Here is a 144,179-nt window from a genome sequence, read left to right as displayed (position 1 = left end):
AAGACACATATGGTCTATTTGTTTATAGTCAGTATTCCACAGAGCCAGCAGCATCAGACCTTTTTTGGCTGCGACTGATGGAGGATGGCTGTCCTCAATAGCTACAGAGATAAAAGATGACAGAGCAGCCACAGTTAGGTCTGTGCTGCTGGGCCTGTGCTGATGCACACTTTATAAAGAGTCAGAAGTGGTCCCATGATCTCATGAAATGATGTAACATAAGAACAAATTTTAAGTGATACATTTGCATCTATGCATATATGTTTTTTTGCAACATGTTCTCATCCCAAGTCGTCACATATTGCTGCTCTGCATCTACATGTTACTTTTTATGTAATCCTCTGCGTCTGCTGTTGACATTGCAGGATGCTGCTACTGTGATGTCAACACAAGCACATGGTGGGATGATGCTGCATGAGTTATGTTTGGGCAACAATGGCACATGGCAACCAACGCGGGGACGTCAACAAATGCAAATGCTGGCATAGATGGATAGGATTGGGCAAAATGGGCCACAGAGGATTAGGATTAGGGGAAGGAGACACATGGTAAAATGTAGAAAAAGATCACATTCACATGGGAAGCAAACACTGGATTCCAGCATGAAAGTCCAGGGTTTGTTTGACCCATCAACCTACCCTACAGTCTGCCCTAGCACCCTCACACTCATTAAATATGGTTGTTAGTGGCAGAGTTTCAATCTGATGCTGTTCAGCCATGTTTCATGCGGATGTGACAGATTCTGTCCAGTCGTGTTCTCAAGTGACAGCACGTTGAATCATGCGGACATTGCAGGTGCTGTTTGGCCATCTGCTGGCGTATAATAACAACGTGACTGGTTCTGTCCTACCATGCTCTAACCTGACACCATCTATGCAAATGGTGGCTTTTAGCATTGCGATGTTACACCAAAACCACTGTCAAAGTGGCAGTATTTTTGAGTGACGAGAGACACATAAAATTTAACATTGCTCATTATTTGCAAAGAAATGGGGGATACAGTTTACCGAGCATTAGCTGCTCCTATGTAACGTGCTCTCTATAAACAGATTTCTGCATATGTAAGCAGAAACGGCTGAAAATGATTTCATTCTGGTTTCCGTTTGTTGTCCAAGTACTACTTTGTTGTCCAAGTTGTGTAATTAGCGTAAAGTTATTGTGATAAGGATTAGGAAATTTAGTGACAACGTACCTTTAAATTACTCAGACTTCACATGCTTCTGAACACCTGTCTCCAGGGGGAAGAGTGTGGTTTTGTGACCCATCCACCACTTCTACCAGCCTCCTTAAAAGACCAGTTCTTTCTCTACTCCTGTCAGCACATTAGTCGTGCAACACGTTTTCATCCAAACTCGTCACATGGTGCTGCTCTGTTAGTGACCTTCTGCATCTATTTACGACATTTTAGGTATCCTCATGCATCAGCTGTTCTTGCTCCGGGATGCCGTTACCATGATGTCAACAAATGCACATGGTGGGATGTTGCTGCATGGTCCGTGTGTTTACACAACAGCACATGGCGACCAGCGCATACTGTCATAATAGTTAGGATCAGGCAACAAAATCACAGATAGTAAGGTTTATGCAAAAGAGGCACATGGTAAGGTGTAGAAAATAAAAACACAGGAAGCGAACTCTGGACTCTCGCATGAAAGTCAATTTAAGTGAGACCCCTCCACCTCCCCTAACACTCACACTCCAAGCACACTCATGCTCCCTATATTACATTGTTAAAGTGGCATCATTATCTTATGCTGTCCTTCAGCCTTTCATGCACACACGACCAGTTCCATCTGGCAGCATTCTCAAGTGATGCCGCCTGTGCGCATTTTATGTGAAAGTGCCATTCGCTGGCTTATAATAACAACATCACCAATACTGACCAAGTACCTTGTCATCTGACACCATCCAGCCACGTTCCAGGTGGATGTGGAAGATGGCTTTGGCGTCACTCTCGTAACACTGAAAGCACTGACACTGACAGAGCAAACATATTTGACAAGTACAGAGTGAGAATAGGCTGGATCGTGAGATTGCAGCCTTCCAAAAAAACATGGAACATGTGTTATGAATGAGGTACTAATTTATGATGACATGGAAAATGGACGAATTTTGTTGCATTACTTTTTGTAGGAATATACAAACAGTGCATGAGAACATCTCAACCTCAGCTGACCCACTGGCTCAAGAAATGAAAGCCCATGATGGCCCAGCTAACTAGCCATCAAGCACTCAGTGTTATCACTCAATTTATTGGGTGTTATCAGTGGTCGGCAGCATAATAGATATGGAATAGAAGGGGCCTGCTACACAGACTAATATGTTTAGAATGCTGTTATCAGCACAATAAATGCCTGTTAGCATTGGGAGAAAAGAATGTATCACTTTTCTTAGGTGAGGTGCAAAGCCTACATGGTTAGGTTTAGTTACAAACCATCATGGTTTGGCATTAAATAAGTACAATACACAGATGAGGTGAGTTTACAGACAAGTGAGTTGATTTTCTCATCTTGATCAGTGACACAAGGCCACATGCCACCATTGTCCAAAGCCACCCACAAAGCAAGAGACTTCCAAAATAGACAAAACAGCCTAAATTTAACGCAAAATATAGCAGCGCTGATGGAGAAGCAACTGGAAACATCTGTGCCTACGTCACTTTTGCCATTATGGAACGGTTGAATTGCAACATCCTAGAAGTCCTTCCTGACAAGTCACAGAGCTGACACACACTATTTTTACTGCCCGTCAACGCTCTCTGCACCTGCTTTATAATTCATCTAGTGCTTTCTAATGCGTTCAGTGTGTCCAGGAGATGGATCCACAGCCCCAGAATATTAAACAAGGTACAAAAATAATGAATATTTATGTCTTGAGGGGCTTTTTACGTCCTGACGCTGTAACAGCTGAGTATAGGGAGATGTGCATTTATCTGGACACCCACTCAGCAGGGTGAAAAGAGATGATCCAGGAGAGCATCAGTATATATATATATTATTTTTTTTGGCTTCAAAAGTCACAGTTGTCATTGCTTTTCTCTCACCAGTAAAGGTTTGCTTACGCAAACTTATTTTCAATTTACTTTCTAATATGTGTTAAGAAAAAAACTTTTTGCTCAAAATAAAATGTGTAATGTTTCTGCAGAGCTCTGAGCAGCCATTAGTAAAAGAAATGCAAACCACTGCCACAATTAACCCCGGGACAGATGGCTTATTGGGAAGCAGATGATACAGATATATGTTAAGTACATTTCCTAACCACCTGTACTTAAGTCAAATCTAAACAAAAGCATCCACTGAAGCTTGTTTAAACCAGTAAGAAGAAGGCAATGACCGACTAAACAAGAATTGGCCCCCAAAATTTGCAGTAAATTAGAAAGAAGTTACAAGAAAAATACATAAAATAAGCAACAAAAAAAGAAAGAAAAAAGAAGAAGAAAATAACCTTAACATATAATGAATAATCCTGTAACATAATTCTGAAACATAATTTTAAATATAGAATTAGAAGAACTATAAATCTAGATTTATGGACATTTTGCTTGTTTTGGGATAATATCTAATAATCTTCCCACTGCTAACTTTCAAGTCGTTTTCTTGACAGATTTTACATTTTTTCTTTTGCATTATTTTGACATTTCTAGCTAAGTTGCTGTAGGTGTGGCTGGCTGGCTAGCTGTGCTGGAGCACATTTTTGCAATTTTTTTACAGCTGCCAGTATTCAGAGTGTACACAGTTCATTGCTTACCTCAAAAGTTCTCAGAAGTGAATTTAGCAATAACATATATATTGTAAAAAAAACAAACAAAAAAAAAAACAAAAACAAACATGAATTGGTTATCTTGCTAAGTTTAGGTGATACCTGCGCAACACAGTACATAGATGTGTTTGGCATAACATCAAAATGGATACTTCTTCACATTCTGTTTATTTTTTTATTGATTTAAATTAAAATTCAAGTATCACCTATGCAGACTTATTTAAACAATTGAATTTAAATTTCTGTACACTATTTCAGAGGTCCATCTTTTTCAGTAGGAAGTGTTGATTTTAACTTAAAGCATTTTGATCTTGATTGATTTTGAGAATATGAATATGTTTAAATATTCATTTTACTTCATCTTAGGCCTTAAAGAGCTCTGATGCTTCCTAACTTAATACATTGCAGACCTCATTTTAGTATAGTATGCATACCTGTCACTAAAGGATATGAGGCATGCAGGGATCATTTGTCCTGTGTATCCACTGTGCTGCCAGATTTACAGTTTGAATGATTGTAACTGCATGTCAACAAGAAAATTGCTTGTCCATAAGCCGTGAAATATATTTTCCCATTACAGCATTATATGCCTAAACGGTTTTAGTGGTTTGCTGGGATGAGGTTTAATTGTGTTTTGTGTTTTAAACAATTGATTTTGATGACTGGCCCTTTCGCTGTACAACAAACCCATAATCAGCCGTATGAGGCTATAACCAGGGCCTGCTGCTGTTACACACTAAATGAATAGGACCAACACACTACAGCCTCTTTCACTCTTGTGGAGAGAGTGTTAGTGGCTCTCATAAACAAAGCTCAGAAATGTTAAAAAACTTGATGACTCAATCAGTAATTCTCTCCTAAACTGTCAAACTGAAGTGTTTCCTCCTTCAGATGTGAGACTTCAAAGCGGGGAAGTCGCGGGTTTCACCCAATTGCCTGGATTTTAGTGTTAATTCTTAATTACTCATAGTTGTAATTAAGATTGAACATGAGGCTTTTCAAAGGGAGGGGAGCTGCAGTCGTGACTTCAGTCAGTGCAATGGCAATTATGGGAAAGAAACAGATAGTTCAGTGACGTACAAGGATTTGGGTGATTGAGAACGGAGTAGGTAGGAAGTGTGTTGTGGGATTCAACCTGAGTGTGAGGGGTAAGCTGTATTGTTCATTGTTTTATAAAAACAGTTGTTTTTCCCAGGCATTAGGGAATTAAATGCATTCTGGATGTGTTATAGTGAGGAGTGAATTGGCTAGGTGTGCCCATACTAATTGAGGATTTGTAGTCATTTAAGTACAGTAAAGGCACCGTGTGTTAATTCTCATGATGGATTTTTCCTCAGATATCAGTATATGACTTAAAACCTTTTTCTTTTCGGAGATATGTAGTCAGTATTGGCAACTATGAATCTCAAATAACCATTATGATGTATGGAGTCCCACTAGGATCTGTTCTTGGGCCCCTCCTGTTCAATAGTTCACGCTTTCTTTTGGTCAAATTCTAGACTACAAGGTCACTTACCTTAGCTATGCAGATGCAACCAGATCTATCTAGCACTCACACCAAATGCCTTTGGTTTTATAGGCTTGCATTTTCTGTGCCTTGAAAAGGTAAATATTTGCATGCAACAGAATAAGATTAGACTTAAATAGATTAGACTGAAATAAAACCAATACTCATGTCAAGAACCTTGATGTAATCACTGATGAAGACGTTGGTCATTGTAAGTGCTATAATGTAGACAATTGGACTTTCTTGCATTTCTTGAAGACATTTCACCTCTCATCCAGTGGCCACATGAAAACTGAAACAAAATCATTTGCTCTGGCTTTCTGGCATCTTAAACATAGCAAAATATTGAAACTTTGTATCTAAGCATGATTTATAAAAGATAACTGATTCTTGTAGGGTGGACTACTGTAAAGCACTACTTGCTGGCCTCCCCAGTACATCCATTAGGCAGTTAAAACTCATTCAAAATGATTCTGCTAGCATTCTGACAAACTCCAAAGAGAGAAAACATATCTCTTCAATTCTCAGATCCTAGCACTGGCTTCCAATTAAATATGGAATTGACTTCAAGGCCCTCCATATTTTCTGTAAATCACACAGTGGTCTGAGCCTAAAATATATTGCAGATAGGGTTGATTAGTACAAGTTGGTTTGGTCCCTTGAATCTGCAGGGACCGGTCAGTTAGTGGTGCCCAGAGTTTATTCAAATTGTGGTTCTCATTCCGAAATTGTCACATATCTTTTTGTCAGTAATTTCAATGTAATATACCAACGCAAAAAACTACCTTTTGTGGTGGTATGATACACAGTGGGAGACTGTCATTGTGTAACACAGCTGGACGGAACCTGTCATGGCTGTATGATACTGGAGGGCATCAGGTTGAAATGCTGCCAGTAATGATGTAATATCAGGAGTGCAGGAGTCCTTAAGGGGCAGGCAAGGGGGGCAGTGGATGGGCCCAACAAACCCCAGACTTTCACCTGGGAGCGCAGTATTCACCTCCCACATGAATGTAGAGCCAAATCATGCTGGTTTTTTCCTAAACCTAACCACCCATGCCTTTGTAGCCTTTACCTAACCACCCACTTTTGTGTACATACCAACGTTGGTTGCCATGTGCTTTTGTTACCAAAAAATAACAGCATGCTTTTGTCACCTCATCCTAATTATGTGCTTGTTGACATCCCCACATTGGCTGTGTTATCCCAAAACATCAACAACCGACGCAGGAGGATTCCTAGCGCTCATTATATAGACATGGACATCCACTGACAATGGTGTCAATATGTGACGACTTGGGATAAAAGCGTGTTGGAAACCCACTGCTGAAATCAGCTCTCTTTGGAACTGACATATGCCCCAACTTTAGCCATTTTTAAAACCAAGCTAGACTGTTCTCTTTTCCACAGCTTTTAATTTATCATTTTTATTGTACTTTTAACTATTCTATTGATTGGCTTTTAAATTTGTCTGTACTTTTATTCATCTCATTTTTTTGTCTTCATTTTTTTAAAACACTTTTTATTTTTGTTATATTTTGCTGCTAAATTATGTTGAAAAACCTTTGTATATAATAAGGTGCTAAAGAATAATAATTAAAATTGCCTCGCCTTGCCTTTCAGGATCACCACGACAGCTGCCTGCATGATGGACCTGCGCAGATACCCACTAGATGAGCAGAACTGCACCTTGGAGATAGAAAGTTGTAAGTGTTATGTAACGCAGTTTTACCTCATCTCCCAAAAATTCGTTGTCTTTTCTTTACACCTGTAGTTTGTTTTAGGTGGTAGAAAACAAATATTGTACTGCTGCATTTTATTTCTACTCCATTTTTGTGTTGTGTCTGAGAAAGAGTAAACATGTAGTCACATGGACTGACAGGTGACAAATTCAATGGTCAGTTTTGGTAAATAGGAAATGCAGCACTCAAAGTCTCACTTTTTCACTACATGCCACATTCACCCATTCATACGCACATTTATTCATACACTGGGGGCTGAGGTTACAAAAGGATTATTTGGGGTTGAGAATCTTGCCTGAGGATACTTCAACACAGAGACTGGAGGAGTGAACCGCTGATCTTCCAATTATTGGATGACTCACTCTACCTCCTGAGCCTCAGCCGCCCCCTTTAGTGATGTCATCATTGACCCAAATGGGAAAACCAAATTCTGGTGATTGACAGCAGGTCATGCTGCACTTTATTGAACCTGATGTGTTTATTCATCTGCTGTGGTTTTCAAAGAACTCTGCAAAAAAAAAAAAAAAAAAAAAGTGACTATGAGCATTAACAGTCCAGACTGTAACTGGACCACATCTGTCAGGAATAATGGACAGGTAGAAAAAGGATGAGGAAAAGGGGTCTTATAGTCTAGTATTAGGAGAGGATTATTACTCTCTGTGTCTCCCATGTTTCCCGGTACTCACTGTGTGATTTTGGGCTTTCCCAAACAAAACGTGATCATTGTGAGGCGCTCAGGGAAACTGTAGTGGAGTAAAAGTACACATTTTATTTAGGAAATGTAGTGGAGTAAAAGTGAAAATTGACAAAAATAAATAAACTCAAGTAAAGTACAAACCTGGGGCAAAAGGTAATGAGCAACTTGGTAAGAAATGTCCCACAAACTGCAAGAAATTAGTAAAATAAGAAAATTATTTTTTAAAAGTGAGAAGGAAACTCCTTGGTCAAAATGTTTAGGGAAAAAAGAAACATATTAGGGAAACATTCTCATAATTATCATGATTTCATATTAGAATTATGTTACAGAATTATTAGAATTTTGAAGTACTTTTCCCAAATCTTATTTGCCTTGTTTTTTTACTCTCTTTTCTTTTTTTGAACATTTTATTAATTCCTTGCTAATTTTTGGGCCATTTCCTTGTTTGTTGTTCATTGCCTTCTTCCCATGTTTTTGAAAGAAAACAAGCTAATTTGCTCAGGTTTCTACCTCATACTTACGAACTCACTACGAGCCCATTCATGTATGAGAGTTTGCAGTATGATTTTTTTGTGACATATGGCATGAAGTAGTGTATTTATGTACGTTGAAGAAAAATTGAAAAAACTTAAGATATAGATCAGTAGCAAAGAAGTGGATTATGCTGCCAGGGTGGCTTATGAAGTTGCTATCATCAATGTTTTGCCTTTACTCTGACTTTTCCACAGAGGAGCAAAGTTCATTTATTTCTGACATATTATTCCTGGAATATTTTAGGAGTATTCCTTTAAGACATTACCATGCTAAGCCTGGGGTCTATCCAGTATTTTAGCATGTTTATGTTCGCACTTAATGTTGCCGCCTCCAACAAGCTGCTGTCAGTCAAACTCTTGCACACACTGACGTCACGATGAAGGTTTCACCCACAGTGACACCATATGCTTCACACTAATTTGTCCCTTTTATTTTACTATGATTACTAATTAACACGCAGCTTAAGTACACAGACTTATCAGCCACACTGGGGTTGTTCAATTTCATCTGGCTTTTAATAGCTTTAAATGCTTCTCTTCCACGCAGCACACCGGGTCAGATTTCACTGCCTGCAGAGGACTCTTTGGGCTCTGAGGTCATGATGCACTTAACGCCAACTAATGCAAACTGGCATTTCTTGTTCACCAGACCTGGCTGGAGTGCTTCAGTTAAATAATGGATACATACCAACATGCATAGTTAAAGTCACACACACATATATAATATGCATATGGCTAGAGAGACTTGGGGCTCAGTTTAAGGTGAGTGTGTGCCGGTCAACAAGTCACTGCGTGACACCTGGGTTTCTAGAGTGTGAGAAAACAAAACACTATATTCACTGAAACGATGAAAGTTATGATTGAAGGCCACTTTTTGGCAGCTTTGCCAAAGCGGCTAACCTTACTGATGTACTTGTCAATATCCTCATGGGTCATGTGACCTTCATCTTGCACTCTCTCAAAAGTCTGCTGAGTCTGCTGTATTGGTAAGGGTTGCTTTGAAAGGCTCGTCTGTAGTTTTTGACAGGCAGCTTGAGATGGCAAGAGTCTGAGACCTTTTAACCTGTTAAAAGATTTATTCATCCGCAGTCAAATTGTGTTTTTGCTTGTTGTCACTTCGCTGTGATGTTTGAGCTTTAGTGTGCAGAGTTTGTTTTCATGTTCATCCGCTAAAGGGTGAAAGTTAATTTTTGCTCACCTTAAATCTACTTACACAAAGTGTTATGTAGAAACCTCAGTGCAAATACAGTAAGAACGGGCTACAATGAAGAAGAGACACATTTTGTCCAACATTTAAAGGGAAAATGATGAGTTAAGTTGAGTCAAGTTCTTGTTTTGTTAGTCCAATGCTGTGTATGAGCTTCAATTGGTTTGATTTTATGCAAAAATGGTGGTAAAATTCAGAATACCAGTCCTAACCTGTGTTGGCTAAAATATTTTCAACTGATTTGAACATTTTTGCACCAGCAGGACCCCAATAAGTAGACACAGTTTAAAGAAGTTTAAGGGCAAGTGATCTCTTTAGCAGAAAAATCACCTCAGACAGAAATTACTCTTCCAATCAGAGTATTTTTATGTCATAAAACATGTCTGGTGGGGGTTGTTCAGAATGTGCCCCAATTGTAAGGTTGATGCTGATTTGAGCATTGCTGTTATCAAATCTCTGCATTGTGTTGCTATGTATTTGGCAAGCGTTTATACCTACTTTAACAAGTACTTCTTATCTAATCCTGATAATATATCCAGATCACACAAAAATAGTGGAAATAAATAAAAGTTTATTCAGGTGCTAAATATCAGTCAGAGGCATTTCTACTGTGTAATTTGTGAATTTGGCGAAGAGGGCTGTAACAGCAAATACTGTTGGTATGAGCATATCAGCCGAAAACCAAGAGGTGCATGAATACTTTCACTTAAGAAACATGTACATTGTAGGACTTTTGATTATAATGGAGTAATTTGAAATCTTGGTACACAATAAGAAAAAAAGGACCTTAACAAATTGTTGTTTAATCATCCAGGAAAATCTGTGTTTTGGTGGTGAGAAAAGGAAGATGTAGCCTAAATATTCAAACACAAAATTTACAATAATAATAGTCAATATAGTGGACATTCAACTGAACACAGTATTTAAAAAGTGTCAGTTTGTAGGGTTTTTTTAAACAATGCATTGACTCAAAGTATACGGTTATATTTAAAATCATCTCTAATGTCAAATTTGGAGGTCTTCTCACATACATTGTGTGGATGAGAAAAAAAAAGAGAGAAGGCAAAATCATAATGAAGCCCTTTCAGTAATGAGGGCTAATTCCCTAAAACCCTGCCGCTGCCTTTAGATAAGATGGAGAATCTGAGGAGAGAAAGACTAGCTGGCCCAATTAAATCGGTCTAATTACTGAAAGGGCAGCGGGGGCCTGATTCACTCTGGTTCAGGCTGTAGACATAGCCCCGAGACTTTATTGTTGTTGCAGTTCAGCCTGTGGGAAAGTAGATGTTCAGCAGTTGAACAGAAAAGGAGACTTTGTGCTTTATCAGCCTCACACTAATGACTGGATGAATGGATTCCTCTTAAAATCTGAAGGACATATGTGTGACATTTCCTGTGTTAAATTGGATGATATATAATACATGATACATCTCACATTGGACCAAGAGCATTTCACTGTTGGAGTTATGTTTTGATGGTCAGATTAAAAGACTGTCATGTATTTCAAGATAGAATTCAACAAAAAGTTTTAGATCAAAATTTGCCTTTATTGGACAGGGTGAAAGGGGGAGAAAGAGGGGACAACATGCAGCAAAGGGCCATAAGCCAGAACCCACGGCCGCTGCAGCAAGCACACTGCCTTCATGCATGGGGCGCCTGCTCTATCCACTGAGCCACCAGACGCCCCACAGTTGAATCATTACAATAGAAAATCACATCATGAAATATTTTAATGGATGCGAAAGTTGCATGTGCAGCTGGAAGCTGCCAGAAGCATTATATTTCAGGTTGTCCAACCATCCCATTCTCATGAATGGGATATCTCAGGGTACCTTGTCCTACTTTCTGATACTGTGGGTCAGTCGAGTGAGAATCCTGGTAACTCATCAGGTATCATCAGAAACATCCCAGAGGGTGAATGCAACTCCAACATTAATTCTCTTTTCACTCTGTTTTTGGTCTCCACCAGCTCCCTGAAAGAAACATCTATCTCTTTAGCTGCTAAATGTTAGAGTACAGTGACCTGTTTACAGTTTTTTTTTTTTACTGAAAACAGCTGCCTGCCACAGCTTATTATATGACCTGCATGCCCACGGGCATGCAGATGAGTGTGAGTACATTTGCTATTTACACAACGTGAGTGCTGGCCGTGAAAATGACAGCTGTGTTGGTCTGAAACTGGCAATAAGGCAGGTTTCCATTACAGATTTGAACAAATCTTAAACAATATTTTGAAATTGTTGATAAAACACAATTGCAAGATGACTGTGTTTTCACTAAATGATGTTCTGCGACTTCTCCTCTGGTGAAAACATTCCAAGAAGCATGGTGATAGATGTTCAAAACATTAGCAGCTTTATTTCTATTGCAGCCACAGCACAACATTTATGCCATTTAGGCGTATTATGGAGCCATAATGGAAACGTGAGCACCTTACACGTGGGAGCGGCCACATATGAGGGATTTCTAGGAGGTGATAGTTCACGATTTCAAAGAGGAATCGTAGATTCAAAACTTCCAGATGATCCACTCAATTTTTTAAGAGTTATTTAATGCAATAACACCTCTTATAGCGCCTAAAACAACGTTTGGAATAAATAGAAGTTTTTTCAAAAGTAATGTGTTTCCATCAGGCATATTTTATATTCACATTTTGTATTTGTGCAATTTTAGGATTAATGGAAACCCGCCTACTGACAGTTGCACTGCAAAGTCTGCAGCTCTGCACTGTGTGCAGGTTATTTACCACTCACTCACTGCCATCAGCAAAGTATCTTTTACCCAAATGTCTCACATTATGTGCATCACATCACAGTTTGTGAGAAAGCCAAACAAAATGCATTTCATTTTGCTCCGAGACAAACTCAAGTCATATAGAGCATATATTTTCTACAGACTTTAGTGTGACTGCAGTATTTTCACCTGTCCAGGTGAACTGCACCAAGTGAGAAAACACTACTGAGTTCCAAATTAAACGCAGCAGGTGTGAAAGCGTCCTCAGTTGTCAACTCATGACGCCGCTCTGTTCACAGATGATGTATTCTGCCTGGATCAAAATGTGCTTGTCCTTGTGTTTGAGTTAAGTTTAAACTTATTGTGTTCCCCTGTCGTTCTCAGATGGATACACCACTGATGACATCGAATTCTACTGGCAAGGAGGAAGCAACACGGGTTCAGTCACTGGCGTGGAGAACATAGAACTGCCCCAGTTCTCCATCATAGACTACCAAACCCTCTCCAAGAAAGCTGTATTTGCCACAGGTAAGATAATCATAGTAATAGATAATCAAGTGTAAGTTCAACCTTTTAAACTCTGGAGTTTGGGATGAAAAAGTATAGAATTCACTATACTATAAACAGTGGTATATAACATGGCCAGTTTAGCATAACGCATATTTCCACAGGATTGATTCTATGAGAACAATGACAGTCATGTTATTCTCACCATCTGCTGTGCTCACTTTCTTCTTTTTTTTACATAAATACTTTTTTCATTGACTAATTAATTTCAATCCAGTCCAATTAAAGAATCTTTAATACTTTTTATCCAGAGTGAATACCTTCTGTAGGGTGAAGTCAGGTAATGTGGGACATCAGGTAAAATGGGACAAATAAGGCTCTTTAAATATTAACAGCCAGTCACATAATGGGTTCTCAAGTTATTGCTACAAATGTGATTTACAAAAACAATCATTTTTATTGGCTTGAGATCACTACGGCAGAGCAAAGACTCAAAAAGTACTGGTCCCAGTTCTTGCAAGAAAAGCCATGTGGCATGTTGATTTTCTCATGTTGGTGATGAAAGTATTGTAGCTAAAACAGTAAGAGTATAACAACAAAAATGGTTGGAGGGTGCTGCTCTTTGTCAACTGTTTGACCTATAATTAAATATTTAACAATACACTTATGGGAAAGGGTTCTGAGCTTATTGTATTCGTGTAAACTGGGGCATTTTTTTAAGTAGAACCAGCATGTTTTTCGATTTATGACTTGTGCTTGCAAGTGGCACAGTTCAGACATTTTTTCGCCTTTTTGACACTTAAGAAATATTAAATATGATGCTGTGAGTCTATATGCGTCACAATAGTCCAGAATTCCATTAGTGTTAGAAACACTCCATTGTACACAATATGACAACCAAGAAACACACAACAAAAGAAAGAACAAAAGAACAGGGAAATCATGGCAAAAAAGGTGGAAAATATTTTGTAATGAATAGCCATACGTTACATTATGACTTAATGAATTATAAGGTACAAGGTAGATTTGTCATTTTTTTAAAACGCAGTTTAAAAAATGCTACATTCTTTTATTTCATACAATTAATGACTGAACTGATAAATGGGTTTAACCATTTAAAAAACAAACGAACATGATCACATCTTACCTTACGAGCTGTCCCATTTTACCTGATCATATCTTTAGAGTGAATATAGAATATAGCAGAGAACCACAACATATTATAAAATTAACATGTAAGATAGTCTGCAGAGTTTTATCTACTAAAAAGTGCAAAGTACCTGACAGGTTTCCTCTGTTGACTGCCAGCCCATAAAACCTCAGTTCAGTTCCCCTGATCTTATGTGTATTAATGTATTAAACTCATAATAAAGTTGTTTTTATTTTCTTATATTTTGCTTTTTCTGTTGTCAGACAATATAAAAAATTAGTACGTTCATTGCTCATAAAAATGGCATGTTACCAGCAGTCATCCCCATGCTGCTGCACTGACCCAAAAATCTGCTACCAAATCAACTTAAATACAGGTCACACCAGCTGTGTGAGTGGCTATTCCACCATTTTAAATGACTGATCACTTGTCTTCTTCACTGTAAATCATATTTTATATTTCTGTAATTCATTGAACTACATTAACAACGTTCTTTTCAGTCTGAATAAATATCTGTACCTGTGTGTGCCAGGCTCTTATCCACGTCTGTCCCTGAGCTTTAAGCTGAAGAGGAACATTGGCTATTTCATCCTGCAAACCTATATGCCCTCCACCCTGATCACCATCCTTTCCTGGGTCTCCTTCTGGATCAACTATGATGCCTCTGCTGCCAGAGTAGCATTGGGTCAGTGGCTTTTCAGTTCTTTACAGATTAGTAATTATGTTTTCTGATGTGATTTTAAGTCATGCAAGGTATGGCTCTATATGGTCTTTCTGCTGGTTTCCCACTCTGGTCTTTGCTGGAATATCTCATCAACTAGATTGCTGTGAAATTAGTGAAAGAGCCACAGACATAGTTGGGAACCCAGCTAGCAGTATTTGTTTCTGAAAATGTTCTGAGAACGGTACAATGCAACCAATGCAATTACTTTTCATGTTTTCAGCAGCAAGTTTTTCTTTAGTTCTCAGAATGTTCTTCTCATTAATTTAAATTTATTTTTTAAATTTAACTAAATTTTCTTAATTTTAACAAATAAATCTGTGCTATCTTGTACTTTGTATCTTAGGGTTCGGGTAACATTCTCTAGAAAAAATTTTTTGTTTTTATGTATTGTTAACATTGTTAACATCACAATACATTAGATTTTCATTTAAAAATGCTCTGTAATCTCAGGCCTCAATAACATGTTCTGAATGTTACTTTGAAACTGCCCCCCCTTTGTTTTTATGTGACATTGTGAGAATGTTTTATAAAAGACATTCTTTGGTCTGTCACCTCTCAACATCACAAAACATCCTCAGAATGTTGCAGTTAAAACCTTACGTCTTAGTCAGCATTTAACTTCACAGGGGCAACACTTGAAATGATTAACATCCCTAAAGCATTCTTTAAAAATTAGATTAAATGTTTCTTTAAAACAGCAAATGTCGTGTGAATGTCCCGTGCTAGCTGGGAAGTCAGAAGGTATTGAAACAGTCTAACATATCTTTGCTTTTGGTCTTTTCATTGTACTTTTTTTTTTACAACAAATAAGAAAAATACAGAGTAATGGCAGCCTTATCCTTTAAAATCCAGTTCTTGACAAACAAGATGGATAAACAAATCAAATAAACATTTGTAAGCTTATGATTAATTTTAGTGAAAGCAGAAAGCTACACTTTTTGCAACATAACCATCAAAAGAATTATGACTATGTCCTCATTAATAACCTTTTCATCATATAATTACAATGATGTCAGATCGCCTGATAAACCTTGCAAGTACTGAACCTATACCAAAAATATATTGGTACCTTTTTTAGGATCATGCACTTGCTTCCAAATGCACATGAGCATACATTCCTCTAGGGAGAGTATTGGCTTGTAAACACAGCCTGCCTTGTCTGAATGCTCATTTGCAAACACCCTGAGGGCAGAGTGTACTGAGCAAAAGCCCTGCAGGCAGACTCACTTCCCCCTGACAGTGTGATGGAGCTCTTAAGACTGTGGGTACAGTGAAAAATCTACATTTTCACTTCACACATGAGCCACATTTGCAAGTAACAGCAAAGTCAAATGCATTATTCAGCACTGGTACAGTATATAGTACTTAATTTTCAGATTGTGTATACCTATATCTAATATCTCTGTATATGTGCGTGCACGCGTGCAAATGTATCCATATATGTTAAGGTACAAAAAAATACACTAATCACAATAAATTTAAAGGTGAAATCACTCAAATGAAATGATGCCATTATTCCATCTATGTGTGTGTGCAGCCTGTTTTCACTCCGAGCTCGTCAAATAGCGCCGCTCTGTCAGTGCTTTCAGCATACGAGCATGACGCCGAAAGCACTGAGAGAGCCGACCGGAATGCAGTTGGACGGCGTCAGATGAGAACATGTGAACAACTGACTTTCTTGCAGGAGTCTGGAGTTTAATTCCCATGTGTCTGTGGGTGTGTTTTGTTTTGTTTTTCTTAACCTTACCATGTAGCTCTTTTCCCTAAACCAAACCATCCGTGACTTTTTTGCCTAATCCTAATCATCGTGACAGTCTGCACTGTTGTGTAAACATGAGGCTCATGCTGCTTAATCCCACCATATGCGCATTTGTCAACATTACGGTAACAGGCCGCTTGATCCCACCATGACGTCATCCCACCATGTGCATTTGTCGACATTACGGTAACAGGCCGCTTGATCCTACCATGACATCATCCCACCATGTGCATTTGCTGACATTGCAGTAACAGCATCCTGGAGCGTAGACAGCTGACGCAGAAATATACCTAAAACGTCATGAGTAGACGAGGAAGGTCACTGATAGAGCAGCACCATGTGACGAGCTGGGATGAGAACCTGCGTGAGTGTGTGTGTGTGTGTGTGTGTGTGTGAGGTCAACATTTCCAATGCTTTGGTTTGCGTCCAAATACCTGCAAAACTTATGACAATCCAATCAGCCTTTGTGTTTAGTACTAATTAATGTTAGTACAATAACATGCTAAATTAAGATGGTGACAATGGATTGCATAACAACTGGTTGGAAGTTATGCTGAAAAAAAGAACTAGGGCTAGATTTCTAACAGAAATACTCCTCGTGCCGCTTTAAATAAACTACAGTAATCATCCATGTCATAACTCTGGATTTATATGAACTTCCTTTTGGACATTTTGTGAAAGATTACAGAGTACCAAATATTGCTTGTCATCACTTTGGGCTACTCTAACCACACACCCATCCTGCAGTCACATCATGATCATTAGTCTCCATTCTACAGCTTCTGTGTCAGCTGGCCTGCTAGAAGGGTCTGAGTTACTGAGGCGACAAAAGCATATCGAGTCAAATGGCCATCCATCCCAGTGTTTATAACCATTATTAGTCTTCCATTACTTGGGTTGTGTCTGTATGTGAACCAGAGGTGAGTCAGAGCGCACTACTGCCAGTTTAGTAGATTTTACAGGAATCTATTCCACTACATGAAGCAGGAGCCATCTGTGATAGTCCTATAAATCAGGCTTAGTGGAGGCAAAGGGAGAGGAACTCAGCCATGTCTCAACCCAACTTTCAAATCACAAATAGATACTTTTTTTTGTCTTATAACATATAGCATATGTTGACTTTAAATGCACCAGATGTTCTGCTGCTCCATCTGTGCCCAGAATACACTCTGTGCTCCAAGAGTGTGTTATAATGAATATTTAAATATTTGAATATTTGAATACACTATATTTATATTTCAGTAGATACACCATATACACTATATTCATATTTCAATAGTGCTCCTAATATACAGTCCAGCTTCAGTAATGGAAAATATATTTGTCGCACAAAATGTTTTAATGATGTTGCACATTGAAAATCAATTAGAGAGAACACAGAAATACAGCTCAACCCTGTGTTGGATACCTTACTACCATTTTCTCTTCAGTATTTAAAACACTTCTGCATACAAGTAGCAAACATGGGCAAGCACTTAGGTTTGAATTCTGCTAATACATTCCATTGAATTGCCAAGACTTCTAAGACTGTTCATGCAGACATGTTTAGCAGTTTACCCCGCTTTCAGTCTCAGCAAACTGGGCTAAACACATGACTTCCCATCCTTGTCTGACTTGGCAAAATAAATATGCTTACTTAAATGCATGTTTTTTTCTTGCATGCTTGCCTCTTTATTATGTGTCAATTGTTACACTATGAAGAGCAACAAGACTGCAGACAGAAACAAAATACAGCTTAGACTGATGGAAATACCATTAGTTTTGCAGTTACTTTGGCAATAAAACTAAGTATATTTTTGACCTGATGATGGCACAAGATAAAAAAGTTAATTGACTGTCAAAGTATTACTGTTCATCCTGATGTTGAAATGAGTGTCTCAATTAGATTTTGTGAAAATCAGTCCTATAGTTTCCCAGTTGTAGTAGTTCAAAATGACCACCAATCCTTTTAAAACTGTCACAGCCTATCTAAAAAAGCTGTTTTGTAATAAGGGAAAGCCTTACATCTTTCCTCAGCATTCCATCTTACCCAAAAGGTGTCCTTCTAACTGTCCCCTCCCTCTGTTTTTTAACAGGTATAACCACGGTGCTGACCATGACCACCATCAATACCCACCTTAGGGAGACTCTACCCAAGATCCCCTACGTCAAAGCCATTGACATTTACCTCATGGGTTGCTTTGTCTTTGTCTTCCTGGCCTTGCTGGAGTATGCTTTTGTCAACTACATCTTCTTCGGTCGAGGTCCTCACCTGCAGAAGAAGGTTGCAGAAAAGGCTGCCAAGTCTAACAATGAGAATAAGAGCAGACTAGAGAGCAACAAAGTACAGGTAGGAAAAGGGTTCTATGCAGATTTCATTGTGCTTAGTTAATGACATCATGGTGCCACTTAAGAGCATATCTGGTCATAGAAGTGGTTCAGTAACATCTAATTAGACTTATTCTTGGCTAGTATTCCAAGCGTATGGTTGAACCAGATCCACAGTGATGTGACAATGGTAGCTGAGTTTTAACAATTACTACCAAGTTCTTGCACACCAGAAATCCAAAAACCAAAGCAACCTGCACACAGTTATTCACTTGAGCATTCACTTCAATGAAACACTCATTCAATATTCTTTTAAGTTACTGAGTTGAAAGACCCGTTGTTTGGCTATGTCAATGGGCAAACGTGTTGATAGCAGTTTCCAATCAATGGTGGTATCAAAAGGCTACCTCCCAATCAAAAAGTACAGCAGAAATTTCCAGGACATCTTCATCTACTTCCAAGGTGCAGGAAAAGGTAAATACGCTAAACAGGTAAAGATGGCCCTGATGATGGCAACAAAGCAAAACTTGTTAGTTTTCCAATAAAGTTGTGGTGCAGACTAGTAGGGCTCGACCTACATATTCAACTACTCCGATATACCTTTATTGGGTAGGTATTCAGTTTTTAATTTGGGGATTTGGATAGTAAATGTCTGGCTGAGCCCCCACCCCAGTCCTTATCCCCATGATTCTGAATATTTGTTGTTAACTGATTACTACCGAAATTCCTGTTTGAGAGAGCACTAAAAACTACAAGTGTTGCCGAAGTTATACTTTTCCTAATTGAAAAGTTACAGAAGTAATTGTGTGATGACTGAAAAAGAGTAAAATTCTGTTTCAAAAATTGTTTAATGCAGGTGTCAAAGGAGGGTGTGTTAGATATTGTAAGACAATCCCACAAATATTTCTTTTAAGCATACGAATACCTGGAGTTTTGTTCTAATTCAACCTCTTAGCTGTTTTGGGACTTCCAGCTCTTCAAACAAATCACCATATGCTTTCTTGAATAATTATCAAGAAAAAATAATTCTTGAAAAAGTCTTGCCTGTAAGTAGTCGATGACGCCATTCATACATTGTCCCTAAATAAGATGCTGCTTGTTATTAAGGAGCCATTCTTTGACTTTTCTGGTTTTTTTTTCTTCCTTAAGGTTGACGCTCATGGTAACATCCTCCTGACCAACCTAACCAGTGAGATGGGTGGAGCAGACATGATGGGCGCTCTCAACGATCCTCGGGCTACCATGTTCTCTTACGACAGTGCCAGCATACAGTACCGCAAGCCCATGACCAGCCGAGACCTGTACGGACGACCGGCCATTGACAGGCCAATGGGCCACAAGAAGGGTCGCTTGCGGAGGAGGGCCTCGCAGCTCAAAGTCAAGATCCCCGACCTCACGGACGTCAACGCCATAGACAAGTGGTCCCGTGTCGTCTTCCCAATCGCGTTCACCTTCTTCAACCTGGTCTACTGGCTTTACTATGTCCATTAGGGTGGCAGTAGCGAGCCTCTGTGGCAGCATCACTGCTAATGATTTGATAGAAAAGCTACCTAGGTCTTGTACAGCAATGAAATGAAGGAGTGTTCAGTCCATTTGTATACATCCTGTTTTGGAATGAGTAGTACTGGATGTCTTTACAATGTAAATACAATTTAATATATAAAATATATAAATATATATATATATAACAGAGGTATAATTTATTAAAAATCCTATCACTTTTGCTGTACTCATCCATACAAAATAGATAGATAAAAATAATGGAATTTAAGACACCGTAAAGGTATGATATTTCTAAGTTCAAACTTGCCAAAAAGACTTTGGTGATTCCAAAATTACAGGCAATGATCTTTCATTTGTTCTATATCTTTTTCTTACCTTCTGTTATCTCACTTTTTGCATGTGAATGGAACACAAATTTTATTTGCTTAAGGTCAAAAAAACAAGAGAAAAGGAAGCCCAGTGCAAAACAAGTAGGTAATTATAACAGTTTTAACATGATCTTGTGACTGAAGCTCATCCAGCTAATCAACAGAAGATGTTTGGTTGAATTCCATCATAGTAAGGTAGTCCTGATTTGATTTAAGCTCAGCGCACTGACTGAGGTCATTTCTGTGGAGTTGGATATGCATTATGTTGAAATCCTTCTCTGACAGCCATCTGTAAGCTAACAAACATGTCAGATTGCTTTTCGTGACATGGTATTTTTTGACAAATTTCTTTTCCTTTCTGTAAAAAAAAAAGAGCTTTGCATGGCTCTACTGAGCCACCTGTATTATAATCATTATACTGTATGCTTTCGAACAATCATTGCATATAAGGTAAGTACAGGACAGATGTTAATTGGAACTCCACTAATTTCTCAAAATCAAAATGTAGTCAAATTTGTATCTACGATATTCTCACAGCGTCTGTGAGCATGTACAATGTAATTTTCTTTAAAAGAAATCAGGTAAAGAATGACCAATGATGTCACCATGCTTTCAAAATTACATTCAAAATTTCAAGCCCTGATAAAACTTGCTGATAGCATTGAAAAACCTAGTGTTACAGACTATTAGTGAAGATTTTGGTCAGATGAAGTTAAACTGTATCTAACTGTTAGAATTGAACAGAGGTTCATCCACCTTAATGTGTTAAATAATTAAACGGAAAGTATGAGGTCAGTGTTACTCTAATTTATTTTTCAGGGGGTTCCCTTTCAGCTCATTATCAAGGCTTATGTCAGGGTTAGGGATCAGTTGTAAAACCTAAGTTCAAGCTTGCTCCAGCTCCAGTCCTACAGTCAGGCTCAAAATATGTTTTTGAAGACAAACTTGTGGTGGGACAGACAGAGTAGGTACGACCAATGCCAACAGTTATCATCATGCAAAGTGTAATAGATGGCCCAATATCCCTCAGAAATATGTTCATAGACAGTTCCTCACCTTACAAATAATGTTCAGTGCCAACGAAGGAGGTAGTGTCCTTTACAGTTTATAGTAAGGCGACAGTGAGGGTGGAAAGGCAAGGGACATGGATGAGCATGTCGCAAGTCACAAAAGACTAGAGTTTTACACAAAAGACTAGAGTTGGTATTCTGTTACAGACCTGAAATTAACAATTGTCCTTTTTATCAATTCCTGCCACCTTTCATTAGCCTTTATTTGCCTATACCAAGTGTTTTAGTTTCCTAACCATAACCACTCTGTGGTTATGGCACATAAACTAATATTACAGTCTTGCCCAAATCATATCATAGATGCCATGCACAGAAAAACATTGCCATTGGATGTAATCTATAATTTAGCAGCATTCTCCAGCCTGTCCAATGACGTGTTACATAAAGAAAAGGATTAAGCTTTACTACAGGTACAGGAAACTAAAGTATAGCAAAAGAAGATACACAGCTTTTCTTTTTTTTCCCCCCTCTGCTATACGTCTTGCAAAAGAGATCTGATAAAGACTACCTGCTAAAATAAAGGTTATATAACAGCTATTGACAAGAAAGGTAGAAGCATTCTGTAAAGATCCTTATCCCCATGTTGGACAGAAGGGGCTCCTTCTTCCACATAATCTGTGGTAGTCCAAGTTCATGTGTTATGTTTTTATGTGAGGACATTTCTTTCACCTGGGCAACTCCAACATCTACACAAACAGAAAAAAACCTACACATTGCATGTTAGTGATGTGGTCTTCCTCCAAAATCCTCCAGAACAGCTTCTGCAGTTTGTCATGTAGATTCTCTAAGTCTGTAAAGCTCTATTGGAAGGACAAACAGTGCTCTTATGAAACGTATTCCCCCAGTCCCCTTCCAAAAGCTACATTAGGTACTATAGGTTATCATAACATTCAGAAAGTCCTCATGATCTGACTGGAATCATTACATTCTTTGTCCATTCTTTTGTTCTAGTTTGTCCTTGAATATGTTTTTACATTTATTGGCCACAACCACTTACATAAACCGAAGCAGGGCTAAGGCACAGATTGTCTAAAAGGGACGTGCACATATACAATCAATGACCAGAAAGTTTGAAACCACTCACTGTAAGTACAATGTTGGCACTAACAGCCGCCACAACTCCTAGCGTCACGTATCCATGACCCTGTAGTGTGCTGTTCTTTAACGCCAGAGCTCTGCATTACCAAGGTTGATGGTCTGACCTAATGGATGCTGCATTTGTATTCATTTCAAAGTTGTTTGTAGAATGTATTGTATGTCTTAACGAATTGTGGCCAGGTCATTCCATCTAAATGTTTCTTGAGCATTTCCTGTATATTCTTATGATGTTTTCAGATTGGAGGAACTTTTTCATGATTCCATGAACATAACTGTAGGAAACCTTTATTTATTGTGTCCACACTGCCAACTAGGAATGATTACAACTCTTAGAACTGCATTTTGAGGTACTTTATGTAGCTAATATTTCAGAGAAGGTACTCTACCACCCCAAGAGGACCCTTATTAATGTAATTGTCTGCTGATTAGTCCAGACGTAAGTGTATGTTGATTGGTCAAGCACAATGCAGCACTGGCAAGCACCATTTTAAAAAATCTGTTTGCTGTGCAAACAGCAGACACAAATCATAAACAGCTCTTAATAGAAAAAAGAAGAAAACATGGACAAATGGACCAACAAGGAAGTCCAGACTTTATTAAGCATATATGCACAGACGGAAATACATGATTTCAACTTATCAAAGCGATATGTAAGGATCTTTGATAGCATGACGTTGCTACACTAACTGCCAGCCAATAAATGTTACGTCAGTTTTCCTATTGGTGGAACGAATGCAAACACAAAAAAAACCCTTGACAGTACAGAGCTCCCGAATGGGCAATTCTTGTCAGGGGATCCCCGAACTGTTTGGACCGAAAACATCTTTTGACATATGGAAAGCATTCTTTTCTTAAAAGTGTTCATCTTGAAGAATCCATTTTGCATCCATGTAAAGGGCTCATTATATTTTGGATTCTGATATCAAAATGTCAATCCATGGATAGTTAATACCTGCCAAACTAGGACCTGGCCATATGGCCTTAAAATAAAATCTCCGATTTTTTCACACCACACCCGATTTACAATTTTAATTTAAAAAAATTTCCTTTCTTAAAACAAATTACAAAAGACAAAGAAATTACTCAAAACAAGTTTTGCTTTTGATTTTAACAGTAAAAAGGCAAACTGAAATTCCCTTCTGTTAATATAGTAAACTGAATTTCCCTTTTGGGGTTAAAGTGCAAGCTGCAAACTTGTCTTTATCACTGAAGGCTGCCGTAATTTCACAAAACATATTTACCTGAATTCATTTGTATCGTATCTTTAGCAATATGCAGCATGACTGTGTCAGTAACAGCTTTCAGTGTCTACATCACCTGCACAAGTCTATATTAGTTACATTGAGGGTTTAGAGTACAGCAGAACTTCTTCTACAGCTGCCAACAGCCCATCATCACTGTTACAGAATGGGTGAAATCAAAGCAAGGCAGGTGTGCTGAGGCATCAGGCCCCAAAATCACTAAATCTGCCCCTGATAACAGGGAGAGCAGCAGAGAGCAGCTGGATGAGAGGTCTGTCAGTGCGTTGCTCTCTGTCTGCTCTGATGGATCTATCGATCAGCTGTGTGATCAGCCAGGTGTAATGTTTGTTTTTATAAGGCACACTTTTTGGCAGTCTTTTAAAATAGTCAAATTAATCACTTGGACTCAGTTACTTTGGCTCAGATAGGAATGTGTGGCACGAGCTGCGCTCTAGCATCCAAATGTGCACACACACCTGGCACACAGTCTGTATTCAGGCACATTTCATAAAAACAAAACAATAACTATTTTTGTGCATTTTCAGTATTTATTCTCTAACCAGGTGCTGTTGGATGCAGGGGCGTTTTTAGACACTAGTTTTTAGACATTAGGCCCTGTACCCTTTCATCCTCCTCTTGTTTTTTTTTTTTCTTTTCGCATTCCCTGAAGGATAGATGTGCTTCATTTTTCAACATGTGTTTGACACCAGCAGCAGCAAGCCGCTGGGAGGGGGCTCCATAAGGGAGATTCCCAATGTGTTGTTGCAGTGTCTCTAAGGGGGTTTCAAGTCGTGTGAGTTTTGTTGATATGGACCAAATGTCAGCTGTCTCTGGGGGCCCCCTTCCAGTTCAAGGGCCTAGGCAATTGCCTACCTTGCCTACCCCGTTGTGGCGCCTCTGGTTGGATGTTCTGTCAAATTTCCCTTTTTCGTATGTTGGGGCGGACTTGAGCCCCGCTCCTCCATGGGATTATGTGATCAGGGGCTCTAAATCGGGAGAAATTCTGGAGAGATGGGATGCCGGGAGAGGGCAGGGAAAAACGGGGGTGTCCCAAGAAAATCGGGAGGGTTGGCAAGTTTGCATCTACCTCCTAAGGGGGGGATACAGTGTACTTTGCCGTCCTACGCAAACCTCGCTAACGTTTAGGCCTGGCGTTGGGTCTCTAGTCTCGTTAACATTGGAAGGAAACACAGCAGATTTGTAGCGGGTCGCTGTCCCGTCATAAAGGACCCAGCGGGAAAATGCTTCCACTAATGTTGGCTGCTTTTTACCGGCTGTTTGTGGGCTGACGCAGCCTCATGCATCCCAGAGTTAGACACATTGTCCCCCTTGGCTGCTGCCACTGTTTGAGATGTTGAAACAAAGTGGTAACGCTGCTGCCTTTAGTTGCAACAGCCTTTAAATACACTTTGCAGCGGACTGTGGTTTGTCCGAGATCTGACGCCGCAAAACCGAAACCGGTTCCAAATGAATGACCAGACTGTCTTTTTTGGGAGCGTATGGCAGAGGCAAAAATCGTTTTTAAAAATCACCCTGAACCACAAATTCGAATTAATTGATAAAATCGAATTATCGTTCAGCCCTATATCAAACCATTATCACCTCATCCACAAGCATTGTTTTTAGTTATAACCTTGTTTGGCACATGACATCATGGTATTTAAGCCACAAACAGACCCAGTTGGAACCAGGATCCATTAAACTGGGTAACACTTCCCCAGTTATCCACAGTACATCTGGATGGTTCTCAGCCTAACCAGATAAGAAGTCTGTTATGTTTAAAGACGTTTCTACATTCAATGCCATTTTCTAAAAGTTCTTCCTTTCTACAATATTTGCATGTGACAGGTTGTGATTAAGGCTAGGGAAAGATCATGGTTAGAGTTGACAAAAAGGTAATTGTTAATTGCATCAAAGTCACCCTAAACTCTATACCCTAGACCATACTTCCTGCATTGGAACTGCATGCTCAAATTAAGCTTAAATTATGAGGTACAATTTCGTCCAATTTGAACATGATATCTTGGGAGCTGTTCTTAGCCACTTAACACTTTCAGCACATTACCATTGACAGGAGAGGGAGCCCACAGAGATAGACTGAGACACATTGTATGTTTGTTTAATTCCTTGTTCTGGCGAGAGTCAGCTGATACCTCTAGCATTTTTGATGGACCTAAAGGTCCGGACACACCAAACCAACATCAAAGAACTAGGGGTGATAGAAGCTCACTGTTGCGTCACCTTGCCTGTGTCTATTCCAAGAAGTTACACATGAATACACTGCAACAACCACAACAGATGGCCAACCAACATGTACATTCTGCTTTTGCATGAGAGGAAATAACTTTCCATACCAGCAAATGGTGGTCATCTGTAATCTTCATTCAAAAAGGAAAACCAGAAGACTGTCATGGCACTAGTTAGCCAGTTAGCACATTAATAACACAATCCATTTTTGGAGAAACAAAGCATATTTACCAGTGAATTCAGAACAGAAAAACACCAGACGTTTCTGTTCAAGATCTTGATGGCTAATCTTACTTTAAATAATAAGCTCATTTTGATTGCAGTCTATCTTGACTTTAGCCCATAGATGGTTGAATATTATAAATTGGCTGAAAATAGCCAACAAGGGCCGACAAGGGTGTATGGTTTGAGATACATTGCGAAGACAAGGGCGACAGATGTTCACCAGTGGCCCAACATTGACCAATGGCCATCCATTGGCTTGGTGTGTCAGGGCTTGGAGTGTTTGCCTTAGCAAATATTATTATGAGGTTTCTTTGTGTTCTAGTTTTTTCATTGTTTAACTTTACTGAATCTTGTTTAAAGCCCATAAACTATACCGTCTTTGTGATATACAAATTTGGTTGGCTTTCTCTGTCATCTGCTCACTGCTAAGAAATGAGGATTTAGAGTTACTGACTTTGGTGGAGACATTTGCCAATGGTAAGCATAGTTCACCTCTTTTGGCATAGCAAGGCCTCTATTTTCCTGGTCACTGAGTGAGTTTATATGCTTAGCCGCCTTTCACGGCAGCATGATACACTGCTGGGCATCATCAGGTTGCAGTGTCTGCGAACCTTTTGCAGTGTTATGATCACCACCATTTGGCTGGACAGCACCTGGTGTGGCAGTATGTTATGCGTACAGGGAGCATTAGTTCATACGCAGGTGGGCAGCACAGGTCATGGTTGTATGATACGCCGCTGGATGCCGTTATATAAGGAGCTGGAAAGTCCCTGTCAGTCAGGATGGTAGTGGATGGGTCCAACAAACCCTAGACTTTCACATGGAAGCTCGCTGTTCACTTACCGTAAAAATGTAGTGCAAAACCATAATGTTTTTTTTCTAAACCTAACCACCTGCTTTTGTTGTCTAATCCTAAAACCATATGCTTTTGGTAACGAACTGCTTTGGTTGTGGCATCTTGGAATGTCAACAGCAGACACAGGAGGATATCCAGTGGGTAACATGTTGACAAGGAACTTGGATGGGAACTTGTTGGAAGTAACCAAATTCAGTCTTTAGGGAGAAAAAAAAACCTATTCTCAAAAAAAAATGTTAGCAATGGTCTCACTTTTCTTGATAGTATTACTGGTAGAAATGACAATGACCAAAACTACAAAAATAGAAAAGAAGAAGACATAATCAGATACAAAATTTATGTGGTTATGGTTAACCATTATTTCGTCCTCAAAGTTTCCCCAGTTTAGGACAAACTTTTGCAGTTTAGTCATGGCAACTTGAGTGTTAGGACAAAGGTGGATGGCTTGTCTTATCAGGGCTTTCAACAAAAAAAGCAGCAAAACCAGATAGGCTTCTACAGGACACAATAGTAGCAGTGTGCTCTCTCCTCATGGCTGAATATTGTGCCTTTACCAAGAATCTCAATATTTTCACAGGGTTTAACTTCTATCTAGTGAGTAGACTTTAAAACAAATCATCTTGTACTTTTTTTAGATTAAGAAGAACAAGGAGAACCAAAAACAGAAGTGGACTCTTTACGATCTTTTCTGAGGCTCTAAAGTACAGTACCATTATCTAAGCGTAGATTGTAGTAGTAAGACATTCCAGCATTACGATGACAATCTTTTGAATTCAATGCTGAAAAAAAAAAAAAAAAATCTCCTGCGAGGCTGGTCTCCGTGCTGCCAGTGTTGCTGTTTTTAGAGTGGACGGACAGGAGACGAAAAAAGAAAACAATAACAACAACAAAAAAAAAAGAAAACAGCTTGGCTTTCTTCACAACAAAGGACCCGGAGCAGATGGACACATGTTTTCTGTGAACGGATGAGCTAATGGAAGTCCTGAACAGCTAGTTTGCCCACAGGCTGTGGAGGGGGAGGACATGTGCTGGACTCTTATTGTGTAAAATTACTGTACAATTTTTCTCTCATGCTCTATATGTGCTCTCAAGTGGAATGGGGGTGTGGATGTGTTTGCTCGTGTGTCTTTCTGCTTGTTTACAGGCAAACATGAGACACTGTGCAGGGATGGTTGTGTGCATGTGTGTGTGTGTGTGTGCGTGTGTGTGTGTGTGTGTGCGTGTGTGCGCAAGCATATGGATGCGTATGAGAGGGAGAAAACATGACACACGACATACAAATTCTTTGTGTCAACTTATAGAGACTTCAAAGAATAGAGTTTAAATAAAATTGCTGACATCTCTACCAACTATAGTGTATTTATGGTGACGTATCAGAAATTAACATGTTTCACTTGTTTGTTTGTTTTGTTTTTGTTGTTTAATCCGTTAAAACCTGAGCAAATTTGGTTAATTTCTTTCAAAAACACGGAAAAAGGCAATGAGCAACGAGAGAAAAAATGAGCAAAAATTAGTAAAAATTCGTAAAAAGTACAAGAAAATTGCCTGAAAATGAGTTGTTTTTTTTTTAAATAGAGAAAGAAGTAAAGAAAGAAAGAAAAAGAAAGAAACGAGAATGACCTGGCAAAAAATTATACATACATAGCAATAAATGGCATCTTCGCAAAAATTTCCATTTAGAAATCCTAATGACAGAAGTCGGGTCTGTGATATAGCTAGAGGTTGAGTTGTGTGTTATAGTTTAACCCTTTGAAACATGTGCAAATTATCTTGATTTCGTTTAAAAACATGAGAAGAAGGCAATGAACAATGAAAGAGGAACCGAAAGGACCCAAAAATTAGCAAGAAATTAGTACGAGCACAAGAACAAATACCTGAAAATTATTTTTTTAAAGAAAAGAAAACAGACTGTTTTAAAAATAACAATGAAATGATGCATTAAAAAACAAATTTTTTGTAACATAATTTTACATACATAATTATAATAATTTTTTTAAAAAACCACAGTTTTCCCTAGCTTTTTTCTTTTTCCCGACACATTTCCCTAGCTTTTTGATTTTTTTTTTTTTTTTTTTTTTGAAACATGTATTACCAAGTTACCCATTGCCCTTTTCCCTTTTTTGTTTTTGAACAAAATTGCACCACTTTGCTCAGGGTTCAAAGGTTTTAATTCTTGTGAAAGGTGCCTGAAAGCAGCAGAAGTGAAGAGATGTTGCCCCAGGCGTTTAAAGGGTTACTAAACCTCAAAACTGATTCACACGGCGAGGATGGGGGGTCAAGGGGGATAAATGGGGCCCAGATAAAAGATTTTGCCCCGGGCCCACTAAAAGGTTAATCCAGCCATGATAATATGAACCTTGTGCAAATAACATTAAGGTCAGGTCATGTTCTGTCCAGAACAAACAGAGGTTAACCGAATCACACCCATAGTCAATGTGGACTCTTCTGAGATAGAATAAAAAACTAAAAAACTTAATTTTTACTTTGGTCAGTTGCTAATTTGTCCATAAGTATGTTTTTTTCTACTAGATTTTTTTTATGAGATTATAACCAAATGTGCGACAAGCATTGATAGTTGGCTTGTTTGCTGGGCAAGGAGAGCATTCTGAAATTTAGTTTTAATCTGAAAAATTCAAAAGTTAAAAAAACAGACTGAAAGTGGCATGTTTGTCCTTTATTTTGTTTATGTGATATGAAAAAAAAATGCAATATGCACCTGATTTACGTTGTACAGACAATTTTCCAAAGCATGCTGTAGTGTTGTAGATTTTACTGAAATACAACACTCTGCAAAACCTTTAATGAACATTTCTGTAAATTTATTGTGGACTTCCTGTGAATTTGGATATTTAACTTTAATTTTAAGTTTTTTTTGTTAGGCAGACACTGCTGCCATTCATTTGGATGTTGTTTTGTTTTTCTTCTGTTCAGCTGTTTTTCACTTTATTAAAGGGTCTTTGATTGTAAGAATTTAGGATAGTCTAAGAAATAACAGTGTTTCTCTACAAAACCTTTAATGAATTATTTTTATTTTATTTCATTTTATTAAATGTATTGTATTTGCACTTTAATTTAATGAGGATATTTTGCTTTAATTTTTATTTATATTTATTTTTACAGCATATAGTGAAATCAACGTATAGATACTTGAAATATCCTTGAGAAATGTGTCTGCAAAATGTAAGACAGTGATCCCTTTTATACTTTAAATGATGGTTACAAAAGAGGTTGTAAAAACAAAAGGCAAGTTATCATAGCTGAATGAAAAAAATCCAAGTGTCATGCAAAACATATCCACACTTTTTATTTTACTATGTGTGTAGCAGAGTATATTTAATCATAATGACACAATGGGCCTCATGCAGCAATTTTCTCCTAAAATTATCTTTTTTTTCTCTTAATTTTCTGGTAAGAGAGAATATAGGAGAAGTCAACTCCAGGTGCACCAAATGTACTCAGTTATCCAAATGTGCTCTAAGGAGGTGAGCTCAATAATCATCAGTCACCTGTGCTGACAGGTGACTGAGGACTAAACACTATTTAAGGGCAGGTTTAGTGCAAAGACTCTGACACATGAACAAGACTGAAGACATGACACCAAACAAAGGCTGAAAGAAAAAAACTTCTGCAGTAGTGAAACTGAAGTACTGTTGAATAAACTTAAAGTAAATGTGGTAAATTCATGGTAAGGACTGATGTTACAGGAAAATCTAAAAAAAAAAAAACAAAGCAACAAACACAGCAAGAACAAATTGTGGATACAAAGACAAATAAGAGGAAACTTGTTTGTCTATCATTTCATGCATGAGGCCCCAAATCTCATAAATTCAATAAAAGAACTGTGGAGCTATGTCATTTATTTTGTTTAGGCTATCTGATTTTTTTTTTTTTATGTAAAATGCAGCTTATTTCCCTAATGTCTAACTACAGACTGTTTTCTAAAGCACTCTGCAAAACCTTTCATAGTCATTTCTATAAATTTAGTGGTTTTGCACTTTATTTGAATTACGATTTTTAACTTAATTTTTTAGCATCTGCTGTAAATCAACATTGTTTTCTTGAAAAACCTTTAATCATATTTTTTGGGATACATTTTTTAAGCATTCTTTTGAATTAGAATATTTTACGTCAATTTTGCAGTATTTTTTGGACAGCCAGTGCTGCTAATCTTTTGACCATTTTTTTAACTATTGAAGATGCTTTATCATAATTATTTATGAAAAAAATGATAAAATAACAGTTCTTCTCAGCAAAACCTTAGTTGATATTTCTTTTTTTAAATTTATTTTATGTTTTTACTTTATTTAAATTTGGATGCTTATCTTTAATTTCATTTGTTTGTTTGACAGTTGTTTTTTTTTGTTTTTTTTTTACTTTAGCTAAGGTTTTTGATTGTAATAATTTAGGGAAAAAACATATAAACAATAATGTTTCTCTGCAAAAGCTTTAATTATTTTTTGGCACATTTGAAAAAATTTACTTTACTGAAAGATTTTTATCGTAATAGTTAAGGAAAACTTGATAATTGATTTCTCAGCAAAAATTTGAAAGACAATTTCTGTAATTTGTTTTTGTTTGTTTTTGACTTAATTTGAATCAGTGTGTTTAACTATAATTTTACAGTGTTTGTTTGGCAGCCATTTGACAGTTTTTCACCTTAATGTTTTGATCTTGATAATTTAGTTAAAATCTCTGCAAAATGTTAAATGATGTTTTGCACTTAGTTTGCATGATGATATTTTGATTTAATCTTGAATTTTTATTCATCTATGTATTTTACAATGAATGGTGAAATCAACTTACAGACTCTAATAGCATAGACATGATTGACAATAATCCCTTTTCCACATTTTCTGGCTTCCACTGACCATAAACAAGTCCTCGTAACTGTGTGATAAAAGGTCATGTGTCCTGAAAACTCCATATTCATACTTTTCATCATGTGTGCAGTGAAGTATAGTTTATCCTGATGACACAATGTGCCGTCACCAGCCATCTAAAATTCATGTACCTGTAGTTTTGACTGACTAGAGTTCATGTGGTTGAAGCATGACATGCTTGTTGGAGATGATCTGTCTGAGAGGAGAAAAGCTGAAGTCTAACAGCTTTGACTCATCGCAGCACTGACTCAGCCTCTGTTCTTTCCAGCTGCACATGTGAAGGGCCGCTGTCTTCACAGAGAGACTGAGGGTCTGGGGTGAAAGCGTGGTGGCTGGAGGAGAATGCTATTAGTCCAGTTAGCATGTCTGCGGCTAACAGCAGCCGCGCTCATTCTCAGGATTAACGTGAAGCTCTGGAGTGAAGACGAATGCCATTAGCACATTTAGCATGGCTGTGTCTGCCGGCATTTGAGCCCATTCTCATTATTAATCAGACAGCGGGCTGTCTAATCGAGTGGAAGGCCACAGCCTGGACACAAACGTCACCTCTGCTTACTCAGAGCACGCTGTGACCTCTCTGCCTGCTCTGACCTTTAATTATTTTACTTCTCATTCACTTCTCCTTTTATCCCGAGTAAACGTTGCTCCTGTACCACGCATACCAGTGAGAAGCTTTCCTTAAAGGATAGGTTTGCATTTTTTTTAAGTCTCTCTGAAAAAATGCTAACATGCAGATATGACTGCTGAAAAACATTTTTCAATAGAAACACTTTTTTGGCTTTTCTAAGTCACATGATTCTATGGCTATGTGCTTGTCGGCAGGAACTGGCTCCCTCATGACACTGTAGGAGCTACAAAAGCTGTTATTGCATCACATAACTCTTCAAAAGTTGAGCGATCATCCGAAAGTTTTGAATCCACAATTCCTCTCTGAAATTGTGGACTATCACCTCCCAGCTCCATAACACGCCTACATGGCCTTGGATTGGAAATAGTGTTGGCTCGTGTGGTGGCTGCAATAGAAATAAAGCTGCTAATGTTTTGAACATCCATCACTATGCTTCTTAAAGTCACAGAACATTACTCAGTGGAAACACAGTCATCTCGCAGTTGTGTTTTATTGACATTTCACTCAAGTTTTGCGCAAATCTGTGATGGAAATGGAGTCTCAAAAAGTTCACAAAAACAATCCATTGTTGCTCACAAGAATGTCTGTACACAGAGATAGCCTACAACAAACTGGTCAGTATCTTTCAGTAGTAGTTTATCTAAATGTTAACCTAGTAACGTTTATTCAACTTCCTGGTACGTACAAGTGCCACATGGAGATTTAGCACTAGTTAGCACACATTTGCAATGATTCATGAGTAGCAGCTATCCTACCATGCATGTTGTGTACTGTATATTATTTTTTATTGTTTTGTTTTTGTTTTGTTTTAATGAACAGGCCTATTTAACTTTGCAAATAGCATCTTGGATTCATTTGTTTTCATATTTTCATCTTGGGAGAAGGGGAAAAAAAACGTTGAAATATCGAACACTATTTTGGTGCCCAAAAAAATATTTGCAATTCAAACTAACAAACTGTCAGTTGCACATAAAATTGCCATGGTGAACCTGTATGTTAGAGGCCCCTGAGGGCCCAGCCTCGCTGCCAGTGCTTTCTGGTGGACAAACATTATATGTAAATTGAGACAGTGTTTCCAAATGACCTCAACACAACTTGAGCATGTTTATATTGATATGTCTTGTTACTTATCAGCCTAAATATATATATATACAACTGTTAAAAAATATCTGTGTTAAGATAATATCAGCTGATGATTAGAAAAAATGACCAAAAAATAAGCAAAAACAAAGAAAAATAAAAAATGACACACATAAAAAAAAGACATTTAAGTCCTAAATATATATATTTTTTTTCTGTAGCTATCTCAACTACCATTTTATTCTCATTGTTTTCTTTTTTTTAGTATTTAGTTATATTATCAATATAATTTTATGTTATTACATTCACATTTTCCTTTTTTTGCAATTCATGCAAGACATTTCTTGCTAAATTGCTCAGTATCTTTTCAACTTATTTTCTCAGGTTTCAGAGTTAAAGGTTTTAGAGTTTCAGGTTAAATCAAATGTTCTTAGTACTTTTCTTTCCTCTAAAATAAACACAGCATACGATGAAAAATTTAAAGATAAGTTTTAGTTTTTTAAATTCTGACTCAATGTTGCAGGACTTTCATAGTGAAAAAAAATTCATTATAATTTTATCATTATAAAACAGTTCTTGGACACGTCCTCTACTTTGCATTCTGGGTTTGATGGTAGTATTTTTTAATTTCTAACTGAGGTCTCAGGATGGTGATGTTGGTCAGTCTGTGTGGTGGTGTCCTCTGCCCAAGACTTCAGTCCATGGGAAGATGTCTCAACAGGAATGTCCTTCACAGGCTGCAGCTCCATCATCACACTGCTGTGTGTGTCATGTGTCCTCCTCAGCGGCTGTGTGTGTGTGTGTGTCATGTGCGCTGCCTCTCACTGTGAGAGCCACTGTGATAAAACTTTGCCAACTTTTTCAGGTTCATGTAGTTCTTATAAAAGTTACTGACCTCCTGTTCGAAACAGGTCAGACATTATTCTGTTGCATAACTCATCCAAACATTCATGTGTTACTGCTCTGCTGTATTGATGCTGAAACTGACTTCAGATCTGCTCTCTGTGAAAATCCACCAATCATAAAGCAGAAAACAAAGGCTGCATCACTACTATCCACACATGGAATCATCAGTGCTGCCGGACAACAACTACCTGCCCAATCTGGCAACACTGAACATTTTAAAGGCAAATTTAATAGAACTTTATTTAACGATTGACTACTTATTTACACATTTTAGTCCATTTCAGAGTTTTACTACTTCCTATATCATTTTATTTTTAATATTTGTTTATTTATTTACTTTGTGCTGTTATCCTGTTATCCTATCCATTTAACTCTTATTTACAGTTTGAGTATTTCACTTATTTAGGCTATTTGCATTTCTTATTTATTTCATTTTTTCTATCTGTCTTTTTAAGGCTGCGTAACTACTATCCACATAGTAAGACCTTCCTATTTAGTTTGGCTTTTTTTTTAAAAATTTTATTTATCTATTGACTATTTACTTATATATTTTTAGACTGTTTCACACTTTCACTACTTCATATCATTTTATTCTTTTTTACATATTTATTTTTCTACTTTGTGCTGTTATCCTTTCCTGTACCTCATACTTACAGTTTGATTATTTTTCTTACTTTTTTTTAATTAATATTATCATTTTATGTATTTATTTATTTATTTTTACCTTTTGTTTTATAGGTTTTATCTTGCCTCTGACGTTTCCTCAGTTCCTGGTTTTAACAAGAACTGTTTTTATTTTTTTAATTTATTTTTATTCACATGCTTGTGTGTATGAAAAGTGCAACACAAATGAAGTCAGATATATGGATGGGTAGATAGATATGTAACTGTGTTTCTCTGATTTGTAAAAATTACTGCTAAAAAAAAAACGAAATAAAATTTAACAGAATCAAAAGGCAAAGGAATGTTTACTTTGACATGTTAATGATACCACACAGTACATTGCAAAAACAAAGTGTTATGCTGCTCAAAAACAAACATTTTTAAGTCTAAAAAAAACTGTCACATTATGTCTCCAAAACACTAAATCATGGCAGGAAATCTTTGACACTTTTCCATGACAAAACATTCAGTGGACATCATGTAGTTGTGGGCTTCGATGGGGTCAATCGTCCACAATCTGTCCATCATTTCAACTGCAGCACCACCTGCAATACACAAACACACAGAAATCATTTACTGAAATTATGTGCAGATATTTACAACTCCCATAAAATCACTGAAACAAACAAGGTGTCAATTCAATTACTTGCAGATGGTTTTTGATTTCTTGATTTGATTTATTTCAAACATGTAAAAAGAGAAAGTAGAAAAATTATTATGCAAACAAACATAGAAAAAAAGATAGAAAAAGAAAATGAAAAGCATAAAGCAAAATAAATGCTCAAACACATGATGACTTGGTTTACATATTCAAAAAGGAGCGAGAAGTACAAACTTATTAAATCCCACCCTTCTCCATCTGAATTTTAATTAATCAGCTTCCTTATTAATTTAAACCCATACTCTAATTAAATGTATATATGCATACACCTACATACCCTAAATCAGATATCTACAACTTTGCATTATTATTTACAAAAAAAGAGGAGATAACTAAAATTAAATTAAATTAATTATTAATTAAATTAAAGTAAATTAAATAACAATTTCAATAAATAGTAACCCCTGTTAAACACCTGCTGATTGTCAAACCCCCTCTCCATCCCTGTACCTCGTGAAAATCATATTTTTAATACATTTTTTTAAACTAGCCTCCATTCCTACTAATGACAGCAAATCACACCAAATTTCTATGACAGCTGGACACATAACAGCTTTTATTAGCTTGCCATAAAGCAATAATAATAAAATTACAAATAATAATTAAAAAAAATCATACTGCCACGGTTCTGGGATTTCATTTTGAGTTGAGTGTTTTTGTTTTTTACAGAGTTGTGTGTGTTAGAGTGAGATGTAGTTGGTGCATCCTGACAGTCCTGACAGCTTTCTGCTGTAACAATGTCACCACCCAGTGTTCAGCAGATGGAAGTGTTTTTTCTATTACGTCCTTAAAAATATCAACTACCTCATTTAATCATATTCGTCCTTGTGCCTTAGGTTAACTCTTTGAAACCCGGGTAAATGGGCTTGATTTCTTTCAAACACATGGCCAGAAGGCAATTAGCGACTTAAGACGACATAACCAAGAAATAAGCAAGACTTTTTTTTTTTTAAAGTACAAGGCAATTACATGAAAATTAACCACAAAACCCAAACAAATAACAAAAATTAATTGGAAAGTAAAAAAATATATATAATAAAAATAAAATAAAATAATAATAAAAAAGGAAATTACCTGAAAAAAATAAAATATAATATCTCTGTAAAATTATTTTAATATATAATTATAGATAATTACAAGTATAGTTATAAAATTAAATTTTCTAAATCTACGATTTTCTTGCAATTCAGAGGAAATTTCTGGCCCAGTTCCTCATTGCCTTTTTTCTCATGTTTCTGAATGAAATCAACCAATTTGCTATCCAAATGCAGCAAAAAAAATGTGATGTTGATCCAGGTGTCAAATGGTTAACGTAGAGGTATGTTTTTGCATTTTTTTATTATAAATTTTGTATTTAAAATAAAATGCTGAACATTTTATATATAAAATGTCAGTAATTTTTAATGGCACCAAGGTGTGGAACTCACAATTTTATATGATAAGTTATGTTATGTTGTATATATTATGTTGTGTGTGCACCTTATTAGCAGCCTCTAGTGAACTGATGAGTGTGTTTAACTCCTCTCTGTTCATCTCCATGGTGACGGTGCGGAGCGCCGTGTTCTCCCTCACGTCCAGACTGAGACTGAGCAGAGGAGTGTGGAGGGACGAGATCTTATCACTGGACAGAGCTAACTGCGGACAGGGGACAGGAGACAGAGACAGCAGAAAGAAGAAGTGAAATTTATATAGAGCAGCACTGAAGACAACAAACTCTGACCGTACCGTCCTGTGTGAGCCGTGCTCTCCTGTGCACGCTCAGATGCACAGAGCAGAGTGATGGTAAGCCAGTGGGGACATAAGTAATAGTCATTGCTGTTACATTCATGTTCTGAATGTCGCATATTGAACTTCAGCATTGTGAGATCGGAGGTCTGAGCTCTCAGAGTAGCTGTAATATTAAATATTTATTTATTTAAAATGCCCAGTGTCTCTAAATGAATGTTGCATTAATTAATTTACAATAATTTGAATAATTACGATTCAAAATCCCAAAGTTTTTGGTGACTCATGGACCTCAAAACTACTGATGTCTTCAGGTCAAAAGAAACTTCCTTCCAGCAGACATTATTGATAAAAAACAATAATAAGAAATAATTACTTAAAAAAAAAAAAGAAACTTCCAACGAGTAAGGAAGCAAATGAGTGACACAAATATTTGAATGTTAATAACAGCCACCGAATACTCAGCATTGCAGTTTAAACACCACTGAATACATTGCACTGAACTATTTTACTTTGAAAACCATGTATTTTAATTTATTTGTTACAAATTCATCTTTTTAAAATTTTAATGTAAAATTTCTTGATTTGCAATTTCCAACGCTAAATTTGAATTTTCTTTTCAATTTTCACAAATCCTCATCCAAAAATTCAATATTTATAATTACCAAAAAAAAAACCCAAAAAAACAAGCTGCTCAAATTTGATTGGTCAAATTCAGACCTAAAATTTTAAGTTGAAAAAAAAAAAAATCAAACAGAACATCGATCAAATTTGATTGGGTTGAGTGCCTGTCTTGTCCTGGAGAGCCTGGATGTTGCTATTTGAAAATGTTGAATTTTTAGATCTGAATTTAACCAATTGAATTTGAGAAAACATAATCTCTTTTTGTTTGTTTTGTTTTCTCTTTTGTTCTCTTTTTTTTATAAACTTGAATTGTTGGATCAGAATTTGTGTGCATGGGTGGAAAAGCACAAATTTTATGCTTTAATTGCAAAGCCATGAATTCTGACAAGTAAATTTAGACACATGGTTCTCAAATTAAAATATTTCAACGCTATGAATTCAGTGAATGTTAAATTCAAATCCTGATGTTTCATATTTGATTTCATTAAAAAGAACTTCTTTGGATTCATAAGTCAGGCTCTTTTTTCCTGTCATTCTTCTGTGCCTCATTCCATCAGTATATCGTTATTTGAGTTTGCTTTGTACTTCTGATTGTATTTGGTCATTTGGATCAAGTTTAAAAAAGAAGAAAAGCTAATCCAGTTGTGATAGTAACATTTGAAATGCATTAGAAATATTTGGTAAAGCCAGTGACAAATAAAGCATGAAGCCACCTTCAGTTGCCAGTCAAAGTCCTGCAGCGTGGCAGAGGAGATGGAGTTGGTTCTGTCCAGCAGAGCGTCGCGGATCTCCTCCCGTCTGGCTCTAAGCACACTCAGCACCGCCTCAGCGTGGCTGCTGCCCACATCTGCCAGCCCGGCCAGCACCTGCACACAGCCAGCAGGAGCAGAGCTCAGAATGTGACATGTGACCCCGCTCGCTGCTGCTCAACACCCCACAGCCAGCTGCTGTACAGCTGCTGCTGAGAGACACACGCAGTGCTCCATTCACACAGCCTGTGTGCTGAGTCAGCAGAAATTATACAGATGAACAGGACAAAACACTGCATTTGTATTCTCTTCTTTGTATTAGTTCTTCTGTTTCACGTAAGCATCCTTTAGTATTTTGTATTCTTTATTTTGTACTTGTTTTCCATTAGCATTTCATGTACAGCATCTTAGAATAGTGCTATATAAGATCCTATAGATCAGTGTAATTATTATCATTATAATTATTAACTATTATTGTTTAAATTGTAAAGTCAGTCTGGGAACATCATGTATTAACTGTGTTAGTAATCTCCTACATACACATCATAAAACAGTCCATCCTGTGGTGTTGCTCTCTCACCTGTTCATCTGAGCTGTTGTTTCCAACCGTCAGGCGGAACAGGCCGGTCAGGGAGCTGAGCAGCTCCAGCCACTCCTCCAAGCTCCAGGTGGTGCCGTAGTCCGCCCTGCGAGGAGGCTCCCGCCCGCACAGTCCATCCACCACCCTGTGACAAAGCTACACACCACGCAATACTGTCAGCACCCCAGCTTGGTGTTTTGATGTTTTATTTGAATTATTATATTTTAAAAAATGATATATTGATTGTTGGGCTATGAAACAGGCTGCCATCTGCCAATTCGAAAAATATGTTTATCTCAGGACGGAAGGATCGTGGAGAGATGATCCTGAGTCTCTGGGACCTTTGGTGAGGGTGTTTTAGGCAAAAAAAGTCTTCCCTTTATAAACAAATGGGCTCGTAGGGTGAGCGAATTTACCAGAGTGTTACATCCAAAAATGTTCCTAACACTAACCATAAAGCACTTACATTTATTTATTTAAGATTCAAGATTCAAATAAACTTATTGTCTATCACATAGTGGCAGATAATTGCCTTCGGTAAGACAGCTCCAACAACATGACAAAGCATTCACATCCATGAGACTCACATAAAATCACAAGAAGTCCCACAACAGTTCTTTAAAACCATAAAAAAAGAGTACAGCTACAGGTAAAAAGCAATGACTATCTTGCTTTGTTTAAAAAGTATGTTGCGTTGGGAAAAAAAGAGTTCTTGTATGTTTTCCTTTTGGCCAGAATTACTCTGAAACGCTTGCCTGAAGGGAGTAACTGAAACAAGTGGTGAGGGGGGTATGAAGGGTCCTGAGCGATGCAGTCTGCTTCCCTTTCACCTGTTTACCTTTTTATTTCCCTACGTATTTATTCTTCTACAAACTTTCATTTTTATTATTACTTTTTTATTTTGTTTTTACATACAGTCATAAAAGGTCGACCAAATTGTATCCAGCCACAGAGAGCACCAGGACCATCAAGTATTGGATCATCATTGTTACTGTAGATTCCTGCTACCCCATCTGCGTCTTTGCTCTCTGGTGCTCGACTTTCTAACCAAAAACTACTCAACGTTTTATCTTCCTTTTACTGTTCTGTTTTTACCAACCATTTCACCATTAACTATATTACATCTTTTGTTACTTTTACATCTTTAAATCTTTTTTTAATTTTATATTTAAGCTCTTTTTTTTCTTTATAACCATTTACTATTTTATCCTGGTTTTTAATAAGCTTTGTAACCATAGAAACCCCTACTTGAAAGGAAATTTTAACCAAAACTGGTTCTTTTAGGAACTTTTTAACAGTAAATACATTTCTGTAACCATTGTGCCCCTCAAAGTATTCCATAGAATACTGTGTTTTAACCCTAAACTAAGCCTTTTTGACATACTTTTGAATGAGAGTCTATGGGAGCTGTACCAAGGGAAGACACTATGGGCGCACTTGGCACGCATCTAAAGTTTAGGGAGAGAATCACACGTCAAATTTGGTGGCTTTACCATCAACATTTGAGGAGCTAGAGAGGATCACCATGTGATGATCATGGCTTTGACTATGACTTGAAACTGACTAGGTATATCCCAGCCTGCAATGAGCGAGAAGCAGGGTGCATCACTGAGCGGGTTCATACAGGGCACCACAAATGAATCAATGACTGAATATATAATATATCATGACATGACAGCTCCCTAAAAGTAAGCCATAACATCTGGATCGCCCCCTGTTGGCCGTCTGCAGTAAAGGTCATTAACCCCGCCCCCTCCATGTTAGTGGATAGGACATGTGACAAATTATAAAACTCAAATTATACATCGAATTAATTTTTCCTGAGGATGGTTCCTGTCATTTTAGCTAGTTCATTTCATCCTTATGTTTGTTAAAGTGTTTCTTTTTCTGATGAGTTTGGTTTGAATTAGTTATTTAATGCTTTAAACAGAATGGGTTCAACATCATGATTGACAGCTATTTGTGCCAATTGATGTGCTCCTAATAAATGGCGCTGCTCGCGATTAATTAGATTTAAAATCGTTTTGTGAAACTAAATGAAAAAGAATACAGAAACAGATTTCCTTACATGTCACGCTAAGTGGTATTTTTATTCAGTTTTTCATATATTATATCTATAATATCAATTAAAATGTATTACTTGATATTGCTCAGACACTGAGCGCTGTAGTTATGTTGCTGGCATATTCCGGACTCCTTAGATTTGATTACAACTTTACAATAAATAATCGATTAAACTCTCACATGTAGTTGGAGGCTGTTGTTTAATCTGAGCTGTACCAGTACTCATACTGGAATTGTATTTCAGACCAGTATCTGGTTAGGAGTCCGTCTTGATGTCATAAGCCATCATTTTCTGTGCCGCCTTGGTAAGTAATAGAAAACAAATGACTGAAGATGGTATTTTCTACGATTTAGTGCTGCTGAATATTAAACTATATCCAGCCTGTGCTCCACCGTAAGACGGAAACATTGAGTGGCGCTTCAGTAAAAAGTGCAGAACGTTAAGTGAATACGAGCTGCCACCGCCAGCTAGTTCATTTCACATTTAGAAAAAAAAATTAGTATCATTATCCATGAATTCAACGCTCGGTACTTACTTTTAGACAATCTGAGGCAGGCAGCCTGTTCAGTAACACCACCATGTTTTCATTTGGTTCCGCCTGCTGATCAGCTGATGTGGGTCACGTGGTAGAAAGAGCGGCGTTCAGGTACCTTGGAAAACCGAGCTTCATCCTCCCCAATGTCTTTTTTTACTTAGTATGCAATTAAAAATAAATGAAAATGTTCTGCTGTATACATGATTCGGTAAAAACACTAGTATTTAGCCACGAAACGACTGTTACAACTGTCCCCGCGGTAATTTTTTATGAATAATTACGCGGAAGTTGGCTCGCCGACCAAACGGCATTTCAAAATTTATCAATTAAGTGTGACCTTCATCGCTGGCGAGTGTGCAACAGGCACAGTTAACCTCAAGTAAATGTCTAAAATGTTAATTTACATAGTGGATACGACGAATCACTTATATGCCGAATATAACACAGAGACCCAATAACTGCTTTTTTGTATTATTTTACAAACAAATGTGCACACGCTTTTGGTACGGAAGACATTTTCTTTAATTTAACAGTTTGTCAGTGGGATTCAGTTTGACGCTGTTTCATGGGGAAGTGAAACTTCTCGCAGCCGGGCGCTCGAGACTAGTATTTCACATCCTGCTTTGTGCTGCAGCAGGGTGTTTGTTTGTGGAGTCTCGGTTCGTCTCACGGTGATAAACAGCGATGTGACCGAAATGACACCGTGGCTGTTGTCTCTTCGGTGAAAGACAGGCAGCATATGGACATAAACAGCGAGGTAAGTGTTGTCTGTCTGTGTTTCTGCTCCCTTCCAGGCAGAGAGGGGGGTACTGTCCATTCATTACAGTAATGGACAACAGCTTGAGGCATATTGTTGCATCTACGGACCATTGTATGTTGAGTTGATACATGAGGCCGTGTAAGTCATGTTGCACCATAAAACTCCGCGTGATAAACACAACGATGTCACAGCTGCTGGACATTGACCTTAGGTTAGGCTATATTTTGTTAGCTTCGCGTATTGACATGGCAATAAATGGCTTCTTTAGGGACTTTTCCAGTTAGAAATCGTAGTGAGATAAGTTGAGTAAACAGGCGTGGTGTTCAAGGCTCCAGCGCGGTCTGTATCGTGGCTAGAAGTTAAGTTTTGTGTTATAGTTTAGCCATTTGAAACCTGTTTAACTTATCTCGGTTTCTTTTAAAAACACGAGAGGAAGCCAGTGAACAATGAAAGAAGAAGTGACCAAAAAAATAGCGAGAAATTAGTACGACTACAATAAAAGTACAAGAACAATACCTGAAAACTAGTAAATAAATAAAAGAAATTAAAGAGAATTGTAAAAAAAAAAAAAAGAAAAAAAAGAAGTTGTTTTAATATATAAAATAAAACAAAACAAGGAAATGACATGGAAAAAGTTCTGAAAAATGTGTAATACATTTGTTACATAATTTTAAATATGTAATTATAATGATTAAAAAATATGTGTTTTTTTTCTCGCTCTTTTCTTTTTGATGTCCCTCCAGGTTCCAAAGGGTTAACTGAAGTGAGCGTAGATTGCGTAAAATTATGCATCCAGTTTGTGCTGTTATGGTTTGTAGACAAATCATAAAGGAACTGTAAATTATGTGCTGTATTCCGGTAATTGGTAAACATAAAGCCTGCATTCACTGGGAAGAGACAAAGTCCACTGGCTAAGAGGTCACTGATGTTGGGGGACCTGGCAAGACCATGTGTCACATGTAGGCAAAGTCCTGCTGGTCAGCACAACAACTTGGTATCTGCACCACATTCCCTTGTGTTGACAGTTTGGTTTTGTCCCCATGCACAAAGCCGCCACAATAAGAAATGGTGGAAATGCGTGGTTGGCCTTCACATAACCCTGAAGTACAGCTTTGGGATGAACACTAAAGCTCACTGTGAACTTGAACTGATCAACCCGACATCATTGTAGGACCTTACCGATGCTCTAAATATGGCTGAATGGGAGCAGTTGCAGAGCCAGAAGTTGTTAACATTTGGGGTGCAGAGGTGATGATGCAGCAGGCGCTACAAGAGGTGTTATTGCATCACATAACTCCACAAAAGTTGTGGCATTAAAGACATTAACTTACTCACCAATGACTAGAGACTTCACTTGGACTTGAGTCTTTTGACTTGAAAATACCTTCCCCCAAGTCAATCTGAAAAGTGAAAGTTATAGACATTTTGCGGGGTAATCTTCTGGATGTATTGAGGTGTTACTTTTTGTCCGAGACGCAGGCAACATGAGCAAACTCTACCGTCAGCCTTTGTCGCCGCTGGTTCATTGATGCCAGTTTTGTGTGCCTGGGCCTTTAGGGGGGGACACAGTTTGATGCAGTCTCCTTTTAGTGTTTTAAATGTAAGATGCTGAGAGTAAAAGTATTTAAAGGGGCCCCAAAATGATTAAGCCAGTGTCTTATCACACTTTCAGAGCTGTCCTTCAGAAGTGCTAACCACAGTGTGTAGTTAACACCTTCTTTGTTATGTTGTGTTGAGGGTTTATTAGGAAATATTACTCACAGTAAAAAAGAATGCCATGCATAGTGCAGGCCGGGGGTTTTTAAAGTTCACTTTCCCAGATTTGGTCACTTAAAGCTGGGTAACTAGGAGAAAGTTATTGAATTTACATCCTGACTCTGACATGTTTTTAGGCTTCAAAGACGAAATATTTAAACCGGTCCGTGCAGTACATGTGATAGAAACTGTACAAATATCTTCTTTTGATCTTGTCTGGAGATAAATCTGAGAATCACATTCCTCTGTGGAGGTTTTGCAAATAGTTGACAAGAAGCCATCAGCATCAGAGACCAAGCAGCAAAACTCTTATATTCATGCTCTTTGCCTGTATCCTGTATTTACTGTGATATCATGGTAGAGCACAATACATGTGCTGTAGCTGTGCTGTTATCTTCCATCAGTGTAAGTCATTATCTCACCCATGTGCTAAGATTAACAGGTTAGGCATGTCATGGATCTCTGAGAGAGTGGGGGGTTTCTGGCTTTACATTGAGAAAGACTTGACCATTTAGAATACTGAACAACAGTTTTGTTTTTACTTGATGTTTATATGTTGTATGACAGTTTCTGACAATGTTGTTAATTGCTCTATGGATTCTTGTGATACCAAATCATATTTTGCATCATTATGGGTTATAAGCCCAGACTTTAAATTCAACCATATCACCAGAAATGATTTTGGCATTGTACAGATATGCTTGAAATACAGTGATGTCTCGGTAAAAAAACAACAACCACAAAAAATACTTTTTGTGGGACTATCACAGCTAGAAATGCAATGATGTCTTAGTACAAAGCAACTGCTTTTTTGTGTGTGACTATCCCCTTCTCGGTAAAAAGCAACCACTTTTTGTGAGATTATCATCATTGGAAATGCAGAGGTGTCTCTGTAAAAAACAACTGTTTTTTTTGTAGGACTATTGCCGCTGGAAACCTAGCAATGTTTTGGTAAAAAACAACCAATTTTTGTTGGACCATGACCTCAGAAATACGCACATGTCTAGGTAAAAAACAATTGCTTTTTGTGGGACTACTACAGCTGGAAAGGCAATGATGTCTTGGTAAAAAATAACTGCTCTTTTTGGACTGTAACCACTGGAAATGCGGCAAAATCTCAGTAAAAAGCAACCACTTTTTGTGGGACTATTGCTCAAAATGCAGTTATGTCTCATTTTAAAAAACAATTGCTTTTTGTGGGACTATTGCTGGAAATGCAGTAATGTTTCGTAAAAAAACAACTGCTTTTGATGGGACTGTTACTGCTGGAAAACCAGTACCAGGTTGCGACAAAACACCCATGTTTAGCCGCTGAAAATACAGCAATGTTTTTCTAAAAAAAACAGATGATTTTGTTGTTTGTTGATCTCCAACAGTGGTCTGCATGTAGGCAAGCATTTTTCTAGGTGTCATGTCAGCCACCATCTCCCAATGACAAAGTCAGCTCATTTACCATGTCAGTTTAGAAATGTTGATATGATGAAATGTATAAATGTAATGTACTTGTAACCCCATGCCTGTATTCAGTTGCACTATCTGTCCTGTCTTCACATCATTAGTTCCCTAACTGTCCCTCTGTTTCCTCTTTAAAAGCCCTTGACTCTTTCTTTACTCTTTACATCTTTCTGCACATATAGTTGTAAAAGTAACTTTATTTCCTCACTGCATCACTTTCATTGTCATACCTCAATGGAAATGATGCACACCTACACAGGTGTTTTCAGTGACTGAGTAGGCTTACATTTAGGCTGGATGGAGCTGCACTGGAAATCATGTAATGTCACCAAACCCGATGTGCTCTTAAGGGTGATAAAGGTTCAAGCTGTCCCTGCCGAACAGGTACAGCAGAACCAACAGAAGAGTAAGGAAGATGTTAATAAAGCACACCTTTTACATGCTGTTCTAAGAGGAGGCTAATCAGGAAGGTAAAAAAATGTGTGGGGATTACTGGTGTGCAGGATCTTTCGAAGCACCCTTAATACACTAAATTGATTATAATTTGCCCTTTAGGACTTTGCACTACTGGAGGTTTTTGTCAATCATAACATGAGCATCCTGTACACCCTACATTTGGGTCATTGGGTCATGCATTTAGTTATGCACATTCAGTATTGCTGTCATCCCAGACAGATGTAAAAAAAAAAATTAAGCTTTCAACATAGAAAAATGAATAACCACTGCCTGAAAGTTTAGATAATGGAGTTAATAATAGGATAACAAATTATTTTGTTGTTCTGTATTTGCAGGATGAAGACATTGTGAAAGTCCAGTGTGGAGCACAGAGGAGCTGGAGGCCACAGAGGAGGGGCCCCAGCCACTGTCACAGCGCAGCTAGAGCCTCTGCTACGTAGATGGAGCGGCTCCACTGGGTGCAGCATCGCTGTCGGCAGCTGCTGGCGGGAAACTCCGGGAGAGGCTGGTACTCCGCCCCCGATGGCCTGCCCAACAAAGCCTCCCTTGACACCCACAACTCTCCACAGAGAGCCAGTGGGAAGCGGAGAACTGTGTTTGCCCGCCATGGGCCCCACCAACAGGAGCATGAAGCTGTCTCCAAGAGCTACAAGGGAAACGCCATCCGCACCACCAAGTACAGCTTGCTGACTTTCATTCCCATGAACCTGTTCCAGCAGTTCCACAGGTCAGATTTTTTTCTTACGGTTTGAGTACATTGCCGCAAAGCCAAATCAGTGTGTTATCAGGCTATCTTTGAAATATATTTCTTTTTCACTTGAACTATTTTCTGATAGCCTCTGTCATTTAATTATTTATTTATGTTTTTTTTGCCATTTAGTAAACCAAGCTTTTATCATTTTTATGCCCTCGGGCTGGCCACAGCAGTGGGCGGGGGCATTATGTTTTTGGGTTGGGTTGTGACTGGGATATCTCAAGAACACTAAGAGAGAATATCTTCAGTTTTGACAAGCATCCATTTGGATTCCAACTTAAAACTGATTAGATTATGGTGGTCAGAGATCAAAGGTCGAGGCCACTGTAACTTTTCCTCCGTCTGCTTCTCATGAACACAACATCTCAAGAACACCTTGAGAGGAGTTTCTTTAAATTTGGCACAAACGTCCACCTGGACTGTATGGTGAACTGATTAGATTTGGTCAGTTCTTCTGTGAAACCATGATGTTCTACAAAAGCACTTTTCTGGCCATTACTCAACAACATAACTCAAAGGTGACTTAAAGAACTTTCATAAAATTTGGCACAAATGTCCACTTGGACTTAATGATAAACTGAAGAGATTTTGGTGGTCAAAAGCCACGGTCACTGTCACTGAGGCTTTGCCTCCGTCTTATTCTCACTAATGTTACATTTCAAGAGTACCTTAAGGGAATTTGGCACAATCATCCCGTGGTCAGCCTCTTTGTGACATCATAACATTTTGCAAGAAACATCTGGCTATGATTCAACACTATATTTCAAGAACAGAAATGGAGACATTTGGTCAGATGCTGAACTGATGACACTAATCTTGGTTGCCCACCGTGAAACTGTGCTGATTGTATCGATCTTCTGCGCTGCCTGATTGAAAATGCTTCTTTAGTTTTTATGTACTAATTTGCCACTGTGGTCTTCCTTTGTAGGGCTGCCAACCTCTACTTCCTGTTCCTTGTGTTACTGAACTGGGTGCCAGTTGTTGAGGCCTTTCAAAAGGAGATAACCATGATTCCTTTGTTGGTGGTTCTCATTGTTATCGCCATCAAGGATGCCCTGGAAGACTACAGACGCTACTTGTTCGACAAGAAAGTCAACAACAATGTAGTGCGAGTTTTCTGTGGGTGAGTGAACCTCTTTCAGCTTAAAGACAAGTCAGTAAAAGTGACAAATGCCATTTTTTAATTGGCATTGATTGTAACAGTGCACCTTGTGGAAATAGCATGTAATTTCTCCGTAGGCTAAATATGGTAAAAAATGAAGTCATCAGGTGGAAAATGGTAAAAATTCCAAAGTCAAAATGCCCAGAATAACACCCAGAAATGATACAATCCATGTTTTTATGCTTTGATGGCAGCGGGATCAAAAAATGCAGTTTGAATGTGTTTTTATGGTGCATGTTTTGCACTCAACACTATGAATGTAACAGTTTTGTTTCTACTGTGTATTTTAGACTTACTGTAGGAGCTGAGCTGGAAATTCCAACATTAAAAAACACAATCTTGCCAAAATGTATGCCATATGCATTAACACAGCCAAAATTATCAACAAATGAAGAATTAAAAGTGCATAAAATGCGGCAAACAGTCTGTAAAGGTTCAATGTAATCACATGCTATTGAATCTGTTTTGACACTCATGGTAGTATTGTCTTCATAAGTTGACGATGAGGGACGTTAACTTTCAGAAATTAATAAAATGATTTGAGTTGTAGAAATGTGCTCTTATACAGATAGATAGGACGACCTCTAGTGGTGTTTAGGGGATTTCTACAGGACACAGCAGCTGATGGAGGCTAAAGCACATGTTCAAACTGCAGGGGTGACACAGGAGTGGGTTTCAGAGACCATATATTACAGTTCCAAACAACACAAGTTTAAATACGCCTTAAATCGCAGCATTAATGAGCGGGCAAAATCCCCACTTTACCTACATGTAATATCAACAATGGAAAGCTCTGAGAATAGTCCCTGGGAGTAGAGGCTCAAAAACTCATGACGGATGTCCCAAAACCTGGATATATAACATGAAATATTATATAAAACCTAAAACCTTAAAACTGCAGCAACCGATTGATTGCAAACAAGAATTGATTGTCACTTATATCAATGTTTGGGCTAGGAACTAAGAAAGATTGGTTGCATGACAGGCAGTGTGAGCACAAGAAAAGGAAGTGAAATTTGAGTTCATTTTGTGTGACTATGGTATGTGCCAGAAAAACAGAAAAACAACCAGAAATACTCAGCAAAGTCTAACTTTGTTTGATGCAGACATCTTTACTTCTGGCATTTTCAACCTGCCTCTCCACCTCTATACATTTCTTCTCAACATCCATTCAAACATCCCAGTAACTCAGCAGTAACATCACTGTCTTGTAAGCAAATCTAAAACCACATGCTTCAATCAGTAAGCAGTCTGATTTGCCTAACCTTTACAGCTCTTCAGACTTGTTGGAAACAAATGCACTGAATGAACCATAAGTCCCTGATTTGACTGAAGTTCCTGGCAGTGTAGGGGAAGCTACTTTGAAACTGTAGCTTGTGAAATTAAGAGGTAATCTCTAAGTAGTTCAGCTACAGCAACACTATCCCTTTGTGGAAAGAATGCAGTTTCAGTTCTGTAATGTTTACACCGCTGGCTTGTTTCTTTTCTGAAACAGTAGACAGCAAAGCACAGGTGGAGCAATAGACTGAAATATGGAGCAAAATCATTCCTTAACTCTTTTCTTCAAGAGAAAACAAAATATATGTACAGTATATATCAGATAATATTTTTTATTGTCAACAAATCCTTCAATCCAAAAGGAATTTCCTTGAATTGGGCACTTGAGCTTATCAATTAACTGCTTAGATTTTGGTGGTCAAAGGTCACTGTGACCTCACAAAATAGGTTTTTGACCGGAACTCAAGAACTTAAGAACGTAATGGAAATGAAGCAGTGATAACGTTTCATATTCAAAAGGTCAAAGGTCAACTTCATCCTTACAGTATAATGTTGTGCAAAATGTTGTGTAATTGTTTAGCCTTTCAAAAACAACTTTTTCGCTGCAGTCCCAATCACTTAGCCTGTGGTTCCTATTATGCCTAGTGCTTCACTGAGTTGTTTTTAGTTTGCAGTGAAGTTTGCTGTTTTATGTCCATACACGCAAATGTCACTTTTTACCAGGGTTTTATAATCTGTCTGTTGAGAACATGGTGGTTTATGCTGGTTATTGTCATCTTTGTGTTAGTTTATAGTTTACATCACATTAGTGAGTTGGCTGTTAATTTTGACTTAGTCAGCTGTCATTTCTCTCTGGAGGTTTTAACTCTGCGTTGTAGTGAAATTGATGTTCACTGATACTTTTCTAAAAACATTCCTTGTCCTTCGTCTAAAATGGTATGACAATCATATGATTTCTTATAGAGCAGTGTTTAAGAAGTGGCGAGTAATTGTTTTAGTGATGAGGGAGGTTTGCTCTCATGCAAATTTAAGCACATTCTAAATGTCTTGTGTACCAATAAGATTGCTTGGTCAGAACTACTTGTTTAATGTACAGTACAGAGTGACCGAAGCACTCTGCTCAGTTTCACCAGTGGATATATGAATCCCGTCCATCGCTCTGATCTCTGAGGATTTGCAGTAAATCAGTGCCAGCGCAATCCCTGCTGCTGCTCTGCGACCCTTCTTTCTCCTATAGATAAGTACACAAGTAGTCTTCTGAGGCAGCTGTAAAACTTGAACCTTGAGTTTGTTTACAGTATGAATGCCCTGTAGAGGAGTGGCAGTGAATTCGTCACCAAGGTAGTAACTCATCCCTCCCATTCTGCCATTTCCCTGGCTATTCTTAGGAGGGAGAGGGGAAAGTACTCCAATGCAGTGTGGTCTGTTAAAAGAAGGGACAGCATGAACGCAGAAGAAAAAGTACAACTAGAGAATGGTTACAGGTAGGTAAGGCCTCCAAGTGGAGACATAAACCGGCAGACCAATCCGAATCCACTGGAGCAGTGGACTCATGTATAGCTTGGAACATCCAATCCGTCTTCACTCTTTTAAGGAGCGCCTGCGGAAGAAGAGGACCGTGGTACCTTCCTCCACAGAGGATGAGGATTTGAGGCAACTCCTGAAGACGTATAAATGCAACAAGATCCGGACAACTAAGTATTCGCTCCTCTCCTTCCTGCCCAAGAATGTGTTTGAGCAGCTCCATCGCATTGCCAATGTCTACTTCATCTTCCTCGCTGCTCTGAACTTTGTTCCTGTGGTGGAGGCCTTCCAGCCAGAGATCGCTCTGGTCCCCATCATACTGGTGCTGTCAGTGACAGCTGTCAAGGATATCTGGGAAGACTACCGCAGGTTTAAATCAGATCATTCCATCAACAGGCTTCTCTGCAATGTTTACAACAGGTAGGTTAAATGGTGCGTTCACTTGACTTGATGTGGCAACAACCAACGTATAAGATATCTTATCCTTTTGGGACTGTATATTCTCCTGAGCTCAAGGATAGCTGTAATGTGAGGTCACTTGTTTAAGCACTGATCTTTCTCTCATAACTGTAGGGAGACTTTTACATTTTCCACACATTGTTTTTAAAAGAGGAGAAGGTTCCAAGGTCAAAAGTGACAAAACATATCTGCTAAATCTGGCCAACAATATTTTTGGACATCAATATTCGGTTGATTTTAGTTTGATGTCGGCTAATCAGAGTTCAGTGTAAGGCAACAACGTTTGATGCCAGCGTCAATTTTACATCGACTATTGACGACAGATGAGGTTGATATTTTAAGTTGTGTTGTTAAGGAGCCAGAATCCTACGTCTTCCATACGTCATCCATACATTCATTTGTCAGATATGGAGAACAAAACCTAAACATCTGCAAAATGCCATATTATTAATGTCAACCCAATGTGAAACTCTGATGGTCTACATTTAAAATCTAATCAACCAGATTTTCATTCCAACCAAAATTTAACATCTGTCTGCTCTAAGTGTCATCATCATCATCATATTAATGTCTGGTGTCTGCTGGGTAAGGTTGTTAAAAAAAAGCAAACTAGTACGAGTATTTTACCCAATTAAGCTATAGTGAACATTACTTCTATCGTTCTCTATGTTACTAAACAGTAAGTGATCAAAGGTGGTCAAACAAATTCAGGTCAAGACTTCCTTACTGGTATTCTTGAGTAATCAGTCAATGAACTTTTTACAAAGGATTGTAGGTCACTTCAGGCAATTAAATATGTACTTCTGCTCGATAAACCACTCCCAATAACTTCCCAACCTTTGTGTAATAACATTCAATGAAGTAATTGTTGGCAGGAGGCATGTCAAAAGTCTGGAGGAAACCAACCAATCCACTCTGCAATGTGCTATTTATCACTTGAAATGTTTCCCCATGATTCTTGGTAAATATATTTTGTTAATTATTTTTTATGCTGTTGTTTCAGTCTAGTAGTTTTCAGTATTTATCATGTGTTATTCAGTCAAAGTTTCACTGACAATTTATTTAGAATGTTAAGGAGAAAGTCAACATGAAAACAAACTTTGAATGCTTTAAATGTCATTTTAATGGTATCCCAGCGGTCTAATATTGCGCATTGTCTCTTTTTGAGATATTTTGTATCTATATTCAAGGTATTACTTTGGTTAAACACTGGATATTCATCTACCAGCATGTTATCAATTGTTCTACTGCTTGTTTTGCTCCTAACCTTTTAAATATTTAATAATAATAATACCATAGTGTGAGAGTAGTAGTCTATATTTTGTTTGTAGTATATCTTGGAAACCCCCTGACCTCATATTGTACACAACTGTACAATTACAGTAACTCCTCTACCCTGCTGTGTTTCAGTCGTTGCTTAGACAGGGTGTGAGACTGTCAGTGTAATAATTAACCACTTGTTGCATCCACTGCATGTGTGATTATAACTGTCAGTCAAAGGTTGCTTTTTTTTCCTTTTAAGAGGAATGCAGTCTCCCCATTGGCAAATACCACCCAGAGCTTCACCTTCATAACATTTATCTGACATAAACAGTACAGTATAGTTTTAACCCTTTGAGACTTGAAACAACATTACTTGCCTTGTTCTGCTTTCAGATGCCTGTCACAAGTATTTAAACCTTTGAACCCTGTGCAAATTGGTTTGATGTCTTTCAAAATGCAGGAAAAGGCAACTCAAGTGACTCAGTGAAAAATGTTCCACAAGCTTTAAAAAATACATCAGTGTAGAGTTTTTTTTTTTAAAGCTAGAGAAAGATGTCTATGGAAAGAAGAAGAAAAAAAAAACAAGGGAAAACATATTTATAACAATCATAATTGCATATTATAAATTATCTCACAAAATTAGCATATTTTTAAGCACTTTGTCAAGGTAATTCCCTTTTTTTCTTTCTTTCTTTTTAATTTCTTTTTTATTTATTTATTTTTTTAAAATGATTTTTAGATAATTTTATTGTACTTTTCACTACCTTCTTGACAATTTTTAGGTCATTTCTTCTTTTATTGCTCATTTTGTTTCCTTCAAGGTTTTAGAAAAAAATCAAAGGGTTAAAGGGTTAAAGACTTAGACTGTTTCCATGCTTTTATTCCTCTAACAACTTTAAGTTTAAGAAATGATTCACATTTTTTTCTTCCTGTCTGTCACCTGTGGTGTACCCCAAGGCTCCATCTTAGGACCCATTTTATTTGCAACATATATATTTCCAATGAGCCTTAATTTAAGTACTAGACAGGCTTCACAATAAAGATGACTCTTGATCGTGTTGTCATGTCATTGTATTGATTTTTATTGTAACCTCATGTCCACCAAAAAATCTGTAGTTTCAGTATTTCCATATATTTTCTGTAACAATTTTCTTCTGTGTCTCCTGATTGTCCCACAGCAAGCAGAAAGCCTACATTGACCAGTGCTGGAAGGATGTACGAGTTGGAGACTTTGTCCGTCTGTCCTGTAATGAAATCATCCCAGCTGACATGCTGCTGCTGTATTCCTCTGACCCGCGAGGGGTTTGTTACATTGAGACCGCCAACCTGGATGGAGAGACCAACCTGAAACAGAGACAGGTGGTTTCAGATCTCCCACTGCAGGTAATAGGTGTCTTTGTTTCAATTTGCGGCCCCTAGAGCAAAAAATATTTTGTCCTTTTAACTGACTGGGTATCTATTTAATCATTTGAGATATCTGCTGCCTTATCATTGTCAACAATTTTAGAATGTTTTTACTTAATTACATTTTTCAAAAGTATTTTTAATTTTTGAGTGTTTTCTTCAAATGCAATTTTTGTCATTGATGTAATTCTATTACAAAGAGCACTCTTTTTATTTATCCTATAGATGGTATTAATGGTAATGATAAAAGGTAATATCACCTGTTCTACAACAAATGTAATTTATAAGCCAAACAGAGCCATGAAATAAGTTCTAACACACGCTTAAGAGACTTAGTTTTGTTTCAGAACATAAAATATGTTTATGAATTGGTCGTGGTGATGCCTTTAGTTTCAGCACCCTTTAAATAAACTTTGCTGCATGGTTTGTTTGGGATCTGATGCTGCAAAATCAAATCAGTCCCTAAAGACTGATGAGACTATGCCTTTTTTGCAAACGGATTCTTTATTGTCATTAACGCTTGCTGTCATATTATCATGTGGAGGTAAGCGTGTGGGGAGGGCTCAACACTATGAACTACAGAAGCCCAAAGAGAGCAGCAGAAGAGTTTAAAGAGAAAATCAAGGTTTACATTTTACAAATTGCCCTAAACCACAAATGTGCAATGCGCCTGACCAAACCTAATTTTTAAAATCTACATGCCCATGGAGGCACAGATAGGCTTAAGTACTGCTACTTTCACAACAAGGGTGCCCATTGTAAAAATGACTACTGCATTGGTCTGAAACTAGCCTTGACAGTTGCACTGCGCTGGGGTCTCAGATAGGGCCCATGGTGTACAAAGCAACTAATGAAATTAAAATTAATTAAACTAAATTGCCCTTTGGGATAAAGGAAGTTGTCTGAATCTGAATCTGAATCTGAAAGGAACTAATAAGGATAATTAACATACTATTTTTAACAAAACAGCTGTAGAATACTTTGTGCATCACATGTAACTCGAGGAGACATCTAGTGGAAAAGAGAAATGGACACTGCTGTTTGCAAAAAACACAATGTACTCTGTCGCAATAAGAAGGCAGTTGGCTCTTGTCAGATGAAATAGCTGTCTGCTTCAGTTTTTATGATCTTTTTAAAGTGAAAGTAAATTGACACCCTTATTTGTGTGTGTGTGTGTGTGTGTGTGTGTGTGTGTGTGTGTGTGTGTGTGTTTGTGTTCCAGGGAGCAGAGTTCAACTTCGAGAGCTTCCACAGTCGTATTGAGTGTGAGAACCCTAACAATGACCTCAGCAGGTTCAGAGGTTACATGTGAGTTCTGCTTCATCCTACAGTGATCAAACACATCTGTGGTCTGTCCTAAATTCAGCAGTGGTAAAATCATTTTTTTAAGAATTGAATGTTTTGATTGTAGACATTGAAACATTTAGGTCATGCACCATTTATCAATATAGACAGCTAGTTAAAGCTGTGTTTTTCAAACCATCACACTGCTTCAAATACATGTTCTGGTCAGACTGGATCACGCTGTGCAGCTGAGCCTCTTTTGTGTGTGTGCATGTTGCTCCACAGGGAGCACCCCAATGGGGGTCGTGTCGGCCTCCATAACAGCAACCTCCTGTTAAGGAGCTGCACCATCCGCAACACTGAGACTGTGGTGGGCATTGTGGTCTATGCTGGTAAGAGCACGGCATCATTTACAAAACATCTACATTCACACTGGTCTGCTCACTGCAGTCTGGGTTTACACTTTGACAAAATACATTACACAATTACATGATTGAGTAACACATGGTTTAGTTTCTATAATAGAATTATAAGTTAGATTATTCACCTGTCTCTATGGCAAAGGGGTATCAAATATTGTCCCCCAGAACAATTGAAATTATCGGGCTAATCACTCAAGTTATATGCCCTCAAGAAAAATTTGTACATAATAGAATGTATCTTTTTTCCTTTGAACCACAGGCAATTTTACTACTTAAAAAAAAAAACAATTTAAACTTAGATGTTTGTGTTGGATTTTTGTCTGTGTTGAACCTGTCTGCTATCAGGAATTGAGTCAAATTGCTTGTCGAGCAGGTCCACAGCATGCAGAAATGAGATTTGGGAGGTCTATGTGACGTCTCCTCAGCAAGCCTGTGTGACCTACATACCTGTAATACCCTTCTCTGCGTAGGTTTGTGTATCTTCAAAGAACGCTAATTCCAGCATTACTCCGAGTATTCATACAGTAAGGTGTAGCTTTAATCAAGCAGTCTTAAAATGATAATGTAAAAAGCACACAGAACAAAGATGAATGTTATTCACTGCAGCGCTGCTAATGTGGAATATAGCAGCAAGAAATAGTAGTAACCTTAGAAAGTCACATAGTTTGCTCCTGCGGCATGTTTCCCACAAAGAGTTTGATATAGTATGAGCTTCACTGAACCTAACATTAGTGATTAGCACCATGTTAATCAGTGGGTTTTCTAATCCAGCTCTGACTGCTGTTTTATCATAGCATGATATATATATATATATATATATATATATATATATATATATTATATATATATAATATATATATATATTATATATATATATATATATATATATATATATATATTTATACTGTATATATCTAGGTGTATGTATGTATATGTGTGTGTGTGTGTGTGTGTGTGTGTATATATGTATATATATATATATATTTATATATTCTAACATATTTTGAAATTTTCATTAATAATAAATATAATTAAATTAATTTCAGTTTAAGTAAAGAAGAAAATTATTATTATTACTATTATTATTATTATTATTATAAATATAGTTTTCTGGACATCTTCCCTATTTTTAGATAATTTTTACTAATAACTCTTCCCTCTTTTTTTAAAACAATTTTTTTAGGTAATCGTCTTGTCACCTTTTACTAATTCCTTGCATTTTGTGGGACATTTCTTGTCAAGTTGGTCACTGCCATTTTTCACGTTTTTGAAAAAACAAAAAACAAAGACTGATCTGCTCAAGTTCTAGATCATCAAATAGCTTGGGAAAGGCAGCACGAGAGTGCTGATGTGCCTCCTACTGGATCATGGTGTGTATACTTGAGCATGGCTGTGTTCTTGTCTTTCTGTGTGACTCAGGTCATGAGACTAAAGCCATGATGAACAACAGCGGGCCGAGGTATAAGCGCAGCCAGCTCGAGAAGCATCTAAACACAGATGTCCTGTGGTGTGTGCTGCTGCTCATCATCATGTGCCTGACAGCTGCTATAGGTGTGTACCAACACAGCTCGCACTTCACAACACAGATATGAAGAGCAGCAGTAACACTGCAGTTACTGCAGTTTCAATCTGAAAACCAGGCCTCTAAAGGTTTACATGAACGCTAGCAATGTAAAACACATCATCATGTGATTAACATTGTGAAACAGTCCCAGTTTGGTTCGTGTCGGGAAAGAGAAACACGTGGTTGGGTTTAGAATAAAAATGTGGTTTCGCTTAAAATAAATAGGTATGTGACATAAGTAACATACACGTATTTAATTTGCATAATTGCATAAAGTCCATAAAATCACGTAACTGTTGACTTTTGTTTCACTCAGGACACAAACAGCAGTCTTCTGGTTGAAAGTCCTGTGTTGGTTTGACTGTCCACCAAAAGTGAATTTTCTCGTTCTTCATGCAGTGTTAGCCGATGTCCTCCTTTGTTACCGTCAAAATTAGTAAGAGCCACGAGAGGTCACTGCTTAACAATAACATAAACAGCTGTTTCCTGTCCTTATCATGGCCCTCTGAACCTAATAAACCATATTTGTGATGCTTATAACTGCTCAGTATGTTAACATTTTAGAAAAAGGCAATTTTCTCTGTTAGTCTGAGTAGAACTGAAATTTAAAAATACTTGTAAATATGTTAGTCCAACTAAAATCGTAGATCAAATTTCTCAAAGTCAGACTAACATACCTAAGATAATGCGGTTTGGGGCTGAGTTACTCGTTCATGTATATGCCTCAACTGGATCTGAACTGGCCTTGGCGATCTGCGCATGCTCCATATTCCCCAAGCTGGACTTTGACCCAGAAGTCAAACTGCATAGAAAAAAGACAGAAAAACAAAAGAGAAGAATGGCAGAAAACAAAAGACAAATGTACCAAGTAAAGCGTAGCGTCTGAATAAAATTTACCCTGCCGAAAAATTATTCATGTTTTCACCCTTTGACATGTAACCTATTTGCCGCTTGCTAACTTGTTTGGTATGTGACGTAACAGGTCAACCAGAAAAAGGTCCAATAGCAACTGGCTAAAAGGGGGCATATCTCCACCTACAGTGGTGGAGTCGGACATACTTTAATCAATAAACGGATTCTCCCCCAGTGCTTGTATACTGGGACATCTATAACTGTAGCTCCACTTCCATTTCAAAAAAATCCATCGAAGCCTCTAGAATCTCAGGGATTGACTCATTTCCAGCTTTGACAGTGATGAGCTGCTGTGGTGTGTTGGTGTGTTTCAGGTCATGGCCTCTGGCTAAAGAACCTCAAAAATCCCATCTTTCTGGTTGATACCGAGACGTCTCCTGCCCTGGCCGGATTCTACGTCTTCTGGACCATGATCATTGTGCTACAGGTATACCGTTAACCATTTCATTCCCAGGTCAACAGCTGTATCTTTGCATTATCTTATCAACTGTAATGAATATATCTAATACAATGTTTCTATTTTAGTATAAAGACAGTTGAAAATGAATAAACATTTCTTTTTTATATATATTATTAAAATATAAACCAAAGTTAAAAACAAAAAATAAAACAAAGATAAAATAACAATTAAAAAACAAACAAAAAAATAAACAAACCAAAAGCAAGAAAGAAAGGGGGAGGGGCTTATTTTCTGGCATCGCCTTTATTAACGGGGTCTGTTGTTTATCAAACCTGTAATTTCATGATAATTTTTTTTTTGATTGCTTCAGTGGATTATATAGATGTAGATTTTATGTTCATGCATTTATTAGAAGTATGAAAGTTTCACACATTACAGCTTCTTACAGAAGGGTGGTCCAAGTAACCAGAGAAATCAGTAATAGCTTTGATGGAGGAATAAAAGTGACAATTACTTCATGATCCACTTGATGTTTGTACTCTTTGTAGACAGAAAGTCACACATTCACATGTCATCTCTCAACTTCTTGAAACCTGGAGCGACATCACTTTTCTTGTGCTGATTTCACAAGTCTTTAAACCTTTAAAAACTTGATCAAATTGATTAGATTTCTGTCAAGAACATGGGAAAAGGCAATGAGCAGGTTGGTAAGAAATTCCACAATATGCAAGAAGTTAGTAGATTTAGAAAATTAAGTTAAAAATACAAAAATGTCTTTGGGATGTAGTATTTATTTAGGTTTGTTTTGTTTTTACAAATTTGTATGTTATTTTATTGTTCTTTTTAGTCATTTCTTGATTTTTTTGTTGTTACTAATTGCAAGGGAAAACCTATATTTATACCAAATTATCATAATTAAATACTTAAAATTATGCCACAAAAAGTATTGTTTTAAGCACTTTTCAAGGTCATTTCCTTTTTTTAATGCTTATTTTATTTTTATGTATTTATTTTACTTATTTCCAGGTAATTTTCTAGTACTTTTTACTAATCGTTTTTGCTATTTTGTGGGTAATGTTTGCTTATTTTTAGGTAATTATTTTGTTCCTCTAGCCTTCTTCCCATGTTTTTGAAAGAAATCAAGCCAGTTTGCTTAAGTTTCAAAGGCTTTAACAGAAATTTTAAACTTGTGTTCTTACATGAAACTTGTTACGTGTCAATCAAATTTGTTCATTAACACTATTATATACTGTGCTATGTTTGTCATGTCCCTGAATACATCATGCATGTAATTAATTTCTGTCCAACAGGTGCTGATCCCCATTTCTCTGTACGTGTCCATTGAGATTGTGAAACTGGGCCAGATTTACTTCATCCACAATGACTTAGCTCTGTACAACAAGCAGCTGGACTCCAGAATTCAGTGTCGGGCCCTCAACATCACAGAGGACCTGGGTCAGATCCAGTACCTGTTCTCTGATAAGACGGGGACGCTGACAGAGAACAAGATGGTGTTCCGCCGCTGCAGTATCTACGGGGTCGAATATCCTCATGAAGAAAATGGTAAGAACTGAAAATATGACTTTGACTTACTTTTGCCTCTGTAAGAGACATATTTTTACTGTAATGAGAAATTCCAGCAGAAACAATGAGAGGTTTCTATGCCTCTGCACCAGTTACAGCCGAGGCCGGAGGGTTTCAGGTTGTCTGTCCGTCCATCCGTCCCAGTCTTATGAATGCTATATCTCAAGGACATTTTGAGGGAATTCTTCTTTTTTATTTTAAATTTGGCACAACTGTCCACTTGGCATCGAGAATGAACTAATAAGATTTTGGTGATCAAAGGACAAGGTCACTTTGACCTTACACCTATCTCATTCTCAAGACCATTATATCTCAAGAACACCATTAGGGAATTTCTTCAAATTTGGCACAAACGCTTATTTGGACTCAACAATGAACTGATTAAAATTTGGTGGTTAAAGATCAAGGTCATTGAGACCTCACAAAACATGTTTTTTGGACCAAACTCAAGAATTCATATGCTAATTACAGCAAAATTTCACAGAAATGTCTAATAGGATATTAATGATGAAGAGATGACTTTTTACATTCAAAAGGTCAAAGATCAGCTTCACTTTGACATCATAATGTTCTGCAAAAACAGTTTTCTGGCCATTATTTAACATCTTAATTTCGGAATAGAAAGGGAGACATTTGGTGAAATACCGAATTGGTGACACTAATCTTGGGTGTTCACCATGGATGTACTCTAATAATTCTAATTTAGAATTGTTGTAGTGGTTGGATAATAAGAGAGTGATTGCAAGAGTCCACAGTTCTTTACTGTATGTGTTGTAAATGCTGTGTGTTGCTGTGTGTCAGCTCGGAGGCTGGAGGTGTATGAGGCGGAGAAGAACGAGGTGGCTGGACACTCTGTGACTCTGAAGTCGGGCTGCAGCGGCAAATCTCTGAGCTGTCGCTCTCTCAGCTGCAAACACAGCTCTGTATCTCTGCACACACTCACAGCAGAGTCAGAGGAGGAGGAAGAGCAACTGTCTAATCACATCCAGCCCAGGACCAGCGCCTTCTGCAGTCGCGTGGTCAGACTCACACACACTCACCATAACCACGCTATTTGTGTATTACTCACCTATTTGGTCCAAAGCCACAATAGAGGATCTGTTGAAACTGCTTGTCACTCTGTAGTGATGATTTTTTTTTAATAAGTAAGAATACATCTCTGCAGAGGACACCATCTGCAAACAGCCTGGCTCTCAAAGCAGCACACACTTAATTATACGTACCTTTAAGCCTTAATGAATAGTAAATGGATGAGTTAAAAAAAATAATTATTCCATACAGTTGTCATGAATGTTGAAATTAGCTGTAGAGACCAAAAAGTGTTTGTACCAAGTGGTAAACGTGTTTATTTCCACTTTAGTTGGACATTTTAGCATGAGGGTTTATGGGTATTGACTCTGTTTTGGAGCCAGCCTCAAGTGGCTTTATTTTTCAGCCCTGGAGGGTGCTACTTGAGCTTGACCCATGTCTGAAGGTGGGTTTCCATTAACCCTCAAATTGAGCAAATTGAAATCGCCAATATAAAATATGCCTAACGGAAACACGTCAATTTTGAAAAAAAAATCCTATTTTCACAATAAGGTTTTTACACTCTCATGAGGTGGTATTTCATGTGATTAGAAAAAGCCATATTTTGCAAAACTGCAATACAAACACTTTTTGGGCTTTTCTAGGTCACATGATGCTATGGCTATGTGCTTGTCAATAGGAACTGGCTCCCTCATGATGCAGCAGGAGTTACAAGAGCTGTTATTGCATCACATAACTCGTCAAAAGTTAAACAGATCATCCTGAAGTTTTGAATCCACAATTCCTCTGTGAAATCGTGAACTATCACCTCCCAGTAATCCCTATTATGTGGCCGCTCCCATGTATCAGGGGCTCGCATTTCCATTATGGTTCCATAACATGCCTCGCCTTAGATTGGAAATAACAGCTAGTGTGGTGGCTGCAGTTGAAATAAAGCTGCTAATGTTTTGAACATCCATCACCATGCTTCTTGGAATGTTATCACCTGATGAGAAGTTATAGAACATCATTTAGTGAAAACACAGTTATCTTGCAATTGTGTTTTATAGAATTTTGAAAATTTGCTGAGTTTTTGCGCAAATCTGTGATGGAAACTCACCTAGAGACTAAAAGGATATGCTGTCCTTTGCTGCAGATATATTAGCATGCTACCAGATTTTATGGAAGTGAAGTATAAATCCCCTGAGGACTCCATTAAACACTTCACACTTCCACATCCACACAGGAAATCACATTGCAGAAAGAATTCAGATAACACAATTGAACAATGTGTTTATATGCACTATAGTAACCTGTCAATTTAAGATACATGCAGCAGATCAGAAATCAGATTTCCCGTCCCCTGACTAAAGGTCAGTCAGTGAGCTCTGCTGTCCTTCAGAACAAATATAATGTTAGCTTCCTCCTGCGTAGTTTATAACGGTCACTTGAAAGTTTTGGCCATCAATGTGTTCATGTTCTAGCCATGATGACTCAGCTCCTGCTGCTCCTGTGTCTGTGTGTTCAGGCGAAGGAGGTGGTGCCGGACCCTGAGCTGGTGAGGAAGTTGAACTGGTTGAGCTCTCCTGTGCTGGCTTTGAGTGACGGCTCCTCTGGGACTCCATCCAGCCTGGAGCTCACCTACATCACTGACTTCTTCCTGGCTTTGGCCATCTGCAATAGCGTGGTGGTCTCCTCACCCAGCCAGCCTCGACATGTGGTGAGTGGATGACATCTGTGAAGCATGTCATAACAAAGACTTGTTTCTCTAGAGCAATACTGTCGGTTTACATTGTTATGACTCCATACTGGCAATAGACAAGGCTGCATCATGTTTTTGGGTTGTCTGTCCGCCCATACAGACATCCCCTTTTCATGATATCTTGTGCAATATATTAACACCTTAAGAGAATTTCTTCAAATTTGGCAAAAACAACTTGGACTCAATGATTACCTGATTAGTTTTTTGGTGGTCATAAGTCAAGGTCACTGTGACCTTGCATTTGTCTCATTGTCATGAAAGCAATGTCTTAAAAAGGCCTGAAGCCTCCCGCAGACTGAGATTTTTGCAATTTTATAAGTTTAGTGCAGCTACACTGTCTGACACGGATCTTAATAAACTTGGGTACAACATCAGATTTGATGTATGCAGACTGTACAATGACATCCCCCACTGAATCACAGGCTACGACCTACATCCATCGACGTCAATACACAACACGTCATCAACATGCATCATCCATCTATGCCAATGTAGTGGTGAGAGCAAAATGTAAATAAACAAATCGAGCCCCTTCTATAGTGGCATTTATGTGTCAAAAAAGTCTGAAGAAGAGGAGAAGAAGAATATGGATGCAGATGTTTATACTTATTCCTTTTTTCACTGCGAAATGCTAGTGGAAAAAAAAGGAAATGACATGAACAAATGGCTAAGAAATAATAATAAATTTGTTCAATAAGTCAAAATATAAAATTCTGGGGCACCTGGCGCCTGGTCAATGGATAGAGCGGGCACACCATGTACAGAGGCTGTGTCCTCGGCACAGTGGCCGCGAGTTCAATTACAGCCTCAGCCCTTTGCTGCATGTCATCCCCTCTCTCTCTCTCCCCCTTTCACATGTGCTGTCTTATAAATCATAAAGACAAAAAAAGACAAAATCTCCCCCCCCCCCCACATCCCCCCCCCCCCCCCCCCAACCCCCCCCCACCCCCCCCCCCCCCCCCCCCCCCCCCCCCCCCCCCCCCCCCCCCCCCCCCACCCCCCCCCCCCCCCCCCCCCCCCCCCCCCCCACCCACCCCCCCCCCCCCCCCCCCCCACTCCCCCCCCCCCCTCCCCCCCTCCCCGACCCCCCCCCCTCCACCCCCCCCCCCCCCCCACCCCACCCCCCCCCCCCCCCCCCCCCCCCCCCCACCCCCCCCCCCCCCCGCCCATAATCCCCCCTCCCCCCCCCCCATATCCCTAAAAACCACCCCCCCACCACCCCCCCCGACCCACCCACCCCACCCCCCCCCCCACCAAACCCCCCCCCCCCCCCCGCCCCCCTTCCCCAAACACCCCCCCCAATTTTCCCGCCAAAAAACCCCCCCCCACCCCCCCAAACATCTCCCCCCCCCCCCCCCGCCTCCCCCCCCCAATAATTCACCCCAAAAAATAAAAAGAGGGACCCCCAACCCCCCCCTTAAAAAGAAATATTACCCACTCCCCCGCCAAAAAAAAAAAAAATCCATTAAAGAAAAATTTAGCCAAGTTACCCCCCAAAATTATACCCCCCACCCCCCCCCCCCCCCACGCCCCCACCCACCCCCCCCCCCCCCCCCCCCCAAACCCTGGAACAAAAAAAAAAAAAAATGCACATTTTTCCTCAGCTTTTTAAATAAAAAGTTATAGACAGCCCAATTTTTGTAATTTAGCGCTATTACCTATGCAAAGTTGTTTTTTTGTATTAAAAAGCATGTTTTTTTTTTAAAGAAATGTAACAAGTTTTGCTTCGTGTACAAAGGTTTAAATACGTCTGAATGAACTGAATGTCGATCCAGGTTTCAAAAGGTTATTAACTTACTGACAAAAGCTCATCCCATGTTTTTTCTCTCTTCCGTGCAGGTGCCTGAAAGCACAAACTCCTCTGAAGTCCCTGGAGGACATCAAGCTGATGTTCCAGCGCCTCAGCTTCTCTCCGTTCTCCGCCCTCTCCACCCTGTCTCCTCCCCAGATCAAAGGCAGCCCTCGCAGCTTCACCAGCAGGCTGTTTGCCCGGGGGAAGACCGGCTCCTTCAACTTCTCCACGCCCAGTAACAGCACCACCGACACCTCAGAGCCAGGCAAAGAAACCAGCCTGGAAACCTCCAACATTACTAGAGAAGTGGACAGTGACAGTGACACTGATGATGAACTGCTGTATGAGGCAGAGAGTCCAGACGAGGCGGCTCTGGTCCACGCAGCCCAGGCGTACCACTGCACCCTCAGGGCACGCTCTCCAGAAAGCCTGCTGGTGGACCTGCCGGGATCGGCTCTCTGGCTGTCCAGCTCCTCCACATCCTGCCCTTTGACTCCAACAGGAAGAAGATGTCTGTGGTGGTCCGCCACCCACTCACAGGACAGGTGGTGGTTTACACCAAGGGAGCAGACTCTGCATCATGGACCTGACGGAGACACCTAAAGGTAACTAACAGAAGGAAAATGCATGGATGTAGCCCTGAATGAAGAGTGGTATCTTTGCCTGATTAATGTGATTATCACTGTCATTGTGCTCAGGTGCAGAGCAGGCTCAGGAGATCTACAGCCACATCAGAGAGCAAACCCAAAAACATTTAGACGGCTATGCCAGAGAAGGCCTCCGCACGCTCTGCATCGCTAAAAAGGTAACGCGTCAGGAGGGTGAAACAAGAAAGCTTTGTACATTATTATAAATAATAAGGGAGATATATGAATCAACCGTTACATTATAGCATCTAATCATACAGTACAGTGAACGATGAAAGAAACTGAGATCAAATCAAATATAAATCCAATGTCACATCAGGGTGTGTGAGGCTTTGTGCACTGCTCTATGCAGCTGACCTAATTATTTGTGAGTAATGCATAATATAATGGATGTAAACTCCTGGCACAATGTTGATTTTTCTGCCTATGCACTAAGACTAAAAATGATATCTATAAAGATTATTTTTTCACACCAAACTTTATTTACAGTTTTAAATGTTTTGGGGATTTTCCCCCCTCTGACAAACAAACTACAAATGACAAGAAAAAACAAACTAATAAAAACAAACAAATTTTGCTTATATTTCAGCAGTACAGATGCAAAGGCAAATTGAAAAATATTGAGGGCTTAAAGTCAGTTTTGCATATTTTACAGTTCTGCAGTTGAAACAGTCGAGTGTTGAAAATGACCAATGCTGAAATGTACAACCATCTTTCAACATTAGCTCCATGTTATTGTAATGTTATTGTTTTTGTTCAAACTACTAGAGCATAGGTCTGTTGTAGTGGACTAAATCGACGTCCCCTCCAGCTCTCTGTGATCATTTCACATGTACAGTTGTACAGCTGAGGCAGGGCGGCTGGTAGCACATAGCTGGAGTGGGATAGTTTTCAGCATGTGGATAAACCTGCAGCTTTTCCACTGTTTATATGGGCAGCACAACTGGATCAGTGACAGCTTTGCAGCAGGTCTCTGTCCTGTTATACGGGACGCAACTGGAAAATGATTCCACTAATGTTTTTTTTTTACTGGCTGTCTGTGGGCTGATGTGGTCTCGTGCATCTTGGAGTGAGACACATTTCTCCCACTCGGCTGCATGTTTCTGTTTGAGATGTTGAAATAAATCGGTCATGCTGTTGTCTTTAGTTGCAACAGCGCTTTAAAGAGAATTTGCAGCAGACTGTTGTTTGTTCAAGATCCGATGTTGCAAAACCAAACTAGTTCCAAGTGACTGAGGAGACTGTGCCTTTTTTGGGAATGTACTGTTTAACGTACTTTTAAAATTGTCTTAACAATCGACTTTTGTCTACTCAGAAGAAGAGCCGCCCTGTGTGTAAGAAGGTGTGAGTGTTTCCTCAGTGACTGTGTTCTGTGTGTGGAGCAGGTTCTGGAGGAGGAGGACTATGAGGTGTGGATGAAGGAACAGCTGCTGGCAGAGAGCAGCATAGAGAACAGGGAGGAGCTGCTGCTGCAGTCAGCTGAGAGACTGGAGACAGACCTCACCCTGCTGGGTAGGACAGCCGCTCGCTGCAGCATGGACTACATGGATATCAGAGCTGGGAGCACAGGTTTTTAAAGTGTGTTTTCTCTGTATGTGTGTGTTCAGGCACCACGGGGATTGTAGACAGACTGCAGGAGGAGGTCCCAGAGACCATTGAAGCTCTTCAGAGGGCCGGGATCAAAGTCTGGATCCTCACTGGAGATAAAAAAGAGACAGCCATCAACATCGCCTACGCCTGCAAACTGCTCTGTCCTAACGACCAGCTGCTGACAGCCAACTGTGGAAGCAAGGTCAGTAACCAAGGGATTATAGCTTTCTTGTGGCATTTTCAGGCCAAGCTGCCCTAGAGACTAAAATACAAACAAAAAGTAATTTGCTTAATTATTGTGATAAATGCAAGAAAGTAAATATATTGTGACTCTTAGAGACAGTACTTATGGATTTCTTTCGTACATCAGGATGCGTGTGCAGCTTTACTGGAGGAGCTCAAAGTGGAAGTGCAGCGAGGCGAAGACAGTTTGACTGAGCTAACTGCAGCAGAGAATCCTGGGGAATCGTCGTCAGCCAGCAGAGCGGGCTTCATCCTGGTTATAGATGGCCGGACGCTGGACTGGGCCCTGCAGGAGGAGCTGAAAAGCCACTTCCTGGAGCTGAGCTGTAGATGCAAAGCAGTCATCTGCTGCAGGTCCACGCCACTGCAGAAGAGCCAGGTGGTCCACCTGATCCGGAACCAGCTCGGCGTCATGACCCTGGCCGTGGGTAAGGACTCAGACTGTGGGAAAACTGATGAGAAGTTTTACACGTGTTCCTTGTCAATTAATATTATTTAAAGTGTATCTTTTAATCCTATTCTTCCCAATATATAATTTAATTTCCTCAAACTAAACCTGGGTTGGATCACATAGAGGATGCAGGTATTGTAAGACCTCGGTGGACAGTCATGGAGGACAGTGAAAAGTTATTTTTCTTCATTTAGGTGATGGGGCCAATGATGTGAGCATGATTCAGGTGGCTGATGTAGGCATCGGGATATCTGGTCAGGAGGGCATGCAGGTAATGATATCTGGATTCACTGTAAAATAACATTGACCAAAAAAAACACAGTCTTAGAGAAATACATGACATGAACATGAAGTCTTAACAATGCTTTCGGTGGTAGTGGGCATGAAATATGTTCAAATTACGTGCTGGCAACACAAAAACAATGCAGATGCAATGAGAATGAGAATCTTTTGTCACAGCAGAAATATAAATTAAGCATAAAAAGCATGAAAATCCACAGCCGGCGAGTGGGAAGGATGGTGGACTGTAAACCAAACACGGACTTTCAACCAGAAGACAGCTGTTTGTGCCTCGTCTGAAACAGAAAGTCAACATAGTAATGTGACTTAACGAACTTCACACAACTACACAAAGTATACAATGTCTATTTCACTTACGTGGTCCTGTACATATTTATTTGAACTGAAACCACAGTCTTTTCTGAAACTTAACAAAGTAGTTTTTGTCCTCCAAACCTAACCAAACTGCAACCGTTTCACAATGATGTGTTTCAAACATAAACTATTTGTCATAGAATTTGCAAAGTCTATGTAGGAGGCTATGTAAGCAATGTAAATATACTTTGCATAGATATGTAAAGTCCATAAGTCACGTTTCTACATCGACTTAACGTTTCATAGAGGACATAAACCGTGGTCTCCCGGTTGAAAGTCCATGTTTGTTTGACACGTCCACTACCCCTCTCCTACACAAACTTTTTCAGTCATAAAACTTACTTGTGTGTCCACCACAACAGAAGATCCTCATGTACTTTGCATTGGCATTGTTTTTGTGTTGCCAACAGGTAATTTTAACACATTCTGTGCCCACCACACCACATGATGCGTTGTCAAGACGTTGAGTCCATTTCACATATTTCTATAAAACCAAGCTGCAAAATTACAAAGGTATTTATGAATTACACTGAGGTGGCATTTTTTTTAAAGACATCATAATCATTTGCCACATTGGAGACAGTCACAGAGCGTAGACTCGTGCCTAGTCTGTAGGCTGCCAATTATGCAGTAAAATATGCATTTTTTTCTGTAAACTCTTCATTTCTCTCATCTTAATCTCTCTCTTGCTTGTAAGGACAATACTACTGGTATTATACTGTATTATAGCAGCCAGGTACATATGGTTTCACTTGCCATTTCCTTTTTTTCCTCTTTTTAACTATTAGTACCTATTGTGTGTAAGTTACAGTAGGTAACATATACAGTATATGTTGCTGTGTATTGTTCCCCAGGCTGTGATGTCCAGTGACTTTGCGATCTCCAGGTTTAAACACCTCAGTCGGCTGCTGCTGGTCCACGGTCACTGGTGTTACTCTCGTCTCGCAAACATGATCCTCTACTTCATCTACAAGAATGTGGTGAGCATTTTTTACCGACTCTGTTTACTCTCGGTATGTTAAAAATGTTGGTAAAATAGTTGCACAAATCATTGAATATACCCAAAACAACTCAGTCTTATTCTCAAAAATGCTTCGTATGAGCAAGACAAGGCCAAGTGCTTAACTCACATGATTTTTCCTGCCACCCCATTTCTTACTCGTAGGATCTCTATCTCAGGATTGTATGTGTTTCACAGGATTTTTGTTCATTAACCCTTTGAAACCTGAACAAATTGGCTTGTTTTCTTTCAACAACATAGGAAGAAGCCAATGAGCAACTTAATGAGAAATGGTCAAAATATTTGCAAGAAACTAGTAAAAAAAAATTACAAGAAAATTTCATGAAAATCAGCAGAAAAATTAGACAAACAAACAAGAAAATGACCTTACAAAAAAAGCACACAAAAAAAGGTTTTTTTGAAAACATAATTTTTAATATATATACAATTTCTAAAAATGGTTGTCTGGACATTTTCCCTTTTTTCTATTTTTTTAAAGTATCTATGAATCCCCCAGCTAATTTTTAGGTCATTTTCATTGTCACCTTTTACATTTTTTTTGTAGTTTGTGGGACATTTCTTGCCAAGTTGCTCATTGACTTTTTCCCTATATTTTCAAAAGAAATCCAACCAATTGTCTCAGATTTTTAGATGTTTAAATGCTTGTGAAAGGCGTCTGAACGCAGCACAAGATGTCTGTTCAGGGGTATCATACAATCTGGCTAAAATTGCGCTTAGGAATTTATTAGATCCATCTCAGACAGTGTGACATGACTGTTATTTCATAGTGTTTAGGATCCTTCCCCTGGTAGATGGAAAATCAAGAAAAAGCAACAATAACAACATATTCTGACACTTATGTGCATTCTCATCTATGCCATGTTAACAGCAATCAGGTCATCAACAACTCCTTTTTTTTCTAATTTAATCATTCACAAAAAAGATGCATCTCATGCAAAGCTTTGTATCTTACTTCGCTACTATGCGGCAATCCCAGGATGCCCAAATCTCTACAAAGTAAAATCAAGATTAAAAAAACAACAAAATAACTCATCGAGATGTTAGAAGAATCCTCACTGCTGTGTCTGTGTGTGTGTCTGTGTCTGTGTCTGTGTGTGTGTGTGTGTGTGTTGTGTCTGTGTGTGTGTGTGTGTGTGTGTGTGTGTCTGCAGATGTATGTGAATCTGCTGTTCTGGTATCAGTTCTTCTGTGGTTTCTCTGGGAGCGTCATGAGCAACGCCTGGGTGCTCATCCTCTTTAACCTGATCTTCACCTCCGTCCCTCCACTCATCTACGGCGTCCTGGATCAAGACACGCCCACAGACACCCTGATGGAGCTGCCAGAGCTCTATCAGACCTCCAAGGTAATCTCTCACACACACACACACACACACACACACACACACACACACAGAATGGAAATGGAGTGTGTTACTAAAGTGTGAGTGCTGTCTGGCCTGTTTACTGTGTTTAGAGGGACTAACAGGTGTTTCTCTGCAGGTCCATGCTCCCTACTTGTTCTGGATCACAGTCCTTGATGCGTTTTACCAAAGTCTCGTCTGCTTCTTCGTGCCTTACTTTGTGAGTACACTGATCACTCTGCTCTGTCAAATAGTTCCTTTTGGTGCCCCTTTTATTACACTGCTTCTCTTTGCATGTGCTCTACTACTGTTTTGTACAGTTCCTTTACAGTGGTATAAAGGGGTTGTTTTTCAGTTGTTTTTGGATTGTCTGTCCTATTCTTGTAAATGCCATATCTCACAAACACCTCAAGGGAATTTCTTAAGATGTGACACAAATATTCACTCAAAGATGAACTGACTAGATTTTTGTGGTTAAAAAATCAGTGTCCCTTTGGCCCCATCTGTCTCGTTCTTGTGAACACAGCATCTGAAAAAAGATAATTTAAGTAACAAGTTGATTCTTTCGTTAATCTAAAATCCTGATACATAATTTAATGTTGAAAAGTATGAGATTTTCTGTGTAGCATTGGCGATACAGCTGATTATTCAGTTCATTTCGAGCAACTACCGCAGGACAGATCCACCCATAACCTGTTTTGTAGCCTATGTACCTTTTTTTTTTAACTAATATGGGGTTTTTTAAGGTGAATTGTTACAATCCTTAAGGATATTTTTTTAATTGAGCACAAATATTCAGTTGGACTCCAGGATGAACTGATTACATTTTGGTGGTCAAAGGTCAAGGTCACTGTAACTTTGTCAGTATCATTCTTGTGAACAAAATATCTCAAGAACACCCTGACGGAATTTATTCAAATTTGGCACAAATGTTCAAGTATACACAAGGATGAACTGATTAGATCTTGGTGGTCAGAGTTCAAGGTCATGGTAACCTTGTGTCCATGTTATTCTTGTGAATACATTATTTTAAGAACGCCTTAAGGGAGTCACCTCAAATTTGGCGCAAACATCCCCTTGCTCTCAAGAATGAACTGCTTAGAATTTGGTGGTTGAAGTTCAAAGGTCAAGGTCACTGTGGCCTCACAAAATGTTTTTGGCCGACTAATTATACAAACATTTCACACAAATGTCTAATAGGATGTAATGATGAAGTGATGGCATTTTAGTGTCAGAGGTCAACGTGAGACCATAATATTCCTCAGAACACTTTTTTGGCCATTACTCAATGCCATAACTCAGGAACGGAAGGGAAGACTTTTGCTCAGATACTGAATTGTTGACACCAATGTAACCTGTAAGTGTAACTTGACTGGTGTGTGGAGGCAGGCATTGTAGTTATTTTACTTTTTCTTAATAACCCTGCTCATACAGTCCGGGTCTCATCTCATTTGTAAGACTGTTGTCATGTTCGTCTCAGGCGTTTGCAGGATCCAGCATCAGCGAGCTGTCCTTTGGCTCTTCAATCAACGCCTCAGCTCTTCTTATCATCCTGCTGCACCAAGTCATCGAGAGTCACACTCTGGTCAGACACACTGCTACACTAAAAATGATTAGATATCAAACCATGTACCCATTGTTTTGCCAATGAAATAATTGTCTGGATGTTATGTGTGTAATCCAAGGATACCAAATAATTGGAGCGTGATCACAATGCACACAATAACAGACATTAAAGGAATACTTCGCCTCTTCAAATGGCCATTTGTATATAAGTTATTCACTCCATGTTACATTGAATTTGTAAAGAAAACTTGTTTTTCTTGTGAACAAAGAATCCAGAAATCAAGAAAACTTTCATTTACTTGAAATTATAGGGGTCCAAGTTTAACAACAGCAAAACAAAGCACAACTCGTGCAGTATAATCAAAGTTTCATTTATCCAGTCATATACTTTTGCTAAAACTTTAGTATTCCAAACTCAACTGAAGGTGAAACTTATCCATGCTCTCTTCAAAGCCAGACTGCATTTACCTTGCTGAAAACAGCAGTTGTTGTTCTACCGCTGCCTCGATCAGTTAGTTTGTTTGAGTTATTGTATGACTAAAACTATGACAAACTGGAGTTTGGTTTGAAGAGAGCACACATCTTTCACTCTCAGTTCAATTTTAAAATACTTAAGTTCTGTCTAAAATACATGTGTTTTTATACTGCATGAGTTATATGAGAGTTTGTAAATGTGTGTTTTGATGTAATTTTGCTGTTGTTAAACACGAACCCATATGACTTCAGTTCAAGAATATTTTAACATCTCTGGGTTTTTAGTTCAATGTAGGCATGCAAGGAAACACATTTGTTTTTACATATTCATCCTAACACTAGGTGAGTAATTTATACAAAAGTAATGATTTGGGAAGTGAAGTATTCCACTATTACACTTGTGTTGTGGAGTCTCTAATCCTCTGTGTTGTTTTTGCAGACGTGGATCCATGTGCTGGTTTTGGTACTCAGTGGTTGTTCCTACTTTGGCTTCGTGCTGCTCTTCAGTGTATTCTGTTTGACCTGCAGCCCCCCCACCAACCCTGTGGGGGTGGAAACACACGAGATGTCTCAGGCTCTTTTCTACATAGTGTGTGCTTTCACCACTGTGATGGCTCTGTTACCCAGGTACACACACACACACACACACACACACACACACACACACACCAATACACTTCTGTGAATGAACACACACCCAAGTCAGTGCAGCCCTCTTTGAATCCAGTATCATCTCCATAATCATGGAGCACTACTGCAATTTGCAAATACCATTCATATCTGAACAGGAGAGCTAGTAGTTAGTTTGTTTCGAGCTTACAGAGAACAAATCATCAGGTTTAACAGCGCTGGGGTAACAGTCAAACTTAAGGAGTGGTATTGGTAGTAGTGTAAGCACATGAGGCGTGCATATTTGCAGAGCTCAGATTGCAGTTACCAGTGTTTAGTCACATTTTGTGACCACTGAGCACCACTTCAATTCCACAGCAAAAACATCAACACTTCTGCCTGAGACAAGCCACGTCCTTCAATATAAAAGCAAAGTGGGTCCTGCTTTGATTTATTTAATACAATACAATAACAATACTTTTTTTCTTTGAATTTCATTATAAAAGTACTTTATTTATCTTCCTTATTACTGTATTTTATTAAATTTAATATATAAGTGTAGTGTATTCAACTTTATTATATGACAGTAGCTACTTAAACTTTTATTGTAACTGCAGTTCATTCAATAATTTTGTATCTTTGTTTTAAAGGCCATTTCAGAATACCGAGATATATATTGTGTATCGTGATATAGCCTTAAAATATTGTAATGTTATTGTAAAGCCATATTGCCCAGCTCTAAGTGAGCTCTAAGTAATTTTTCTGTGAGGTGTTGAATGTGAAACCAAAGTGTTGGAGTACTGACTTGCGCTAACACTGTCCTGTGTTCTCCTCCGCAGGCTGTTGTTTCGAGCTCTGTACAACACCTTACACCCCTCTGCTGTTCTGAAATCAGCTCAGATGGACAAAGCGGATTCAGAGAAGTACCGGAAGAGAATGCAGGGCTGGAACCAAAGCCAGTCCCGAGTCAACAGACTGCCGGTGTGTGCCGACAACCCCGGCCTGGAGCAAAGCACAGCCTCAGTGGTGTCCTGACCTCCGTCTACACACAGCAAACAGACTCATACCAGTGTCTGCTGTGGCAAGAAAAACATGCTGGTGCAATATGTATGAAAGCTGCACTACTCCACCTCCCAGCTGTTAATGAGCTCTGCTGAAAGACTGCTGATTTTGCTACATATCAACAGCCAAAGAACTCTAATGTGACAGATCTCTCTGCGTGGAAAGTATGTTTGAACTTGACTGAATGGTGAGTATGTGTTTAATATCTCACTAGAATATTTAGGGGAACAGAAGCTGTGAAACACGACCATCATGTCACATATATCAAGTCAATAATATTTTTTAAAAGAGCCACATGCATGATTTGAACATCTGGGAATGATCAGCTCATGGATCATTTGACATTTGTATTAAAGGATGAGAGCGCTCTCTACTGGCCTGCAGTGTGTACCACAGTTAACACTGTGAGACGCCACACTGGATTCACTATCTACTTCATTCACACTGTGAAACAAAAAGACCAAATCACATTTTATTTCTCATATATAGACAGGTTTTTATTCATTTTGTTTGTTATATTCCTCATCATCCTGCGCTGTATAATGACACTGAGATGTTGTTATTGGAAAAACAGTGACGAGGCAGAGCTCACTGTGTGCATGTGAGAGGAAATTAGTCAAATCACTGTATCACTTTTTTACTTTCAGAAGAGCATGAGTGTCACTGTTGTAATATGGGAAGAAGAATTGGGATTTAGCATAATAGCTGTAGAAACTGATTTATTTTTATGTATTTATTTTTTAAAAAGGCAGCACAGGCAGAAACACAGCAATATGTTAAAAAACATTTCACAATTTTGTGTATCAGCTACTCAACATATTTTATGCAGAATTTGTGAAGAAAACTCTTTTTTTTTTTTTTTTTGTGCCTAGACACTAAATGAAGATTCCAAAAATACGAAAATTACCAAATGCAGCAACAGCAAAACTATATATCAATGGTCACTGTCATTTTCCAGGCCTGTGAAAGACATGGAATTAGTAAAAATTTTCGTAAGTTTTGAAAAAGTCATGGAATTTTATTGTGTGTAACGGCATTAATTATCACGGTAATCTTTTGTAGATAACCTTTCACATAATGTGAAACAAACATTACCAATTATTAGGGATTGGAGAGAATTGCTGTTTAATTTTCAAAAACTAATTAAGTTTGGCGTAGAGTTTACTATATAGTTTTCATGTTATACATTGTAAATGGTCATTGAATTTTAGCGAGGATTCTTAAAAAGTCAAGATTTGAAAGATTTGAAATTTTGTCAAGTGGAACCTTGTATATGAAAAAGATCCATTCACAAACTTTCGCACAACTTGCAGTATAATCCGAGTCTCATTTATCCAGTCATATGCTCAGTACTTCCACAACACATTCTTTTTTGCTTAAAATTTAGTATTTAAAACTGAACTGAAAATAAAACTCATTTATACTCTTCACAGCCAGACTCCAATGACAATTACTTCACTGAACACAGAAACTGCCCTACCACTGCCTCAATCTGTTTAGTCTCATTTATCCGTTTGTATGCTCAATGCATTCCAAACACATGCATTTTATCTACAACTTTAGTATTTCAAACTGATCTGATGGTAAAAGATATGTGCTCGCTTTAAATCAAACTCCACTGACAAAAACAGTAATTTCTTTCAGAACACAGGAGCTGCCATAGACTGTATATAAAGATGGACACATGATAGCTCCCCCAAAGTGAGGTTAGTCAATCTGGATCGCCCCCTGGTGTCTGACTGAAGTACAGGTCCTAAGACCCGCCCCTCCATGTTAGTAAATGGTCATAGGCCAAACTAAAAACTCAAAGTACACGCCAGATGAACTTTTCCCAAAGATGGTTTCTGTCTCTGAAGGTAGTTCTCATCACACTGATGTTTGTTCAAGTGTTTGTTTTCATGATCAGTTTGGTTTTAATGAGTTATTAAATTATACAAAACGGGGCTTTTCTGCCATGATTGACAGCTGTGACAGCCAGTCCGTGCGCTCACATTCAATGGAACTGCTCATGATTTGTCGGACGGATGTTTGGGCGGGATCTCCCCACAGCGGATATCATTACTGCGCAGATGCAGGGCTCCCAAAAACATCAAGCCTCACAAGAGTAATGTTCGTATCAGGGATATTTTAACCTCACTTCAGCATAGCGGGGGTAAGTCAGGGCGCGTCGTCCATCATTATTTACAGTCTATGGGAGCTTCTGGTCTACAACTGCCTCGATCTGTTAGTTTGTTATTTTGTAACTTTTGTATTTTTAAACAGTTGATTTGGATTCACCAAAGTCACACAATACACAAGTATGAACTAACAATTGAAGCATTGTTCCAGCAGCAGCTCCCATGTTCAACAAGGTAAATTTTTTTGTCAATGAAGCCCGGCATTAAAGAAAGCATAGATAAGTTTCACTTTCTGTTCAGTCCCTGTCAGAAAGGGCTATCTCTCTGGGACGTAGTGATCATTTGACTGAATAAATAAGACCTGAATTATACTGCACAAGCTGTGTGTAAAATGATGTTTTAATATACGTAGTTTTGCTGTTATGAAACGTGGACCCCATTTACTTCAACTCATCAAGAATTCTCTTAATTTTTGGGTTTGTTGTTTACCGAGGAGTCAAGCAAAAAAACAAAACAAAGTTTTCTTTACAAATTTTCTGTAACACAGGGTGAGTAATTGATTTACAAATAATCTTTTTATGGATGAAGTATTCCTTTAAGAAACTATTTACAACATGATAATTCACAGAGCAGCATTAGCACCCCATTGGAGTAATGTTTGTGTCCTGATGAGTTTAAGTCCAATGTTCAATCTTAATTCAGCAAAGGCTGCAGCTTCTATCTAACCACAAAGGACATGACAGTAAGACATGGAACAACACTGAGCTGTTTCTAAAGTCAATCCTGCACCAACAAGGATCAGCACTGATCACATTCAATCAAGATGTAATTGTATTCTTTTAATTATATTCATATTTTAACCTATGACTGAATCAAATCAAATGGAAAATTTGTTTAATCATTATCTATACACTGCAGTTTAAATTACACAACGAATGCTTATCAATTGATTGGTTATTAAAGGTTCTGGTCAGTGACATTGTATTTTCATGTCTTACCACTATAATTATAAATAATGTTTACTTGATATTTTTACACATTGTTTTCAAATGCGTATCATGCAGTTTTACATTGTTGGAGGTATTGTTGCTATTTTTCATTGGTGCCTATTCATTCCAGAAAAGTTATGAAAATCAGTGAGCAGACTCCTGAAATGTGCTGGAGGTGTGCATCCAATCACAGAGAAGATTAGCAGCTGAAGCATTACTTGATTTGAAAAGCAATGTCTTTTCTTATCATTCACATTGTGCAACAGTGAGTTTAAACTTGATGTTCACTGTGATGGATTGCAGCACTGAGGAGCCTGTCAGTTAATGTTCATATTGTATAAAAAAGGAGTGGAAACTGATGGATGCCTGGAAAAAAATTCAAAATGATGAAACTGATATAATGCAGAACCACTGGTGTGACTCCATAGTGTCACAACTGGTGTTTAATAAGTTAGGATGGCAGCAGTGCACATGGAAGCTCCATCACTGTGTGAGAGACAGCAGATAAAGTGCTTCTTATTCAACCTCTTACTAAGGTAGAAAACGCAAACTAATATTATAATCTGTAAACCTTTAACTCAGGCTGGACCAAATGCAATGCTTTTGCAATCGAAGCTTCTATTGAGGTTTGAATGTATGGCAACATACTTTGTGAAATCATCTCCTTAAAAAAAGGTGAAATCCTTCGACAGAATCCTACAGAATCCAAATACAGTCATATTTCAGGTTTAGTAAGTAAGCCCCTTTCTATCAAATTCTGTAACAAAAAAATTAGGGCTGTCAGAATTAACACATTATTGTGTAGCAATTATATGATGTTTTTTTTGTTTGTTTGTTTGTTTGTTTGTTTGTTTTTTGTTTTTTTTATCACCAGTCAGCGTTCCTGTCTTGAAGAGGCTGTACTGGGCTTTTTAAAAACATGATTAAAAAATAGATAACTTCAATTAATCGCGATTAAATATTGAAATTCTGTGATTAATCATGATTTTAAAAATTAAGTGTGTGACAGCCCTAAAATGAGTGTAATTTATGGTTCTGTTGCTTCTGAAACACCCTGTGCAGGGGTGCAGCAGCAGATTCTGGACCCTATGAATGAGCAGTCTCTGTGCCCCCAACCCCCCTTCCTCTCTTGATCCATGGCTCTCTCATGCATCATTTGAACTTAATTTATTTATTTCTTTTTACAAAGTCACATTGTTTTTTTTCCCTTCCCTTTATTTCTCCTCTTTTTTTGGAACCCTGATTTCTCTTTTTTGGGGGACATGACGGTGTACGCTTGTGCTCCAGCAGCATGAGCAGTCATTCTTTAGAGAGGAATCCTTGTGCAAGGCTGGACTAAACCACTGTGCATATTTAAGGGGTGAGCGTGGCCTAAAAGAGTCTCTCTTTCTCTCTCTCTCTCTCTCTCTCCTTCCACCCATTAATTCAGCCCGTTTTAATTTAGTTACAGCACTAAATATTTATAAAAATAAAACATTCCTAACAAAACCAAGCTATTTCTTGCCAACTTTTGGAGGGCCGTGAGTTATCAGTCCCACTTTTCCGCTGACGACAGCACTCCCCTGTGTGGCAAGCGGAACAGCAAACAGTTTTTCAACTATAGTGAAAATGTTTTTTGATTTGATTAAATTTTTCATTCAGTAGCAGGTGGTGCAGCCGGCAAGAGTTTATTGGTTTTGCTGGCCGAGATTTTAACAAAGTGAAGTGACCTTACTGCCTCTATGCACATCTGCACGTCTCTGTAGTGAAGTAGGTGATAACAGGAAGACTTTGACGCAATTTGATGCAAATACTGTCACATGTCAACATTTCTCCAAAAGCCTTAAAGACTATAGGGCATCAGCGGCAGTCACTGATGAGGGTTTATGTTGTGTAATGTGTTTTGTTGAATGTAAGATACAAACTTCCAACGGCTGTTTGTATTGTTTCAGATGATGCAATAAACTCAACAGTTGTTTAGATCATGAGCAGCCTGTGCAGTGTGTGCAGTGTGTGCAGTTTGTGCAGAAATGACCTGAGATCTGCTGGCTTTAAAGGTGCATCATGTTAGTTCCAGCTGTAGTATTTCTGTGTCAATGCCACTTACAGTCATCAGTTAGCTATCTTGCGTTTGCGTATATATAACTTCATAGCTTACCAGTGTTGTAGTACTCGACATTGGTTTTGGTCTCAAGACTGGTCTGGAGACCACTCAGAATCTAACGCATTTTGACTCGATCTTGTCTCAGTCACGGACTTATCTGACATTTGAATAATAATTTTAATTTTCATAATAACTTTTTTTTTATTTAGACAGGTCAAGACCATAACGGATATATTTGTTAACATAATTACCTTGATTGGTTGTAAAACTTTTCCCTTATGTGTATATATACTACATATCCACAAGTTTCCACAAGTGCATCAGAATTAAGAGTAAAGCATCCAGGCCAAGACTTTTGGGTTTGACAGTGCAACCCACTGCTAGAAAAACTGTTGGCACTGTATTGTTTTGCAAACAGCGGATACATTACATTTGCATTTAAGTATGTTGTGGATACTTTATATTTATCTTTTTATTTATTTCTTTTTTAAATAGTTTTCTAAATTGTCATTTTGTCATTGTTAAAAAAAAAAACAAAAACATTTTATTCACAGTTCAAAGGTTTAAATACTTAAAACAGCACAAGGGAAATTATGTTTCCCCGGGTTTCAAAGGGTCAATATGAAGTGTGGTTTTGGCACAAAGACTGTTTGGTTGTTGTTAGAAAAATATCATTTTTTTGGGTCAAAACACAATCACAGCACGAAACAAGCAATGTCTAGGTTAAAAAAGGGGAAAAAAAGAAAGAAAACTGCTTGTCATTTTGTGATTTGCAAAAACGTTGATACAACGTTTGATACAATGACTTTTGTTTTAATTATTTTTGGGTTTTTTTTAATTATTTTTTGTTGCATTTTTGTGACATTCTATACTATGACATTTTCTTGACATACTATACTATGACTTGTTTTTTTGTAGTTTTTTTTTTTTTTTGCATTTTGATGACATACTCTGACTTTGTTTGCATTTTATGACATATTTTACGATAGCGTTTTATGTTTCTTCATATACAATCCCGTGATTATTTATTTGTTCCATTTTTATTGCTGTCTGTACTAATTAATTTTCTTGACTATACTATGACATTTTTTGCACTTTATGACAAACTGTATTGTAATTTTTTTTGACATACTATACTACACCTTTTTTGCATTTTTATGACATACTTTGACATTTTCTTAAATACTTTATTATCTGAAATACTATTTTTGTCCTTCTAGTGCAGTGGAGTCGGTGTCAGGCAGTCAGACGTGTTATCAGTCATGCTCCGTCACTCACCCGTCCCTGACTTACCACACACTCTGCTTCCCTTTACCCCTAACTTGTGAAATGTAGGCTGAAATTTCTGTCACCATCAAATGAGCTTTTCTTTTTAAAGGTTTGCACGTAGCCTCCGTTTAACGCCACTGCTTGATTAAAAATACAGGAAACCGAAAGCAAAAAGAGGAAGTGCAATTTATTGCCCAGAACATCACTGGTTCAGGGACCTCGGTGAAGTGAGGTGTCTGCACAGAGCCCAAAGGATACTGAAAGACAGCAGCCACCTCAGCCACAGTCTGTTCACCCTGCTGCCATCTGGAAAAAGCCCCTGCAGAACCACCAGCAGACTATGGAGCAGCTTCTTTCCCCAGGCTGTGAGACTCATAAACTCCTCCTTTAACACCAAAAACATGTAGCAGGATTAAGGATCAACTTTAATTTCATTTATTCTTGGCAAAATAGATTTGCCTTGTACCTTTTATAAATGCCTTAAATAAGGATTTTTAAAATAAACACATGAAAGTCATTCCATTGAATGTCAGACAACAGACTGGAACTCTCTCTTTCACACACATACAGTACATCAATTTGATCACAACTGAAACATATGAGCATCCTCTATACAGACTGTGGGAACATTTTTGATAAACATACAGTACATGAGCCCCACAGGATGAATGGTAATGATGCCACCATTAGGTTAAAATTTGTGGCTCTCACTGTCAAATAAAGTAAGAGAAAATCATCTTAAAATATATATAACTTTGTCAATAAGAAGCAAGAAACTTCAATAGAAAAATGCCAGATGTCTCTACTGATATTGATTTATCTCGTTCCAAGAAAATAAAGGCTCATTTATTAGCCTGATCCAAATATTAGTCGAGTTTTTGACAGACATCTCTGCCAATACTGGATTTTCCATTTCAACACCATATGACCCTTATATCAGCAGAGCAGACAGATATATCAGCCAATATTTTATTTTATTTATGCCATAAAATATAATTTGGTTGTAGATTCATACAGTTTAGACACTGATTGTGATATTGCAGAACAATTAGCGCACTTAAAGTTGAGTGATGTACTGTTTTGGCCGATAAAGCAGGGGAAGTTGTACTGAAACAGATAAAACCAGTATCAGCAGATGCGTCTGTTGAAATAATTTCATCTGTAAAGAAATGTCAAAGTAAAATCTGAGGTAATTTAGAAACTGAGATGTAATGACTTACTTTGTATGTTATTACTTTATTCAACAATGAGAAAATAAAGGCTTATTTATTTCCCCCGTTACAGGGGTTGTTTTTGGGGAGTTTTTCCTTAGGTGATGTGATGGTCTAAGGACAGAGAGATGACGAATGCTGTAAAGCCCTCTGAGGCAAACCGTGTTTTTAAATAAAATTGACTTGACATTATTTGTCTGACCCAAATATTGGTCCTGGTTTTTGACAGACGTCACTGCTGATACTGAATTTTCCGCTTCAACACGATACGACCCTTATATCAGTAGAGTAGACAGATATATCAGCCAATATTTTATTTTATATATGCCCTAAAATATCATTTGGCTGCAGATTCACATAGTTTAGACACTGATTGTGATATTGCAGAACAAATTAAGGCACTTAAAGTTGAGTGATGTATCGTTTCGGTGATAAATTATGTGAAGTGTTCCAGAAACAGGTAAAACCAGAATCAGCAGATGCGTCTGTCGAAATCAAGGAATATCTGTAAAGAAATGTCAAAGTAAAATCTGAGGTAATTTAGAAACTGTGATGTCATAACATTCTTTGTCCATTAGAGAGGACTGACATGTTTTAATATTAAGGAGTATGGCATTTTGTTTGTTTGTTTGTTTGTGTTGTGTTTATGTAATAACTGAATAATTGCCTATATTATGTTATCAAACATATCACTTAGGCTGTAAAAAGTAATAAATGCACTTCCTCTCAATTCAAGTTATTGTCATAAGGTACAGAAACACATTTATTTTAAAAATGTATCAAAAATACTAAAAATATAACATCTTACAGACTTCAATTCAAGCCAGTTTTATTCATAAAGCTCATTATCACAAAACACAGTTTACAGCATACGACATCCCTCTGCCCTTAGACCCTCACATCGCCTAAGGAAAAACTCCCCAAAAAGTATGACATTTTGGATGATTTTCGGACAACACAATATCATTTTGGATGATTTTCGGACAACAAATGATAATATGACAACAAATGACAATATGACATTTTCTGTCATTTTTTTTGATATGCTTCATTATAATGTTTTTGGACATTGTTTCAACCTTCTATACTATGACATTTCTTGACATGCTATTTTATGTGGTTTTCAGCTGCTTTGGGACATGTCATATTTTGACATGTTTCGCCTTACTACAGTATGGCATTTTCGGTCACAACTTCGACATACATACAATGCCATACTATATTATGGCGCTTCAGTCAATTTTTCGACATTCTATACTGTGACGTTTTTGGCAGTTTCTTTCGACATTCTATAGTGTGACGTGTCGACATGCTGTTTTATGTGGCTTTCAGTTCTTTTTTGACGTCATATTTTTCGCCATACTATAGTACTGCGCTTTCAGTCATTTATTCGACATGCTACATTATAATGTTTTTGGACACTTTTAACGTTCTATACTATGGCATGTTTCGACATGCCATTTTATGTGGTTTTCAGCTGTTTTTTTGGTCATGTCATATTTGGACATTTTTGGCCATGCTATAATATGGTATTTTGGTCATTTTCTTGACATGCTATAATATGATGTTTTTGGACGTTGTTTGACATTGACATTCTATACTATGTGGTTTTCATCTGTTTTTTGGACATGTTATATTTTGACATTTTCACCTTACTATAGTATGGCGTTTTTGGTTGTTTTTTCAACAATCTATACAATGACATATCTCAACATGCTATTTAATGTGATTTTCAGATGTTTTTTGGACATGTCATATTTTGACATTTTTCGCCTATAGCGTTTTTTGGTCAATTTTTCAACATGCTATATTATGATGTTTTTCGACCTTTATTTGATATATCATACTATGACGCGTCCCGACATGCTATACTTTGTGGTTTTTAACTGTTTTTGTTTTTATTTTGATATTTTTCTCCATACTATAGTATGACGTTTTGGGTAGTTTTTTTGACACACTACATTATGATGTTTTTGGACACCTTTTTCAACTTTCTATACAATGATGTGTGTCGTCATCCCTTTTTATGTGGTTTTCATAGTATGATGTCCAAAAATAATAATAATAATAATAAAAATCACCAAAAATGTCATTCTATTGTATGAAGTCTAAAAATAAAGTAAAAACATCATTCTTTAGTATGTCATCAAAAAAACATCAAAAGCATCATAGTATAGTTTAATGTCCAAAAATAATCAAAAACGTTACCATATAGTATGTCATCAAAAATTAATCAAAAACGTCATAGTAAAGTATGATTTCCAAAAATCAACAAAAACATTATACTATAGTATGTCATTAAAAAAAATAAAACGTCATAGCATAATATGTTGTCCAAAAATATTAAAAAACCTCATTGTATAGTATGTTGTCCAAAAATCCTCAAAAATGTCATAGTATAGTATGTCATGCAAAAATCAACAAAAGCATCACAGTTTAGTATGTCATCAAAAAATCATCAAAAACGCCATACTATAGTAAATCATAAAAAATCATGAAAAACGTCAATGTATGGTATGTCATCCAAAAATAATCAAAAATGTCATACTATTGTATGTCATGAAAAAACCATCAAAAACATCATAGCGTAGTATAATGTCCAAAATTCATCAAAAATGTTACAGTATAGTATGATGTCCAAAAAAAATCAAAAACATCATAGTATAGTATGTTGTCCAAAAATCAACAAAAGCGTCATAGTTTGGTATGTCTTCCAAAAATCATCAAAAATGTCATTCTATTGTATGATGTCCGAAAATTAAGTAAAACATCATTCTTTAGTATGTCATCAAAAAATCATTGAAAAACGTCATAGTATAGTATGTCGTCCAAAAATCAACAAAAGCGCCATAGTTTAGTATGTCTTCCAAAATTCATCAAAAACGTCATACTAAAGTATAATGTCCAAAAATCATCAAAAAGGTCATAGTGTAGTATGATGTTCAAAAATCATCAAAAACATCATACTATAGTATGTCATCAAAAAATAATCAAAAACGTCATAGTATAGTATGTTGTCATAAATTCATCAAAAATGTTACAGTATAATATGATGCCCCAAAAAAATCAAAAACGTTATAGTATAGTATTTCCTCCAAAAATGATAAAAAATGTCATAGTATATATATTGTCAAAAAATCATCAACCCTTATGAGTACAAGCCATTACAGGCAATGAATGAATGAATAATATAATATGATTTTTGGAGGACATCATACTATACTATGATATGTTTGATGATGTTTAAAGACATACTCTTGTATGACATTTTTGATCATTTTTGGTCGACATACTTTACTATGATGTTTTCCTTGTTTGTTTTTTAAATTTTGAGCAACAAACTATACTATAATGTTTTTTCGAGTTTTTTTTGGACGACATAATACGATCCTTTGATATTTTTTATGATGTTTGAAGACACAATCTACTATGATATTTTTCATGATTTTTTGACATTATATTATATTGTGCTGATTTTGATTATTTTTGGACGACATACTATGCAATGAAGTTTTTTTGAATTTTGGAGGAAAAAGTTTCCCAATATATTTTTTCAACATTTTTGGACCACTGTCAATACTCTATTTTTGAAGATTTTTGGACTACAAACTATAGTATGACATATTTTATAAATTTAAGGCAACCGACATTACTATGACATTTTTTCACATTTTTTTAACAACACACTATACTAAAACTTTTTTTCTGAAATTTTGATAAAATACTATACTGTGCCATATTGGATGACATATTACAGTATGACGTTTTTGATGATCTTTGGATGACATACTGTACTATGACGAGTTTTTTTAAATACATTTTGGGCAACATTCTTTACTATGATGTATCTAATGATTTTTGAACAACATGCAACAATAAGATATTTTTAAAGATGTTTGGTAGACATGCTGTAGTATGACATTTTTTAACAATTTTTTGAACAATATACTATACTATGACAATTTTTTTTTCAAAATCTTTAGACAACATACTATGTTGTGCTATTTTTGACGACATAGTAAACTACTTTGATGTTTATGATCATTTTTGGACGACATACTTTATAATGATGTTTTTGATGAGGTTTTTTTCACGGTTTGTAGATGGCAGTATACTATCATATTTTTGATGATTTTGGACAATTAAACTATACAATTACATTTTTTATGATTTGTGAATGACACATTATACTGTGATATTCTAAAGCAGTTTTGATGACTATACTATAATGTTTGTGATGATTTTTCAATGTATTATACTCTGATGCGTTTTATCACTTTTGACAACATATTATATCATGATGTTTTTGGATGATATAGTGCACTAATGTGTTTTTTATGATTATTGGACAACTTAAAATTCTTTACAATTTTTAGGGTTTAAGACAACATACTATCCTTTCCACACTTTCCAAGTCCGTTTTATTTTTGGATGATATACTATATCATGAAGTTTTGTTGTTATGATTTTTTGGGAGACATAAATATACTATAACATTTTAATTATTTTTTGAAAACATATAATATTATGAAATTTTTTAAATATTTTTTGGACGACAAACTACAATATAACGGTTTTTTTTCGCGATTTTTCGACGACATACTATACTGAATCCTTTTTAAATCATTTTTGGACAACATATTATATCATGATGTAATTTTTTTTAAGGCATACTACCCTATGACGTTTCTTATGATTTTTGGACAACATCCCATACAATGATGATTTTTGGTTAACTTACTTCACTACAAACACTTTTTTAAAATGATTTTCGGACCACACACTGTACTATAATCCTTTTCAATGATTTTTCTAATCACATACTATATCATGACTTCTGATGATTTTTGGACAACACATCAGACTTTTTCATGGTTTTTAGATTTACCATATAATAAGGTTTTGTGAGAGTCTACATTACATATTTTTGGAGGTGTTTGTATCACACAGTTTATTGTGAGAATTTTTTTTTGACGAACTATAATATTATCTGTTTTTAATTTATTTATTTCCATTTTCATATTTAAATCTACATATTTAAATACACTACGACTTTTTTTATTTGCATTTTATATATATATATATATATATATATATTATATATATATATATAATTAACTATTACTGTTTTATTTATTCTGAGGCTTCTTTTTAATTTCATTTTGATACAGTATACAGAAGCCACATATACAATAGCCTACTTTCATAAATGTACTTAGTTACATTCCACCACTGCGCACCAACATTAGAAACAGAGTCTCAGTAAAGTGAGTTTCCTCTTTGGGCGTGTCTGACTTACAGCTTTCACTTCTGCCTGCTGCAGCAGCTTCACATGATCTCTCTGTGGCTCTGTGACTGGATCACACCGGAGACATGAGCTTCTATAGCGATGCTTCCTCAGAGGACATCAGCGACGAGTTGGAGACTTTGGGGTAAGAACGACTGGGACTTTAACACTGTAATTTTAAGAAAAGAAAAACGGTCACACATTCTGAGCACTTGTTTCCACGGCTCGCGACCAGTGTGCATAGTAGATATTGCACAGTTAGTAACCTCTTAAAACTGTTTTTTTCATGCACTCTATATTTTATTACAGAAAATTACAAAACAAATCATTTCTAGCTTTTGTTGAATGGTGTTTTGCCACAGTAAAGGTTCATAGGTCAGCATAATTTACTGGTTAGAAAGAATGTTAAACATGCTCAGAAGTTACACTAAAACAGAATATAGGTCATCCTGATGTTAAAATATAGAATGAAAACTAATTTTCTAAGTGATCTTTACCATGTACAACTGTACAGTGTAATCCAGTACAACAACAAGCAACTCAGCTATGTTTTCCACTTTTATAAAGCAGATAATGTTCAGTAACATCACCACTAACAAGCACTAGCAATCATAAATAGCAAAATAACACTGAAAACTTTAGGCTTTTAACGGTCACAATGTCCACTAGAGCTGTTATATTAATTTGAAAGTTTAACAGGGGTGAAGCAATGGGGTGGCTTGGGGGGCAACAGCCCCTAAAGGAATCTAATAGCCTTGGTGGTTGTTAATAGGGGGGCCTAGAGGGTCTTCCGAGTTGCTGCAGTAGGGCTGCCAAATTATGGGTTTATCTTTCTTTTTATTTCTTAGTTTTATTTATTACATTTTAAATATTGCATACTGCTTGATCATTTTAAATTTCATTTATTAGAAAAATAAAAACCTGTCTGAACATGCACATTAACATAAATCCACTTCAATATAAGGGGTTAAGATAAATAGGCCTATCCATAAAAGCCATTTTATTGACAGTACACACTGATGTTAGGTTAACTGTTATCCATGAATTCTTTAGCAATCATGTGGGCTAGCAGATGGGCTAGTAAATCATTGTGCAGTCCCTTTTTAAAAAAAAAACAAAAAACAAACTTATTTTACATGTGTTACATGTGTTATGTTACATATAGGTAAGTTACTCTGTTATTATCCCAAGTGAATGAATATTCTTGAGAGCCACAATTTTTCAAGCAAGAGACACTGATACACCAAACCACAATAATGCAAAGGGTGAGGCTAATGCAAATGTTGGCCTAATTTTTTATTCAGATTGCTGGTGATTGTTGATTTGTTGTTGGAGCAGCCCAGATTATTATGGGATGGATTTAAATGTAGCTGATTTGTCATCTAAACATTTATTCTGTGAATTTGACTCTAGCATTGCATGACAAAAATAGGTTTCAAGATTAGTAATGCTGTTAACAACAAATTCCTACCATACCTATGCAATGGTGGAACAAGTGAATATAAGTATAATATAGAATATAAATTTCCTCAACAGTTATTGTGTTAGAATTTTAGAATGATGAAGACAGTTGCAGATCTACCTGATAAACAAAACATCCACACTATCACTCCACTATCCATAATCCTCTATGATATGTCTACAGACTTTCAATTTAGCTTGTTCTTTGTATACACACTCTTGGCAGCTCTTTATGCAAATAATGGACTTTCACATCCTTTAAATGATTTCCTTTGCATCTGTCCAACAGTCTGAGGGCTGTTTAACAGAAAAAAATCTTCCCCATTTCCTCTGAGAGGTTACTTGGGTAATGTCATCAGGGAACATACACTTTAATTGTCATAGTTATGCTGATGATATGCAGCTATACATTTCACTCGACCCTGAGGATGACAACGCACTTTGCTGTCTGTACACTGGAATGACTGCAGTTGAAAAAAATGGATGAGCAATAACTTTTTGAAACTGAATTTTGAAAGTTAAAAGAGGTCTTGCCAGTTTGTACATCTGGTTCCAGAGATTTAATCTGAAGTGATTTAAAGATAACAAAACAGTTTTTTTCACTTAAGAAGCACCCAAACCAAATGTACAGTTGTTCCTATCCAATAAAGATGCTGAAAAATGTATCCATGATTTAATTTCAAATTGATCACAATTTGCTCTTTTAATCGGCCTTCTGAAACAGCCGATTGAATAAATTGTGCTGCTAAACTTTTTACATGTAACCAAACCAAAGAAGAGGGAGCATATAACCCAGACTTAGCGACACGCCACTGGCTCCCTGTATCTTGTAGAACAGATTTGAAGGTTATTTTACTTGTTTTTAAAGATCTTAATGGTCTGGTACCGGCCTACATTGCAGACTTTTTGTTGTTCTATCGTCCCTCCAACTTGCAGATCTTCTGCTGCTGGCTTTTTAAATACACACAGTTATACACACAAGCAAATAGTTAGTGCAGCCTTTGTTAACTACGCTAAAAAATGATGAAGTACCCTTCCAAAAGCTATAAGAGAAGCCATGAGAGGATCTGTCAACATTTTCAGTGACATTTGAAAGCCTGTTTAACTGATCTGGCCTTTATTAATTTTTTTAAAAATTTTTTGAAACAATTATTTTACATCAATTCTCTTATTTTAACTTACTGGTCTCTGTTCTTTTTACTTCGACTTTCAAAGTGCATTCAGAAAGTATTCAGACTCCTTCACCTTTTTCTTCTTTTGCAGCCTTTTGCTAAAATGGTTTAGATTAATTTCCCCCCTCATCAATCTACACTCAATACATCATAATGACAAAGCGGAAACAAAATTTTAGAAATTTTTGCAAATGTATTAAAAAGGAAAAACTGAAATATCACATTGACAGACAGCGATTACAGCATCGAGTCTTGGGTATCATGCAACAAGCTTTTTTCTTTGGAGATTTTCTGCCATTCTTCTCTGCAGATCCTCTCAAGCTCAGTCAGGTTGGATGGCGATCATTGATGAACGGCCATTTTCAGGTCTCTCCAGAGATGTTTGATTGCATTTAGTCAGGGTTCTGGCTTGGCCACTCAAGAACATTCACAGAGTTGTCCCTAAGCCAGTCCTGGAGCCCATATCAGTGGATTGTTGCAGTGATGGTTGTCCTGTTGGACGTTTCTCCCATCTCAACACAGGATCTCTGGAGCTCAGCCAGAGTGACCACTGGGTCTTTGGTGACCTCTCTTACCAATGCCCTTTTCCCCCGATTGCTCAGTTTGTGGCCTTCCCCACATCTGTGCCTCGACACGATCCTGTCTCTGAGCTCTGCAGGCAGTTCCTTCAACATCATGGCATGGTTTTTGCTCTGATATGCATTGTTAGTTGTGTGACCTTATATAGACAGATGGGTGCCTTTCCAAATCATGTCCAATCAACTGAATTTAGGTGGACTCCAGTCAAGTTAGGGAAGCATATCAAAGATGATCAAGAGAAATCTGAGGCACCTGAACTAAATTTCAAGTGTCATGGCAAAGGGTCAGAATACTTATGTCAATGTGATATTCCAGTTTTTCCTTTTTAATAAACTTGCTTTGTCATTATGGTTTACTGGATGTAGGTTGATGGGGGAAACAATGAATTTAAACAATTTTAGCATAATGCTGCAACATAAGAAAATGTGGAAAAAAAGTGAAGGGGCCTGAATACTTTCTGAATGCACTATATATCTTATTTATCACCTCATGTCTTTTAACTGCCGGATCTTGTTGTTTAACCGAAACCAGACTTCAGCTGTACCCAGGATATGAATGCTCACAGCTCACCTTAATGCAAGTGAATGTGGACATTCCTGTTTCTAATCTATGCTGACATTATTCACATGGACCAGTAAGGATTCCCCACAGAGCAGCAGAGGATAAAACAGTCACTAAAGTATATATCACTGACAATAAATGAAGAGGGGAAAAGGAAGAGATGCCCCACTTGACTTGGCCTTGTTAGACTCACTGAAAGGGTTCCAAGCATTCATTTTATCATCATGCTTTCCTAAAGAATGTGGCACTTTAGATTCCCTTATAAATTCTGACAAGTTGATTTTACTTAAAAAAAATCTAGGAAAACCACTGCCTTGAAAAATGTAAGTAAACAGAACTCACAGATCTCCTGATGTCATCCTGTCATGATCAAGTGAACTCAGATGAACTTGGTTTACTGAAGTTGCTAACACTTAGAGAGAACAAGGTGCTTTCATTTGACATTTTTATGTTGCAACAACTTCACAAAATTAAGTAAATGCAGCTAAATTTCATGTATACTTAACACTTAGATATAAAATAAACATTTTTTCTTGTTTCTTTGTTGAAGGTGGTACCACTTTGACCTGTCCCGCCATGCTGCAGAGGCCCTTCTCTTGTCCAATGGGACTGATGGAAGTTATCTCCTCAGAAACAGCAATGAGGGACCAGGCTGTTTTGCCCTGTCTGTCAGGTCAGACTGCTTATAGGACCATCATTCAGTTCTAGAGCGCTAGAGTTACAGTATAGCTCAATTAGGCCATTTAATTGGACTACTGCCCTTGTCCCAGTAAGCACACGGGGAGAGTGACCTATTACATCATATACCAAACAAGTTAGCAAGCGGCAAACAGGTTGAATGTCGAACAGAGACATCTTCTCAGTGCTGCACACATCGTACACACTCTAGCCTTTACTTGGTACCTTCATCTTGTTTTGTGTTCTTGTGTTGAATGAAAATGAGAAAACAAATGTTTATTAATGTTGATACACTCATTTGCAAGATGAAAATTACGTAGATCAACAGTGAGGGCAGTAAACAGATGATAGGAGACTGTGAACAAACCACAACAACATAGACAAAAAGATTTTAAGAGAAACTAATAGTTTGTTGCTGCAGTTGCTTTTTTTTCCCATTACCTTAACATTGACAATAATTAGTATCATTTATGTCAGACAAAATCTGAAGGTAGACAAACTAATGTCAGCCAGGGAAATCTGCCACCAATCTGATGGGTGCCCAGACTTGCAAAATAGGTGATCATAGATGGTGTTTTGTCTAATTTATTTCCATGATCAGTTCTCAATCAAACAAAAAATATAAATATAATATAATATAAGATATTAAATATGCTAGCTCTTTCCTCTACAATATAGAGCACAAGAGTCACTTCAATCAGGTTTGTGACTAACATGCATGTTAATTGTGGAGATATGCTGCATTGCCTTTGTTTAAAGTAGATATTATCTTTGTTTCACATGTATGAAATGTCCCAATGTAATCACGATATATCTACTGTCTAGTGTGTGGTTATTATAGAATGTGTGTTTTCAGCTCAGGCTGATCTTTTGTGGAAGGTTCAGGTCATATTGTGGTTATATGTGTCGGTGACAGGGCAGGTGCGTAATGGCACATTGTGGTGCCAGTTCAGCTTTAGATTTTGAAAATCAGAGCAATGCAGGACTCTAAAATGCTGTTAAAAGCAAGCACATCACTAAGACAGGAAGCAATCAAGCAAATACTTATAGAACACTGATAACTGTATTTTTGCATGTTAACATTTTTGCAAGTGTAACATTAAATGTTGTTTGCCATTTGACACACAGGGCGAAGGATTCTGTCAAGCATTTTCACGTGACACGCAGAAACAACTCCTATGTGTTTGGGTTTAACGAGTTTGCAACCCTTCAAGACTTCGTCAACCACTTTGCTAACCAGCCTCTGCTGGGCAGTGACGCAGGTATGCACAACCTTACATCTGCTAACTAACTAGGCTTAATGTATGTAACCAGCTCATACAGTTAAACAACACATTGATGTGTTCGCTCTCTTTCTGGTTCAACACTTTCATTGGGAAGGTTACTTTCTTTCAGCCTTTATGAGGTTACACTAGAAGTAACCAAGTTTGCCACAAAAAGCCTCAAAGGGACAGTTCATCCTTATATGCTTAGCTGTAACATTTGCTAGCTCAGTGGTGCTAGGTGAGTTGGTAGTGGATGCACTCCTTCTTCTGTGCAGTGACATGGTTGATTCCACAGCAAGACAAAAAACCCACACATGTCCATTGTGTTGTTGGATGTTGTATTTCTTATGTGTTTTAGTGTTAGGTATTCAGGTCTATAACCTACCCTCTGCCTCTGAACCAGGAACCCTCATCGTACTGAAGTGTCCGTACCCATGGCGTGTAGAGGAGCCATCCATCTACGAGTCAGTGCGAGTTCACACTGCCATACAGACGGGCCGCACAGAAAACGATCTGGTGCCGAATGCACCATCGGTATGACACCTACTGCACACATCTGTGAGCAGCTCATACTGAAATATACCAAAATATATCAAAGTACTTCTGTGATTTGATGTGACCAAAGTAATCTATAAGAGAGGTCAAACTCAACATTATTCAAGTCAGTTTTAAAAGATAATTCTGGATTATTACAATGTCCAATCGTAGCTTATAATAAACAGAGTTATGTTCTATGTACCCTAACTATTTGGCAATTGGAGCACCCCAAGTTGGAGCTGAGCATTTAAACACATCTCTCAGTTTCCGCCAGTGAATGCAGTTGTTTGCTCAGTTTTAATCACATCACCTCAGTTTGGAACCTTTGACATCAAACTACAAGAGTTGTGTCTTGACAAAACTTGACTTTCTTCACTATCCAACTTTAGTAGTGAAACTTTTCCTCAAAGCATCAACAACATCAAGGTAACTGTTTTTTTTTTTTTGTGCCTCTGGGCAAGCGACATATGTGGCCAAAGGCATGGTGTTTTTGGATAGTCTGTTCATATGTTCACTCCATTTTCATGAACGCAATATCTCTAGAATGCCTTTAGGAAATGTCTTCAAATTTGTCAGAAACTACCAGAGAGACAGAGAGAGGTTACCAACTTCAATTAAATACAACCAACTGCAGAGATAACCCAGTGCCAAGGAGTTTTCAAACTTCTCCAGTCAAACAATGTCTGCATTTTTGTATCCAAATCTAAAAAAAAAGTGACTGTTTGTATGGTATCACTGCAACCATTGTTTTTTTAATGCAATGTGTGATTGGCCCATTACTATAGCAGCTACAGCTCGTACAGTCTGTTATGTGGTAAGGCTGCACATGCCACCAGAACATTCAAAAGCATTACTATATTGCACATCTGTGGCATCTGGTGACATTTTACACAAATTAATGCTCCCATTCACATGATGGGCAACAAATGAAGTAGACAAATGGGTATCAAATGAAGTTCTATACCGTATCAGTACTCACTTTAAGGGTACTGGTATTGGCATTTTTGACACAATATTTAGCCCTAATTTTGGCCCAGATCTAAGTTCAGTTAACCAGAATTATCCACAAAAGTCAATACTTAATCCCAGTAGATTCAATTTACTACTAATGTAAATCATGTCTTTTCAGCTGGGCACAAAGGAAGGCTATCTCGTGAAACAAGGAGCATTTGTGAAGGTAAGAGCTGTGGAACTATGGGATAGAGTCTGAACACAAATTAGCTTTTATCAAGAAATGTGTGGTTGAAAGCATTATCAAACTGGAGGGGAGCAGAACTCATTTAAGCCTCATCCCACTGCACAAAAAAACAGCTGGCATCTGGCTATTTAATGCAATGACAATATGTACAATCGGCATTCACACCAGGGTTAAATGACTCCGGAGTAGACAGTTTTTACTGCCCAGGTTCCAGTCAGCAGTAGCTACTGAAAAAGTTTCTACAATCTTCTGTTCCTACTGCTTTCTACTGTTTACCTGTTCTCCGGCCTGTGAGTCGCACAGTCACACCAACAAAACAACCAACACACACACACACACACACACACACACACACACACACACACACACACACACACACACACACAAGAGAGGCAGACCAGTGTGCTGCATCGGTGTGTTCACTGGCAGTGGGAATGCAGTCTGTCACCTATATTTAGCAGATTTACCTGTGTTTGAAAAATCTGTGTGCAAGCGCTAATTTTGATGGAAAGGGATTTTAGAAACATTTGGTCCATTGTCTCCCTAAAATATAACCGCTAAATCTTTCTGCAGAGCTGGAAACAGAGGTGGTTCACACTCAACAGATATGAACTCAAATACTTCAAAGACAACATGGTGAGTCTGTCTTCAGCTTTGGGACATGGTGTGCTACATGAGATATTTCACAATGTCAGCTCATCATTCTGATTCCAGTAAATGGATAACTGTACAAAGTTTAAGCTGCTCCAAGTCACACTACACAAACAAGTAGGGGTTCTTGTGATGGGTATGTGTACTCTTAGCTGTTAAGTGTCTCTGTTGCAGTGTGAGGAGCCCATCCGGACCCTGGATCTGAGAGGCTGCTCTGCAGTCCAGTTTGACTATTCTCAGGAAAGAGTCAACTGCTTCTGGTAAGCGATGCTCAGTCAGTGATCAGCACTGAGACGACATGTATAACTAGGGATTATTTATCATAAAGGAATGTAAAAATTGAACAATGTTTCACTCTTCAATAGGAGCCAAACATTTTATTAAAAATGTTTGCTGTTTCTAAACTGGGCTGCTGTAGAGGCAAAGCGATGGCTTAGGCCCATACACTATAGTATAAAGACAAATGTGCGTAATATTTATCAGATAACACCAACAATATGACAAAAAAGCAACCCAAATCTAAGTCAGAGATAAGTCACAGCAAAGCAGTCTGTGCCAGCAGCTGGCTGTACTTCCCCATGGTTGCAACATTTGTGTTGTTTAAAAAAAGGGAAGTGTTAGCTGTTTAACAACAGAAGGAAACAGGGGAAGAAAAAGAGAAGGACACGTGACCTGAAAAGGCAGCAGTGACTTTATGGAGGTTACAACCACTGACCATCTTAACCTTTTTACAAAAACTCCAATACTGCAGTTAAATATATGCATAAAACTGGCTGGATAGCCTTAGTTACAGTGAGTTAGTAAGCCATAACTGTCATAACATTTAAACCCCAGAGTTAATAAAACAATTGAAGTTAGTCAATAATGCCGAACAAAGGCCAGACAAGAGTTAAGGCAGAATTTAATGGGAGACGTGGGAAAAAAAGATTTTTTTTCACAAGTTCAAGAAAACTCAGGGTGAGTATCTGATATACAATTAATCATTTGGGTTGTGGAGTATCACTTTAATGGCCACAGTGAACAGGAGGAATACTCGCAGAATGCAAAACCTGTTTTACTGCATGGAGGATTGCTGTGAGGCAGACTTGTAAAATAGTGAAGCTATCATTTAATCCTGAGAAACATCGCTGATCTAAAACACACCTAACTATCAAACAAAACTCTGCATTGGTTTCTGAGGAATACTAGATTCAGGACACTGTCCTCTGTTAGCTCTTAGTTTGCAGACATGACTGTTCACATGTAAAAACTAGATAATATACTGTAATACATACAGTAACTCTGAATGCTATGCTATCTCTGTGTGTCCACAGTCTGGTGTTTCCTGAGAGGACGTTTTATCTGTGTGCAAAGACGGGTGTGGAGGCAGACGAGTGGATCAAGATTCTGAGGTGGAAACTGGTGAGTTTGTTCACACTGCATGTTTTGCACAGCATGACAGGAAACAGGATATTTTTTGCCAGTCACATAACCCTTTGAAACCTGGAGTTTCATAACTCTCATTGTGCTGTTTTCAGATGCCTTTCAAAAGTTTTTAAACCTCTGAGCTTGTAATTTGGTGCGATTACCTTCAAAAATGTGGTAAAATCGGTACTTTACTGATCCATTATCTACTTGTTCTCATTTCTTAATATTGCAGGATTCTTTTTCGTTTTTGTAAATCCATTTTGAGGTAATTCTTTTATCAGCCTCTAGAGGTTTTCTGTATCTCACCTGCACAATCTGCTTCTATTTTGGTGTTGTTCTGCTGTTTTGTTTTTACTGTGCAAAATAAATAAATATAAATAATAAATTAAAAAATTAATAAATGAATAAATAAATGAATGAACAAATAAATAAATAAATAGATAAAGGTAATGACCAAGCTGTTAAGAAATGTTACACAAATTACAAGAAATAAGAAGATTTGGAACATTATTTACAAAAAGTTAGGGAAAAATGTCCAACTAAAAAAAGAAAAAAGCTAGGGAAAAACTATATTTATAATGATCACAATTACATATTTATACATTTTATAATAAACTCCCTTATAATTTTTAAGCACCTTTTTCAGGTCATTTCTTCATTTATGTTTTATTCTTTTCATTTCTTATTTTTCTTACCATTTTTCAGGTAATCTTCAGGTGCCTTTTCCTAATTTCCTTAAAAACAACCTTCTTCACATATTTTTGAAAGAAATCAACACATTTAGTTCAGGTTTCAAAGGGTTAAACTGCTGAAGGGCCTCCTCACTTTATTCCATATTGTAGTGCAGTTATTGTGTGTAGCTTTTGATTCTGTGTTTTGTAAGTGATGTGCTTTTTAGTGTAGTTTTATGTTGTATTGTCTTGTGTCTTCTTTTTTGTATCACTTTATATCATGTGCTGTTGTGTGTATTGTTTGTATTGTGTGTTGTTTTTTTCTTTTCTCTTCTTATATTATTTTATATCAGAATCATAATCAGAATTGCTTTTTATTGCAAAGTAGATTTATACATACAAGGAATATGACTTGGGGCAAAACAGTTAACATAGGGGAAGAAAAAAAATATAAAAATAAAATATAAAATTAGAAATAGAATATAAAGAACATAAAATGTATGTACAGTACATATTATGATGGATATCGTGCTCTGTCTTCGTTCTGACCTGTCAAGGGACTGCAGATGTGAACTGAAGTTGTGAATTGAAGATGTGAATGAATACAATGTGGTGCAGTGCATCAAATGGTAACATGTATGTTTTAATATGGTCCCCTTACAAAAAAATGAAATAAAATAAAATAAAGAAGAAAATAGAACAAAAACTACTAAAGAATATCTCTGGGCATACACAGGTCCTCTTGGGGATTGTTGAAAAGCTTTCTGGGAAATTGAGGAAATCCCCAGTTGAGGTCAGTAGCAGAAGGCATGGCTGGTTAAGGGAGAGTTGATAATTACCACACTTGCAGTTTCTCTGGGAGGAGTTTTGCTTTCAGCTGTGCAAACAGACAGAAAGTGAGTGACATGTCACACAGCTTGTGTCACACTAAGGTACTTCCTTATTTCTCAAAATACCATGTTTGTCCAACCGCAGACCCTCTGCTGGTTAAAACAACACAATGCTGTACTGTAAGACCATACTCTCGTAGTGTTTTACATCAAAGTTGAATCTGTGCTTAACTGCAGAAAATGTTTGTGCATTGTAAAAACAATAAATGAATACAATATCAGCTGCCCTCAATTTTTGAGAGCCACATTTTAGGCTAAAATATTTAAGCTAAAATATTTTCCCATTCATTTCAACAGTCGTTCTGTTAAATGTCACATGATGTAACAATAAGAAATAAAGTTGTTCTTTTCTTACATCCACGCTGGTTTCAGAAATTGTTCACCACAACCCTAAGCGTAGCTAGCCCTGGTTTGTACAAACGTCAGACCAAAAACAGAATTGTGTACTATTGCCAAAGGTTATGATAAAACAGAGAAAGCTGTAGCAGGAGAATCAACGAGATTGACCACAAGAACAACACATATGTAACAGCAGACTTACTCAGACTAATTCTAGCAGTCTTTAAGAAAGCTTCCTGCCAGGAGTCAAAATGTACATTATGATTTGTTTTTAAGTAACTCAGTGTTCTGAAAGTGGCAGCAGCAAATGTATGCTGACTTGACAGTTTTACAGCATGTAAAGGCTGATTTTATTTATTATGCATGGCATTGTGCATGTCTGCAGCTGGCTATACGCAGGTTTCCTTTAACCCTAAAATTGTGCAAATTAAAATTGCAAATATAAAATACGCCCAATGGAAACACATCAAATTGGGAAAAAAATGACATTTATCACAAAAATGTTTTTACACTTGTATGAGGTGGTATTTCAGGCAATTTGAAAAGGCCATATTTTGCAAAACTGCAATGGCTTTGGCTCTTCTAGGTCACATGATGCTATGGCTATGTAGTTGTCTGTAGGAACTGGCTCCCTCATGATGCAGCAGGAGCTACATGAGCTGTTATTGCATCACATAACTCTTCAAAAGTTGATCATCCAGAAGTTTTGAATCCACAATCTGTGAAATCATGGACTATCAGTGCCCAGAAATCCCTCATATATAATTCTTAAATTAACTAAACCACAGCCCACCCCGGTTGTTGTAGGGTTTCGTTAGTTTTAACTGCGCAAATGGTGAAATGATAAGGAAAGAAACTTTTTGAATACTGTACCGTGTGTCAATTTACATTTTGAACTTTTCTAATTTTTTTTAAATAATGTTCTCTATTAATGAACAGTGTTAATGGTGGTGATGTCTTTACTTTTGTTAAGTGCTCTCTTAATCTCTTTGTTTTTAAATGTTGTTTTGTTTGTAATCCATGTCATTGTGTTTTTGTTAAGCCAAAGACAATTTTCCACATTTTGGACAAATAAAATATCTAATCTAATATAATCTAATACGTCGCCACTCCCATGTATGAGGAGCTCAATAACACGCCTACGTGGCCTTGGATTGGAAATAATGTCGGCTAGTGTGGTGGCTGCAGTTGAAATAAAGCTGCTAATGTTTTGAACATCCATCACGATGCTTCTTGGAATATCATCACCTGATGAGAAGTTGCAGAACATCACTCAAAAGAAAACACAGTCATCTCGCAATTGTGTTTAATCGACATTTTGAAAATATTGCTTTTGCACAAATCTGTAATGGAAACCCGCCTACTGACTGTCTGTCTGTCTCCAGTCACAGATAAGTAAAGGTCGATGACCGCTGTGGGAGGAGACGCTGGAGATGGAAAGAAGCCAAATGTTCACAGAAGTCGTCACAGCAGCTGGATGAACGATGAAGAACAGCACCATTTAAAAGTGAATAGTAAACCCGAGCATGAATAACACTGGGACACATTTCCCTCAGTGTTCTGACTAAAGACTAAATACTTGGATGTGACTCCACGTTGTTTCAAGATCATCTAAAGATGCTTCACTTCTCATGAGTGACCTCTTAGCAGTCACTGCTTTTCTTACCCAGAGGATGCTTGTTCATACTAACATCCTTTGTTTTAATAGCTACAAGCTTCAAGGATATTTCCAGCATTATTCTGTTACACCAAAACCGACAAGTCTGCCTCTCAATATTTTGCGAGTTTGCTCCCGTCTTCAGCTCTCAGCTCCAAGCTCACTGTTTCTTACTGGGGAAGCAACTGAAATAGGAGGACATAATGCATTTGTCTTATTTATACGCCAAACTTTATTCATAGTTTCTCCCCAAAAAATATATACGCAACTATTTTGTTTTTACTACTATTTTTCACAAGTTGAAATAAAAGATCGTAGGCTTTTCTTTGTACACTGAGGACAACCTTCTTATTTTATAATGTTATTTTTTTTAATTGCACAGATTTGTAAAAATGTGCAAAAATTTAAAAAATTGTATTAGTGAGCACAACAGTCCTAGCTGACTGGTGTGACATAACAAGATGCTGTAAAAACATCATTACTACACAGGTGTGCGTTGGGATGGGCACAATAAAAATTATCGAAATTTTGAAAATATCATTTAAGTTTTGTGCAAATCTGTAATGGAAACCTGCCTTGTGTGACTCATTTATGTGTGTAGAAAATGACTTGAATAATAAAAACAACCAACTAATGGATGTATTACAAATGATTAATTATGCAATCACTCCTCTAACACAATCATACATGACTGTCAACAAAACAATGACAACAGTCAACAAGTCAACATGTAACTATACACTAAACTGTCATCGCTATATTAAAGTTCAGTTAAACGGACGACTGTGTTAGCAACACCTTGAAAGGCTTCAGGTTGCAGCAAGAGTAAAGTGAAAGTGCCCTATTTTTTATTGTTGGACACTTAACAAAAAAGAGCATCAGCATCTCTGGTGATGTTTATATTTGGACTTTATGAATATCAAATCTAAGAGACATATGCAACTGATGAAGTTTTAAAATTCTTTTGGCTGCTAACATGAAAGGCATCATGGGAAATGGCGTCAGGAACCCCAGAACAAAAAGTATGACTGCATTGCTATAGAAATAGAGGGCACAAAGTGTTTGAGGAAATTTACGCTACATACCATATGTATTTATATTAAAGGAAAGGCAGGGAAACCACTTCAGGTGCTGAAAATGAAACATTTATTGAGACATTTGATTTGACATATAAACTGTCAGAGCTGTGAAAATGCTGATGAGAAGCACCCAAATTTTACACAACATGGCAGAAAGCAAAAATGAACAGGAAATTTCAATCATGATGTAAACAGATAAAGACGCTAACATAACTTGGGACTGTAAAAACCTCCAGACCGGTTTTCAGACAGGACCTGAATGCACCGTTAGAGACAGAGAGAGATTCAGAGAGCAGGATGTGATGGAGTCTGGGGATTCTGCTGTGGATCCTGCTCACGGTTGTCCTGTCTCTCGGAGCTTATGTCACCTCCACCACCTGCCTCAGCTCCTCTATTAGTGGAGCCAGCTCCTTCTCCAGACTCATGATGAGACCTGAGGATACACAGAGTGCACAGCTGTTACTTTACTGCAGAAAACGAGATTAACCGCAACGGACAGCTGGGCTTGGCGGTATTATGGGCAATCCTGACGGTGTGATTTTCAATACGGTCTATAATACGGACCCTGTAATGAGGATGTTTTGGCTGCAGTGTGCATCAGATGCCACCACAGATCAGAGGCAACTGTGCTGACTGCAAGCGATGAAAGGAATGTTACAAGACTGTAAACAGCCAGTCAACAACAGCCCGTGCTTGTGTTGTGACCGCAACAGCACAGAGAGAGTAGAGAGATGGTACAGAAAACTGCTTGTTTTCACATCTAACCTACGACTAGGTTAGATCTAACCTACGTTCACTCTAAAGAGTGAAATAACTAATTAAACGACCAACAAGACTGGCCAACATGATTTTGTTGAGTTTTATTTTGTTTCTGTTGAGTGTTTTATGATGACTTACAGAGGCATATAAGCTAGTCTCGGTAAGGTTAAAAAAAGAAACATGACTTTAGAAGTTGTATAGTTATCTTTCTCTGGTTGATAAGGAAAATAGGTGTAAGAATATTACCATTTATTGACATCTCATGAGTATGTAGACTGAAATGGCGAGACAGCCTGCAGAACGTGGCAAACTTGCCGGTCACCCGTACCGGGGGTTGGTGGGGGGTGCGTTTTAGCACAGCACACTGATACCATAATATACCGTATACCCTGGTGATACTCCAGGAAGGCACAAAGGTTTGAAAAAGTAGATACCAAGCCTTAGACAACCCTGACAGTTTCATACCCAATCCCACCAGTGACCATTTAAATAAACTGTACTTTAATCTTGTGGAACATATTTATTCAAAGTAAACACAAACAAACATGTTCTGTTGCCGGCTGTGGAGCTCTGAGGCTGGCTTCAAGGCTTCCTGCTGCAACGCAGCACTTCTGCCTCTTTGCATTTTCACAGCTCTGACAGTTTATATGTCAAATCAAAGCCACAGAGAATCTACTGTAAAAGACACAAGCACACGTCTTTCTCAAGTAATCAAAAACTTCACAAGTTCTTACCTCAATGGACAAAAGATAAACACTTGTTGAATATTTGCCAACAACAGGGGGACTTCCCCTGTTGTCCCCTCTTGATAGTGATCCCAAAAATACTGCATTTGGAAACTGTTTGGTTGACTTTGTTGAAGTGTTCTTTGAAATGTTGAAGCTGAGGCAGACTACCATGTCGGGTTTATTAACAACTAAGTTAGCATGTGCTTTTTTGCTTTTACTGTCAGAGAGAGACAAAAAATTTGATCTAAGAGACGCTGTGAAAGAAAGATTCAATGTTGTGGCCGACATTGAATCTTTCAGCTTAACCAATCTGGATATTCTAACAACTTGGAACTGGAAATAAAATGAAACCAGCCATCAGAACCCATCACTACTCGTCCATGATGGTATCTGTGCTTTGTTTAGCTGTGAGAAAAGTGCCAACATTATGTTGTTGAAGTGCACTGAGGTGAACCGTGCACAGAGAGTGTTTTACCTGTGTTGGCGTTGCTGCTGGCGATGAAACTGATGACCAGTGGTAACCGATTGAACTGCACGATCTGCTCAACACAGAGACACAACAGACATGTTAGCGCCCAAACTGAGGAGACTTCAGAAAAAGGGAATCACTAAGATTATCTAAAAACCCCAGAATTATCATCAAACAGTATCTACTAAACTACTAAAAAAGCAGATACAAAAAAACAAAAAAAACATATAAACAGGGTTTAGTTTCAACAAACACTGTTCTGTCACTCCCCAGTTAGTTATTCAATATAATATTCAAGTAGGGGCCCCATATTTTCCAGAATAGTTCCTGCCTGTTGTTCAGTTTAAATATTAAATGGTCGTAATTGGCTATTTTGGTCATCTCACCACACCACGTTAAAAGGGATGACTGTTATGTTGTTTTCCAGTGTCTTAACAGGATCCTGCAGCCTGTAATGAGGGCCAACCTGCACCACTGAGTCTGCCCTGCAGACACATCAGTCCCCTCTGGCAAGAAACCCAATATTTATCTTAAAACAACATACTTCTTAAAAGTAAGCTCGCAGTCTACATGTTGGAGTGTCTTCGAGTAATATAATGAATTGGATGGCTGGTGTGTGAGTGTGTGTGAATGATTACATGAGCACACACTATATAGCACCTCTGCCTCTTTTATATGTATCTGTGTCTGAACAGGGTGAATGGTGCACTACATACGAGCAGTTGTCTATGATGCTACAGTTGTCTTTTTGATTTTCACAGGGCATTACACGTCATAACCACACATACGCCATTTCCCACAAATAAACTGGTATTTATAAAAGAAGAATGTGCAAAACTAACACAGATTTCAGAGCAGTGTAATCAGTTGTCTTGAGCCAGCTGCAGATGATGTGAGGTAACAAATGCAACATTATAGTCAAACTTCTTTTTTCCCCAATCTATACTGCGTTCTATAAAATGTCATTCAAAAGGCAAATTTATGTATTTCATCTTAAATTTTTCATGAGGGACAACTTCCATCATTTTCTTCAGTTGCGCTTAAGCAGTTATTTCTCTGCATTGTGAAGCACTTTGTGTGTAAAGTAAAGTATGTGTCAGTATGAGCTCACTGGTAATGCATCTGATGTTGAGCACTGGTGATGAGATCTGACCTGGTAGGTGTTGTAGTAGCAGATGATGCTCTTGTTCTTGGAGAGGCCCAGCTTGCTGCCCTGATCTGTGGCCAGAGCAAAAGTGGACAGGAAGCCAGGTCTAAGAGCGTGGACAGGGGCGTTGTCATTGGCAACTGCGGGGACACAGAAGCAATGTTAACAGCAACATCTTCCCAGACAGTGAACGGCTGCTCCTCGGTCTCTATACTCACACCATTCATTTCAAATATTGTCTAACAAAAAATCAATTATGTCACCTATTTGTGTTACTCCCCTTTAAGCTTTACATGAAGCATGTGGGAAAATCAAATTTGACCACTCCTCAGCAGATACCTCAGTTTTTAAATTGTTATTATTTTTTTTCCTTTATTATAGGACAGCGTGAGACTGATAGGAAGTGGAGCAGAGAGAGAGGGGATAACACGCAGCAAAGGGCAGACGTCAGACTAAAAAATTCAAAACCAAATTTCTACATTCTAACAAATAAATGATATCACTGATGAGAAGGTTTTTGAGGATGAGTTTCCCATAGCTAGCTCTGTCTCTACAGGATATACAGGCAGCCAGGTGCCAAATATCACATGAGCACTACATCTCTATGTGGTCCTATCGTGTTGGAATAGTCTTTACATTGTGTATTTTTACGCTACTAAAACCTACTGAGTATGTGAAAGACAAAAGCATCACTTCAACAGAGATGAGGCCAGCAATATTACAGATATCATGTCTTAATGGGGCTTAGGAGTAAATGTACAAACTGAAAACTACTAAAAGCAAGGTTTTTAACAAAAGTGTTTTCTCTGTAGCCCTCAGCAAATTGTGACACAGATGTGAGGAGGTGTGCCTACTCCAAGCAAAACCACAATATCATGGATCGGTGTGGTCCCCTTTACTGTGTAGAGCAAATGCATAAAGGAGTGAACCAGGGGGCTTCAGAACTGGTTTCTTACCTTTGATCACCGGGACACCGTCCCTGTCTGTCACTACTATAGCATGAAGACCTTCAACACTGAAAGAGACGGACAGGATTTTACAAATTCAGAGGTTTACCTAAGACTTTCTCTCCAGACAGATTTGGCTTTCTTTAGATGCTCTGAGGACTCTAATTCTCTCTTTAGACATTCAAATAACCCTGATGATGGGCATGGTACTAGCAAAAAAACCCCCACAAAACTTTTGTAGGACTAGAAGACGCCAGTCCCACCATGCTTTCAAAGTGTTGCATGAACTTATTCCAGTTATGCACGTGGAGAAGCTGTGACTCAATAAGCAGCAGCATTAATGGAGCTGCAGGAATTTCGGGCAGGTATTGGTTGTGTACTACACGCAACAACAATCTGTTATATTCTTCATATGTCTGGGCTTTAGGGTAGGGTGGCAAGAGAAGCATTTTCTTACTGAGAAAACATCTAAGCCCCGCTACATCAAGTCTACCAAAAGCATGTGATAAAAATGTGCTATCATCTGACCAAGGTTGAACTTTTCTGCCATAACTCCAAAAGGTATGTGTGGTGTAAAAACAACACTGCACATCACCAAAAGAACACCATACCCACAGGGGAGCATGATGGTGGCAACATCATGCTTTGGGGCTGTTTTCTCTGGGACTTTGGTCAGGGTGGAGAGAATTGTGAACAGTTCCACATACTAGTCAATTTAGCTGTAAAACAGCCACCATAAAGCTTAAGATCAAGAAGAATTTCACCTTTCAACATGACGACAACCCCAAGCACACATTCAAATCAACTAAAGAATGGCTTTACCAGAGGAAGATTTAAGTTTTGGAATGGCCCAGCCAGAGTCCAGACCTGAATCCAAAAGAAAATCTGTGGGGTGACCTGAAGTGGGCTGTGCAGAGGAGACGTCCTCATAGTCTGATGGATTTGAAGCACTTTTTCAAGGAAGAGTGGGCAAATATTGCCAAGTCAAGATGTGCCATGCTAATGGACTCCTACCCAAAAAGACTGATGTAATAAAATCAGTATTTCAACCCTGAATTTCTGTGTTTATTTTGTTCACACCAACCCAGGCTACAGTGGTTGATAAGTACTGTCATGAGCTTGCATCCTTTAGACACATGGTTATGATTAACTTTGTGTAGTTGCCAGTAACTCTCCTCCTGGATGTGTGTGTATGTCTGGGTCTGTGTGTATGTACGTGTGACTGTACTTTTTAGTGTTTGTGTCTTAATTTGTGTGGTTTATGTCCTCACAAATTGCACAAAAATATAGTATATACATAAAAAAGCTAGGATTTTACAAAAGACTAAAAAAAAAAAAACACACACTGAAAGTTTCACTGTCAACTGTGACATGGAACAAAGCTGTCACATTCTTCTGTTAGCATTCACTATACCTACCTTTGCAACTGTTTGTACAGGTATCTCTTCAAATCCTGCAAAGAAAAATACGTTAGAGATAAAACAACCAAGTTAGACAAGGATCTACGAGTGTCACCAACCACCACCCTGACAGAGACACAGAGATAAAGGCCACCATCTTAATCCTTTGGGACAGTTTAATGCATTTTACACGCTTTTCATTCTCCATTTTTTGATAATTTTGGCTGTGTTCATGCATATGGCATACATTTTAGCAAGATTGTGTATTTTTGTTTAATCTTGGAATTTCCAGCTCAGCTCCTCCAATAAGTCTAAAATACTGTGGAAACTAAATTGTTACATTCAGACTGTGAGGTGCCATTAAAACCCATTCAAACCTCAGGTTTCAATCCCACAGCCATTAAAGCATAAACACGTGCACTTCTGGGTGTTATTCTGGGCCTTTGCCTTGGAATTTGTCATTTGTACTATTTTCTGCCCGATGACACCATTTTTACCATATTTGGCATATGGAGAAAATGCATGTTATTTCCACTTGGTGCACTGTCACAATCAGTGTTGCAATTATTCAATTATTGACATATCCCAGGCTGTGATCATTTAAAAAAAACCTACTATGCATGTAGTATATTAAAAATAATTCATTGTATGTGTGTGTGTGTGTGTGTGTTTTTCCATCGAAAAACAGTGGCATCATGACATAAATCTGGCATTTAAAGGGTTAAAATCTGAAAATTAATGAATATTTGATATTCATGATTAGAACTAATGATGATGAAAAACAGACTCACTGAAAGTATTAAATTATATGAATATGTAATATTTTATATAGCCTGATTTTCAAAAGTGCATTTTGTGTGCAGGGCAGTATGAGTATTTGACACTGCACAAAGAATAATAATATAAATAATAATATAAAAATCAATGTTGCTGCTAAACATTAACATATCAAATTCATAATAATAATAATAATAATAATAATAATAATAATAATAATAATCTGCTTAGCATGTAATATATTGTAACTAATTAATTTTTTGTGTTTTTTTCATCTAACAACATAGTGGCATGACAAAAAAAAACTGAACGGGTTCAAATTCTAAAAATTAATGAATATTTGATATTCATGATTAGGAATGATATTGGTTAACAAATGAACTCAATGAAAGTAAAGATAATTTAAATTTTCAATATTTTTTAAAGCTTAGAGGGCAATGTGACAAGCTGTAGTGTCCTCTGGTGCGGACCAAATGTTGGATACACCACATATATACAACTTTTCGCTTGATATTAACCGGCGATATGAAAAAATGCATATTATTTTCCTGTCCCTGTGCAGGCAGAGACTGTTGAACGAGCTAACAGCTAGAATAATGGCACACAGGCTACTTACATCCGCCATGGCGGCCAGTGTTTTTCTATGTTGTCCAGAGCGCTCAGCAGCTGCGGACAGAAAACAGACACCATTAAACGCCCTCAGGGATGAAGAGAGGCTTAAACTGACTGCTAACACAACCGCCTGATTCTCTGAAGTTGTCTAAAGCCTGCTAACATTTTAGCTAAGTAGCAAGATGAGAATTGTACGTTAGCTTACTGTTGAGTTACCGTCAAACTACTAAATTACCAGTTAACGTATGGTGAATTAATCTGCACAAGACCAAACAAAACACACATTTTGAAAAGAAAATGGGTTCACGCACCTTCTTTGTGTCCTTTTAAAAAGACTTTACATCCAGCAGCTACTCCTGCTTCCCACTTGACAAGAGGCACGCGCACAAATCACATGACAGACTGTTTTGTTTCCGGTGTTACAGAAAAGTGCTCCTCCGACTGCCGCGGTAGCGCGCGCAGTCCCTCAAACCTGGTTTCCCCAAGTTTCTTTCCCTCTCCAGCTGCTTTTAGCTGACGAAAATTACAATATATACTATATACTATATATGTTACATATAACTGTATAATAGTAAAGGTATGACTTCAGCTGTGACTGATGGTAACCTGTTCAGACAGTTTGTGCTCCCCTCTCAGGATGAGCTACCTGTAGCTTATTCCACACCAGCAGGACACACAGTTCTGTGTATTCACAAGCTAATACAGGCTGATCAGGTAAAACCGGCTGGAGACATGAAGTAACTGGGGAATACAGCTTTAACAAGCTGCGCGCGCTCCCGCGGGAGGAATTCTCTGGCAGACGAGCACTTTTCGGTACAACACAACACCGGCTGCTGAATAAGTGTTACGGAGAGTCAGTTCTGCGCAACATTACTGCAAAACTAACACACTGCGCACTGCCGCGGGACTACACTACTGTTAAATACAACCACACAGTAATATATGTGTTTACGTGTGTTGATTTTATTTTATTTTACTTTATTTTATTTTATTTTGTTTTATTTTGTTACGTTACCTCTGAATGCTACATTGAAACTTTTCCCAAGAGGCTGAAAAATGAGGTATCAAAATCAATAAATAAATATGGGGAGAATAAAAGGAAGAAAAAGTGAAAGAATTAATGAAAACATACAGAAATGATGCACCACTAAATAAATGAAAACTGACAATTAACATGAAATAAATTAATTCAATTTTATTTATGTATTTATATTTCTATTATGTGTTTCTATAGCTGTATTATTCATCTATAGAATTACGTATGAATTATTTGCATTTATTTCCACATTAAAAGAAAAACAACACCGTAATGCAGTAATATGCAGTAATACATATTCAGTAAATAAACGTAAGTACTTCATGTGTGAAAAGGAGTAGGAGGAAGTGAATACTTATCAAATCTACCCCCCTTTTTTCAGTTTTATATTTAAAAAAAACTTAATTTTAAATATAAGTATTCTCAATTTCTGCCCCGACATTTACCTTGATCAAATTAAACAAGAATTAGGACAAAAAAGAACAGATCAATCTGAATAAACAAATACACACACATCACAGAACACATGACCATTTTCCTCTCTGTTCTACCAGCTCATATCCCTTCAGTGTTGTATTTCAAAACATGTTTAAATTCGTTAAATGTTCAGCATGTTTTCAGTTCTACACTACAGCTGTTCTATAAAGTAACACCTTGGCCTTTGGCTATAATACAGTGATATTTTGCATTAGTCCTCACTAACTGTTTCTTGAACATACAAATTCCTCTCAAATTATGTCAACTTCCTTTCATTTTTAAATATTTTTTTGGGGATATTATTAGGTTTAGGATGATTTCTACCTCTGTAAATGATTTTGAAATCAACCAGATCTTTGAATTTGAGTGCTTTTAATTTATTAATAATATTTTTTGGAGGGAAGAAGAACGTAAACACAGCACCAAATTTCCGCACTCTAGTTAAATAACAAGGTTATGGTTACACCTGCTCAGGAAGTCCTGCCAGAGGAAGTATTCAAATATATGGATAATTTACATGGCATATGCAATATTTATACATAATTTTTTGACAATGCTTGACTGCATGCACAGACAGTAGGCTTTTAGTTTGTAGAAACAGAATAAAGAGGTGCAGAGCAGTTGTCATACACTCTGAGACCAAATCCAAATATAGCCAGCTATTTATAGAACAACTACTCACAGACTGGGCTTCACATGTTCTCTGCCCTGACACCAGCACACTGCCCTGTGAGGGGACTGGGAGGAAATCAGTCTACACTGTTTGGCTTTGGACTGTAGACTCAAACAGGTGAGTTCATTGAGAAAAAGAACTGGGGAAAGAAGAGCTTGTTGTGTGGCCCATAGGTTTATACAAACATTCAAATACATTTGTATGTTTAAAGAACATTTAAAGATACATTTCTCTGTGGTTTGTTGTGGTGTTTACTGCTAGTGGTCATGGCGATTACCGCTGACATTGGAGGTTACTGCTGATATTTAGATAGCATCATCATGAAAGCGTATGTGCCCACCCTCAGGTTCACCCCTAGTTACCTCTGTTATATTTGTCAGTACTGTTTATAGAGTTAACACAGTTAGCTACTAGCTGCCAGCTCAACCACCTCATGTTGATAACCAACAAATATTGCCGCTTTGCTGCAGACTTAAATGTCAACATATTACGCTCTAGGTATCTTTCTGCGTCTGCTGTTGACGTTCTGGGATGCCACTGCCATGATGTCAACACAAGCACATGGTGGAATTATGCTGCACCTGTGGCGTTTCTCAGCAGTGTTAGAGCCATCGATCCCAGGTGTTTTTACTGATCTTTCGTGGGGCCACCAAACCCTGGTGTTTTAACCAACCTGTCCTTGCTTTTCCAGCAACTTTTGTGCCAATACATGACCTTTTCTGAACTAAAACTATGTGTTAGTTTTTTTTTAAGATAAATGTAACTGTTTTGCCCAAGAAAGAATGCAAGGAATGTTTCTGGTGATTGGGTTGTCGAACTGCAGGGAGTGTGTATAATCATCAGTACTTAGACACAATGTGCAGTCCCCAAATACTCTGCTTCGGCAATGTATCACGTCCTGCAGATGACATATCTTGGTTGCAGGCAAAACACACTGCAACTGGAATTCAGGGGTAGCCGGAAATGCTTCCTGACAAGGAAACAACATACAGCCTTTCGGGTATTTTCTTTAACGTAACACATTGTCCCTTTGCACAACAGTAACTAATGTGAATTGTGTGAAAAGACATATACAACTTCATCAAATTCAACATGGCGACTTTACTACTAGTTTCCCTTTATCGTACTGATTAATATCAATAAAAACAATTAGAAGTAGGAGTTAATTTTGAAAAGAGGGAAAAAAGACATGAAGCTCAAATATTTGACATCCATTTACTGAGTCAGTGAGCCAATTGGCTTAAAGGTGAGAACTTTCTCTACACTTGTGAAGTGGTTCTTTATTTCTGCTGTGTTTCTGGTGAACAGTTGTATTGTGTATTAATATGTCCTGTTGTTGTTCTTCTGATCAGCATGGGGGACTTCCAGAACTTTGAACAGGACTTCTACCAAACAGGATATTATGTGGATGACCAGGGTAACACCGTGGCCTACTACGATCAGTACGATTCCTCAAGCCCTGCTTATTACAATACGTAAGTATGTAGACTTTTGAGGATTAATTGTGCCCCTCACCATCACCTTTGAGATGTTTTATGGTGACTCCATTTATAATCATGGTAAATATGACTTAACGTGAGGGCACCAGACATTAAGGCTCCTTCATCTGGGCTGTTTAAATGCATTCTGGGATATGGAGGAATGCATTATGAAGGTTTTGGAAAAGCCTGTACTTCAAAAACATTTTTACATCAAATAAATCCCAGAATGAATTGAGCATTACTGATTGATGTTTCTACCTTGGAAGCATGTCCAGGATTATGACATTACTATTTTATACTCTTTTAATAAGGGTTTATATAAATGTTCAACTGTTGTTTTCAGTGGAGCACAGCCGTTCGTGCCTGGTGCTCTGGATCCTTCCATGGAGCAGCAGTACACTGAACAGTTCTACCAACCTGCCGAAAGCACAGGAACAGATTCTCTTGAAGAGGAACCCAGCCTTCTTGAAGGTAAAAAGAATCTACATTTACAGCCTGTTGATCCCAAGAAAAATCTGAGGAACCAAGTCATCCCAGAAAGCAACAATCCTGTATTCAAATGCCAAATAAAAGACAAATTGTGCTGGGACTCCACATTAATAATCAGTATCTCTCACTGTCTAGAGCTTGGCATCAATTTTGACCACATCTGGCAGAAGACCCTGACTGTGTTGAACCCTCTGAAGCCTGCAGACGGCAGCATCATGAATGAGACTGATCTAACAGGTCCCATCCTCTTCTGTGTTGCACTGGGCTTCACTTTAATGATGGTGAGTTGCCTGCATGGTACTGCCTGTTTCAACCAACTGTATATCCATTTCTAGGAACCTTTTCAGTACCCACTGTTGTACAGTTGTAAGGTTTAACAATGTACTTCTTTACTCTCATATATCCAGGCAGGAAAAGTCCACTTTGGGTATGTGTATGGGATCAGTGCTACAGCCTGTATCGGGATGTACGTTCTGCTGAGTCTGATGAGTTCTGTGGCAGTGTCTTATGGCTGTGTGGCCAGCGTCCTGGGCTACTGCCTCCTGCCCATGGTGGCCCTCTCTGCATTTGCTGTCTTCTACTCTTTGCAGTAAGTCTATTCAGTGGTTGTGCATTACTATATTAAGCAGGTTTCCATTACAGATTTGCACAAAACTTATATAATATAAGTAATATTTTCCAAATGTGAATTAAATACAATTGCAAGATGGCTCCTGAAATACCACCTCATGCGAGTGTAAAAACCTTTTTTTGATAAATTGTAGTTTTTCAAAATTGACATTTCCATTTGATATACTTTATATTCGCAATTTAAAAGTTGCACAATTTGAGGGTTAAAACTCTAAAACTTCTTGGAAGTGCATCTGGAAAAACAGCTGGGAAACACCTGTAGTGGGACTGCATGCATGTGGCCAAAAATGATACTGACGAGCAGTATGCCTTGAGCTGAAAAGGCGTGGTGTATCACAGGGAAACAATGGTTTTCCTGGCGACGGGCTCATTGTGATCAGCCTTTAACTCCCGTCATTGATTTCATCTGGTGATGCCAAGCTAACATAGCTGCTCTAACTTTAATGCACTGCTTCCAGCTCCTGACATCAGCATTTCACAATCAGCCACCAACTTTGTCACCAGCATCCTTGTCAATAGGCAAATGAGCATGTTAATGGTCTGTAATGGTTTGGACTGACAAAGGAAACAGTCAGATGACACAAAGATGTAGAGTTTAGGTCAGGTTGACTTCAATTAAAATGCTTCAAATCCCTCTTTGTTTCCACAGAGGTGTCCTGGGAACAGTTCTGGCCGTGTTAGCGATCTGTTGGTGTAGTCTCTCTGCCTCGAAGATCTTCATCTCCACCCTGGCTATGGAGGGCCAGCAGCTGTTGGTGGCTTACCCATGTGCCCTGCTCTATGGGATCTTTGCACTGCTCACTGTGTTCTAATCATCACCAGATCATATGCATGCTATTTTATTACATAGGAAAATATTATTAAAGTTACAATCTGTTTTATTCATGCCAAAAAAGTTAGAGGAAGTTATTTTATTGACATACCTATTAGTCTCATCAGGTAAAGTGCTCAATGGGATTTAAACAGATACTGGGAATTTGGTGGGTGATTGCATGCGGTATGTAGAGCTTCAGGTCAAGGCTGAATGGTTTAACTTCCTCTCTGTTTCAATTTTGTTTTATTTTTTTAAATGAAGCTATATTTAATACTTCTACATGGTAGATATTTGACTGATACAATGTCTACTATGATACCTTAATGCCTTGTATGTTATTTATTCTGTCCTCAAAGATTTTGATGATAAATATTTGTCTAATACGAGTATCTGACATTTCTTGATGTCATTGTGTGGGATTCCCTCCTTATAAATTCTATAAAAAGCTTTCAATAAGCCTACCTTAACAGTCTAGGTCGAGCCTTATGCGTCATAGCTAACAACGGTGAGTGCGGCCTCAGCTATTACCAGCACATAAGTTTCCATGCAAATTTAATGTGAACTTTAAATTAATTTCCAAAGAATTTAGGTGTAACTTAATGAGTCTTCCATGCAGTACTGTTGTTGAATACTATTAATGAAAAAAGAGAAAGACGTACAGAGAAAACCCCAAATCGTAACGATGTAGTATGAAACTGGGACTCAGTTGCAGAGAAAAGCACAAGAACAGTTCAGATCCCAATCTGTACTGAGGATATCAGGGGTCATACACACGTAGGTATTCAGAGAAGGCAGAAAAATCTATTCAGGGAAAAGAAACAAAGTCACAAACAAAGCAGAGTCTAAAACACAATTAATGCAATAAGTCATCAGAATGATTCGTAAAATGGCTCACAGAAAGAGATAAAGCTGTGAGCTCAATTTGGCAACCCCTGAATACTTTCAGGTGGAAATAAGCAAAACCTAAAACACAACTCCTCCCGCACCAGTTCATCTTCCCCAGAATGAGGGAAAATTAGCTCCATAAAAATGCTTCCTTATAAATGAAAAATAGATATTTATATAACTGTACACCTTATCTATACACCACAAAGACAGGGAGCACAAGAAGAAGGTAAATTATCTCCACTCAAATGAATGTTTGAGTGTATATGTGGAGGACCAAATCTGGCATAGTGAAAATATACAGTATATAGTGCACTATTTAATACACTAGCGAATAGTGAGTGAGTGAATGAGGCGACTGTTTTGAACACAGCTTAAAACGTAATGTCATAACTGCAACATTCTAAGGTTGTTTTGGTAATGCTGAGGGGTCACAGATCAAAGAATGTTCTTTTTATAAAATGTTCCCACAAAGTTACATGAGAACAAAGGAGGAACAATTTCAAAGCAACATTCAGAACATATTATTGAGGCCTGAGATTATACTACATTTTTATGATGTTTGTAGAGCATGTTAACTAAACTTAAAGAAGAACAATCTGAGAACTGAAAGAAAACTTGCAGCAGAAACACTGCATTGTACCATTCTCAGAGTTTTTTAATATCAAAAATTGCTAGCTGGGTGCCAGTTGGGATGTCAGCTGGTCTGTAGACAGGCTGGATTATGATGTTTCCAATTTAGAAGAAGTATCAATTGACAAGGTTTAGGTTCATCCAAAGTTTTCATAGAAATCAACTCACAGTGGTCTTTTAACACTGCATTCCTAGTCATTACAGTAGAGGGAGCCACAACATCAGGGTTGCAATTTTAAGCCATTCTCACTGACCGAATGAGGACAGATTTCTCTTCAGTCCAACATGTTAAGAACTGAGAAAGTTGGTAAAATCTGACGGAAACTTGGTTCAATTTCTTGTCTTTTGAGCCATTTTAAACTCACTGCTTTATGACCGTGTTCGCCACAGAAACCATGCTGTATTAGTTGTAACACTGTCCTAAAGAACATGCTGTCTGTGTGTGTGCACGCGTGTGTGTATGAACAGAGGAGGATGTGGACAGTCACAGTCCGCAGAGCTGTGCAGCTATCAGAGGAAGAAAAGGAACTCATTTCTCACACAGCGTCCATGATGTATGGGGGTCTGAGCGGACTGTGACAACTGCGGAGTCAGTGATGTTCTGCAGACGACTCCCTGTAAGAGCAGGGAGAGTGGGTGAGGGAGGGAGAGCTGGGCCGTGGACGTCGACACAATTCACTGTGATATTAACAATGGGTAACTTCTAAAGGTCCTGGGCCAATGAGGCAGGTGGATCCAGTCCCTCAGGTGCGGCTCGAGCTGACGGGGTCGAATACCAAGGCCATGATCTCTCTCTGGGCTGTGTTTCTGCTCTGTGTGAGAGACTGTGGTGGTATCAACACTGAGCGCCATCACAGAAACATCACAACAGTGCTCAGTTACTAATGCTGTATGCTTAAGGATGGAGGCAATGTTGTTTTAATCATTTCAAGCTACAATGGATGAAATGTTATTAAAAAATTGAAACAACAATTCTTACCTTATTCCTAGCTCACCCTCATACCGAAGACATCAAATTCTGCTGCTTTTGCAGTGGTTCTGGCACAAGATTCTGACACAAAAAGCCTCCTGCTATGGCAGCATGATGCATGGATGGATGGAACCTGTCTGCGGGACAGCGTCAGGTTCAAATGCTGACGGTAACAATCGAAGCACAAAGTTTCATGGGGCCGGCAGGACAGGCGTTGGATGGGTTGAACAAACTCATGTGGGAGTCCAGTGTTTTTGGTCCCACTGGAATGTGATGGATTTTTTTAAATACATTTTACCATGTTCCACTAATACTAAGCATGTGCTTTTGTTTACGTCCGACGTTGGTTGCCATGTGCTTTTGTTGCCTTTACATAACAACGCACAGCATAATCCTACCATGTGCTTTTGTTGACATCTCAACATTGGGAGTAGCATCCCAGAACATCAACAGCAGACACAGAACTGACACTGGTGTTTTTGATATATTGGCTTCAAAATCCCACTTGGTTAGGGCTGTCTTATGTCAAGGTAAAGTGGTAAAAATATTGTAAATATAGCGTACACTTAAACAGATCTTGATTTATTTAGGTGTCTTAAAACTAATCAATGAAGGCAGAGATTGCTCAGTGCTGGTTGATTTATACGGCATGACGTGACGGGTTTCTCCACCAAAGTTATTGTAAAAAAAAAGTTATGATGAGATTCGGTCTGTAGCATAGACTGCATAAATAATATAGATTTTTTGCATTTAGCTGAATCGGGGCATATCTCCATCTACCATGGCGTCAATAAATGGATCCGTCGTTTTCTTAACCGATATGAAAACATCAGCTCACACTGCCAAAGCTGGTGCAAATAAAGCGTTGCTTCTTCTGTACAAAGCTTCTTACAAAATATTTTTTTTCAACATTTTTGTAGGATCATTAATGACGAAAACAAAAGAAAAATGAAAAGGGAATGTTACAAAAGACTTGCAAGAATATATCTCCAGAGTCTCTCCCAGTGCTTGTACTGGGACAAGGACAGAAGTCCATTTAAATGACCTATTCAAGCTATAATTGTAGCTTACCTTAACTGTGCTTAAATGTTAAAATATTGAGTTGTCAGTAAATTTGATTGAAATATCCAGTGTGAATGCCCCAAATGAAACACAGGCGTGGGAAGGGGGCGGGGGGTTCTCAATCACATGAGGTCCCCAGGTTGTCCCGTGCAAATAGGGCTTTAGTTTATAATGTTAATATGCTAATGTTCGCAAGTTAGCATTACCCAGTACAAGTTAAGGTGGGAAGATGAGTTTTAAGTTTGGATTTAACCCTTTGAAACCCTAGCAAATCGGTATGATTTGTTTCAAAAGTATGGAAAGAAGGACACTAGCAACTTAACAAGAAATGGCCAAAAATAAGTAAGAAATTAGTAAGACATTTTTTACATAATTACCCGAAAATAAGCAAGAAAGAAGACAAGCAAAGAGAAAAACTAAAAACAAAATGACCCTAAGAAAGAGATTTTTAGAAAAAAATAATTTAAAAAATATGTTTGTTTTCTGGTACATTTATAACTGTAAGACTTATTTCTGGACATTTTTCCCTCACTTTTTGGTAACAACATCACCATTTACATTTTCTTTAAAATTTGTGGGACATTTCTTGCTTAGTTGCTTATTGCTCTGTTTCCCATATTTCAAAAGGAAAATTTTCTCAGGTTTGAGAGGTTTAAATGCTGCAGGGAGGGCATCTGAACAAAGCGCAAAAAAATGTTGATCCAGATGTTGATCCAGATGTTAAAGGGTTAAAGGCCTCAGCAGTCGGACTGTCTGTTTGGGCGGCTGTTAAGGAATAAAAAGTCACCTCATAAGACCTCATATTAATGTAGGACAGTGATTCTGGATCCGGGCCACTGTTGGACACTCTTTTTCTTGCATCATCATTAGAGGAAAGATGTGACCTCAAATCTCATTTCACAGCTTTAAAACAGAAACCCAAACAGGAACAGCTGTGAGCTAAGTACACGCTAAAGTACTTCATAGAAAACTTTCTTGCCCAGAAGTCTCAAAAAAACATCCTTGCAGGCTGTAACCCTTTGATGGCTCTGACCTGAACCTTGACCTTATGTAAACTAAACCACAACATGACCCTTTAATTGGTTAATTCTGCTTAAGGTGTTGTAACAGAGGAAACATGCAACAGGCTTGATCTCACAGGCTGACTCAGAGAAAAGAGGACAGTTATCTGAGGCGATAGCATAAACAATAGCTAAAAAGTGTGTTTATATTAGTGAGAACACGGGGAGAATATATGTGAGGGAACATGTGTGCATGTTTGACAGAAAGAGGAGGGAAAGGGAAAGACAGTCCCACGGTGGGACCATGAGGAGCAGGCCCACTCTTTCTTCTCCTGACTGTTTGGACGGGTTAAAGCAAACAAATCCCTCTGGCCAAGCGGTAGGCTGAAGACAAGCGCTCCCTGGGCCCTGTGTAACTCTCCTGCTACTTTACACTAAACTCTTCCAGATGATTGATGGGCTCGCTCCTTTCAGAGACTCGCCGCTGCTCACCTTTCATTCACCAGAGCGCAGGCTGATGGGGATCTCCGCTCGGTGCACTGTGATCCATCATTAACCAGCGCGGTCCGCGGGACAAATAACTGATTCGGTCTGAAATTAGCTGCAGCTGAGACTAAGTAAACGTCTCTTCCCCGCAGCAGTTTTATAAAGTGTTCAAGTTTCATCTGAAGGCAATATGGAACTGTTGGGCTTGGAATAAGTTGACGTCCTGCTTCTGATGTCTGCTGTCTTAATTTGGGATGAGGGTTTTTTAGGGTTGCATCAGTATAAAGTCATGGAAAAAACAACATGGTGATTATTATAGCCAAGCAGTGGGGCTGATAGTATAAAGTCTCCACTTCACTTCAATGTCTGCACACTCAGGGTTGTAGCGATACTGAGGTCCTTTGTAATTAAGAGTTTACATCCTGTTGGAGTATGTAAGTATGTAACCTAAATCTCTGTAACCGAACAATGATTTCAGCTAAGTGTGATTATAATGCTAGGATAGGGAACAAGTTTCATGTGACATGAGCCCTTAAGGATCTGTCCAAGAAAGGTTAAAATTGTTATGCAGTTGCAAAAATTATGAAGTGAGAATGTTGAAACTACCGTTAGAGGAATTGAAATGCTACTGTATAGGTCATTTAGGAGTGTCATGTTAAGGTCATCCGTAAACAGAGACAAAAATGAGGAAATATTTTTGTATATGAGACAAAAAAAAGAGAGTGTGGGTGTTTGGTCTCTGTGACTGAGTTCAACAGGTCATGCAGAAAAGGAAAAAACAACTCCTAAAAAGGGACTGTCCTCGAAGTTGACCAATCCAGAGAAAAAGCCACGCTGAATGGGGAGCCAGATGACGAGGGGAACCAACCTGAAGATGATTCTACCTTCATTCACATTTCCTCATTGTAAATAGTATGAAATACTGGATCAGGGAAAGACAGGCTGTCAGAATGCAGGCTGACTCGCTGATGTTATCGGCTAGGGAGATGCATTTCTGATCCAGTGCTCTGTAACTGCTCATTGCTTGCTTGAAAAAGATTCACTAAAAGGTTTGAACTCAAAATTCTAAATTTTGTGTGGACATTCAGTTATTTACTGTTTATTGAGTTGCTATTAAGAATTCTGAACATTGCGCTCACCCTGGGAGGGTGAGAGTTTTTCTACTTGCAGCCACCAAGAGAAAAACTCCTTCAATCCTATAGGTAAAGACATACATATGGTGGGTTTTCTCAGCGTGTTCTCACTCTTAACTCGTCAAATATTGCTCTGTCAGAGCTTTCAGCATACCATCGGGACACAAAAAAGCCACCCTTCGCATCCAACCACAACATGGCTGGACGGGTCGCGTGCACATGAAATGCGAAATGGCAGCTTTCGTGCAGATTTCTCTTCCTGTGTGGATGTGTGTGTGTGTGTGTCTTTTGTTTTCTTCACCTTTTTCTTCACTGACCTGACCCCGAGCTCAGATAACCTGGATATGGCAGCAAGGCCTGAAATTTATCTGGACCATTTCTCCCCCACTGACCTTCATCAACTCTATACTTTAGTTTCTGCAACTAAGCCATCAACATGCCTGCTAGACCCGATCCCAACTAAGCTCCTGAAGGAAGTTTTGCCTTTATTAGACAACTTTTTATTAGATATAATCAACGCGTCTTTATTAACAGGCTATGTACCCCAGTCTTTTAAAGTAGCTGTCATTAAACCTCTTCTAAAGAAGCCCACTCTCGATCCTGAGGTTTTAGCTAACTATAGACCGATATCTAATCTCCCCTTTATTTCTAAAATCCTTGAGAGAGTGGTTGCTCATCAGCTCTGTGACTTTCTCCAAGACAACAGTCTATTCGAGGACTTTCAGTCAGGCTTCAGAGTTCATCATGGTACAGAGACGGCACCAGTAAAAATTAATAACGACTTATTTATCGCTTCTGACACAGGTCTGGTCTCTGTTTTAATCCTTTTAGATCTCAGTGCTGCATTTGACACCATTGACCATCAAATCTTACTGCACAGACTTGAAACCTCAATTGGCCTTAAAGGAACGTCACTAGCCTGGTTTAAGTCATACTTATCAGATCGTTCCCAATTTGTTCACATCAATGATCAACCCTCCGCACATACAAAGGTCTGCTTTGGAGTGCCACAGGGTTTGGTGCTTGGACCAATCCTTTTCACTTTATATATGCTCCCTCTAGGCAACATAATTAGAAAACATTCCTTAAATTTCCATTGTTATGCTGATGATACGCAATTATATCTATCTATGAAACCAGATGAAGCTGATCAGCTATCTAGACTTCAAACATGTCTTAAGGATGTCAAAGCCTGGATGAGCCGTGATTTCCTGATGTTGAATTCAGACAAAACTGAAGTTATTGTTCTTGGCCCAAAACACCTCAGAAGCTCCTTTTCCAACAATGTAATTTCTCTAGATGGCATTACCTTGGCCTCTAGCACAACTGTAAGGAACCTCAGAGTTTTATTTGACCAGGATTTATCCTTTGCCTCCCATATAAAACAAACTTCAAGGACGGCTTTCTTTCACTTGCGTAACATCGCAAAAATTAGACATATCCTGTCCCAAACAGATGCTGAAAAATTAGTACATGCATTTGTCACCTCTAGGCTGCATTACTGTAATTCCCTATTATTTGGTTGCCCCAACAAATCTCTTAGGTCTCTCCAACTGGTGCAGAACGCTGCTGTTCATGTTTTAACGGGAAGCAAGAAAAGGGATCATATTTCTCCTGTTTTAGCTTCTTTGCACTGGCTCCCTGTGAAATCCAGGATTGAATTTAAAATCCTCCTCCTTACTTACAAAGCTCTAAATGGTCAGGCTCCATCCTATCTGTCACAGCTCATAGTTCCTTACCAACCCTCAAGATCACTGCGCTCTGAAAATGCAGGGTTACTTGTGGTTCCCAAAATTTCCAAAAGTAGGTTAGGAACCAGAGCATTCAGGTACCATGCTCCTCTCCTATGGAACCATCTTCCATTTTCGGTCAGGGAGGCAGACACCGTTTCAACTTTTAAGGGTAGACTTAAGACTTTCCTCTTTGATAAAGCTTATAATTAGGGCTGGCTCAGGCTGCCTGGACCAGCCCATAGTTAGGCTGACATAGGTTTAACCTGCCGGGGGACTTCCCCGATACGCTGAGCTCCTTTCCTTCCCTCAATGCCGCCATCGGAAAATCATGCATGTCTGTTAACTGCATTGCCATTTGCAAGCTTAGCTTAGCTCTGTGATAGCCATGTGGTACTCTCACTACCTGGGGCTCGCGATTACAGAGCCTGGGTCTGTTGAATTGCACTACGCTAATCCTGTTGCCTCTCGGGAGCGTTCCTGCTCCCTTGTTTCCTAGTTTTCCTGGATCCTGGCCGTAACCTTGACTGTGCCTGACCGTGTTGATAGCTGTGCTGATGCTGTGATCCTGCCTTTGGTTGTGCTCGTGCTGTGGCTGTACTGATACTGTGCCCCTCGCTCGCCCTGAATGTGGTCTGGTCCTGGTTGCGCTGATGCTGTGATCTTGCCTTTGGACACCTCCCTTTCAACATATGCATGAGACTGTTATCATCTCCCTTGACATCATCATACAGTGCAATTACTAATTTCACACCTACCATTATTGTAATATGACATGCATCTGTTTCTATTATTGCTGTGCCTCTCTTCCCCTCTTTCCCCCTCTCTCTTTCTCTTTCCTTTTTTGCCATGATTGTATTTCATTTGCTATTACGACATCTATTGCTTGTCTGTCCGTCCTGGAAGAGGGATCCTTCATCATTCTCTACCGCTCTTCCTGAGGTCCCCCCCCGTTACAGGGGTTCTTTTTGGGGAGTTTTTCCTTGGGTGATGTGAGGGTCGGTCTAAGGGCAGAGGGATGTCGCACACTGTAGAGCCCTCTGAGGCAAACCATGTTTTGTGATAATGGGCTCTATAAAACTGACTTGACTTGACTTGACCTTACCATTTGCCTCTTTTGCTTAAACTTAACCATGCATGACTTTTTTGCCTTATTCCAACCATCTTGAAAGTTTGCACTGTTGTATAAACATTAGGATCATTTTGCTTCATCCCACCAAATGTGCATTTGTTGACTTCACCGTAACAGCATCCCGGAGCATAAATAGCAGACACAGAAGGATATCTAAAATGTGATAAGTAGATGCGGAAGGTCACAGGTAGAGCAGCATCACAAAAATCTAATCAGTTCACTGTTGAGTTAAAGTGAATGTGAAAATTTAAATAATCCTCAAGGGTTTTTTTGAGATACAGAGGGTCACAATGACCTTTATCTTTGACCTGTGACCACCAAAATCTAAAATGTTCACCACTGATTCCAAGTGGATGTTTGTGCCAAATTTGAAGAATGTCCCACCTACCTTGCAGCCAGCCACCAGGGTGTAATGGAGATGTTCTAGCTTCACTTTTGGGAAGATCCTGTGTCTATATATACAGTCTTTGGTGCAGATGAATGGTGTTTGCCTCCCCTCTGTGCTGCCAGAACCCAGAGATCCTCTGCCATCTGTGCCTTATAACGTTTTATGGATGACATGATATGCCACCTGGACTTTTGCTGGTGGATGGGCAGGGAGTTCTAAGCACTGGTGGCACGAGTGGAAGACTAACAATATTCATCTGCAAGCACTGTGATGACACAGGGAAATCATATCTCTTTGTGCGAATCCAAACGTACTTTATCACTCACTAATTACTTTGCATCAGTTCTCAGCTTTTCACTTGTTACACAATAAAACAGCTTACAATAATTTATGATAGACTTGGGAGAAAGTTGAAAAGTTCAGTGTGGTGGTCTAAGGGCACAGCAGCACATAACACATTTGGATGTACAGAGACTCGGGCCAAATTAAATACTCGGGCTGTTTTCCTTCAGCCTGCCGTAGGCTTGGTGCTGCCCCAGCCGGTGCGAGGAAAGAAGATTAAAGACGCAGATAAAGAATTGGCACTTTGTTCCTGGTGAAAGTAGAAGATATCATGTCATGTTAGTGACCTGTTTGTGCTTCAGATCATTCAATGAAAAACTCCTGAGAATATGAAGAATAGGTTTGGATTTTTTTCTTGTTTGTCTTGTCATATTTAAATTGAGAGTTATTGGTTGTTGTAACAATTCCTTCATTCTGGCCATTCAGTGATCCATACGGTGTAAGAGATGTAGTATTTCTATATTACTTTTTTATTAAAATAGACTTTAAGTGCACCTAACCTTTAAGACCATATAGAAACAAAGACAAAGAAAAAAACTTTGGTAATACTAACCTGGTGATGATCCAATATAAAGGTGGTGGTTGAAAATGATGATAGAGTTTCTTCTCCATCACAGTCATTGTGGATGTATTATTGTTAACTGTTAATGACAGAAACAACATCCAGCTGCCAGCAGCCTGTCATTTACTTTCAGCACCAGTGCAGTGATGATTACCAGAGCTAAACTTTTAATTTAACGCTTGTTTTAACATTTGTTTACTATTCGATATTAATATTGGTGTACAACACTGCATATTTTAACAACTTTTCAGTCAAGTTAACAACCTGCCAAGGTTTCCAACCCGCTGTTATTCCCACATTGTCAAATAACAATGCCTTTTCATGCTCTACAGCATCTGATATTGAAGCAAAAGGCACCCTATAGAGGCTCTATGTGCTCAAACACATTGTAACATGTGGTTAATGTTCTGAAACAGTCACAGTGAGGCTAGGCAACAAAACTACTTGGTTAGGTTTAGAAAATAAATGATGCTTTGTGTTATAATAAGTAGGTTTGTTATGTAGAGTAACAATGTTAATTAACAGTTAATTATTTTTCGCTTCACATGGGACACAAACTGCTTTCTACTGGGTGAAAGTCCTGTGTTTGTTTGACCCATCTATCTCATATGCCCCCTGCCTCCCTACATGGACTTTCTTAAACTTTACTACATCGGTTGCTCTGATTGTCAAATATTGCTGCTGTTGGTTCTACACTAGTGGGCTGAAAGGCGCGGGGGGGGCGGGGGGCATATGAGGGGGGGGGGTGGGGTGGGTGTGGGGTGTTTTGGGGGGGGGTGGGGGGGGGGGGGGGGGGGGGGGCTTCGCTATCAGACACCAAGGGGTGTGACAAAGCATCAGTATTTGACTACCTGGTTATGAGACTTTAAGACTGCAAGACTTTAATTAAACAATTGTGTAATTTCTTGTTTGATTACCTCCCCTGCTATAAGCTTAGCCATCAAGATCTGTGCAGACATTCATTGATTTATTGGCCCTCCTACATTTAAGCCACAGCCCAACACAACAGTGGTAAGACTAAAATATGATAAAACTGATTAGGAGTGACCATTTGCCAGAAAGACATTGTCATTAGATGTTGATAAGACAACCAATCACTGATTTAAAGGACCGTTCCAGAGTTTTATATTGTATAAAGCAATTTAATAAAAAATACAGGCTGTATATATGATGCGGATAATGCCTAAAACAAGCCCATTCTTATTCGGAGGTCAACATCAAAAGCCAGCTTTATAGGATGCCGAATGGTGTCAGGTGAGAAAGCAGCCAGACAGACAGGTGTTATTAAGTGCTAATGGCAGTTTTCCCCACCCGTATCATACGTATACAGGTGGCATAAATTGAGAATGCAGGAACCTGTTGTGTCTGCACGATACAGCACTGGACGGCATCAGGTTTAAACACTGCCGGTAATATTAGTATAAGTATAGTATAAGGAGCTCAAGGGCGCTTATAGGTGGGCAGGAGGGGCGGTGTATGAGTCAGGAGTCTAGGAGTCAAAGAGTTCCTTTTATCATCTAATGTAATGGGGTTTTTTTTCCACACCTAACCATGTGCCTCCTTCCCCTCAAACTAAACCATTCGTGCCAGCATATATGTTTTGTTGATGTCCCAGTGTCGGCTGCCATGTGCATTTTATTGACTAAACATAACTGTGTGCAACTTCGTCTCACCACGTGCTTATGTTGACATCATGGTAGCGGCATCCCAGAACGTAAAGAGCAGACACAGGATACCTAGAGTGTTATATGCAGACGTGGAAGTCCACTGCAAAGTGGCACTATGTGACGAGTTGGGACGAGAGCGTGATTCTTAAAAATCTGCTTTGTGTCTTTAATTGATTTAATTTTGACAAAAAGAAAGATATTAAAGTGACTTTAAAAAATGACCTTTCGTAAGCTTAAAGTTAAATGTGTAGTTGTTTTTCATTGAGTACTGGGGTGTAATGGCTAAATATAGCATAGGAAAACACATTTAAACAAGTAACACTTCAAACTATGGTATGCTTTATAAATTCAGCACTAACATATCCCTGAAGAATTTGTGATGTTTTCTGAGAATAGGGTAAAATATGTGCGTGCATTAGAGCTGGACCTGCTTAAAATTGGCATTGACACATATAAAAGTTTTAAAAGTCTCAATATATGACATATTGTCTATTTTAGTCATCCAAATTCAGAGAGACTGTTGATATTCTGACTCCTTTCCCGCCGAGACTACATTTGAAGTATGCTCAGTATTGATGTCACGCTATGCAACCGCAGCTCTAACATCTTAATCACAACTTTGTGCAACTGCAGTGCTGTGGCTGTATCCGGGGCATATCTGGGGGTTTTAGCATAAAACTATTAACCCTGACATCTTGATATCTAAAACCTTCTCACACATTCTTTCAAGATTTTCATGACCCTGTCTAATTGTGTTGCTACAGAATGTTGTAGTTTGGTTGCACCATCGTGTTTGATCAGCTGTTATGTAAGGCCGGACTGGCTTGTATCATTGGAGAGCTACAGGCTGGCTTCATGTGCTGGCTCTCTGGGTGGATATTGTGAATGCTGCGCAAAGTAACTTTTCTCCATAACTGCTAAAATAATGCTGTATGTTCACATCACAAAAACAGGCGAGGTCAGCATTACCACAAAACTTCAATGATAAGACTAAAAATGAATTTTAAATGCCTAAAACTCACAATAGAATGCCCCAGGGAAGACATAAACAAACACACAGTTTGGCAGAAATAAATTGGTAGAGTAGTTCATTTTGCTAGAGCACAGAAATTTAAATCTTGAAAAGCTGCCCACTGTCGGGGCCAGATGCCCCCCAGCGTAAGACAAGCTTTTTAGAGTTAACTTCAAGCTTATTGTATTATTTTATTTCAGGATGTCATACTCCAGCAAACTCGCTAAAACTGGCTAATTGTAACTAGCTAGCAATGCTATTGATTGCCAGCTAGTTAGCTACTACTGCAAGCAAGCCGTTGAATATATATATATATATATATATATATATATATATATATATATATATATATATATATATATATATATATAATATATATGAAGTCACACGTGACCATACCATATAAAATACATTCTAAGTAAATTATATTTTGAACCAGAATGCTGCTAATTGTTTTCATCCTGTTTTTAAGGGGGGCGTCTTGCCAAGGGACTAAATTTACATTTTTACATTAAAGCAGAATTTTTTTTTTCCTGTCAAAATATACTGAATGATTCTCCCCGCACAGATCACTATTTTCAAGTGACAAAATTTTTTTTATCAGTTTACTCTAAAATAGTTAAGGTGAAATAAAACTTGAGAATGCAGTAATTCAGAATAAATGTCACACTTCACAAGAGTATAGCCTTTAACTACATGTGTTGAGAGTAGACTTAGTGCCAACCATTGGTTAACCCTTTGAAACCTGGAGCGACATTACTTGTCTTGTGTTGCTTTCAGACACCTTTCACAAGTATTTAAACCTGTGAACCCTGAGCAAACTGCTGCGCCATTTTTTTAAACATTGGTTAAAGGCAACAAGCCCCTTGGTGGGAAATTTTCTACAAATTGCAAGAAATTAGTAGATTAGAAAATGATTTCTCAAAAGCCCGAGGAAAAAAGGGGGAAAAAGCAAGGGGAAAACCCTATGTATAAATATCATAATTACAAATTATAAAACGTTACGTTACTTTTTTTCCAATTTCATCAGGTAATTTTCTTTTACTTTTTACTAATTTCTTGTTAATTTGGGAGGTATTTTTTCCTTTCATTGCTCATTGCCTTCTTCACATCATTTCAAAGAAATCAAGCCAATTTCACTTCGGTTTCAAAGGGTTAACATCGCGAGAGAAGTAGCATAACCTCACTCATCTCGCAATTGTGTTTTATCGACATTGGTGTCGCTGTTTTAAAGCAAAATAACCCAGCTAGCATTAAAGCTCAGTATGTCCAGATGTTAAAGGTCAAAGGTTAACAGTGTCAATTATAAACTAGGAACAGTGGTACATTTTGTGCTTATTCTAACATGAGTTGATCATGCTGGAGAGCCTAGCACAGTCAATCCGACAGAAGCCGAGGAATAGACAGATTTAATGCACTTTTAATGGAACCATTATGTGTTGGCCCTTGAAGCATAAGCAGGCAGAGAGGGGCCCTCACATTTATATTAGCATTGCAGTGGGCCTATCAATACGACTGTGCCATTTACAGACATTAAACTCTGTAATTGCACTAATTGGCGTTATTTGTAAAATAAATAGAACGGAGCTGCCATTAAACCGCCTCAGGAGCAGCTTGTGTGGGGTGAATCTGATAAAGTGGCTGCCTCTGTGTTTAGACCTTGTTTTCCAGCTCTCAATAAATGATCCAGAAAATGTCCTAATGAAGAATACAGGTGGGAAAGTCATTATGTATGCGGGGGGGGTCTCACTACCACTTGATGCAGGGAGAAGTGCTCTATCTATGGGTGACCTGGAGAGAAAACATTCCCGGCTAATGACTGCTCTCAGAGCAGTCAGCATGGCTGACTGAAGCCCAAGTAACCCCTGAAGAAAATGGATTTTCAACCCCCCATCCCCTCCACCCCTCTCCGGAGCCTGTGTGTAAATGAGGCAGTCTGTAAATGAGGCAAGTCGCTGAGCATTATTCTATTACAGTATATATTGTGCACCTGATTATGAAGTGATATGAGATTACGCAGCTGATGAAGGAGACGTCAAAGAGAAGAAACGAGAGAAAATCATTTGTTGTCCATTTTTTAAAATTTCTCCATCAGTTAAAAATCAGACTGAAATATTCTAATAATTTTATTGAACTGGTTATCTGAAGGCTTTATATTGGGTAGAAATACTTTTGGAACCAGGAGCTCCTCACACCTTAAGGTGCTACATGGACGATTCTGCAGAATTTTATTAACTGTCTTGTATGCCAATTACAGCGCAGCATGTTGTACAGTTCATCTGTTGAAAAGTGCTCTACAAATACAGTCTGATTGATTGATGTATACATTAAAGCGCAACATGTTGTACAGTTCATCTGTATGAAAACTGCTATACAAATAAAGTCTGATTGACAGATGAAAATAAAGACCTTCCGCGGCATCCTCCATTGCCTATAATAGCCAAATGTAAGATTTCTGCACATTTCAACTACCATATGTTTTTCACCTCTGCTTTACTGTGTTCATTTTTTTAATTTCTAATTTATCTTTTTTTTTATTGATGCTGTTTTGGTTTGTTTAGTATGATTTCAGTAGGCCTTTCCATTTTATAGTATACCATATTTGCTGACAAAAGCATTTTATTTATATGTAATATCTGTTGTAATTGAAAACCCAAATAAAGACACTGTTAAAAAAAATATGCATGTTAAAATAAAACTTCTGGGGTGCCCGGTGGCTCCCTTGATTGGGCGGGCGCCACATGTGCAAAGAGCTGTGTCTTTATCACGGCAGACACGGGTTTGATTCCACTTTCGACACTTAGTGCATGTTGTCCACTCTTTGTCCCCCTGAAATAATCTTAAAAATAGTAAAATACAATAAAACAAAATAAAATTCTGTGACACTAGTGTGCTTTGGAATTAATGACAGACTTTTATAGAGCAAGGCACTGATTATTTAGAATATTTCAGGATTTCAGTCGAGTTCACTTGTGTCTTTAGGATGCATGAATTCATCTTGGATCTCACGTGGTTATGCCCACCATGACCTCGCTGATGTCCCACAGTTTACTGGCCACCTCCAGGTCTGTGGCTTTGTCCAGCAGAACCTGAGGCTGACAATCTGCGAAGCACTCGCCCTGCACGCCATCCACATCCAGGCTGCACGCCAGATACACTGAGGTCTGAGCTCCTTCCTCGGGGCTCTTGAACAAACCCCGGGAGAGCAGGTCAAACACGGGCTTCACTAACCCTGGGATGTGAACATGCCTGCCCAGGTTGGTCCTCACGATGCCCGGAGTCAGAGCATTCACCGTCACGCCGCTGCCCTCCAGGCGCTGCGCCAGCTCGCAGGTGAACAGCAGGTTGGCTAGTTTGCTGCGGCTGTAGGCGAAGGCCTTGTCGTAGCTCTGCTCGCTGTTTAAGTCCTCAAAGTTGATGTGACCGCGCTTGTAGAGTTTGGAGGAGACCACCACGATGCGGCTGGGAGCTGACTGTTTGAGGAGGTCCAGCAGCAGGTGGGTGAGCAGGAAGTGGCCCAGGTGGTTGACCCCGAACTGCATCTCAAAGCCGTCCTCCGTCTTGGTGTAAGGACACTGATAGATCCCAGCGTTGTTGATGAGCACATCGAGCCGAGATTCCTCCTGTTCAGCAGCACAGAGGAACAGTCTGCTTCAGACTTTGAGAACATAGACCAGCTGGTCTCAGGACTATATGTGCTACAGAGTAAGCATACATCATGTTTTAACCCTGTGAAACCTGGAGGAACATCACCTTTCCTGTGCTGCTTTCAGACGCCTTTCACATGTATTTCACAATTTAAATTGCTAGCAATTTCTTTTAAAAAACATGGGGAAAAGGGGAATAAGCAACTTGGTATGTAATATTCCACAAATTGCACGAAATTAGAAGATTTAGCACAATAATTTTTAAAAAGGCTAGGGAAAAAATAGGAAAAAAGGTAGGGAACAAAATATATTTATAATTATTAATATTACATATTTAAAATTATGTGACCCAATAATTTTAAAACACTTTTTTAATGTCTTGTGTGCGTTGCTTTTTTATTTAACTGTTTTTTTGTTTTTGTTTTTTTTTACTTTAGGTAATTTTCTTTTTTACAATTTCTTATTCTTTTGATGCTCATTGCTTCTTTCTGTGTTTTTGAAAGAAATCAACATAATCTGCTGAGGTTTCAAAGGATTAATAATAGCAGTCAGCCCACAAAATATTTAAATGTCCCATTTTATGCTAAATATCAGGTGGTTTTGTGGTTTTAATAAATGCTTTGAAATGTAACCATTTGAAAGCTGAAGCGACATTACTTTTCGTGTGCTGCTTTCAGACCCTTTAAAATAACATTCAAACATTTGACTCCTGAGCAAATTTTCTTTCAATTTCTTTCAAAAACATGGGGAAAAGGGTGCTCATTGCCTTCTTTCCATGTTTTTGAAAGAAATGAAGACGATTTCCTCAGGTTTCAAAAGGTTAAGATTACGCAACTGAGAATTACTTTATTTGCCATTGTTGTCATATCATTGAAATATCAAAATAACCAAACAGCAGTAAATCAGTAAATTAGCATTAGATTTGATGGAGACACTGCAAACTTTAGTAACAGACAAGCTATCTATTTACAGTGTCAAGTAATGTTACAATTACTTATAAGCTATGAGAACCTCATTTAAAAAATCTGCATTTACTGAGTTGTCAATGAATACATGTTGATAGCAAAATAGCACGTGTTTAAAATGTACTTGCGTAAATCGTTGTGTTATGGTCTTTGATTCGGCATTAATTTAATCCCGTGAGTGGAACCTATCTGACCAAAATATATTTAAAAATATTTACCTAGCCTTTCACTCTCCGTCATATCGTCAGCTAATGCTGACTTGATGAAAATACTAAAATAGCAGGCTTATTAGGTTGTAAAATACTTAAATTTTGTGGAATAAATGTATGCCGAATGAAGGAGTGTTATTTTTCCTAACGGAAAATATGCCATTGTTTGGGGTCAATTGTAGATTCTGGGGATAAAAGAGGAGATTTATAAAATTGTACACATTTTTAATGAGGTTTGGCGTGACGTCAGGTAAGGGGAGTATTTACACTGTCTGGGAGGCAAACGTCGCTTTGTAACAGTCATCCAACTACCTTTATTATGTCTCGACAGAAAGTGCGCACAGATGTGAGGGAGGCCAGGTCCAGCTGTTTTAGGACCAGCAGAGAGCCGTCTGCCCCGGTCTGCTGTCGGATCTCCCGGGCCGCCTCCTCCGCCCTGCTCAGGTCCCGGCAGGCCATGATCACGCGGCCCTGGAGCTTCACTATGCCGGCTGCCGTGGCTTTCCCGATCCCGCTGTTCGCTCCGGTTACTATTACCGTCTTTCCGTTCATCATTTTGTGTAATTGCGAGCTGCTGGTCAGGTTTCCATTATCAGCTGACTGATTTCAAAACATAAACACTACCCATGATTCACAGCGGGTCACAGTTACGTTCGATGAAGCTCGTAAAAATGGCCTCTCAAATGTAGTGGCTGTGGTTTGACAGTCCTTTGTGCTGACAGTGTATAACGAACACGATGTGAAAGACATGCAGGCCTGTTAGCTCTGTTTCATTATTTTTTCTACTTCTTTCTGTTAAAAATGTAAACTTATTCTGTTATCAGTCATTAGCCTACGATGGTTGATTAGGGCCATGTTAAAGAAAGAAAAAATGTAGATTTCAAGAATAAAGTCGTAATATTAGAAGAAAAAAGTTGTAATATTATGGGGAAAAAGGTATAATATTACATGAATGAAGTTGTAGTTTTACGAGAAAAAAGTTGTAATATAATGAGAATAAATTCTTAATATTACAATAATAAATTTGGAATTTTACAAGAAAAAAAGTTGTGATTTTACAAGAAAAATGACAATTTCATGAGAATAAAATTGTAAATTAAGAAAATAAAGTTGTAATTTTATGGGAAAAGTCATAATTTAACGAGAATAAAATCGTATTTTTACAAGAAGGGGGACGTAGAGATAAACATTTTGCCAGCAAACTGTAAAACAGCAGGTTACAGGTTACCTGATGACCTATGTGTGGCACGACACTGGGAAGAGTGGTTGCTGCCTGTGCACCCTCCTTGGCAACCACAACTTTTTCTTATAAAAATTTTTCTTGTACAATTCTGACTTTATTCACATAATATTACGAGTTTATTTACATTAAATTGCAATTTTCCTTTCTCCTTAAACCATGATTTTATTCTTGTTAAACTATGACTTTTTTTGTTCATATTACAACTTTATTCTTCAAGTCTCAAAAAAAAAATCCTCAATGTGGTCCAAAAACTCTGTCTTAGCCTACATAATTCTTTCAAACCTTAGGAAATGATCAGCCTAACAAAATAAGCATTACTGTTTTTTATAATCACATGAAAACTCAACTCTGTGGAATAAAATTCTGGTGGATCATTTAAAGATTTGGCCTAAAAGTGGTAGCATTTGAATACAGCCTACTGTGTCTAAAAACACCAGAAATAGTTTCTAATTGTAATTGCAAACGTCTCAAACAAAAGAGGACATGAGGTCAGTGTCTGAATGGTGGGCTAATTACTGGTTGTGTATACACTTGGTATTAAAATGTGTCTTCAGTGATCTGTGGACACCCGTAAGTGCAGGTGTGAATGCACCCAAAGCATCCTCAATGCATCCTGAGATTCGATAGCTCAGGCTGGATTTTTCCAATTATTCCCATGAAAACCTGGTGATGTGACCTCCAATGTGTGAAATTCCTCCTTCTGTTTTTTGTTTAGGGTCCAGAATTTGCCTCATGTAAGTTGAAGGAGAAACACACAGTAAACTGAAACCCAAAAAAAACAAGAAAACAGTCACAGTCGCATGACGCCTACTTCCGCCTATGAAGAATGATAAAATATACTACAGCATAGAGCAACTGTTGCTTCAATTAAGGGAAATGCTGACAGAAAATGTCATTAATATGGGCAATGTTAAGGCTGTTATATCACGTTATTTCTGACGAGACAGCTGCACATTCCGCAGCTCTTAAACTTTAAATTTAAACATTATTATAAAGAACGATATTTATGTTTAACACTGTCCCATTATGAAGCAGAGGTATAAATCACTTCAGTTTGTGGACAAATCTAAGTAAAAAGAATTTTACGGATTGAATGATAAATGACTGATCTATCAGCTGTAATATAACAGCTGTGTAAAAACAGACTTTGGCAAATCAGATCCAAGCATATCCAAGCATAACTAGGAAGTGGTAACGGTATGGTATGATTTGAGGGAATTTTATCACATTTAATGTGAAATTAACTTCATCCTGATTAAAAATATAACATGACCCATTAATGTATAGTGTGATCTGTGGTTTTATAGAAGCTTCTTTTAGATATCCTGTGGACAAACAGACCAGAAAACACCACAGATACATTCAGGAGTTCAGTGAGAGTCACAACTGAATAAGGTAAACACTATGCTGTCTCAGATTTTCTGCATCTCTGATTAACTGTAGGCTCCTGTGGGAAAAAAGCAAAAAAAAAAAAAAAAAGCTTCACAATGCATATAGCGATATTGTAACTGCACAGATTACTTAGGAGGCGTTTATATAACATTGAGACTCAACAAGTTGTATAAAGTAAATTATTAATTTTTTCAGTTCATATATGCTGACACTGAACACAGAGACCCCATCTTTAGACTCAGCATAATTTGCTAAACCCCCCTCTGGAATACAGAAGGGGGAAAACACAGTAAACTGAAATCCAAAAACCAAAAAAACACAAGGTGTGTTCCAAATCGCATTTTTCATTTTAATTTTAGTCCACATCTAGACAAAAATGGTCCTGTTAAAAATGAAAAATGGCTCAGTGGATGGAGCAGCACCCCATATAACAGAGGTTGTTTGTCTCTCGCCACAGCGTCCAAGGGTTCAATTCCGGCCCTGGCCCTTTTCTGCATGCTGCCCCTTCTCTCTCTCCCCCTATATATATCATGGGGATTAAACAAGAGATCAAACCACAGAGCACAAAATACAATCCCTCAAATCATGCCAAATTCATAAAGCAGAATCCCTTAAAATGCGCACAAACTGCACACATTTTGACAAGTCTGTATTCAGTTTTTTTATTGGTAAACATACTTTGTTTTATAGACAGGTCTAATAATTATTTTGCAACCTATTCTGAATCTGCAATAGCATAATAAATGATGGGTCTGCTGTCCAGGTACCCTGTAATCACAGATCTCCTCTGATCCTAGAACGCATGAGCCCACTTTGGTCCCTGAAAGAACTACATCACTGTGTTTGTAGGAGATGTGCATACATCTGGCAACAATTAGGATTTGAACAATGTTTGAACAATGTGCAGAATGTAAATGTCTGTTTATGATCAGTTCAAAGATTATCCCCTATCATGGCCTCTAGTCTGTACACACATTCTTGGGGTGAAAAATGGCAGTTATTTTCCACAAAGTTGCACTGATCAGTTGTGTGATGAAATGATAAAAATGGGGGCGTCCTTAGTGGATAAAGCAGGCGCCCCATTAATGAAGGCTGCAGTGGCCGTGGGCTAGAATCCAGCTCACAGCCCTTTGCTGCATGTCATCCCCTCTCTCCCCCCTGTCAAGAAATGATAAAAAAAAAAATGAAATGATGAGTGGTGGTGATGTTGGTCCAGTGACCCATCCGTCTGTCTGCCTGTCTGTCCAACAATCTTAGGTACATCTGAGTGACATCGCAACACAAAATGTAGTCCTCATAGTCCACAGAGAATGATTCTAATCATTGTGGTGACATGCTGACCTTTCTAACATCCACTGACAGGTCAGACTTTTGTCTCCATAAAGTGTTTGGAAATCTGAATTTACAAGAAGTTTACACAGTAGATTTATCATTAATCGGAAATTCCCTCAACATGCCATTGTCTAATAAACAGAGCAACATTTGAGTTTATTGAAATGACATTTATTGTTTTTGGAGGGGAGTTATGTGCTGGAACTATTTCTTTATAAACAGTTTATCAATCCACCCAGCAGGCCTGCTTCTGTGCAGGGTCTTTTGACTTTAGAGCAGGCTGCAGATGTGGTCAATGAGCGGATTTTGCTCTTCCCCAAAACGACAGATTGTTTAACTTGAGCACAAACAGAAATGCAAAAACAACAGAAAAGTTGCTTTTTGTCAATCAGGTGTTGGTGGGTTTATTTGAAAACTTTGGGGAGAGACACACCTGCTGTTTCCCTGTGTTTCCAGACTTTACACTAAGCTAGGCTAACCATATCCTGTGTACAACTCTGTCGTAACACACAGACCTGAGATTGAATTCAAGTTCTTTATCATCATAGCTATGACAATGGTGGTGCATGTAGATGCAGCAGCCAGTAGCTTCTCTAAACCTTGCTACTTTTTGCTATTCTTTTTATTTTATTAACTCAATGGCCCCTTCTAATGAAGCAAGATATAGAAGCACTTATCATCATCTCCACCAATGTCATACGTCTAGCGGCCAGTCAGACCAGAGGGAAGTAATTAATTCAAAAGCACCAGACGAAGAGAGGGAGGAGAGTTGGCATCAGGGCAAGGCTGACCCAACTTGAGCAGAGAGCTGTTCCTCTACCAAGCCTTCTTCTGGTTAATGTCCGGTCACAGGAGAATAAAATGGATGAGATGTGATTGAGGCTCGCTCAGCAATGGGAGATCAGAGATTGCTCTGAACACATCTTCACAGAGACTTGGTTAACCCCTAACATCTCGGATCAAGCTGTTGCACTGGATGCGTGGACCATGTTCAGAGCTGACAGGAAACAAGACTCTGACGCAAATTCAAAAAATGCTCTGCAGGAACTGTATGATGCCGCCAGCAGCAACAGGATGGAATTTTCATAGCAGCTGGTGATTTTAATCAGCTCATCCTTCAACTCCAAAGATGTAGCAGGATCAAGAACAAACTGTAATTTCATTTTTTAAACTTTGTTTAAAAAAGTGACTAATAAATCTACCTTCTTCTTCCCTTGACTCTTACCTTTTCATCGCTAAACCCTCATCCTCTCATCTCTCACTATTCATCCCTTCATCCCTCAGCCCACATCCATTCATCCCTTCATCTCTTGGCCCTTATCCTTTCACTTCTCATCCCTCATCCCCTCATCCTACAACTCCCATCCTTTCGTCCCTTGAATCTTTATCCATACATTCCTCAAACCTCACCCTTTTATCCCTCAACCCTCATCCCTCATTCCTTTTTCTTTGGGGCTCTGAATGTGCAGGTCCTGTCCTGGTTGCCTTATTGTTGCCTCTTGTGTTCAGGGTTAGCTGTAATAATGTGTAATACATTATTACGTGATCTTTGAAGTTGCACTGCAGCTCCGTACAGTATCAGAGTGTCTCCACCTTCAACATGCTACTGAAAAACCTCATCATCTCTTCTCTGGACTCTCACATTTCCTAAATAAATCAGTTAAAGCCTTTAGAGGCCCCGCTGGCCCTTAGCCAAAAGAAACAACAAGAGTGAAACTCCTCCACTTCCAGTGCTGGTACTGAGGCTGGGACTGTTGTGGTTGCTTTCACAGTTGGGGCTCTACCAGCAGCAATGATGTGGTAATAACATCTGTAACATCTGGAAAACATCGGCGTTAAAGCAGAGCTTGTAACAGACAAATAATCCGGAGTCCAGCTCGCCGCTCTGAGAGCAAAACTGCTCTGCTCCGCAGCTTCCCATCACCGGTAGCTGCTGCGCAGACGCCTACCGAGACAAATAAAAGCTGCTATACTCTTACACAAACTATCACCAGAATATCAACACATTTATGGCTGCACAGTGAAAAGTAAAGGAAACAGAGCAAAAAAGCAAACCAGCTCCTTAAAGGAGCAGTCCATGTAGCCAATGTCACATGGATGACATTGGCTGGGTTTACATTACAGATTTGCGCAAAAAATTTCTCGCAATGTTACGCGATAACATTCCAAGAAGCAGGGTGATGGATGTTCAAAACATTGGTAGGTTTATTTCTATTGCAGCCACTCACTTAAGCCAATATCGCCATAATTTCTTTGTCTCGTATAAGAGTTAAGACAGTCTCGGTCTCTTCCTCTGTCCACACATAGCCATGTTTTATAGAATGTCATGTGACTTTGTTTTACTTTTTCTTCTTCTCTGGGTTTAGTGGCGGTTGGTATCCATAAAATCACACTACTGCCACAGGGTGCTGCACATCATATTAGCTATAAAAGCGAAAAAAGTGTTTCCATTGCAGTTTTGTGAAATATGGGTTTTTCCAATGACCTGAAATACCACCTCATGCAAGCGTAGAAACTTTTTTGTGATAAAGAGGAGTTTAAAAAAAAAAGAAAAACTGACATGTTTCTTTTAGGTGTGTTTTGTATTCGCAATTTCATTTTGCACAATTTGAGTAAGAGAAACCGATGTAGTCAGATGTAGGGTGCAGTTAGCCATGTGCTGAGCACAAAGAGTGGAAATTGGAGGACATTTGTGAATAAAATTACACCTACCAGCACTACCAGCCTTGAGTGACATGAGTGTGAAGACTTGGAATTATTCATGCCAGTGATTTAGTAACTTTTTTGTGTTGTGTGGTGCATCATGGTGGTGTCAGCCTGTTACTGAAGGTGCTCCTGTGTGTGAGAACGGGAGAGAACAGGAATCATTGTTCATTATGCTCAACAGTTTAACCGGAACCCCCTCCAGCAAAGACTCCAAGCAGGCCTTCCTAATGATCCTGTTTATTCTCTATAGGTCCACAGTCCTCACCCTGCTCCTCCAGCAAACCACAGAAGATGGCACTAGTTACAAAGACTGAATTTCTGCTTGAAATATAGGGATTTTGTCTGTTCAGGTGCTTTTTGGAAGTGCTTGGCTTGACAGAAGTTTTTGGGTGTGCTCAAATGGATGGCAGCCTACATACAACAGGGATTTTTCATAGTCTTTCTATTAGGATATTTTCAATAGCTTTAGAATCGTAATCCTCACCCATATCTTAATTGTTGTGTAAAATATATTGCAAGGCAAGGATGACTCTGGACACCTCCGTGAAACAAATCAATCATCCCCATGTTCTATGATTTTGCATCAGCTATTGAGCCTTTTGGCAGCTGCAGACCAAAATTAACTGTGCATGTGTTGTACCCCAATGATATGATACAAAACTTCTCCTTTCAACGTTCTTGGCACACATGAGGAGCCTGCCTGGGCAAGCTTGTGGTTTAAGAACTGCTCAGTGAAATGCCAGCCTGGTCACACTCCAAACTCGGCGAATACGTCCGCTCTGTCAGTGCTTTCAGCGTACGAGTGTGACGCCAAAAGCCACCTTCCACATCCAACCAAGATGAGGCTGGACAGCCTCAGTAGATGTGGAAGGTCACTGACAGAGCAGCACCATGTGACGGGTTGGGATGAGAATGTGTTGTTTCTAGAAAGTGTTTGAGGAGGCAATGAATCAAAGATGATACACAGAGGGAAACAGAATATTGAGCTCACGCCATCAAGATGGTCTTACCAGGCTAACCAGTTCATCAAGAATGTTCGCCTTTTTTTGGTTTCTTTATTCACTCTGGAGGCAAGCAAGAAAAACAAAGTTTTCGTCATGAGTTCAGCATAACACAATGTGAATAACTGATATACAAATGATCATTTTGTGTGCAAAGTATTCCTTTAGTTAAGGGTTGAATTCGATTTCATGTTGAGTTCTATTTAATCGTTTTGGCCCAACTCTTTGGGTAACCAACATTTGCAAATGATAATGTCAGGCCACAAGTAAACATTTATCGATTCCAAAAGATTCCAAATCAAAAAGATTAAGCACTACCACATCCGACTAAAGTGTTTCTTGGTGATAAGCTAAGGTGTTATTTCCTAAAATCAGAGATGGCACTCTAAATAAACTGTCCGACTGTCAGAGCATGGAGCCCACAGTCCTGAGAGATTTAACTCCACACTGATGAAGCCGTTTATCATAAAGCCATCTATGTTATATGTTAACTGAAACCATGTCCCATGAACTGGATCTACCTCAGCATGCTATCAGCTTTCTGTACATCAGCACATTAGAAACCTGATCACACATGTTCTGCAAGATTTCCCGTGTTGCTCTCCAAACACAGCAACAGCAGAGTCCACACATTCCCACGTTCAGGCCCCGTGTTTTCTCACATGAGGAGAAAAAAAATAACAAAACAATTAAAGAACTATCTATCATCCAGCTAATAAAAAACAGCTTTAACTGACATAATGTATGGCCTAGATGACAGCTGCAGTCCCACTGTGTCACTGGTCCAGGCCAAGACTTGGCTTTGATAAATGGAGGCTGCACTCGTTGTGGAGGTGAAGAAATAGGGATTGGTGCACCTCGACTGCGGAGATCAACACTTGGAGCTGAGCACTCCCAGGACACATGTCCATCCGCGCACAGCCCCGACCACTGTGACCCAGCGAGCCCTGTGGGTGACAGCCTCAGGCCCCGTCTACATGTCGCATGATGTTTGAACGAGAGACAGTGCTCACCTTCGCCCTCAGCCTGCAGTGAAAGTGTTCAGCAGCCTCAGCTGGAATATCTCAATGTTTCATGCAACCCTTTGAAACCTGGATCAACATCAATTTTCTTGTGCTGATTTCAGATACCTTTTACATGTGTTTATGTAATTGGACAAGGCATGTCCTGCAAATTGCAAGAAACAAGTATTTTTAGAAAATTATTTTAGAAAAACCTAGGAAAAATGTCCATTCAACATTTTTTAAAATAATTATCATTATTATATTCTATACTCAAATGCATAGTTATAATTTTTAAGCGCTATTTTAGGTCAATTCATCGGCCTTAAACTTTCCTTTTTTAGTGCTAAATTTCAGGTAGTTTTCTTGGCTTTTTAAAAAAAAACCTTTATTCTTGTTGTGTTAATTCAAGTAATTATCTTGGCTATGAAGAAAACAAACTTCACTCCTTTTTGTGCTAATAATCAGGTAATCTTTTTGGATTTTTTTTATAAAGCTACATTTCTTTGTGTCAATTTCAGGTAATTTCTTGGCTTAGAAACTTTTTGTGCACTCATTTTCCCTTAATTTTCTTGGCTTTTTTAAACTTTACTCTTTTTTTAGCTCATTTTCAAGTAATTTTCTTGTACTTTATTTAAGTATTTATTTAATTTTTTTGCTTTTGGGGTTTCTTAAGTTGCTCATTGCATTCTTTACATGTTTTTTTTTTTTTTTTAATAAATCAAGCTTGGCTTGGCTCAGTTTTCAAAGGGTTGATCACCTTTATCTGTCTGTGATCTGGTGATCTTTGAGCTTTTCACTGATTTTCTGTGACAAAGTTGTTTTTTGTGTACTTGTACATTTTAAATATTCTGCAATTTTACTGAGTACCTATTAAAGAAAGGAGCCAAATCAGCAGCTGCAGCAAAGAAGAAGCTGCTAGTAAGTCTGTGGTTGCAGCAGGGCAGAGCTCCAGAGAGGAGACACTGTGCACTCAGCTGATATTTTGTAACAGATACATTTGAATGTTCCCTGGCCGAGTGTCAGGGTGTGTGTGGGGTGCGGTCGCCCTCGAGTGAACAGTGCAAAAAATGCACAATGCATTCTTTTCTCGATCAATTGATTAGTTGGTCTATAAAATGTAAAAAAAGGTGAAAAATGCTGTTCCCAAAGCCCAAGATGAGGTCCTCAAATGTCGTTTTGTCCAAAACTCAAATATATTAAGTTTACTCTCACAGAGGAGTGAAGAAACCAGAAAATATTGCAGGCTGTTCTCATGAACTGTTGATATATTTTTCTGCAAAAAGTAATGCGCCCAAATTGGTACATATCCCATACATTACAAAATATTTCAGTCAGGCAACAGTTTTTCAGTTTTCATACCGGGGATGTGATCAGATAGTCTATAAAGCATAATAATGTTATAAACACTTATAGCAGATGTCCCAGTTTGGACATTTGTGTCCTATTACATGCAGTCTGGTCCCTAGAAGATAGAAAATGTAGCAACACCCCAAGTCCCCAAGCCTTACAAGGTGGTAATCAAACTGTGGTCACAAATGTAACACGTGTTAAGTGAGCCGCTGGACACACCCATGCTTTGGTGTTCCTTGCCAGAACTAGCATGTACGACACGTGAAAACAATGCAAACTTATTGAGTGCAGATACAAGCAGACAGCTGTGTGGATTTTGGCTCCACAACATACAAACACATCTTTATATTTGGAAACTGCCAGAAGATCTTAATTTTTACATAGTTTATGCAAAAAACTACACTGACCACACGACGTCATGATGACATTGATGTATGTTGCAACTCAGACAGTAATGTGCAGTCCTTCACTCCCTACAATGCAAATACCTCTCCATAAACAAGTTCAGTACCTGAAAGCCCAAGAACTGCATATGTTGAAGTATTTTTTATTTCCTTCCTAAGAGCCACAAAGCCCCAGAAACCTGGCCACTATCCCATCGTGTACCACCCAGACGTCCAGTTGTCTCAGACTGTGGTAGCGAAAGTTATGGTGTGGCAGAATTCCTTGATTCCTTCCTGAATCCTTTGTCTACCCTACATCCCAGTTATGTGAAGAACACCCAAGACGTTTTTTGCTGCATCTGCCAAATGCACCTTCAAGAACTGTGCTTGTTTTTTACAATGGATGTAGATGCCCTTTACACCAGCATTGACATCCTGTCAGAGATGGAAGCCGTTCAGAATACCTACAAAAGTACCCAGCAGAGAATCATCTGGACGCTGAAATGCTCCAACATACTCACCTCAGTCTCACTGCAAATGACTTTGAATTTGACAGCAAATACTACCTACAGAAAAACGGCACGGCTATGGGCAAAAGATTTGCCCCAGCCTATGTCAACATTTACATGGTGGAATGGGAGGAAAACGCACTTTGTAAGAATGAAAAACAACTACACCAGTTCCTGAGATATTTGGATGATATCTGTGGTAACTGGACCCATTCCAGGGTGGACTTCAAGGACTTTAGGAACATGCTAAAAAACCGCCATGACTTAACTAACCTTAAACTCACAGTGGATGACAGGGAGGTCAACTTCCTGGATGTTGTGACCTACAACAGCCTGGAGTTCCACGCCTTTCTCCACAAACATGTTTGAGGGCATCCTGAAGTCCCAACTTCTCCGCTTTGATTGGACCTGCTCACGAAAACGCTCATTGAATTAAAACTAACGCTCATTGAATTAAAACTAACTACTGAGAGGTCCTGTTGGCCGCCACCAAGATCCCTCTACTGTCCTGGGATATGCAAGAGATTTTGGTGTGACCAGTCTGTCAAGCTGGTGGTCAGATCAGCTAAACCATCAAAGACAAGCGAGAAGTTGGTCAGGACCATCTGAGACTGTCTTCGACCAACGCAAACCAGCTACTAGCATAAGCTTGGTTTTAGCTGGTTGTTCTTGCAGGGAACTTAACTACTTCAGGTGACTCTTCTCCACATACTTTTGTTACTTAGTATTTTCACTTGAGTAAAATATTGAAGTGTTGTGTGAGAGCTACATAAACCACATGGCCACATGGCAGCAAGATCAAGGAATGTCATAACTCTCTTTCAACAGGTCTGGGCAAGACTATGTCACTGTAGCCTATTCAATTAACCGACAACTAACATCAGGTGTTGGGACTTCTGGCGGAGTGGGGG

At 38.3% G+C, this 144,179-nt stretch overlaps 7 protein-coding genes across 8 annotated transcripts in view; 4 read left to right on the top strand and 3 right to left on the bottom strand.

Moving 5' to 3' along the window:
* The window catches only part of gabrb1 (gamma-aminobutyric acid type A receptor subunit beta1), a 62,355-nt gene extending 42,171 nt beyond the window's left edge, over positions 1 to 20,184 (top strand). Inside the window, exons 5-9 of the mRNA XM_042500743.1 lie at positions 6,890 to 6,972; positions 12,563 to 12,706; positions 14,368 to 14,520; positions 18,394 to 18,647; positions 19,775 to 20,184. Of these exons, the coding sequence (XP_042356677.1) occupies positions 6,890 to 6,972; positions 12,563 to 12,706; positions 14,368 to 14,520; positions 18,394 to 18,647; positions 19,775 to 20,116 (976 nt within the window). The 3' untranslated portion in view covers positions 20,117 to 20,184. The remainder of the gene's footprint in view (positions 1 to 6,889; positions 6,973 to 12,562; positions 12,707 to 14,367; positions 14,521 to 18,393; positions 18,648 to 19,774) is intronic.
* A 15,492-nt stretch (positions 20,185 to 35,676) lies between these two features.
* Positions 35,677 to 42,392, bottom strand: commd8 (COMM domain containing 8). Its single transcript, XM_042501076.1, has 5 exons — positions 42,330 to 42,392; positions 39,730 to 39,885; positions 39,114 to 39,266; positions 37,531 to 37,686; positions 35,677 to 35,935 (listed from the first exon to the last, which is right to left on the bottom strand). Exons 1-5 carry the CDS (start codon positions 42,372 to 42,374, stop codon positions 35,915 to 35,917), a joined length of 531 nt encoding a protein of 176 aa, XP_042357010.1. The 5' UTR covers positions 42,375 to 42,392; the 3' UTR covers positions 35,677 to 35,914.
* Positions 42,393 to 42,953: 561 nt separating this feature from the next.
* Positions 42,954 to 75,712, top strand: atp10d (ATPase phospholipid transporting 10D). The gene is given in 26 exon segments (XM_042500850.1): positions 42,954 to 43,086; positions 47,091 to 47,482; positions 48,438 to 48,632; positions 54,374 to 54,578; positions 55,822 to 55,907; positions 56,169 to 56,275; positions 57,725 to 57,856; positions 59,096 to 59,208; positions 60,492 to 60,744; positions 61,567 to 61,784; positions 63,302 to 63,493; positions 65,375 to 65,541; positions 65,543 to 65,780; positions 65,783 to 65,900; positions 65,903 to 65,932; positions 66,026 to 66,132; positions 67,360 to 67,486; positions 67,582 to 67,766; positions 67,935 to 68,235; positions 68,453 to 68,529; positions 69,767 to 69,892; positions 71,085 to 71,276; positions 71,413 to 71,493; positions 72,754 to 72,858; positions 73,753 to 73,940; positions 74,762 to 75,712. Coding segments are annotated over 25 exon segments (4,026 nt in total). The 5' UTR covers positions 42,954 to 43,086; positions 47,091 to 47,195; the 3' UTR covers positions 74,958 to 75,712.
* A 12,264-nt stretch (positions 75,713 to 87,976) lies between these two features.
* On the top strand, positions 87,977 to 101,640 carry dapp1 (dual adaptor of phosphotyrosine and 3-phosphoinositides). The gene is made up of 9 exons (XM_042501244.1): positions 87,977 to 88,085; positions 92,264 to 92,386; positions 93,520 to 93,653; positions 94,060 to 94,190; positions 95,323 to 95,370; positions 95,965 to 96,027; positions 96,217 to 96,302; positions 97,356 to 97,443; positions 100,735 to 101,640. The coding sequence occupies exons 1-9, from the start codon at positions 88,027 to 88,029 to the stop codon at positions 100,756 to 100,758; spliced, it is 756 nt and encodes a 251-aa protein (XP_042357178.1). The 5' UTR covers positions 87,977 to 88,026; the 3' UTR covers positions 100,759 to 101,640.
* A 489-nt stretch (positions 101,641 to 102,129) lies between these two features.
* lamtor3 (late endosomal/lysosomal adaptor, MAPK and MTOR activator 3) lies at positions 102,130 to 109,514 on the bottom strand. Its single transcript, XM_042501434.1, has 7 exons — positions 109,236 to 109,514; positions 108,929 to 108,978; positions 107,554 to 107,588; positions 106,145 to 106,203; positions 105,195 to 105,328; positions 104,048 to 104,111; positions 102,130 to 102,518 (listed from the first exon to the last, which is right to left on the bottom strand). Exons 2-7 carry the CDS (start codon positions 108,935 to 108,937, stop codon positions 102,445 to 102,447), a joined length of 375 nt encoding a protein of 124 aa, XP_042357368.1. The 5' UTR covers positions 108,938 to 108,978; positions 109,236 to 109,514; the 3' UTR covers positions 102,130 to 102,444.
* A 1,557-nt stretch (positions 109,515 to 111,071) lies between these two features.
* zgc:123321 (Protein YIPF5-like) lies at positions 111,072 to 114,871 on the top strand. The gene is made up of 6 exons (XM_042501339.1): positions 111,072 to 111,227; positions 112,463 to 112,585; positions 112,935 to 113,062; positions 113,216 to 113,361; positions 113,488 to 113,669; positions 114,360 to 114,871. The coding sequence occupies exons 2-6, from the start codon at positions 112,464 to 112,466 to the stop codon at positions 114,520 to 114,522; spliced, it is 741 nt and encodes a 246-aa protein (XP_042357273.1). The 5' UTR covers positions 111,072 to 111,227; position 112,463; the 3' UTR covers positions 114,523 to 114,871.
* A 15,257-nt stretch (positions 114,872 to 130,128) lies between these two features.
* LOC121953476 (retinol dehydrogenase 14-like) lies at positions 130,129 to 132,943 on the bottom strand. 2 transcript variants are annotated; one of them, XM_042500608.1, is made up of 2 exons: positions 132,661 to 132,943; positions 130,129 to 131,150 (listed from the first exon to the last, which is right to left on the bottom strand). In XM_042500608.1, exons 1-2 carry the CDS (start codon positions 132,901 to 132,903, stop codon positions 130,533 to 130,535), a joined length of 861 nt encoding a protein of 286 aa, XP_042356542.1. In that variant the 5' UTR covers positions 132,904 to 132,943; the 3' UTR covers positions 130,129 to 130,532. The 2 variants fall into 2 exon arrangements, with proteins under 2 accessions (XP_042356542.1, XP_042356543.1); XM_042500609.1 differs by having other exon boundaries at positions 132,691 to 132,943.
* Positions 132,944 to 144,179: the final 11,236 nt, after the last annotated feature.

This window comes from Plectropomus leopardus, chromosome 14, assembly GCF_008729295.1.
Source record: "Plectropomus leopardus isolate mb chromosome 14, YSFRI_Pleo_2.0, whole genome shotgun sequence".
Classification (NCBI taxonomy): Eukaryota; Metazoa; Chordata; class Actinopteri; order Perciformes; family Serranidae; genus Plectropomus; species Plectropomus leopardus.
This window is presented reverse-complemented; position numbering and strand designations above follow the sequence as displayed.

Bases quoted from the DNA above. Each gene is read 5' to 3' on its own strand.
- LOC121953476 (XM_042500608.1), bottom strand. From the start codon at position 132,903: ATGATGAACGGAAAGACGGTAATAGTAACCGGAGCGAACAGCGGGATC. The intron at 131,151-132,660 runs GTAGTTGGATGA...GCTGCTGAACAG, and splicing joins TCTGTCGAGACATAATAAAG to GAGGAATCTCGGCTCGATGT.
- dapp1 (XM_042501244.1), top strand. From the start codon at position 88,027: ATGAGCTTCTATAGCGATGCTTCCTCAGAGGACATCAGCGACGAGTTG. The intron at 95,371-95,964 runs GTAAGAGCTGTG...ATCTTTCTGCAG, and splicing joins AACAAGGAGCATTTGTGAAG to AGCTGGAAACAGAGGTGGTT. The intron at 96,303-97,355 runs GTAAGCGATGCT...GTGTGTCCACAG, and splicing joins GAAAGAGTCAACTGCTTCTG to TCTGGTGTTTCCTGAGAGGA.
- commd8 (XM_042501076.1), bottom strand. From the start codon at position 42,374: ATGGTGGTGTTACTGAACAGGCTGCCTGCCTCAGATTGTCTAAAA. The intron at 39,267-39,729 runs GTGAGAGAGCAA...GGCTGTGTGCAG, and splicing joins ACAACAGCTCAGATGAACAG to GTGCTGGCCGGGCTGGCAGA. The intron at 37,687-39,113 runs GTGGCTTCATGC...CCCTGTCCGCAG, and splicing joins ACTTTGACTGGCAACTGAAG to TTAGCTCTGTCCAGTGATAA.
- zgc:123321 (XM_042501339.1), top strand. From the start codon at position 112,464: ATGGGGGACTTCCAGAACTTTGAACAGGACTTCTACCAAACAGGATAT. The intron at 113,063-113,215 runs GTAAAAAGAATC...CTCACTGTCTAG, and splicing joins GGAACCCAGCCTTCTTGAAG to AGCTTGGCATCAATTTTGAC. The intron at 113,670-114,359 runs GTAAGTCTATTC...TTGTTTCCACAG, and splicing joins GCTGTCTTCTACTCTTTGCA to AGGTGTCCTGGGAACAGTTC.
- lamtor3 (XM_042501434.1), bottom strand. The intron at 105,329-106,144 runs GTAAGAAACCAG...GTGTCCCCGCAG, and splicing joins CGGTGTCCCGGTGATCAAAG to TTGCCAATGACAACGCCCCT. The intron at 104,112-105,194 runs GTCAGATCTCAT...TGTGTTGAGCAG, and splicing joins GCTACTACAACACCTACCAG to ATCGTGCAGTTCAATCGGTT.